General features: G+C 36.3%; 23 protein-coding genes across 27 annotated transcripts in view; 6 read left to right on the top strand and 17 right to left on the bottom strand.

The window, feature by feature from the left end:
• LOC114522207 (atypical kinase COQ8B, mitochondrial-like) overlaps positions 1 to 21,074 on the top strand; it is a 26,581-nt gene extending 5,507 nt beyond the window's left edge. Inside the window, exons 10-13 of the mRNA XM_028542840.1 lie at positions 1 to 92; positions 19,539 to 19,604; positions 19,866 to 19,952; positions 20,414 to 21,074. The exon at positions 1 to 92 is cut by the window's left edge and continues 16 nt beyond it. Of these exons, the coding sequence (XP_028398641.1) occupies positions 1 to 92; positions 19,539 to 19,604; positions 19,866 to 19,952; positions 20,414 to 20,695 (527 nt within the window). The 3' untranslated portion in view covers positions 20,696 to 21,074. The remainder of the gene's footprint in view (positions 93 to 19,538; positions 19,605 to 19,865; positions 19,953 to 20,413) is intronic.
• Positions 13,508 to 18,283, bottom strand: LOC114522206. The gene is made up of 5 exons (XM_028542839.1): positions 18,246 to 18,283; positions 16,922 to 17,019; positions 14,228 to 16,726; positions 14,037 to 14,091; positions 13,508 to 13,639 (listed from the first exon to the last, which is right to left on the bottom strand). Coding segments are annotated over exons 2-5 (2,646 nt in total). The 5' UTR covers positions 17,013 to 17,019; positions 18,246 to 18,283; the 3' UTR covers positions 13,508 to 13,638.
• Positions 21,075 to 21,341: 267 nt separating the features above from the next.
• On the top strand, positions 21,342 to 29,245 carry LOC114522243 (transmembrane protein 62-like). Its single transcript, XM_028542886.1, has 14 exons — positions 21,342 to 21,782; positions 23,285 to 23,396; positions 23,822 to 23,959; positions 24,777 to 24,822; positions 25,030 to 25,189; positions 25,444 to 25,568; positions 26,023 to 26,145; positions 26,243 to 26,398; positions 26,800 to 26,962; positions 27,249 to 27,359; positions 27,576 to 27,660; positions 27,887 to 27,985; positions 28,089 to 28,207; positions 28,513 to 29,245. Exons 1-14 carry the CDS (start codon positions 21,600 to 21,602, stop codon positions 28,834 to 28,836), a joined length of 1,944 nt encoding a protein of 647 aa, XP_028398687.1. The 5' UTR covers positions 21,342 to 21,599; the 3' UTR covers positions 28,837 to 29,245.
• Positions 29,246 to 32,190: 2,945 nt separating this feature from the next.
• LOC114522399 (octopamine receptor Oamb-like) lies at positions 32,191 to 33,159 on the bottom strand. The gene has a single exon (XM_028543069.1). It carries the CDS (start codon positions 33,157 to 33,159, stop codon positions 32,191 to 32,193), a length of 969 nt encoding a protein of 322 aa, XP_028398870.1.
• A 1,506-nt stretch (positions 33,160 to 34,665) lies between these two features.
• LOC114522398 (neuromedin-U receptor 2-like) lies at positions 34,666 to 35,736 on the bottom strand. Its single transcript, XM_028543068.1, has one exon. The coding sequence runs from the start codon at positions 35,734 to 35,736 to the stop codon at positions 34,666 to 34,668; it is 1,071 nt and encodes a 356-aa protein (XP_028398869.1).
• A 3,216-nt stretch (positions 35,737 to 38,952) lies between these two features.
• Positions 38,953 to 41,373, bottom strand: LOC114522397 (D(1C) dopamine receptor-like). Its single transcript, XM_028543067.1, has 3 exons — positions 41,174 to 41,373; positions 40,592 to 40,966; positions 38,953 to 39,001 (listed from the first exon to the last, which is right to left on the bottom strand). Exons 1-3 carry the CDS (start codon positions 41,371 to 41,373, stop codon positions 38,953 to 38,955), a joined length of 624 nt encoding a protein of 207 aa, XP_028398868.1.
• Positions 41,374 to 43,080: 1,707 nt separating this feature from the next.
• On the bottom strand, positions 43,081 to 44,013 carry LOC114522396 (octopamine receptor beta-2R-like). Its single transcript, XM_028543066.1, has one exon. It carries the CDS (start codon positions 44,011 to 44,013, stop codon positions 43,081 to 43,083), a length of 933 nt encoding a protein of 310 aa, XP_028398867.1.
• A 2,161-nt stretch (positions 44,014 to 46,174) lies between these two features.
• On the bottom strand, positions 46,175 to 47,272 carry LOC114522395 (trace amine-associated receptor 3-like). The gene has a single exon (XM_028543065.1). The coding sequence runs from the start codon at positions 47,270 to 47,272 to the stop codon at positions 46,175 to 46,177; it is 1,098 nt and encodes a 365-aa protein (XP_028398866.1).
• A 2,222-nt stretch (positions 47,273 to 49,494) lies between these two features.
• LOC114522394 (trace amine-associated receptor 7b-like) lies at positions 49,495 to 50,152 on the bottom strand. The gene is made up of 3 exons (XM_028543064.1): positions 49,907 to 50,152; positions 49,594 to 49,777; positions 49,495 to 49,511 (listed from the first exon to the last, which is right to left on the bottom strand). Exons 1-3 carry the CDS (start codon positions 50,150 to 50,152, stop codon positions 49,495 to 49,497), a joined length of 447 nt encoding a protein of 148 aa, XP_028398865.1.
• Positions 50,153 to 51,992: 1,840 nt separating this feature from the next.
• On the bottom strand, positions 51,993 to 53,323 carry LOC114522244 (octopamine receptor Oamb-like). The gene has a single exon (XM_028542887.1). It carries the CDS (start codon positions 53,270 to 53,272, stop codon positions 52,244 to 52,246), a length of 1,029 nt encoding a protein of 342 aa, XP_028398688.1. The 5' UTR covers positions 53,273 to 53,323; the 3' UTR covers positions 51,993 to 52,243.
• A 3,655-nt stretch (positions 53,324 to 56,978) lies between these two features.
• Positions 56,979 to 58,004, bottom strand: LOC114522393 (adenosine receptor A2b-like). The gene has a single exon (XM_028543062.1). It carries the CDS (start codon positions 58,002 to 58,004, stop codon positions 56,979 to 56,981), a length of 1,026 nt encoding a protein of 341 aa, XP_028398863.1.
• Positions 58,005 to 61,458: 3,454 nt separating this feature from the next.
• Positions 61,459 to 62,550, bottom strand: LOC114522392 (melanocortin receptor 5-like). The gene is made up of 3 exons (XM_028543061.1): positions 62,272 to 62,550; positions 61,919 to 61,983; positions 61,459 to 61,834 (listed from the first exon to the last, which is right to left on the bottom strand). The coding sequence occupies exons 1-3, from the start codon at positions 62,548 to 62,550 to the stop codon at positions 61,459 to 61,461; spliced, it is 720 nt and encodes a 239-aa protein (XP_028398862.1).
• Positions 62,551 to 64,786: 2,236 nt separating this feature from the next.
• On the bottom strand, positions 64,787 to 65,830 carry LOC114522391 (beta-1 adrenergic receptor-like). Its single transcript, XM_028543060.1, has one exon. It carries the CDS (start codon positions 65,828 to 65,830, stop codon positions 64,787 to 64,789), a length of 1,044 nt encoding a protein of 347 aa, XP_028398861.1.
• Positions 65,831 to 77,102: 11,272 nt separating this feature from the next.
• On the bottom strand, positions 77,103 to 78,105 carry LOC114522389 (5-hydroxytryptamine receptor 1E-like). Its single transcript, XM_028543059.1, is given in 3 exon segments — positions 77,103 to 77,541; positions 77,544 to 77,738; positions 78,047 to 78,105. Coding segments are annotated over 3 exon segments (693 nt in total).
• A 3,142-nt stretch (positions 78,106 to 81,247) lies between these two features.
• LOC114522388 (adenosine receptor A2b-like) lies at positions 81,248 to 82,366 on the bottom strand. The gene has a single exon (XM_028543058.1). It carries the CDS (start codon positions 82,364 to 82,366, stop codon positions 81,248 to 81,250), a length of 1,119 nt encoding a protein of 372 aa, XP_028398859.1.
• Positions 82,367 to 83,831: 1,465 nt separating this feature from the next.
• On the bottom strand, positions 83,832 to 84,914 carry LOC114522387 (trace amine-associated receptor 5-like). The gene has a single exon (XM_028543057.1). It carries the CDS (start codon positions 84,912 to 84,914, stop codon positions 83,832 to 83,834), a length of 1,083 nt encoding a protein of 360 aa, XP_028398858.1.
• Positions 84,915 to 98,919: 14,005 nt separating this feature from the next.
• LOC114522420 lies at positions 98,920 to 105,989 on the top strand. 2 transcript variants are annotated; one of them, XM_028543097.1, is made up of 6 exons: positions 98,920 to 99,017; positions 103,456 to 103,538; positions 103,987 to 104,154; positions 104,398 to 104,448; positions 104,933 to 104,986; positions 105,726 to 105,989. In XM_028543097.1, exons 2-6 carry the CDS (start codon positions 103,486 to 103,488, stop codon positions 105,775 to 105,777), a joined length of 378 nt encoding a protein of 125 aa, XP_028398898.1. In that variant the 5' UTR covers positions 98,920 to 99,017; positions 103,456 to 103,485; the 3' UTR covers positions 105,778 to 105,989. The 2 variants fall into 2 exon arrangements, with proteins under 2 accessions (XP_028398898.1, XP_028398897.1); XM_028543096.1 differs by lacking the exon at positions 98,920 to 99,017 and adding an exon at positions 101,343 to 101,414.
• Positions 105,990 to 106,541: 552 nt separating this feature from the next.
• Positions 106,542 to 119,995, top strand: LOC114522136 (ribosomal oxygenase 1-like). The gene is made up of 14 exons (XM_028542767.1): positions 106,542 to 107,190; positions 107,417 to 107,516; positions 108,409 to 108,522; positions 108,781 to 108,887; positions 109,060 to 109,202; positions 117,024 to 117,118; positions 117,310 to 117,393; positions 117,718 to 117,822; positions 118,073 to 118,165; positions 118,493 to 118,541; positions 118,831 to 118,948; positions 119,257 to 119,356; positions 119,554 to 119,640; positions 119,901 to 119,995. Exons 1-14 carry the CDS (start codon positions 106,646 to 106,648, stop codon positions 119,976 to 119,978), a joined length of 1,818 nt encoding a protein of 605 aa, XP_028398568.1. The 5' UTR covers positions 106,542 to 106,645; the 3' UTR covers positions 119,979 to 119,995.
• LOC114522139 lies at positions 111,709 to 116,328 on the bottom strand. Its single transcript, XM_028542769.1, has 4 exons — positions 116,223 to 116,328; positions 113,687 to 113,862; positions 113,443 to 113,574; positions 111,709 to 113,093 (listed from the first exon to the last, which is right to left on the bottom strand). The coding sequence occupies exons 2-4, from the start codon at positions 113,702 to 113,704 to the stop codon at positions 112,287 to 112,289; spliced, it is 957 nt and encodes a 318-aa protein (XP_028398570.1). The 5' UTR covers positions 113,705 to 113,862; positions 116,223 to 116,328; the 3' UTR covers positions 111,709 to 112,286.
• A 358-nt stretch (positions 119,996 to 120,353) lies between the features above and the next one.
• On the bottom strand, positions 120,354 to 121,576 carry LOC114522140 (multiple coagulation factor deficiency protein 2 homolog). Its single transcript, XM_028542770.1, has 2 exons — positions 121,282 to 121,576; positions 120,354 to 120,710 (listed from the first exon to the last, which is right to left on the bottom strand). The coding sequence occupies exons 1-2, from the start codon at positions 121,422 to 121,424 to the stop codon at positions 120,377 to 120,379; spliced, it is 477 nt and encodes a 158-aa protein (XP_028398571.1). The 5' UTR covers positions 121,425 to 121,576; the 3' UTR covers positions 120,354 to 120,376.
• Positions 121,577 to 122,008: 432 nt separating this feature from the next.
• Positions 122,009 to 126,089, top strand: LOC114522137 (Golgi resident protein GCP60-like). Its single transcript, XM_028542768.1, has 6 exons — positions 122,009 to 122,245; positions 122,840 to 122,975; positions 123,407 to 123,682; positions 124,140 to 124,203; positions 124,750 to 124,900; positions 125,554 to 126,089. The coding sequence occupies exons 1-6, from the start codon at positions 122,110 to 122,112 to the stop codon at positions 125,880 to 125,882; spliced, it is 1,092 nt and encodes a 363-aa protein (XP_028398569.1). The 5' UTR covers positions 122,009 to 122,109; the 3' UTR covers positions 125,883 to 126,089.
• Positions 126,090 to 129,848: 3,759 nt separating this feature from the next.
• Positions 129,849 to 132,095, top strand: LOC114522386 (neuroglobin-like). Its single transcript, XM_028543056.1, has 4 exons — positions 129,849 to 129,967; positions 130,832 to 131,025; positions 131,288 to 131,513; positions 131,937 to 132,095. The coding sequence occupies exons 2-4, from the start codon at positions 130,886 to 130,888 to the stop codon at positions 132,093 to 132,095; spliced, it is 525 nt and encodes a 174-aa protein (XP_028398857.1). The 5' UTR covers positions 129,849 to 129,967; positions 130,832 to 130,885.
• Positions 132,096 to 135,241: 3,146 nt separating this feature from the next.
• On the bottom strand, positions 135,242 to 141,172 carry LOC114522318 (neuroglobin-like). 4 transcript variants are annotated; one of them, XM_028542983.1, is made up of 4 exons: positions 141,084 to 141,172; positions 136,726 to 136,918; positions 136,079 to 136,304; positions 135,242 to 135,828 (listed from the first exon to the last, which is right to left on the bottom strand). In XM_028542983.1, exons 2-4 carry the CDS (start codon positions 136,863 to 136,865, stop codon positions 135,676 to 135,678), a joined length of 519 nt encoding a protein of 172 aa, XP_028398784.1. In that variant the 5' UTR covers positions 136,866 to 136,918; positions 141,084 to 141,172; the 3' UTR covers positions 135,242 to 135,675. The 4 variants fall into 4 exon arrangements, with proteins under 4 accessions (XP_028398784.1, XP_028398785.1, XP_028398786.1 ...); XM_028542984.1 differs by having other exon boundaries at positions 141,069 to 141,154; XM_028542985.1 differs by lacking the exon at positions 141,084 to 141,172 and adding an exon at positions 140,469 to 140,545.
• Between the last annotated feature and the right edge of the window lie 225 nt (positions 141,173 to 141,397).

Here is a 141,397-nt window from a genome sequence, read left to right as displayed (position 1 = left end):
TGAGGCTGTGTTTGAGGGAATTATTTGAATTCAATTTCATGCAAACAGATCCGAATTGGTCAAACTTTCTCTATAATCCAGAAAGTAAACAGGTCAGTACATGAATATATGAATATACACCCCCCCCCCCCCAATTAAGCTTCTAGCGACGCCAACGGTGCTGATTATATCTTTATTCCGGACAACACAATTTCAGTGATGCATGGTATTGCACGTATAGAAGAATTGTCGTTTTAAACTACTCGGTACTAAATTTTTTCAGGCTAAGCCAATCAGAATGCCTAAATTTTTTATACTTTATGTAAGATAATGTACCTTTTACCGGAAGTAGGCAATATTTATGCATTCAGATTGGGTACTGAAAGTGTAGATAAATTTGCTGATTAGCCTAAAACAAGTCAGGCTTTTTGTTGTTGCATGCCCCGCTTCGGTCATTTACAATTATTGACAGAATGTCTCAAATCAACAGAGAGTGCAAATCAACAGTGGGAATAAATTGATAAGTGCATTTTACTATTAGTGTATACAGTACTACTACGCATTTTCAACTCTCTTGAAATAATGCTTGTGAAAGCAATTGGGATCAATTTGACCCCAGACCTATTTTTCTAGGAGTAGTTTTTGTTTTATCATCGTGCAAAACTACAAGAACATAGTTAATATGGTATTTGCATTGTCACCCTTTTGAAGCAAAATAAGACGTTACTTATTCTTCTTCTTGTTACATATACTTCTTCTACTTATTCTTCAGACTTTTCGTCATGGGAAACTATAAAATAAAGGAAAAAATATTGCGTATTGTTGATTTGTGGCCCTTTGGTATAATAGACTTTTTCAGCTTGTATGCAAATAAACCCATTTCAAATCACATGGTCTGAAATGGTTTTAAATGTTTTATTGGCTATTCCATGGTTACAAAAACTGAAATGGGTTGATTTGACTGCAAGCTGAAATGGTCTATTAAGTCCTGCGTATTTCGTATGGTCGTAGCTATGTAAGAAATAATGTTGATGGCACTCTTGTGACATGTACCTGGTTGTTGTTTAGTCTTAGCAACCATCTCATTGTTTTTTTCTCGGATTTTAGTAATTCTTTGTTGAATACGAGGTTTCTTGTCTCTCATAGTACGAAGACTTTCTTTGTCCTCACATTCTGTCAGATATGCAAGTGAATGATCACGATTGCCCATTCGGCTGTACACTTCTGCTAAGCCAACCAAAGCCTCTAGGTGAAATAAGGTCACTTGATCTTCTTTAGCTTTCTCTGCGGATTTGGTGAATATATCAATCGCCTTCAGGTAGTATTCATCCTTATTGATACTTAAATAGAACTCGCCAATAGTATTCAAGTATCTGGAATTTTGAACCAAGGCATTTTGAGCGGTGAAAGTTTCCAGTAATTTCAAAAGATCGTCGCAAATTTGAACACCATCCTTCACGTAATCAGCACGATCTTCAATGCTATTGATTGACAGCAAGGCTTTGTAGCATGTCAAGATCTGTCGATGACAAACTAACCGTCCATATGTGTCAACTCCCGTTGTTTTCAATATCCCCATCTCGAAAAATCTTCTTTCTTCGCGTTCCAATTGTTTGTAGCGATCAATTGCATTCACCAGGTCCTTGGCATGCACTTGTTCCTCTTTCTTTTCATGTATATCGTCTCGACAGATATAGTCATCATTAACCAGAAGATACAATAGACCGTTGGACTGCGCAGAATATTCTTGGAAGACAGCATCATTTTCATTCATTGCTTCGCTAATTTCACGTGAAAGGCAATACGCTAGCTTCAAAAGATGGATGTAAGAGGTTGATTGCTCAATTGCGTCTCCATTTCTGTAGAAATAGTTTCGGCCAAAGGTGAAAATCACAGAGAGATAAAGTTCCGGTAGGAACAATTTTCGATAGTCATCAACACTGTACGCTACTTTATGGTCAACCAACACTTTGACTTCATTGGATGAAAGTGGTTGAGAGGATTCGATTTTTTCCTTTACCATCTGATTCTCCTTCACTGCTTTCGGAAACACAACCATATCTTGCTTGTTAACTGTGCGCCAGAATACAAGCTCTTGGATGATGTCCGGCGATAGTTCGGAACTCTTTCGTGTCAGTTTTTCAAACAATCGGTGCGAAACTTTCAACTCTTCCTCAGTGATTCCATACATCTGATCTACGTGAAGAGATCTCCTGACGACTACCGACCCATCAGCAGGTTTTAAATCGTCTTTGGTTATCCCGCAAAGATTATGAATCAACTCTCTAGCACGTGCAAAATGGACATCGGACTGCCGGCGCAGAGGAGGTTGTTCCTGACTGTATATGAATCCAACCAGTTCTGATAGACGAGCTAATGCTATCGCAGTACGATCATCTTTTTCCTTGTCTTCCCATTCTTGAATAACAAGCTCCGCATGCTCACGTGTATGACGCTGAAGAAAATTATCTTTGGAAAAACGGTTGTCTTTATTAATATATCTGACAAATATTTCCACAAGTTTGTACGACAGATCTGCTTTAACTGGTTCGTCGATCATGTCTTTGATCACGTACTGGGTGAAGGAATGGAATGAAAAGAACCGAATACCATTTTCCTCTGTGATGTGTACCAATGACTTCAGCTGATCATGTAGATTGTCTAGATCTGCCTTTTTTGCCAAATGAGTGCCAGAAGGTATCTGATTGCTTAGTAGAAACTCTGGGATCATGTCGTTTGAAATGAAAGAGACGCTAGCCAAAACAGAGAACTTATCCTTATCAACTTCTTCTAAACATGCACGCACACTCGCGTAAAGTGTTCGATTATGTCTGCCTAGTTCATTTTGACGAATTTTTGGTGCTGCCTCTCTATCACGCAGCATTTTCAGATAAGTACGAGCAGTCATCTTTTTTATTAACATGTAATCTTTTGCGGTTGTTAGACCAAGAATATTCCAACCAAAATGATTACAAAGCTCTTTGAGATCTTCTTCACTATTATTAGGATGAATGCCCTGAAGAAACGCCATTGCCTCGTCAAACTTCTCCACTTGCAGTTCTTCTGCACCAGAAAGAGACAGAAACAGAGAGGCATTGTTGGTTGTGATGATGATGTTAAGTAAACGTCGAATATTCCACAACTTTTTGAACCACTCAGAAGACGGCTTCTTTTCTACGTTGTCTAGGACAAATATTATATTATCATATTTAGCCCTTTCTTCAATAGTTTCAAATAACTGTCGATACTGTACACCTAGTTTCTCTGCAAGATCATTTAACGAGGAGATTATGCTGTCTTCACTAGTAGAGACATTTAGAAACCATTTAATACCAAACGTCGTTTTGTTAACATCAATGTAATGACGAGCGGCATAGGTTTTTCCCGTTCCTATTGTTCCATGCAAAATTTTAGGTTTTCCTTTTTGTATCTTTTCAATTCCGTGATCAACTTTTTCCCTGGGACAATAGCTGCGGACTGGTTCATAGCAGTTGCTAACTACTTTCGTGCTTGTAGAGCCTAAAAATACACAATCGCCAAATCGGTGACTTTGGTTGAAAATTGTACAATGCTTCGGACTTGTAGCAGGGTGCCTGGGCCCATGCAGAGAAATTTCAAAATAGTATGATTTTAAACAGTAATATACTACAGTTAATGTGAATATGAACAATTCGTTTGTAATTAAGGCTTTTGTGATACCTGTTGATGAAATATTTATAATTTGGTTGTTACCTATACTCGCGACGAGGTTCTCGCAAAATATAGATGCATTGTTCATTCCTGCCATGATTGTATCTGAAAGCAAAATTTAGTATTTGTGAAGTCGAAAAGTACAAAAAAAATCAATCATTCTTTCATATTGGGTTTTAAAAAGCTTGGAAAGCCAAAGTTACAAGCTTACGAATGATATAGCCAAGCGAAGTTGGCGAATTAGCCTTTCTCACGATGACGAATGTGCCGCCATTTTTGGGGTACTTTTTTTTAAAATTGTGAGCGCAAGACCTTGTCATTATTGATCGCGTCGCGTAGCGACAGCGATCTATAGTTTCGGCTTGGTTTTTTTTTTATTTTCCTCTCGGGTCGACCCCCAGCGTCGCTAGCTGCAGGCCGTATCACCCTAGGTGAAACGAAATATGCCCAAAGTGAATACAACACGTGATATAACTATCAACCTACCTGTGCGCAGGTTCCCGATTACGAAGCCGTAAAGTAGAATCAATAAAGCGATCAAAATGCTAGCAAGTGCTATCCTTATCTTTAAGGCTGCTTTCCACTTACGCGTTTTTTATACGCACGTACACGTACGGAAAATTTTAAACGCTTTTAAATTTTTATTATTTAACATCTAGGTCAACTAATGCATACTAAAATATGCAGAAAACTAAGTTCCTTCGATTTATTCACTTAGTTTTTTCAAAGGTAGCATGTACAAGGATTCAGACTTTTACGTGCGTGTACGTGCGTATGAAAAACGCGTAAGTGGAATGCAGCCTTTACGCTCATTACACATACAACTGCACACGCCGAGCAGAGTAAGCCTGCCTATAGTTCGGTATATTGTTCATTTTTATTATTAAGAACATTTATGACACAAAATTTGCATAGCTGGGCTGGTTACGCCGCTGTGAACGACGCGATCATAACGCCTAGTAGGCGTCTTGTTATAAATTAAAATTATTATAAATTATGAATTTTGGCATACGCCATCTATTGCGTGGGTGCATGCATGGTGAAATAATTTAATATTATATATGCATTTACGGTATATCCATGCTACATACATTATGTATATACGTTTCTTCTAAATGCTTGTTTCAAAAGAACAAGCCTTTGTAAAATTAATGAGTGGTGAAAAGATCTTTTCGCTCACAAACTCCACAACGTTATAACAATTTTGCTTTTACAATGTGCTGTGTCACTCAACCATGCATGCATTTCCCGGAAATAAAGTTTTAAAGCGAACGTTATCAAATGCGAATTTGCAAACAAACAGTATTTCATTCGTGTTTATTGTATCCCGGACATCATTCATCAATCCTTATGTATATGTTTCATTTTATTCTGACGATAAAAATATTCTACCTTGCTAATCTGATGCGCTTTCTTATAACCAAAATGTTCTCAAAACATAACAAAGCTGCATGTAAGCTTGTATATTTACTGATTCTTCGCATCATAATGATAACGGAGTGATAAAGAACTGTACAGAAGAATAGACAACGAAATATTTGTATACTGCATGTATGTGGGTGCGCTTTATATAATGTTGATTACATAAACGTTCAATGGTGTATTTAATATAGAAAGCTTTCTGGGAGGGGTTTTTATCCTTTAGCATGTAATTGCTGCCCTTGATTTGCAATACACATGCAAATTGAGAGCATTTTCACGTAACGAACACGAAAGATTAATGTATATATGTATAGAGTACTTACAGATATAAAAGCTGCTGCCAACGTCGCACAGATTTTCGTTTCCTTTGATTACGTTATTGGAATTGTTGTGTATAATTTGATATGGCAAGCGGCATTTCCGGGTGAAATAGAGCTATGCGATTAGCTAGCTGAGAAAAATTTTCAGCAGTCCATTACTTTTCCTTTTATTAACCTCGCTTTATCGGTCATTGCCTAGAAAGGCCTCGCGTTCAGTTAAAAAGCAGCCATTATGATCCTGAGAATTTATTGCATGGCGTGTTTTAATTGCTAAAATGTGCATTGAAATAATTATTACTACACTGTTTGATATCTTAAAAACAATACCAGGATCAAACTAAGCGCCGAGAGTTCATGTTGGGCAACATCAAAGACCTGTTTTTATACTGTATGCATTAACTTACGCCCACCTCTTGAAAACCGGTTTTCTGCTAAAGGACTTGGTGTGATTAAAAAGAAAAAACAATTTTTTTTTATAATTAAATACAGAGCCAGGGGGTAACCGTACCCCCAAAATATTTCTTTTTTTAGCTTGTATAACCAATATTAATATTGTTCTATCATCGTGCGAAATTAATGGAGCATTTTCAATACAGATTATATTAAAATTATCACCCTCGATTACTGAAACACTTAATGATGGACAAGGCTAAAATTTAACGAGTTTTCTGTATGTAGATCCATTTCTGTCAATCATATACCTTTACGTAAAGGTAGGGAATTGTACATCGGCCTAGCAGAAGAAAGAATATATATAGTTGCATAAATATAGAGAAATAGGACCTAGACCCTTGAATTCAGGTGGTAAAAACGAAAAGGTAACGATAATGTGTCGTGTCTATTAAATTCACGATTTGGATATATTTATAAATTATGAATTTTGGCATACGCCATGTATTGCTTGGGTGCATGCATGGTGAAATAATTTAATATTATATATATACATATACAGTATATACCACATACATTATATATGTTTCTTCTAAAGCCTTTGTAAAATTAATGAGTCGTGAAAAGATCTTTTTGCTCACAAATTCCACAACGTTATAACAATTTTGCTTTTACAAATGTGCTGGGTCATTCAACATGCATGCATTTCCCTGAAATAAATTTTAAAGCGAACGTTATCAAATGGGAACTTCCAAACAAACAGTATTTGATTCGTGTTTATTGTATCCTGGACATCATCATTCATCAATCCCTATATATATGTTTCATTTTATGCATGTGGGGAAAACTGACAATATTCTACCTTGCTAATCTGATGCACTTTCTTATAACCAAAATGTTCTCAAAACATAACAAAGCTGCATGTAAGCTTGTATTTACTGATTCTTCGCATCATAATGATAACGAAGTGCTAAAGAACTGTACAGAAGAATAGACAACGAAATATTTGTATTACATAAACGTTCAATGGTGTATTTAATATAGAAAGCTTTCTGGGACGGGTTTTTATCCTTTAGCATGTAATTGCTGCCCTTGATTTGCAATACATGTGCAATTTGAAGAGCATTTTCACGTAACGAGCACGAAAGATATATGTATATATGTATAGTGTACTTACAGATATAAAAGCTGCTGTGTCCGCCAACGTCGTCACAGATTTTCGTTTCCTTTGATTACGTTATTGGAATTGTTGTGTATAATTTGATATGGCAAGCGGCATTTCCGTGTGAAATAGAGCTATGTGATTAGCTTGCTGAGAAAAATTTTCAGCAGTCCATTACTTTTCCATTACCTTTTTATTAACCTCGCCTTATCGGTCATTTCCTAGAATGGCCTCGCGTTCAGTTAAAAAGCAGCCATTATGATCCTGAGACATTTGTTGCATGGCGTGTTTTAATTGCTAAAATGTGCATTGAAATAATTATTACTACACTGTTTGATATCTTAAAAACAATACAAGGATCAAACTAAGCGCCGAGAGTTCATGTTGGGCTACATCAAAGACCTGTTTTTATACTGTATGCATTAACTTACGCCCACCTCTTGGAAACCGGTTTCTGCTAAAGGACTTGGTGTGATTAAATAAAGTTTATCTATAACACATACTTTATACCAATTCGGCGTGGTAACCCAATTAAGGCATGCATTCCTATTTATAGCTGTTAGAAACTCGTTTTGAAACACATGAAAAATGTTTTCTTAAAGTAATGAAGAAAAAACAAATTTCTTTTATAACTAGAAATACACGCATGCAGCAACCCCTCGCTATTTCAAACCATGTACACAATTTCCTGAGTTAACCTGACCTAAACTTATATCATGAAATGACACAAAACTCAAATCAGTCTCATATTTTACCGAGTATATTACAGTGAACTCAAATAAAACTGGAACGCTCACTCTATGACTTTCCCTCATTGATGAGTGAAGCCAAGATGGCGGATCATGATGCCTTTCTTGTAGGTATGATCCAGGCCTCTGGCGCGGAAACTTCAAAGGAAAAATCAGAATTCCCGACAAAATTTCCGCGTGGAGGCCTGGATCATACCTACAAGAAAGGCTTCATGATCCGCATTCCGCCATCTTGGGCATCTTGGCTTCAAACTTCCGGCAGAGTGAGCATTCCAGTTTTATTTCAGTTCACTGGTATATTATAGCTAATGTTTCCATCATTCAATACAAAAATAATCATAAAGCTAGTGTAAACATTGCCCGTTCAATTTTGCTGCATTATACCATGCCAGCAATTAAGTAACGCCTAACGGTTTAAAATCGAAGTTTCAAACGATTAAAACAGTACAAAATCTTCATAGACAAAGAAAAAACTTCAAATATTATTTTATTCTGTATGTTGCAGCATAGGCGGCCCAAAATTACCGGCCGAAAAATTTTTCGGCAATTTGTCAATGTAATGTATAATATCATTAATCTATGATAATATATAATTACATAAGGTAGGAAGCTCTTTTTTACCTTACGAAACTTACCACTTAGACTATGACAAAATACATCAATTATGTTGACCGAAACTAATAAAAAAATATAGTAAACTAATCTCTGATAATTTTCCTCGCTTCTTACGTGCGAATTACGATTTAAAACTACTTTTAACATGACAAAATACGGCAATATTTATATAATTATAATAACTTGTAGGTACACCACGTAAGTATTAAATACTGCAAAGCTTTCGGTCCGTTAACCCGGACCTTCATCAGTGCAATTACTTGAATACACGTTTGCGCGTCACTTAAATATCATGTTAGTCGTGATTAGTTTGCTAAAGAAAACTTTCTATTTTTTATATTTATACTTTTTATTTTTTTATATTATTTTTTTGATGAAGGTCCGGGTTAACGGACCGAAAGCTTTGCAGTATTTAATACTTACGTGGTGTACCTACAAGTTATTATAATTACTAAAGTCGCCATGCAATCATACAAGAAAATTAATATTTATATAGTTTTTGATCAAAAATATTTCGTACGATGCGGGATGACAGTGGTCTCTGTATTCGTCATGGTTTTGAAATATATTACATGATCCTATTGGTTGAAAAAGAAACAAACTGTAAAGTATTTGAACGAACTTTTTTCAACCAATAGGATCATGTAAAATATTTCAAAACAATGACGAATACAGAGACCACTGTCACAGTTTAAGGATATACAGTTGTGGAACTCGCAGGAATTCTAGTCCCCCGCATAGTTATCCGCACGCGCGAAGCAAAAGACCGTGTCATGGCTTCTTTTAGTATAGAAAAAGCTAGGAAAATAGTCAATTTTTGCAGTAAAACAACGATTTTGGCGAATTTATCAAATGGATTTGCTTCATTGTTGCGTATTTTATAAAAGGAGTTGGAGCTGCACGTTTTTATCAGAAATTGGTGTAAATAAACCTTTTTGAAACGGGAAAAACTAAATAAATAGGATTCGAGGAGTGACAGGTCAAATCGATGTTGCTGAAGAACAAGTTTTCACAAACTTGAATGGAGTTTTACCTTGTCCTTTTGATATGTTGTTAGGCTACACGGTAGACATTTCATATTAATTACAAGGATTAACTTAGAAGGAAAATACTGCAGGTTTTTCTCTTTGTTATGGGCCAGTTACCGATGCCCTAGTGTGTTTGCCAAAATGCATTAGTTTCACAAGCACAAACACAACCTGACAAGCAAATGGCATGCATTCTAAAAAACACAAAATCAATGGAATTAGTATTTCTGTAATTGATAAACTTGATAAATATAAAAGATAAACTGTATTATTTCACATCAATGACAGATATAGATTGTAGTTAAATTTTCAATGTTAAACTTCTATTCAGTATTCAGATTTAATAAAATACACTTGAAATAGTTTTTTGATTTATTTTTCCAATCACTTCTATGATATTTGCTCTGTTTTGTGATGTATGCAACTATATATATAGGTATAGCTAAACCAATCTTTGATCACAAAGCTTAAAGAATGTTTTGGCAATATTAGCAAGATGCATTCCAACAATCCAACACATGCATCTGCAATTCACTAGTGCTTTCTGCAAACTTTCATTGATGAGTGCTTTTCCCAGTGGGACATTTCTTGTGAACATGAAATAGCAACCAAACCAGCTTGATAGATACTAAAAAAAAGACACATGAGGACCAACAGTGGCTGAAATTGACTATAAATCACTGAAAAGAATTTATATTCAATTGTGTAATGATACATGAAACTGTATAAACATTTGTGTAATGATACATGAAACTATATAATATCCATTTATTATTGGATTCTCATTAACAGAAGAATGAAAAGTCCACCCTATAAATCCTCATAAGCACAGAATATAGAGCTATACTTATTTGTCAAACCTCATCACTGACAGTTTATCATTTATCACTTCCTGTAATTTAGTAAAATGAAAAAAAAATATACTTTCATGGTTTTGACAGGAATTTTCATAGACAGACAGAAATTATATGAACATAAATAAAAGATAACTGGGTATATCCATGACGAAAAACACATATTTATCGTTTGTATTTGTGCGACCTTTTGTAATTTTAATACACAAAGGCTGAAGCATGAAATTAGATCAAATTTTTTTCGCAATTTTTCATAAAAGACGTTCTCTCTGAACGAAAGAAAAAGATATATAAAGCACTTACCATTTTTTTGCAAAATTTTACTCCTCAAATCTCCATAGCTTAAACAACCTTTGTAAAATAAGCATTTTTAAGCGTTCGAACGCTGTTTTGCTAACAATTTGTATATAAATTCAGCCAGCGACACGGTCTGACACAGGGCGCTTATATATATATAAGCGCCCTGGTCTGACACGGTCTTTTGCAATTTGCGTGGCGCGTGGAAAATGGCGTGAGCGTTTGGAATTGAGGGACAGCAACATCAAAGGCACAGAGTACTACACAGAGGTGGAACTCGCGGCAAATCTTGTCCCCCTGTTTTTAATGCGCATGCGCTAGGCTCTGGCAAGTGTTTTTGCACTTTTTAATAAGGAAAATTCGATTTTTTAGCAGAAAAAATGCAATTTTAAAGCCATGGGTCTTTTGCTCTTCGTTTTTTTGACAAATTTTATTTATCCATCCGACATTGCTTCTTTTGGATTAAAAATGACTGCGATAATACGAATTAAAACAGAAAAAAAACGGGAAATACAACTACGAGGAGTGCGATTTTCACACGAAGCTTCTAGAACTGCCAGGTAAAAATTGAAAGTTTGGTATTTCATGTAATAAATGTAGGTCTATATGACTATATTTCGCCAACGTACAGTCATATTTTTTTCTAGATGGCAAAACAATCTCTCAAAGTTAACTTTGAGCAGATGACATATCAAGACATTGAGTTCTACTGTTCAACAGTTCAAGATAGCAAGTTAGATGGCTATTAAAAAATGTTTTACAACGTATACGCAGTTTACTGATATTTGTGAACCCTATGTTGTCTCCTATGCGTATTATTATTTCACTTTGGACTCTTCGGACCCTCTTTGGGCCGGTACAAATGGAAATTCTAGAACTGAATTATCTAGCAGCAGCAGCAAGGTTAGACAATGGTTCTAGAATTATAGCTTGCATATCAGTATAAGAAATTTATGTTATTCATATATAGGTAAGCTTTTATATTACCCTTATGCATTAACTGCTCAAATTATTTAGGCTTGGTCTAAATTCATTCATGTAATTAATCTCAACAAAAAGCCTTGTTCTTGAATCTATCCATGCAATGCACATTCTGCAACATTAAAACTCCATGTAAAAGGGAAGGTTAGGACACATTCATCATCATATTATAGTTTCAGAGCACAAAATATTTATATTTTTCATTAAATATTCACATCCAGAAATTGGAAAATACCTTTCAATCTTCTCATAGAAACCACACAGAATTGCATAATTAATTTTAGATTAGATTGGAAATTGATTTGCATGTCCTTCATGAATATTACAATCATGTATGAACTGAAATTAATATCTGTTAGCATTTACCATTTGTGTGTAAAGTTGGATTTATATTCGTGTAAAAAGTATTGTATAATTATATAGGTAAAAGTTGCATTTGTTTATTGTAAATCCTTTGAATTCAAGTTCATGATTCGAATAAAAAACATGTAGTTTTTGCTAGTTTTATATGGCAAAATAAATTATTTTCAAAGAAATTTTTTCGTGTGTTTTGAATTGTAGAAATGACACATCAATCATGCTTGTTTTAAGATCAGCTCAGATGTTTTCTGGATGGAAAAATAACTGCCTAATTTATAATCGCCGACGATGTTGGCAATCAACTTGATATTTATAAAGAAAATCATTCGGGCTTGTATTTCTTACTTCTTTAACCTAACGCATATATTTTTTACAAAAAAACAACCATTTACCGTTTGTTTTTAAAATTTAGGCGCAAAAATGGAGATCGATAGAGCCAGCTTTAAAATATTAACATTTTTCGTCTTTCGAACACCTTTTTCCTTTACTTCAGAGTCAAAATACACTTGCCAGAGCAATTTGCGTGGCGCGTGGAATGGCGTGGGCAGGGGGACAGCAACATCAAAGGGTTCCGCCGCGAGTTCCATAACTGTATATCATTAAACTGTGTCAAAGGGTTCCGCCGCGAGTTACACAACTGTATATCTCTAAACTGTGCCACTGTCATCCCGCATCGTACGAAATATTTTTGATCAAAAACTATATAAATATTGCCGTATTTTGTCATGTTAAAAGTAGTTTTAAATCGTAATTCGCACGTAAGAAGCGAGGAAAATTATCAGAGATTAGTTTACTATATTTTTTTATTAGTTTCGGTCAACATAATGGATGTATTTTGTCATAGTCTAAGTGGTAAGTTTCGTAACGTAAAAAAGAGCTTCCTACCTTATGTAATTATACATTATACATTACATTGACAAATTGCCGAAAAATTTTTCGGCCGCCAATTTTGGGTCGCCTATGGTTGCAGTCGACGCCGGCGGCTAAAAGTTTTATACTTTATAAATAGAGTGTGTATTTTTGATACCAAAATTGAAATTACACTTTCAAAAACACTTTTTGAAGTTAAAGCAAAGGTGTAATAGCCTTTCACAGGTTTATGCGTTTGCATAAAAAGCTGAAAATTTAACAAATAAACGGCATACAAAGCTGAAAAGTATACAAATACGGATACATTCTTACCGCGAAACAAATACGAAATAAAGTAAACACGTACCCTTTGTCTTTGAAAACATTTATAAGTTTGCAGATTATGAATTATTTCTCTTACACGGCTTTGTCTTGACCGTATCCACGTTCATCTTTGCTGTCATGCTTCATATATCTTGTTTCTTCTCGTTTTACTTTCTTTGCACAAAGTTTATGAAACGCTTTTAAAAAAATGTTTACGAAATGACAGTTAATATAAATTGCTGACGTTCTCATTGAAATACAAACTTTCTGTCTTAGCCAATCAGAACGTTCGTTGATTACCAGACGTTACTCGTGCATGCGCATAACTTACAAAACCACGCAACGTCGACCGTCCATGACAAAGAATTTGGACAACTTTGGATTCGCCTATGTTCTACCGGGTTCCGGGTGTAGTTCTTAATCTCCGAGCGGAATTAGTACCCTCGCAGGCGCTCCGCGCCCGCTCGGGGATTATGTTTTTTATGATTATTTATTTATCACCCTCGATTACTGAAACTCTTAATGATGGACAAGACTAAAATTTAACGAGTTTTCTGTATGTAGATCCATTTCTGTCAATCGTATACTTTTACGTACAGGTAGGGAATTGTACATCGGCCTAGCAGAAGAGAGAAAATATATAGTTGCATGAATACAGAGAAATAGGACCTAGACCCTTAAATTCAGGTGGTGAAAACGGAAAAGGTAACGATAATGTGTCCTGTCTATTAAATTCACCGATTTGGATATATATTTAAAGCTTCAGAATTATTTGAACTAATTCTTTTACTAGATTTGTGTTCTCAATCTGTTATTTGGAAATTATAGCTAGCATGGTCGCATGTTAGGTAATTTTAGGTACTTTCAATTTGAAATCGTGCAAATTTATTTTGATTAACGCTAGTTGCGAGATAGCAGGTGGAAAACGGGTGAAAAATGTGAGAACTTTTCCCGTTAATTTCCTTTTCCAAATTGTGGTTTTGAGTTCAGATTATCTTATAAAACGTTATACTTACTATTCGTTCTCGTTGCAAGGGCGGTAGTCACCATCAGACCTCTCGTCATGGGAAGCTATTATATAGAAAATAAAACAAAATTATAATTATATTTTTATTTCTGGCCCTGTTGTATATAATTAAGTCCTATAGGTATTTAGCTGTATGAGATATACCTATGTGCATGTATTTTGTGCGACCACAACACGTACCGGGTTTTTGTTTAGCCTTAGCAACCATAGCAATGTTTTGTTCTTGAATTTTCTTCATTCTTTGTTGAATACGTGGCTTCTGTTGTTTCATATTACGAAGACTTTCTTTGTCCTCACATTCTGTCAGATATGCAAGTGAATGATCACGATTGCCCATTCGGGTGTACACTTCTGCTAAACCAACCAAAGCCTCTAGGTGGAATAAGGTCACTTCATCTTCTTTAGCTTTCTCCGCGGATTTTGTGAAAATATCAATCGCCTTGCGATAGTATTCATCCTTTTTGATACTTGAGTAGAACTCGCCAATAGTATTCAAGTATCTGGAATTTTGAACCAAGGCATTTTGAGCAGTGAAAGTTTCCAGTAATCCCAAAAGATCGTCGCAAATTTGAACGCCGTCCGACACGTAATGGTCACGATTTTCAATGCTATTGAGTGATAGCAAAGCTTTGTAGCATGCCAAGATCTGTCGATAACAAACTAACCGTCTATACGTGTCATCTCTCGTTGTTTTCAATATCCCCATCTCGAAAAATCTTCTTTCTTCGCATTCCAATTGTTTGTAGCGATCAACTGCATTCATCAGGTCCTTGGCATGAACCTGTCCCTCTTTCTTTTCATGTATATCGTCTCGACAGATATAGTCATCATTAACCAGAAGATACAATAGACCATTTAACTGCACTGTATATTCATGGTAGACAGCATCGTTTTCATTCATCGCTTCGCTAATTTCACGTGAAAGGCAATACGCTAGCTTCAAAAGATCGATGTAAAGGCTTGGCTGTTTCATTGCTTCACCGTTTTTGTAGAAATAGTTTCGGCCAAGGCTGTAAATCACCGAGAGGTAAAGTTCCGGTAAAAATAACTTGCGATAGTCATCAACACCGTACGCCGCATCATGATAAACAAACTCTTTGACTTCACTTGGGGAGAGCGGTTGGGAGCGTTCAATTTTTTCCTTCACAGTTTGATTCACCTTGACTGCTTCCGGGAACACAGCTAGGTCTTGCTTGTTTACAGTGCGCCAAAATACAAGCTCTTGGATGGTGTCCGACGATAGTTCGCAGCTCTTTCGTGTCAGTTTTTTAAACAATTGGTGCGCAACGCTTAGCTCGTTCTTACTAATTTCGTACATTTGGTCTACTTCAGAATCTCCGAGCGGTTGTCTGGGGCTTAGCGACCTGTCAGCCGGTTTTAAATCTTCATCAGTTATCCCGCAAATATTATGAATCAACTCTCTAGCACGTGCAAAATGTTCATCCGACTGCTTGCGCATTGGAGGTTGGTGCTGAGTGTACGTGAAACCAACCAGTTCTGATAGTCGAGCTAATGCTATCGCAGTACGGTCATCTTTTTCCTTGTCTTCCCATTCTTGAAGAAAGAACTTTGCATGCTCACGTATGATACGCTGAAGAAAATTACCTTTGGAAAAACGGTTGTCTTTATTAATATATCTGACAAATATTTCCGCTAGTTTGTACAACAGATCTGCTTTAACTTGTTCGTCGATCATGTCTTTGATCACGTACTGGGTAAACGGGTGGAATGAAAAGAAACGAATACCATTTTCTTCTGTGATTTGAACCAGCGACTTCAGCTGATCATGTAGGTCGTTTAGATCTGCTGTGTTCGCCAAGTCATTGCTTGAAGGTAGTTGATTGCTGAGAAGAAACTCTGGGATCATGCTGTTTGAAATGAAAGAGACGGTAGCCAAAGCAGAGAACCTATTCTTATCAACTTCTTCTAAACATGCACGCACACTCGCGTAAAGTGTTCGTTGATGTGTACTTAGCTCGTTTTGACGAACTTTCGGTGCTGCCTCGCTATCATACAGCATTTTGAGGTATATTCGAGTTGTCATCTTTTTTGTCAACATGTAATCTTTGGCAGTTGTTAGACCAAGGATATTCCAACCAAAATGATTACAAAGCTCTTTGAGATCTTCTTCACTATTCTTAGGATGAATGTCCTGAAGAAACGCCATTGCCTCGTCAAACTTCTCCACTTGTAGTACTTCCGTATTAGAAAGAGACAGAAACAGAGAAGCATTGTTGGTTGTGATGATGATGTAAATTAAACTTCGAATATTCCACAACTTTTTAAACCACTCAGAAGACGGTTTCTTTTGCACGTTGTCTAGGACAAATATTACATCCTTTCCCACAGCTTTTTGTTTAACGGTCTCAAATAACAGTCGATACTGTACACCCAGTTTCTCTGCAAGGTCATTTAACGACAAGATGATGCTGTCGTCAGTAGCAGAGACGTCTAAAAACCAACTTATGACGAACTTTTGCTTGTTCTCATCAATGTAATGCCGAGATGCGTAAGTTTTCCCCGTTCCTATTGTTCCGTTCAAAATTTTTGGTTTTCCTCTTTGTATCTTCTCAATTTCATGATCAACCTTCCCTCGCGAACAATAGCTACGAACTGGTTCATAGCAGTTGCTAACATCCTCCAAAGTTGTACTTGTATTTGTACTTGTACTTGTAGGATCTGTAAGAAATACGCACAATTTGGCATTTAAACCGGATATTGGACAATGTTTTTCGACTCGTTTTTTGGACAGAGTCTTTGATATCGGGTACACTGCATGGGATGCCCCCTTTTTCTAATGTAATGATGCTTTTTTGATTTGGTTTATGAACATGTTTTTGCTTTCACAAAAACACTAACGATTTCTATTCTCACCTGTTTTTGAGATTTGCGATTGTGCTTGATCGCCTATAGTCGTGACGGCGTTTTTGCATTCAGATATGGAAATATTGTAGATATTTGCCATTATTTATCTAGAAAAGAGAAACTATTAAATTGAGAATCATTTTCCTGTGACTAGAAAAGCACCCTGGTATATATATCGTGATGTATTTTTTGTCCGAACGACAACGCTTTTTAAAAATGATGAAGACCTGACTAGATTATGCTTAAACATGTATGTGTTTGACGGTGTATAATATGGGGGAGATAGGAATTGTACGTAACTGACGAAAGTTATTGCCACTGACGTGTATACCCACAGTTCATGAAGAAGTAAGCAGTGTGATATTGCAGCATATTCGGGCAAAAGTGTTACCAGTAAGACAAAATTTGAATTCTTGTTATATTATTGTTTGTTGTTTTTTTCCAATGCGCTATCGCTTTTACATCAACGATGAAAACACTTATATGTCAAGACTTATGCAAACTTCCTTGAATTTGTTGACAATTAAAAATCAAACAACTGGGTAACCACGCATGTTGATTGTTTCAACAGGCTTTTCTGCTGCTGTTAATATTGAATTTTGGAATATTAGTAGCTAATATACGTAAAACGTTTTGAACCCGCCCGCATTTAACCGGAAACAAATCCTGATATGGATCAGTTTCCGGGAAATAGCCAGTTGCTACATGGGATTACGTGTATAGTATTCGATTGTATGATGTTTATGTATATAGTATGTCGTCTACCTGTCCCTAATTTAAAGGCCAAGTATATCATGTGAATTCGGAAAATATTTCAGTAACTGTAGAACTGAACCGTGTAACGTACTTAAGGTCCTTAATATTATCATGCGGCTCTTAAGAGCGGTGATTTCCAATTATAACACTCGAGACAAGCTGCTTCTGCATCGGTTTGCGCCATTTCCTCGGAGACTTTTAACGTCATATACGTGGTAAATTCTGATATGAGCTCATTCAACAATCGTTAAGCTGAGCTGAAGTAAGTTTAATAAATCCCACTTAAACTGAAGTGTTATCCGTTTTTTTTCTGATTGTTAAAAGGTATTTTCAACAGACATAGACGTAGTAATATACATGCACGGCGGGGTTTATTTATTATTTAAACGATGCTTCTTCGGAAGCCTTTCTGTTTCTATCTGTGTACTCGTTCTAAATTTGTGGACTTAGATTTCGGGATTTTGTTTGCGACATTCTGGCCTTACTAACAGTAGTATACGCTCGATCTATAACTATAAATAAAGACGTTCCCTCCTCACATTACATGCATGCATCTATTTCTTTTAAACACACTTACCGTAAGGCGTCAAGTTCAGCGTTTAAAATACGAATAATATTTCGGGCTGATATGTGACAGTTTGTTGTCCAATCGAAGTGTATATATAACACACAGAGCGATAAATAAGTATACGGTTAAAGCATCAAATTTCGCTCAGACTTTGCAAAATGTAGTTTTGTAGTCACAGAGATGAGAGAATATTGATATCCCAATCAGCAATACGGCTCTAATATATCCCATGATTCCTTATTAAAAACGGCGATATTCCTATTTTCGCTTCCGGGCTTCCGGCCTTGCCCAGTTTAGTTCACAAGCGTCGTAAGCTTTGTTGTATAAATAACGAAATCTGACATCAAATAACATGCATGTATGCATGCAACTCACTTAAAATATGATTATTGTGAACTAACGCTTGTAAAGGCTTGTAACGTATTGTAAACTAACGCTTCGTTTACATATCCAACTGTTACATTACTTGAACTGTGATAAACTATCTGCATATTTCAAATATATTGGTTCGCTATGCCTATATGGTTTTGCAATTAAACCAGATGTTCTGTTTCTTCAATGTTGCAACATCGCCGTGTTTTCAAATATACATTTTGCGACCGAGATTTGCATGTACAGTCGCAGTTACATTAAGTAGTAACCTGCTTGTTTTCATAAACACACCTCAGGAATTTTTACATTATAAATATGCATTTGCAAGCGTCTAATTTAAGCTAAGCTACCACGCATGTTTTCGTTTTAAAAATGCATGTTCCTAGTTCTGAAAGTGAAAGTTTTATTAGCTTTTATTTTTACATTCAACTGGTTTAAATGGTAGTATCGAAGCAGATAGAACTTACAATGTAACTTGCAAGAGAATTTGAAAGTTTCGGTTGCATTTGTTCATAGCAATTTGCAAATGTACTTTCAATATTCACGGCAATCTTGCAAAACAGCGGTCAACAGACTATGAACTAGAGTCAGTGTCCAGAAAAACCCAAAACATGCGAAGTTTAGGAAATTTTCAAATTAGCGAATTGAATAGTCGATGTCCAAGTTTCAAATTGTGTTTCTTCCAAACCCCTCATTGAAAATTGAGAATTGAAAGTTTAATAGACCTTTTTCATAATGACGTCAAACGCGGAAAGTCTGATGTTACACGAAGTTTGATTGGCTGGATAGTTTTGTGAGCCAATGAAATTTCGTGTAACATCAGACTTTCCGCGTTTGACGTCATTATAAGAAAGGTCTATTAAGAGGGTCTTTCTTGCTGAGGATCTTTCAATAGAGTACGATTATAGAAATTTTAATCTACTTCTCTAGATTTGCCTCCTTGACTTTGGAGCGAGTAGAGAATATCCAAAAAGATTTGTGGACATTTATATAAAGGTATGTTAATTATCGACCACAATAATTATGGGATTTAGGCTTGGTATCAATGCTGTAGAGGTAAGGTCGTTAGAAAAAAGTGGGAAAAGGATCTTGAAAATCAGTAAGCAATATACTTGCTAGGGCAACAGCCTTGAAATTCTTTTACCAAGGGCTCTTCATATTGCTTTTGTCTAGCTGAGGAAAAGTGAATTACAATTCAATTACGCATCAGTGTAACGAAAGTGTAACTGCAACAATTTATTTTTCTTTTCTTTCCAGATAATCCATGCTGCGTCGACAGGCGACCGGAAGACTGTGGTCGAATGCTCAAAAATTCTAGGATTTTTATCTGGTTACGAGTCAAAAGTAAGCTCATTGTTATCACTTCTTACATGTACACCCTGACTTAAAATTATTTTTAGGGCATTTGCTGTAGGTGCAATTTGAATCCCCTTCCTTTGATAAAGATTAGCCATAGGGCTATCAGTTGAATTCAAAATGGCGTCTAAATGCCGGTTGTCCCAAAAATGAAACCTAACTTTAACTTGCTATAATGAATATCGGGTTAATCGATTTTATTTTTGAACAGAAAGAAAAAGAGTCGGGACAAATTACTGTGTAAAAACTCGAGAAAAGGGGACTAAAACTTGAACCGAGTCGTTCGTCGTGTGAAAAAGGGAAACTTTGCCGGGTCCCAAATTTCTCCGGTCTCGTGTAAACTTAACCACTGTGTATTAGGCCATTCATTCACCCGTTCAATTCCCTTCATCGTCCATTGAACAAAACGCCGACAATCAAGTAATCTCAAATTTACCGATGTTTTCCAGGTAATGATAACAGCACATGCTGATGCCGTCATGATTTTAGGAGAACCATTCAGTTCGCCCGGGACCTTCGATTTCGGAACCCAAGACACAACGTCAAGAATACAAAGCCTCATTCCCGTAATGCTTCGTCATCGTTTGTCCCCACCCCCGGAAGAAAGTTACTCCCTGCATCGTAAAATGTCCGGGGCATTTCTTCTTTGCTCTCGTCTAGGCGCTACCATTCCTTGTAAACAATTGTTCGATAATATTTGGACAAACTATAAGTTCACTTCTGTGACGTAGTATATAATGATGAAGATACTGTGGGTAAGGGAAATGTCGCTTTCCAAATTTTATCACATAAATCTTATCACCTCATGTCCACCATGTGAACTCTCATCCCACAGTCACATGAGCGACTTAACTTTTGCCAGTCAAGGTGAAATACAACTACAAGGTCAATTGCGTCAAACACACACAAAAAGAGGATTCTGGTTCTGAATTGGCATTAGACCTTGGAACCTGATATTAAGAGTCATAAGACCTTATATTGGAGATAGATATTATAAAATTTCTTTTTGTCATGTTGGATTTGTAAATTTGAAATTTTCCCGAAAGAAAATTGAACGACTGAACAATATAAAACTGCGTGTTCTTTATTGTCACACCATACCATAAGAAAACATTTTGAAACATGAATAATTATGAACAAAGAGCGTCGCATCAAATGTGATATAGCAAAAATTTTTTCTCGACGATTCGATCAAAGGGTTTTTGTCAGCAGAGTTATTAGCACGTCCTGAGAAGTGTTTTTGTCTATTTTAGGCAGTTATTACTTATTATACATTTACACCACACAAGTTGCTATTGTTAGAAGAACACTGCCACGTTGCCCTTGGCGCTTGGTTATAATATTTGAATGAAAGTTGGAATTTGGAAACAGCCGGGTTTTGGCAATTCAACCAGTTTACTTTTTCGTAGGGAACAGGGAACCGAAACCGCTAAATATAACCTCGAATTTAGATTTCTTTCCACAAATCAATTCTGCCTTCAGAACAGGCGATTGGATTCCAGGTTTTCATACGCATCAATATAAACACTGAACGATATTTTATTGTTTTTATTGGCTGCAACGTTACTTCCTGTTTTGAACGCAGCCAACATCCGGTTAAAATCACAAGACTAAAAGCTCAAAGAGATGTTGTGAATGGCGACTGTCAGGTGTTTTATATCGATATTCGTGATCGTTTTTACCACGATTCTCTCATGGGCAGTTGTTATTATGATAGATTTTTACTCTGGCCATGGCAAAAGCCTGACCCCCCATAAACTTTCAAATAAACCACCGTTTCCTGGCGGAAAAATGAACAATATATTTTGGATAGTACAGGTATTAAAATATAAATAGTCTTGTAAACAAATGTTGGATTAAATAATTCGAGGATCTTATGTTTGTAGATCTCAATATGAGTATTATATAGAAGTTTTATTTACATCTTTAATGACGGTAGATAGCAAAGAAATGTCTTGGAAAGCAAACAAAATTAAATTTAAAGATCTCTTATCCAACATTCAATATATTCATAATATATTCCTCTAAATTTATATTTTTGGCAAATTAATAACAGTGAATACTATTTTAAAATTTTTATTTAGGATTAGGATTCTTTATGCAATATGCATAAAATTCTTCCAGGTTAATTTGCTACAATATTGTCTGAGGAACTAAGGAACAATTCCATACGTTGGTGTAAGACAACTAAAAATATATTTTTATTCAATCTAATAATTGCCATCAAGCAATGCAAATATCTTCGCGCTGTATTTAATTTTCAATGACATCCTTCGTGACCCAAGGTTGAAATGTTCTCAGTTAAATCAAATGGCCTAGTGACTAGTGAGGTGATACTGTGATACATCAGTGCAAATTGCTTGTAGCAGTCTCAAGAATACTATTGAAAAGTTCATGCAATATTGGTATGTGGCTCCCAATAAAACACATTAACAAACTAGGGCTGTCTGGCATATAATATAAGACAAATTGTTATATAGGTGCTGTGTAGTTTAAATGTGATTGGTTCAATCATAGTCACATGACTTTAAATAAATGCAATGTGTCCCGCTAGGGAATAATTTTTGCCAGCTTCTTGTCATAACAAAGTAAAGTGGGTTTCTTTTTTAATGAAATTGTTGCGTAACATGTATGTTTTTGTTCCTATATAACAAAACACTTAATGTACACTACCTTGGGAAATAGTGAGTTTTGTTTTCCCTCGAGACTCAATGTTTCCCTCGACTTGGGAAAACAAAACTCATGCACTATTTCTCTCTGGAGCATACATTAAGTGTATAGTATTAACATTGGCCATGGGGTATATTGGGCAGACATAACAAGAGGATTGGTTATGACCACAGTTCAGCCCCTGATATTTGTTTTTAAAACCATACAAAGCAGATTATTACCCCAAGCTAGAACAAATAACATTGTGACTTGAATAATTTATCTACATGATCTGTGTGTATATATATATATGTATATTTATATATATAGGATAATGACAATTAGTTTTTTCATGTGTGGGGAGCAACGGAGCTAGGTCCTGGGGACGAGGATGCTCAAGAATATATTGATATGAGGTTTAAGCTGATGACCTCACCATTTGCAAATCTTTGAAGGTTTTGCTTATTAGTGAAACAATACAGAAAAATTTAACAATATGATGGTATTTTGGGTGGTTGCTTCATTGTGAAAAAAAACATTGCCTTCATCATGCATAGAACAGGGACTTAATGATAATAGTTTCTATAGATGGTCTTGTCTCTTAATTGACTGTGTAATGTGGTCAAACAATATCACTGCATATATATGCACACTAATTCATTCATTTTTAGATATCAGACATTCATATTAGCAAATTCCGTGATCCAAGTCGCCAAGAAAGCTTAAAGGTTTTTTGTGACAAGCACATTGACATAATCCAACCCACTGCAGTGCTTGTCACAGGTAAGACAAATTACAAAATTTAAATTGCATGTTTTTTAATTCCCACAAGCTTATGTGATGCTACAGTCAATACAATCAGTATTTTACCAGTTCCAGCCTAATTTGTTCATACAGAGTGCCTGGCACTGCATGGCACTTAAGTTGAATATGATGCTTCCAAATGAAATTGGGCATGTTGCCCAAGAATGCAGGCACTACCACCAGAGGTAGTATGTACTTAACAAGGCACTGTGCTCAGCATGTTTTGTGAACCAGATTTGACTTTGGGTGCTAGCTGGTACCAGGCACTCAGTCTGAATGTAACTTTAGAATGTACTGTTCCATCCTTACGTTTAGTTTGTAATTGCATAGCCAAGAATCAAATTGCAAAGTTATATGCATATGAAGTCTATAGTATTAAATATTGGTATTTGTTTATGCTGCAGGTGATATTGTTGATGCAAAAGATAGATTTCAAATTGGTTCAGAGCAGTATGTTGAAGAATGGCAAATTTATCAAAAAATTCTTAAAGAATCAGAGGTTGCAAAGAAAACGCAATGGTTAGACGTGAGAGGAAATCATGGTATGGAAAATATTACATCAATTTACAATTACAATCTACCTGCATTCGAGTAATTCTGGGTTTATACCCTTGTTATAACCTGAGACCTAGCAGAACTTTGTTTCCATAGAAAAAAATTAAAATGCTTACTAACTAAATTGTGAAAGCGTGGCAGAGACAAAAACAAAATGAGAAATTCAATTCGTAGGAACTACGTCTGCGATATATGATTGATGATTCAGTTATGGGTAAAAGAAAGTAAAATACGTTTTGTTCTTACCTACACATGAGGAAATAAAGCAGATATATATAAAGAGATTCCTGGAAAACAATTTCTTATAAAATGTATTATTTTTTCGAAATAAAACGAAACAAACGTGCTGCCATCGATTACTCGTCCTAAAACCCGCCATAGAATTTCCCGCCACAGAATTTCCCGCCACAACGTTTTCCGCCACAACGTTTCCCGCCACAACGTTTCCCGCCACAAATAGGAAATCAACACGTGGCTGTCAGCCGCCCGAGTTATAGTAAGGAACTGAATAAGAATAATGACCCACAAGGCTACACTTTTTGCTGAGAAATCTTTCACCCAGCGCTATATTTGTTAAATTCCGGTTTCGAGTCAGAGGCCTGCTTACTACGTTTGACTGTTTTAATTAAAAACGTGTACATTTTCACATTCGAGTCTTGAAATGTACGTTGAAAACATTTCACAATAACAATAGAAATATATTACCTAATCACTTTATGCTGCTTTTTGATGTTCGATACCTTAAAATGCGGCACCAATATGGCCGCCGTGACGTCAGTATTTATTTGTGTCATTTGTTTACAGATAATTTTGACGTCCCATCAATAGAAAGTGAGCAAAATATGTTTAGGTTTGTAGACATGCATTCTTACTGAATAATTGAAGAGCACTACACCATAGCAAGCCTGCAGATTAAAGATTTTTTTTCAAAGCTGAATGGCATTTTAGAAAGGCTCCTAGAACCTAAAATCTTCCAGCTACGAAAAACAACGTTTCCCTGAAGGCTTGAATCTAAACACATATAGCGATGCGAGACTTTTTTACTTTTATCGTTTAGGAAATACTCCATGAGTGGCAAACATGCCGATAGACGTGATTCAAAATCCTATCAATTTGTTTACGAAACCGAGTTTGGGAAATATTCATTAAATGGCGTCGACGCAGGCCTTGACCCAGGCCCCAAGAGACCGTTTAACTTTTTTGGACAATTCAGTGAGGTACCTATATAAACAAATCTATTGGTTGAAACGTGTACTCATTCTTCCCTTGTTTTAAGCTTTGGAAGATAAGAGAACTCCCCCCGCTTTTTAGTGTTGAATTATCACTCGCACTTATATTAAGTATGGCACACCGAAACCCCAATCTTGTTCGCAAGTGGTATGGTTGGAGTTACTATATTGCCACACTTATCCCCCGATATTCAATACCTGTCTAATGATTATCTACTAGACATTATTGCCATTGTTCGCAGGAGGATTTACGTGGCTTAGAAAAGTTGGTCGAGGATAGTAGAAATCATAATTTGAGCATTTGGTTTGGCCATTATCCTCTTTCGACTGTCTCGGGACATTTCAGTTCTAAACGAAATTTGCTCAGGTTTGTACAGTAACGTCTATGCATTGTTTATCATTTTGCTATCATTCTAACTAGCATTATGGAAGTAACAAAGTTGTGCATTAGTGATTCTATTAGACAACTTATAAGTTTAGACTTCTTAGGAAGTTTGAGCGTTTCCAACATTGAAATCGTACTTAGCATCTTCCAGAAAGTTATCTTTGCATAAAAGCGAAAACGACTGTTAGTAACTCGGATTCCAATCCATATAGCATCTGGACAAAACAACTACACTTTCAACTTTTCCGTTGAAGTCTTTAGAAACTTCTACCCTCGTAATTATATTTTGGGTGCCTGACCAGATACTTTTTTGCTCTCTGCATGAAGATTGTGGTAAAGGCCGTTTAAAGTCGATCTCTCGTCCATAATGGGCAGGGCGGCTATATATAAGCGCTCTGATAGCTATATAACTCGTGAAGTTTATTTTCTATTTCAGATATGGCGATGTTTACCTTTGCGGTCATCTCCACACACTAGGCAACGCAGTGCCACAGATGCATGCGGTCCATAGGGATGGACATTTGGAGTTAGAACTGGGAGATTGGAAGGATAACAGGAGGTAATTAGTAACTTATTCACTAAAAGAAATATATTAATACCGCACTTCGTAACTCTCAATCTTGCATGGTGACTGATATTTATTGAATTCGTTGTAGATATCGTATTCTAGCAGTGGATCACGACCTTCTGTCCTTCTCCGATGTCACATTTGATAAATGGCCAGTGGTTGTGATCACAAATCCTAAAGACGCACATTACGGAATTAAGGCACACGAACCACTAAACAGAATCAAGAAGTCGACTCACATAAGGTAGGTTAATGCAATATGAAAAGACCTTCTTAGAATTAGCAGTTTCCGGATTTTTTGCGTTTTATCAAACACTGAGGCACTGTTTAAAGCCCCCCATAAAGCCATGCACCTTGGCTACAATGAACCTTTTTCACTCTACGGTCGCAAAATGAATTTGTTACCAATCATTGCTGCAATTTAAAAACATCTTGAATTGAATTTCATAGGTAGTTTTAATTTGTTTATACTTTCAAGCTAATTCCTACAGTTTTGATTGGATGTCCCTAAATAGACTATCGCATACCTTATACGTGAAAAAAAAATTACGCCGATGACTTTGTTACGTGTAATCTTGCTGATCAAACTATTGACCCTTCTTAATCCATACTTTAAAGCTCTATACCTCTCCGTACATTTTACAGGTTGCTCGTGTTTTCCCCATTCAACATTGCATCCGTACAAATCTTGATTGATGATGTAGCATTGTCGTCAAAAGCTGAGCATGTTCAAGGACCTCTGTATGTCTGTCCGTGGCAACCAGATTTATACAGCACTGGACTTCATCGTATTACTGTCATTGCAAAGGTAAGTTGGGATAAAATAAGTCGACTCACAACTGTTTTGTGTTTTCATAGCTTTAGGCGGAAAGCATGCCTTTTTTTCCATCGAATTTTCAGCTAGAATTTAGCATAGTGAATTGATAATTGGATCATCAATTTGTAGAAACACCTGCAGAGCTATGTAACAAATATATATGCATGGTGTTATATTTGTTATATGCAGAATTATTTATAAGGTTTTTCTTGCAAAATACCGTGTATATTTTTGTCATTCTTGCATTTAAATTCTCGCTGTTTGTTTCTTCTCTAAGGATGCTGGTGGCAATTCAGTTGAAACTACTCGTACTTTTTCCATTGACGGCAGTCGACCTGTCCTGAAATTACTTCCAGCTATGATTTTACTCACAGATATGCACACTTTGGTAAGAGCATTATCCTTTACGACCAAGAGATTCAGATGAAATAGATCTTCATGGGATTCAACCATGTTGAATCATGTGCTCCGAGATATATAACTAAAATAATTTTCATTTTAAAAGGTTGATTTACAGTATACTGTATACATGAGGTCGACGCGAGGTCTATTTTGTTACTTTTGAAATTATTTTTCAAAGCAGTTTGCAATTCTTATATTGAAGGGTCAACTGTTATATTTCATATCTTTCCTGTTCATCGTTTGCGGACCCGCATTCGTCAAATACTTTCTCTTAGAGAAACCATCAGGTTGGTATGATCTATTCTCACTACGTTATACTGAGCCACATCACATATGTTGCAATCCTTGCGTTTTACTGTACATTGTGATTGGTAGCTAATAAATAATTGCAATTTTGAAACATTCGAGGCTGACCCCATGACAAATCACTGAAAAAAATGATTAGTGAAGCCCGGTAATATAGTTTTATGACAGCTAGTATACGCAATTTGCAATTTGGTATTTCTTTATTAGTTTTAAGGGCTCTCAGCATTTCCAACGGTTTGAAAAAACTGACCAAGACGAATGACGTGTTCTATCCATTGTTTTTATACGGACTCTATACTTCTTTTGGTATGTCAATTTATTATCTAAACACATTTCTGTTTAGTTTTTTTCCTGCACAAGCCACATCATTCCTTCTGTAATATTGTGCTATTAAACATCTTAATATTAGGTCCTTGGATTGTTGCCGAACTCACAAGAGGTCATATTGGTGTGGTATTTTTACACGGTTTATATTTAAAAGGAAAATGGATTCCAGAGCCCACGGTGTATGCATTTGGTTTGTTTCAGGTCAGTTAGCATCTTTTTACTACGCATGTCAGTTCAATAGCAATTTCATAGTATTTAATCGATTATATCTTTTGTTTTTCTTTACAAAACCAGCCGAAAATCTGTGAATATCGTTATTTATAAGAACTATAGCTCTTCCATAAATTTAAACCGAAGTTGGTTCAACCGAGAAATAGTTTTTATTTCACAACTTGTTCCAGTCCTTTCCCGCCATTTCAGATCATGTGGTAACAGTCCTTCCCACATTCCCACAACAAACCAAACTATCGGAATTCTTGGAACTTACAGGTTTAATTTTTTTGCAGAATTTATTATTTCAATTGCCTTTGACTGCGTATTTGGCGTCATATCTGGGTCAGATGAAATCGGCGGCAACGTCGTTCAGTAATGGCGCCTCAAAATCTCATCCCTCTTTGAACGACGAACACAAATGGGGAATCTGCTGGAGTATTTATATGAATATTATCTTATTTATTACGTTCCTATTTCAACTTTATGGCAGCCTGTCGTTTTGGCAAGCGTACGGACTTATGGCATTCGTTATTTCCCCCGTAAAAACTTGGTCGCTTTTTCTTTTGGTGTTTTTAGTAAGGAAGGTCCGGAATAGGGTCAAATTTTGCTCAACTTAACACATTTGACGGCTTCGCGACTCGTCCTGTTTTCTCGTTTGAACACATAGAACCGGGCAAATTTTTCGTCCATTTTTTTACCGTGTGAACCTGAAACGAGAACGGTTCCAAGTTCGTCTGGTCCCGTGTGATCGTAACCTAAAGGCGCTGTTACACTATGCAACTTTCCTTGCAACTTGCAATGCAATTCTACTCCTGAGGCATCTAAAGTTGTCAAATACGAACATTTCTTAGGATCTGCTAACGTTTTCTTAAGGCCGGCCTCCACTTGCACGTATTGTCACTGCGGCCGATTTGCTCGGCCGTCATGCTTGGCCGTCATGCTCGGCCGTCGCGGCTAATTAGCCATTTCCCAATGGAGCTGGGTACTGGGTCTAGTCGCGAACCGCAAAGCATCTATGGACTGTTTGGAGGGACAGGAAATAATTATTTGTAATCATTTGTCCCTCCAAACAGTCCATAGATGCTTTGCGGTTCGCGACTAGACCCTAGTACCCTGCTCGATTGGAAAATGGCGAATTTTTTGTACGTATGACATTAGAACTGTAATCTACAGTTTAGAGTCACCGAGCATGCGCCAAATCGGTCGCACTGATAGTATGTGCAAGTGGAGGCCGGCCTTTAACATTTCGAGCACTCTTTACTAATTAACATCCTTCAAAATTTTATTGCATATTAAGTTTCAAGGAAAATTGCATTGTGTAACAGCGCCTTAAAACGGGTCCTAGTCGTGTATTGTCGTCATGACGGATTTTATTTAATTATATGTTTTTAGGGTAAATTTATAGACTGACGATCATGGCTGTAAATCGTAGGGCGATGAATTATTTATGTATTTAGAGTTTTATTGCAAAAATTATAACATTTAGTTAAATATGGATCCGAATTCGTCGTTCTACGATATTTTGGCCGAAGATGACTGTGCATGTATTTTGGAACGAAGGGCGGCACTGGGTAAATATTTATGTATTTTATGAATTCGCTATGTATACATGCATGGAAGGAAATCCACCTTTATAATTCAATGTATTTTAGCGTTCAAATTTTAGGGAAATAAATTGGTAACAGAGTAATTGGTTGTTTACGGAATACTTTAGCCGGATGCATTCCAATTAAAATTAGTAATCTAAGTTCATGGATTTAAGGCGCCGGTCGTACATACGAGTGCTGTACATGGTGTCTCAAAAAAAACGCAACCACTTAATATTCTAAAATTCATATTGTTCATAAGCTCAATAGATTTTATGCCCCTGGGATTTTAAAATGGCTTCTAATCGTACAGTTCAACTGCTAATAGTCAAATCAGCTAAATTAATAATGGTGCAGCTAACAACCGAACAACGAGTTTTTATTGTCGTGCATGATAACTTGAATGCTAACTGTCGACCTTGTATAAAATAAGTTGTAAATAAAATTTTACTCGTTAAATACTTTCAATTCAGCTCGTTGGTTTACGCATCCGAGTTTGTTTACCGACGATTGTGCCGCTAGAATATGATTACAAGCTTTCTCGCATTCCAGGGGCCAAACGTCTTTTGTGTTGTAGAACAAAGAGGATATTCATGAATATTAAGTGTTGCGTTTTTTTTTGATACACCCTGTATAGCGCTATCCCGGATACAGCCTAACAGGGTCTCGACAATGCAGGGAAATTTCCTTGCAATTGACAACCACAAGGAAGGAGGGATTTGTGTTAATAGGATATATTATGCAATCTTTTCAAAATTTCTTTGTCTCTCTTTTTTGTCATTGCTATGAGGACAGTCATATGCAAATAAGTTGTGGAAACCCTGACGGACAGTGTTTTTTTCAGTCGCTCGAAAATATTAATTATTGCCCGTTGTTCGGTATAGTCGGTCTCGTTTCTTCTCTGTTGCTTGAAATTATTATTTACTAAATTTAACACCATTAATAGCATTATTATTTGGGTTAAATTTAGTCCTAACTGTGTTTGTTTCTAATTCTGAATTGAAGATTCTTTTTTGTAGACGTAGTTTTATTGCTGTTAAATTAATGATATGCAATAAGCAAAAGGTGAACAACGTCATTTCAAAAGAAAATTCCTCTGGTATTGTTTTAAATGCTTAGACGACAAGAATTCTATTGAATTTCCCCTCAAGCTTCATTCCTTAGGGTAAACGGGACTAAATATGCATGCAGTAATATCGACGTTTTGCTACCAACGAATTCAATGGCCAAAAAATATTTGAAATTTGAATTGCAAACGACGTTAAGGTTTCTTCCTCGTGTAACTTTGCAAGGACAAGACGTTTGATTATTCGGCTTGCCACCGCCTTTTTCCTGCGAAAACCGTGTATTTTTCAGCCTATACCTGCCGCTAAAAGGTGGGAATTAAGAAACAATTCGTTTTATCGAGAATGTTATTGGTAGATCTTACAAAAATACAAACAAGTGGCAAAATACAAACAAGTGATTCATCAACAACACGAAGGATTATCGAGTCTTCAAAGCGATATGTCACCTGGCACATAGTCTTGGACTAAACGTAAGTAAAAGATATAATGTGGCTACAAAATACGAAGACTAATGTCTTTAAACCCAAGTGGAAATTAAACAACACAGACTCACAGTGGTAATACTTCATTCTATTAAAATTATTGCCGTTAAATACGTATACATTAGAGATATAGCTGTGTGTGCATGTTGCAGTCAGAAAGAGCCAAACCGGCGACGTCAGAACTGTTATTAACAGCACGTGTTATAGTATAGTTTTGGCTTTTACCATGGCTTTTGTTATTACAAGATGCAAAGGTAATTTATCGTAATGCTACTATATACACTATGAATGCGGAAATAAACCTGTAAGCGCTTATGCAATACTAGTATAATGCTCGCCTCGGGTATCAGTACAATAAAGCTGGTTAAATCAAGCTTAACGTAGCGGTTCGTCGCGCATGCGCAGCGGCTATCCGCATAATTGTACGCATTTATTACCTGCAGAAATGACAGAAGTTTAAATCAAAACGCATAAGTTCAATTCCTGCTGGAGGACCTAAGTACATTTTTCCCAACTGTTCACAGTTTGAAGTTCATTTTTGTTTAATTTTCATCCTCGAAATTCAGTTTAGTGCCACAAATTGAATCTTAACTATGCAGTTGCATGCTAATAGTCGAAAAGCTTTTGCTTTACTCAACGGTTATCGCTAAAAGAATATCGTTCTAGTTTATACATTCCGTCTCATGCGGAGTTCAATTCGCTGCATGTTCATCAAGTGCTCGACCATCGGTTCATCAGATTTAAACAACTGAATTGAATATCCGTCAAATTTTGAAAAGCAGATGAATTGAATCTGTAACTTCCTCTTTCCAAAAAAATTATGTATTTTCCTAATATTATGCGTGCAAGTTTTCTCGCCCGAGTCTCGATCCAAACCAACTGATGGTTTGACGAAACAGATGTTTGAAGGCTTCCCTGTACTTTTGGTCCAGCCAAGCATAAATGATTGGATTGCAGAGACTGTTGAATAGTGGGAGTGTGATTGCTGTGCGATGAATTATGTTTTTTGCATACAAATTGCCTAATTTACTGAACCGTGCACAATGATGTGGATAGTTCCTAAATAACCACAAGAAGATCAAAACAAACCAAGGACTCCAGCAAAGTAGAAATACTCCCATGATGATCACCAACATCCGAATCACTTTCATATCTTGTCGAAGGGTGGCGGTTTGCTGGTTCGGAATATTTGATGTTTGGCCCAGTTTGCCATTCCGAAACATTTTTTGTCTCTTGTGTGCAACCAAAAAAATTCGAGCGTACATTATCGATATAACCAGCACAGGTAGAACGAACATACTTATGAGCAAAATGAAGACGTAATTGTTAGGATCGACTTGAACACATGGTCCGCTTCCTGTAACCAGAATTCCGCTGCTGCCCGAATAAGGCGTAGCTGAGTAAGTGGCAAAGGCAGTTGAAATGAAAATAATGATGAAAATTATTTTCATTGCTTTAGAACTCGTCATTAGGGACTTGTACTGAAGTGGTTTGCTTATTTTGAGATATCGGTCAAAACTGATGATTGTCAGTGAATAAATTGATGTTGCCAACGCAAAGGTATCTATCCACACCATAAAACGACAGAGGTGAAAAGGCATACGATATTGCAATGCATAGTCGAGATAGCGTTTATATAATTTCAGTGGTGCCACAAATAAACCAACCAAAAGATCAGCGACAGCCAAACAAGCGATGAAATATTTATTCGGTTGATGAAGACATCTTTCTCTCCAGGTCACAATCAACACCAACATATTTCCCACAATAGTGAAGATGGTAATGAAAATCAATATAATTTTCATTGATAATGTCAACCGGTCCCTAAATACTTCGAATTTCTCCCGATCTAGCTTTGTGAAATAACTCCTTTCTGTTTGATTTGTGTAATTACAGCCAAGAGTAGTATTATTTAACAACAACGACATTGCAATTCCTGACCCTACACAACAGATCAATATGGTTGAACAGATTCGGTACATAAAGAAACATGCATGCAGGCGTTATCTTTGAAAAAGGGGTAACCTGCACTTATCTTTATATAGTACACGCGAGTGCAAAAGGAAAGTATCAATTTTTAGACGGTCCTATATCGGGTTCTATCGGTAGGAAAAATGTAATAAATTACTAGCCAGCTGTATGAGTGAAATTTCAGCCACACCCAATGTAATTAAAACGGATGATATACTGAGGGGATCAAACTCATTAATCTTCCATATATTTATTGTTTAAATGTATAAATACAATGCATCTATGCCAACGAAAATTCATTATACAAAACAGAGCACGCAGTTCCCGGAGAAGTCGAGAAATTCCTCTTCACAATAATCTTCTTCCGTATTTTGCAATTCAATTTGTTCAAGTTCGCGAGTGTAAATGTCGCGCACAAAACATAAAAACCATTATTTAGTAAGAATAATTTACAGTAAGTCTGAAAGCGTCAGTAAGCAAAATGACCTACGCGTATAAAACATTCCAAGTTATTCACAAATACTCTCGCATCAAATTTCACCGATAAATCTTCCTTTGCAATAACTGTTTGACATTTTGCTTTATCAAGCGAGATTCGAAACATTCAGCAGTAATGATGAGAGATGGATAATTTAAGTCATGGATGATTTTTCAAGCTGAAACATTCCGCATGCTATACTCTAAACGGGACCATAACCTTTTAAACTCACCGCGTTGACAGCTTTGCCAACCATGCCGGGGAACATGATAGCAAAATTCACCGGCAAATGCTTTCAATTCAGGATAGATAGATATGCTATTTAACAATGAACAGTGATTCACACTATATCTTACCTCTGTCGCCTTTGCTTTTTCGATTTTTCTTTACCCTTGCTATATTAAATATTTTTTATATTAAGTATATCTGTGCTAATGTAATCACATTTAGACCGCCGTCATGAGACCAAAAAAAACATGCCAAAATTCTCTTTGTCAAAATAGTGTCTGGTCACTGAAGTTTATTTAATATTTAAACTTTAAAGTTCCAGATGAGACCCTTAAATGTGCTGAGATATTTTGATACGTGTCTCCAGAATCTTAATTTTCTTAGCTCAGAACTCCGCTAAGGCGCACAAATCCTCAGAAACGCGATGCAAGTGATTAAATATGTTTTAATAAAGATTTCAATTAACCCTGTGTGCCTTCGTGGCACATTAAAAACCTATCTTACACCTGTTCCTTTGCTAAATGTAAAACTATAGACCATTAATTTAATACTAGAGCAAAAGTCAAAATTATTTATGAAGCAGTTTCTCGCATTGAGAATGAAGGTAAACTTTTTCCCAACACCCGCAATTTCTTCACCTGAATCTCGATCTAAACCAACTGATGGTTTGACGAAACAGATGTTTGAAGGCTTCCCTGTACTTTTGATCTAGCCAAGCATAAATGATTGGATTGCAGAGACTGTTGAATAGAGGGAGTGTGTTCGCTGCTTGATAAATTATGTTGGCTGCAAACAAGTCGCTTAGATTTCCAAACCATACACAAAGATGTGGAGGGTTAACGAACAACAAATAGGCGACCAAGATAAACCAAGGGCTCCAGCAAAGTATGAATACCCCCATAATGATCACCAACATCCGAATCACTTTCATATCTTGTCGAAGAGCACTAGTTCTCTGGTTTAGGTTGCCAGAGGTTTGGCCAAGTTCGCCATTTCGTAACATATTCTGTCGCTGATGTGCAGCAAGGAAAATTAGAGCGTACATAATCGATATAACAACGGAGGGGAGGAGGAACGTACTTATGAACAAAATAAAGTAGTAAACTTTACGATCAGATCGAAAACAAGAACCGCTTCCTGTAACCAGAATTCCGCTGCTGCCCGATTGAGGTGTGGCGGAGTAAGTGGCAAAGGCAGTTGAAACGAAAATAATCACGAAAATTATTTTCATTGCTTTGGAACTTGTCATTAGGGATTTGTACTTAAAAGGTTTGGTTATTTTGAGATATCGGTCAAAACTGATGAATGTGAGAGTAAAAATGGACGTTATTAACGGGAAGGTATCTATCCATACTATAAAACGACAAAAATGAATGGACATGCCTTTTAACGATATGTAGTTGAGATTGTATTGATACACCTTCAGTGGTGTTGTCAATAAACCAACCAAAAGATCAGCGACAGCCAGACAAGCGATGAAATATTTATTCGGTTGATGAAGACTTCTTTCTCTCCAGGTCGCAATCAACACCAAAGTATTTCCCAGAATTGTGAAGGTGATGACGAGAATCCAAATAATTTTCATTGATAATATAAGTCGATTCATGGATGCTTCGTATTTCGTCCAATCAAGGTTTGTAAAAAGAATCGTTCCTGTTTTATTTATGTAATTACATCCTGGAATAGTAATATTTGCCAATGACATTGCGGTACTCTATATGTAATAGATGAGTATGCATGTTTGAAAATATTTACTACAACATATACGTAGACAGGCTAAAAAAATGAACAATTGTAATCATTTTGGTAAGTAACGTCACATGATAATTAATCATAGAATAGATCTTTCTCACATAGATGTCAAACGCGGAATACAAATGCCACACGAAGTTTGATTAACTGCGAAACTGACGGGCCAGTCAAAATTAGTGACTGGCTAAATTTGCCAGTGGGTACGTTCGTCCCAGAGCCTTGAAAAACTCGGGTTGTATTGGAAAAGAAGCATTGCCGACTTACCTCAATCAGTGCAATACACCCTAGCGTGAAATTAAACTCGATAATCGCGAGTTTCAATTCAAGCTTCGTCGATATAATTGAATTAAATGTGCAATCATGTATGATAGAATCGAATGATTCACCGTCTAAAGAAATCGTTGACCGTTCACTCGAGAGAACAATCAATCTATCGTTACCGTTGTAGTTTTTCAGTTGTGAATGAAATACATTAAGTGGTATAAATTACTTGTCAGTTATAAATGACTTTTGTCAGATTTTAGCCGCGCCCAATGCAAGTAAGTCGGAAATAATACCTCGATCAACTTTGCTAATGCTCCCTTAGTTTCCTTGCAACTCTAATGCCAGAAAAATTCGACATTTTAACACACTACACGCAGTGCCTCGGCCTGAATCAGCTTTTTTTTTATAGAGTAGAAAGCGTAGTTTTTGCCATTTTAATAATTTAACCCGAGAAAGTCGTTATTAAACAGAAAATAACGTTATTTACTAAGTATATTTAGTTCACATCAGTGTGTCGACATCATGTCGAAGCTTCGATAAAGCATAATTGCATTCGATGCATTCAAACACCTGCATATCGAATTTGCCTGAGTTAACCACGATTCACTTTTTTGCCGCAGCTATAATCAATCTAACTTCAATTCCCATCGCTTCAGATGGCTTTGAAAGCTCTATATCTAGGTCTTATTTAAATCTTCACTCGTGTTTACCACGCGAATCTCTCGATGATATTAAAAATCGAATCATACTAATGCCGTATGATTCACATGCATATACCTTTTCAGTTTGAACAACTGTTTCACCGCTTCTTCGTTATGCTATAGTCCCACTACTTTCCGTATCGCTCAGTAGCAAAAAAAAACATTTTGTTTTATCTAGCGTGTATTGATATATAGTTTGACGTGCTTATTTGCTCAAAAAATTTTCACAGTTCGTGCAAGTCAGGATAAATTTACCACGCCAGCTACAAATATAGCTACATTATATATAGTTCTCAATATATCTTACCTCCGTCGGCTTTACCAATTTGCATCTCCGATTTTTCTTTAGCCGAACTATTAAGTATATCTCATTTAATCATGCACATTTAAGACGCGTGTAGTGTGCAAGCAAAACAAACCATGCCAATATTCTCTATCTCTCTTGAAAAAGTATCTGTTCAATGATGTTTATTAACTATCAAAGTTCAAGATCGGATTCGTTGAACATAGCAGAAGTGCTATGAAATTATTTAAAATATTTTGAAACGCATCTCAATGTCTTCTTCTTTGCTCTTACTCTGATAAGGGACACAATTCCTCAGAAACTGACCTTGTGCATGATTATTAATCTTTTAATAAAAACTTTAATAATTAAACCTTCATGGCTTCATGACACGTATACTATTTTATTAATTGTTTTTTTACAATTTATTTGTCTTTCAGTATTAACTTTTCGGTATTATATATTATGTTCTCTGATGATTTAAGTAAATGATGTTTAAATATCCTGGGAAATAGCAAAATATAGTTCGGTATTTAATTTAGATCATTCTTTGGTATTTTTCGGCTGTTCATGTTGTAAAGTGTCACTATAAAAAGTGACAAGTCCTGAACTTAATTTAAACTATTTCACTTCCCCAGTCAAAAAGTACTCATATACTAATATCCAAACCATATTTCATTGTCACGGTGTTTATGGTATACCTGAACTACATACAATGATACAGTAAACATTAGTTTACAACATCAACGAGTTTCTCACATTTTTGGATGACTGAACTCATCCTTTCTTACAAACATTGAATAAGTATGCTGATAAGATGCTTCGTTTACTTTTTTTGCTGAAAATTCCTATTTTCCTGTGTATTTACTGGTGCAAGTTCATTCGCCTGAATCTCAATCCAAACCAACTGATGGTTTGGTTAAAAAGATGTTTGAAGGCTTCCCTGTATGTTTGATCCAGCCAAGCATAAATGATTGGATTGCAGAGACTGTTGAATAGTGGAAGTGTGTTCGCTGTATAAAGAATTATGTTGACCCAAATGTAGTACTTTGGTTTCTTATACCACTCTATCTCATCTGGATAATCTCCGAACATCCAGTAGTAGAGAAGAATAAACCAAGGACTCCAGCAAAGTATAAATACTCCCATGATGATCACCAACATTCGAATCACTTTCATATCTTGTCGTAGAGAAGCGGTTCGCTGGTCAATGGATGCCTGTCCCAGTTCACCATTTCGCAACATTTTTTGTCGCTTATGTGCAACAAGAAAGATTAGAACGTACATAACCGATATGACTAGGGTAGGTAAAAGGAACACAATTATAAACAAAGTGAAGTAGAAATCGCTGAAATCCGCTTCACGACAACGACCCAAGTTACCTGTTCCTAGAACTCCAGTACTCCCGGAACGAGGTGTTGCAGAGTAAGTGGCAAAGGCAGTTGAGATAAAAACAATGATGAAAATTACTTTTAGCGACACGGAACTCGTCATTAAGGACTTGTACAGAAGTGGTTTGCTGATTTTGAGATATCGGTCGAAACTGATGAATGTCAGTGTGTAAATGGATGTTGTTAAGGCGAAGGTATCTATCCACACCATAAAACGACAGAGATGATTCGACAATTCATATGATAACTTATAGTTGAGAAGGATCCGGAGTTGATATGCCTTCAATGGTGCCACAAATATACCAACCAAAAGATCAGCGGAAGCGAGGCAAGCGATGAAATATTTGTTTGCTTGATGAAGACTCTTCTCTCTCCATGTTGCAACCAAAACCAACGTATTTCCCAGAATGATACAGATGATGACGAGAGTCAATATAACTCTCATGGATAATACCAGTCGATCCATGAATACTTCGATTTTTGTCCAGTCGATGCTCGTCGAATTACTCCTTTCTGTTTGATTTGTGTAGTTACATGCTGCACAGGTGATGTTTGCCAACGTCATTGCAATATCTGACCCTACATGAGAGATAGAATCGAAAGATTCACAAAGCTATCTGTAATCTAAGCCAGACAATAAATATCACTGTTCACTCATTTGATCGATCGACACATAAATGAGTATCTATGCGTTATCGCTGTCGTTCCATTGTATCTTTATAATTAACGTGACCCAGTTGCCCTCTCATGCAACCTAGTGCCCAGGGTACATCCCATGGCCGCGAGTTTTGTCGGGATTAATGACTTCGACATTTAATGACTACGAATAACTACTATCTGAATGGCTACGAATCGTCTGAATTAATAACCTTGTGTATACTTTAAGCCTCGAAATTCCCATTCCACAGCTGTCAGATGCGTATGATAAGCTGTCAAAAGGTTGCAGAATGCGTGTTCAGACAAAATAGAACTTTTTGAAGTTGTTCAATAGTTAATAACGATACAGAAACGCACAATTGTGAACCAGTGATTAGATTTTCGGGTTGAAACTTCATAAAAACAAATTTCTGCGATTGTATATGATGCATTGACAGCATTGCTATATAGAGTAAAACTTAATAAGTTAACGCTCAGAAATAATGAGACGAACTTAATTATGCTTGTGTTATGAGTATATGTTTTGGTAAAACAAGCCCCGTTGAATCGTAATAAGATCATTATAGCCTTTCGAGACAGAGACTTACTTAGCAAATAACTTCTAAGACATTTTTTTAAATTTAAGCTTCATTGATGAAAAATATTTGCGCAATGAGGAAAGATTTTGTGCAAAGATAAAATGGGATATAGATTTATCAATATACCATTTATTATTTAGACATACACTATACTATATATACACGCACGTTATTGCAAGTATGGATATACCAAAATTAATGTGTAGGTATACGTTTAAACTTAGGTTACAGGGGAACGGACTCTTTTAAAGTGGGCTATACTATAAAGTCTAGATACTTCTTAAATATTTCATAGTATTACATTTCTTTCTCTGTTAAGATAGATACACGATTCCTCATGCAGAAACTCATTGCTGAGAACTAATGTTTTAATAAAGATCTCAATCAACTCCGTATGCATTGATGACACATTATCAATCTTTTTTACACCTGTTTCTTTGCTGAATGTAAACTCTACTTCTCAAGCCGGCCTTTCTTTTAATTAAAATCAGAAAAGACTTTACTTTTTAGTCTATTTGCCCTTTACTGCATTCATGGTGATGTGTAGGCCAGGTATAAGTTGATATCTTAAACTGATTTCGCAGAATTGGGTGAAGATTGGTCCATTAGCTATTTATTCGGACGTCTTTCTTGTAAAGAGTCGAAGGGTTAACTAACTGCTAACATGCAATGCTTCATTAAACATTTTTTTCTTAAAGTTTAAAATTTTACATTTAACATATTCCTGTATATTAATTAACAGTGCAAGTTCCCTCGCCTGAATCTTGATCCAAACCAACTGATGGTTTGATGAAAAAGTTTTTTAAAGGCTTCCCTGTATGTTTGGTCCAGCCAGGCATAAATGATTGGATTGCAGAGACTGTTGAATAGTGGAAGTGTGTTTGCTACGAAAATAATTATGATGTCCCAAAAGTAAGAGTTTGGATTTTTGTACCACTCATTCAAATTTGAATAATCTCCGAAAATCGAGTAGTAGACCAGAATGAACCAAGGACTCCAGCAAAGCATAAATACTCCCATTATGATCACCAATAACCGAATCACTTTCATATCTTGACGGTGAACAGCAGTTTGCTGGTTTAGGTCAATGGATGCCTGTCCCAGTTCGCCATTTCGCAACATCTTTTGTCGCTTACGTGCAACACGAAAGATTAGAACGTACATAACCAATATGACTAGGGTAGGTAAAAGGAACACAATTATAAACAAAGTGAGGTAGAAATTCATTGGATCATCAGCTTCACGGCAACGGCCCCAGCTCCCTGTTTCCAGAACTCCCCCGCTATCGGAAAGAGGGGATGCGGAGTAACTAGCAAAGGCAGTTGAGATTAAAACAATGACAAAAATTACTTTGAGCGATATGGAACTCGTCATTAGGTATTTGTACTGAAGTGGTCTGCTGATTTTGAGATATCGGTCAAAACTGATGAATGTCAGTGTGTAAATGGATGTTGTTAAGGCAAAGGTATCTATCCACACCAAAAAACGACACAAGTGAATGGACATCCTATCTAACAATTTATAGTCGAGAAGAAACCGGAGGTTATACACCTGCATTGGTGCTAAAAACAAACCAACCAAAAGGTCAGCGACAGCGAGACAAGCGATAAAATACTTGTTTGGTTGATGAAGACTTCTTTCTCTCCATGTTGCAACCAAAACCAACGTATTTCCCACAATAATACAGATGATAATGAGAATCAATATAATTCTCATAGATAATACCAGTCGCTCCATGAATACTTCGATTTTTGTCCAGTCGATGGTCGTCGAATTACTCCTTTCTGTTTGATTTGTGTAGTTACATCCTGCACAGGTGATGTTTGCCAACGTCATTTCAATACCTGACCCTACATGAAAGATGAATATTGTTCAACAGAATCAGAATAGACGTTTCCCTTTTAGCTTCTAGCGCGCAATACGGTACGGTAGTTGATTATCAAGGCCGATTTAAGTTGTGATTTCGCCATGTTCAGGAGTAGTTTAGTTTAAAAAAGAAGCAAAAAGAATTGGCTAAGTTTTCGTACAAACAAAATCGTTTCTAAGCAGAGAGATATTGCAACCCATAGTTGTTTGATAATCAACAACCGTCAGGCATTGCACGCTTGAACGTTTAAAGGGGGAAGGTCTATTAGATACAAAAATCTATCTCATGTCGTTGCTTCCTCGCTTTGGTAAATTCACACATGATAACCAATAAAGAAATATGCGTTAACGTTGTAGAATTTTCATTATACCGCGTCGGTGAACCAGTAGCTTTCTTAATAACTCAACCTCTGCTCAAACAGAATAGCTATTTCCTGTCATCTTTCGGCGAATATAGAAATATACTGCATATAATGTCGCCTATCCACCTTACTCCTAGAATCTGGGAGGCCTCAAGAATTATATGAATATACTGATACTATAGGGAGAGAAATAATTATTAAAGCTGCATTGCCTAACCTTAATCAGTAATACTGCAAACGATTTTTAAGTAAATTCCCTTTTTTGTGCTCTTCGGTAGTAATAAGATTTCCTTAGACGAATCCCTGTTTCATGTTTTGACGAGTTTGTAAGTGTTTGTTAAAAGAAGGTTTTCGAAAATAGGGCCCACTTTTAATTTAGAATAAATTTGCCATGTTTCAACGCGCAACAAATCTTCATTATTTCACAGCATATCCTACCTGAGTCGGCTTCTCCTGGTTTGCAGTCTTGCAGTAAGGTTCGAGGCTTCAATGTTATATTTTAATTTGGCGTTGTCGTTTATATAATGAAATATTCACAAAGACACCTTTATATTAAACAGAACAAACCATGCCAAAGTTTTCGAAAAAATGTCTGTTCAATGAGGTTTATACACTTGTCAAAATTCAGGATCGTGCTGCTGTAAAGATAGAATACTTATTTCATCAAAGTCTTTTTCCTCGCTTTTCGCTAAGGTGCAAAATTCTTCATAAACTCGTTGATGATTATTATTGTGTTTTAATAAATATTTAATCAACTCTGTATGCCTTCATGACACGTTACTAGTCTATATTTACACCTGTTTCCTTGCGGAAAGTGAAACTCTACATCTTTAATTTTTCTTTAATTAAAGTCGGAAAAGACTGCCACAGGGCCGTGATGAAGCACGCGTCAACCAGCTCTTCGGGCATGGCCTACCAAATCCATCATATATAGTCATTCGGCGATCCTCTCTAGTTACAAAGTGCTGTTTCATAACGTTAGCATTATTTTAGAGTTTTATATATAGGTACATGTCTGTTTATTTCGGTATTTATGAATACTTTTCCCTATTTGACCCTTTAAGCTGACTTCTTTTTATATAATTATGCTGAGAGTGATATTCGTCTATTATTAATACTGAAAACGTGATAAGATTCCTTATTTAGTATTTTTCTTGAATATTTACACTAAATCCTGCATATTTACTGGTGCAAATTAATTCTTTCGTCCGAATCTCGATCCAAACCAACTAATGGTTTGATGAAAAAGATGTTTGAAAGCTTCTCTGTATGTTTGATCCAGCCAAGCATAAATGATTGGATTGCAGAGACTGTTGAATAGAGGAGGTGTGTTTACGGCTTGAAGAATTATGTTGACCTCATACCAGCGGCTAGGATTTTCAATCCATTCACTCGAATTTGAATGGTCAGCGAACACCCAGTTTGTGACAGAAATGAACCAAGGACTCCAACAAAGTAGAAATACTCCCATGATGATCACCAACATTCGAATCACTTTCATATCTTGTCGAAGGGTACTACTGGCTGTTCGCTGTTGCAGGTTAATGTTTGTTTGACCCATGTCGCCATTTCGCAACATTTTTTGTCGCTTATGTGCAACACGAAAGATTAGAGCGTACATAATCGATATGACTAGGGTAGGCAGAAGGAACATACTTACGATCAAAACAAGGTAGAAATATTTGGAATCCATGGTAAAACAAGGACCAACGCTCCCGGTAGCCAGAATTCCTGCGCTTTTAGAAAGAGGAGTCGCAGAGTAAGTGGCAAAGGCAGTTGAAATAAGAACAATGGCAAAAACGATTTTCTTTGCTCTAGAGTTCGTCATCAGGTACATGTACTTAAGCGGTTTGCTGATTTTGAGATATCGGTCAAAACTGATGAATGTCAGTGTGTAAATGGATGTCGTTAAGCCAAATGTATCTATCCAAACCACAAAACGACAGAGGTGAATGGGCATTTTATATTGCAATTTATAACTGAGATCTTGATTGATCGGAAGTTGATACAACTTCAGTGGAGCTAAAAACAAACCAACCAAAAGATCAGCGACAGCCAGACAAGCGATGAAATGTTTATTTGGTCGATGAAGACTTCTTTCTCTCCAGGTCGCAATCAACACCAGCATATTTCCCACGATCGTGAAAATGATGATAAAAATCAATATAATTTTCATTGATAATCCAAGTCGCTCCATAAGTACTTTGTATTTAGCACAATCGATGTTTCTCGAATTATTCTTTTCTGTTCGATTTGTGTAATTGCATCCCGGAACGAACGACATTGCAATACCTGCCTCTATAGGTAAAGAATGATATAGTTTCACTGACAGATTCAATGGACCGGCAGAACAGATATTGTTTATACAAAGGGCTACAGCTACCTGCGCCTGTCTATATACTGTAAGCCAGGCAATGTACGTACGTCATTCACTTTTGTAAATCATCACCTGGTCTTCAATCATTCCTGGTCTCCGATCCAAGATAGCTGATGTGACAGAATATAGTTTTCTGCGTCTGTGGGATCAACGATAACCGATTTTAACAAATTAGCGCCAGGAGTAAGCTCTTATCGCTTCTCAAATGCAGAAACTCAGAAATACGAGTGCAATATTCAGTAGTCAATTCTAGATCTTATTTGGTTGTGAAAGTAGAGAAGACCACAGTCAAAAGTATATAGATCAGTGTCAAATTCATGTTGTCAGCAAGTCATAAAGTCTGAAACTCACCCGCATCTACAATGCAATCAAGTCATAAGGTAATCAGGTTTTTTTTTATTTTTTTAACTTTTGAACTACAATCGCCGTGTAAAACAAGTCTCATTGCATCGAGAGAGGATCAATTGCATTCCCCAAAACAGTTTTCTTTTTGATACTCATATATTGATTATATTTTGTATATTTTATCGTCAATATTTCAACACTGTAAATTTGAAAGTTCCGATTGTAATCTATTAAAAAATTTTCATTAAAGTAATAAAAAAAAGTTATTAATTAAATACATGTTAATATCTACTTTGTCGACAAAATGTCGAAGCTTCAATAAAAATTTACAAACTCTAGGTAATTGCGTTTTACTCTGGCTTACGGCGTTTTTTGCTAAGCGTTTTTTTGCAAAAACGTGAGCAAGATGAAAAAAAAGAACTAGCTGTGATGATTAAAGGCATATAACCTAACCATAGGACATTTTTATACCCAACCATTCCGTGCGGTAGTTTCCGGAATTGTGACAATTTTTACGCTTCAGCTTTCTTAGTATCTACTTTTGAGCCGAAGAACACGGTAGTTGATTAACGACGTCAGATATTCTCAAGTTTCAACGTATTGTTTAAAATGAAATTCTCCAAATACGTTATACCAGAAAAATGCCATGTCACTATTTATGAAATATTTATACATAAATATATAGGGTATATCCTACCTATGTTGGCTTTTCTTCAGTTTGGCTACAGTTTGATGTCTTTATACTTATAGTCCTCTTTCTTCAATAGAGGTTTTTTTACTATTATGAAGTCAAAAAGAAAAATTATTAAAGGGCGCTGCTGCAAAGTATCTTTGTGTATTTTTACTTAAGACGCCCCTCTTTAACGTTTAATAAATATTTTAATTTACTTGCATGAGACGTTTTAATCTGTTTTTGCACCTGCTCCGCAAAACTCTACCTGCTCTGCTCTTTTTTATTTAACTCGGAAAAGATCCCTCCTTTTGGAATGTGGCGAAGCATTTTGGTTCGCGACACAATCGTGGCTTCCTGACAAATCCAACATGGCTACACTTGTAGCTACACTCGGCGCGTGTTGTCCTGGCTAAGGGAGTTGGATTTCCATATGCAACGCATTATAAATTAGCGGCTAATTTTTCTAGCGTAAATTCAAAAGTTGACCCAGGTAATAAATTGTTATGTAGTCGCCAAAAAGAAGAAAATCTCACAATCCCGGAACAACTCGTCTATCAAATGAACCCCCAAAGTATGAGAACGATTGCGGTGGTTAAGGCCGATTTCCACTTACAGCGAAATCGTTCGCCAGTGAAATATTTGCATGTTTTCTTTTGAATTTTAACAGGATAAATAAATTAGTTCGACTTGACTGCTGTCAATTCAAAAGAAAATACGCAAATATTTCGCTAGCGAACGATTTCGCTGTAAGTGGAAATCCGCCTTTAAACTAAATTAGATGAAACGTATGTCAAAATGATAAACAAGCAGTTTCTTGCGTTTAACCTGATGGGAAGCTTCTTTTCGCTTCTTCTCGTAGCCTTCAATATAACTGAAATACCGTTGCAAGTTCCTTCACCTGATTCTCGATCTAAACCAACTAACGGTTTGACGAAACAGATGTTTGAAGGCTTCCCTGTACTTTTGGTCTAGCCAAGCATAAATGATTGGATTGCAGAGACTGTTGAATAGCGGGAGCGTATTTGCTGCTTGATAAATTATGTTGCCCCAGTAGATGTCGCTCATATTCTTGTACCATTTATTTAAATTCAAAAGATCACCAAACAACAAGTAGGAGATCAAAACAAACCAAGGACTCCAGCAAAGTATAAATACTCCCATAATGATCACCAACATTCGAATCACTTTCATATCTTGTCGAAGAGTGGCAGTTTGCTCGTTAAGGTTAGTCGAGGTTTGGCCCAGTTCGCCATTTTGCCACCTTTTTTGTCGCCTGTGTGCCACAAGAAAAATCAAAGCATACATAATTGATATAACGAGGATAGGTAGAAGAAACACACTTATGAACAAAAGGAGGTAGTATTCTCTAGGATCGGCTTGAAGACACGGCCCGTTTCCTGTGATCAGAATTCCGCTGCTACCCGATTGAGGTGTTGCGGAGTAAGTGGCAAAGGCAGTTGAAATGAAAATAATGATGAAAATTACTTTCGTCGCAATGGAACTTGTCATCAAGGATTTATACTGCAGCGGTTTGCTGATTTTAAGATATCGGTCGAAACTGATGAATGTCAGTGTATAAATGGATGTCGTTAAGGCGAAGGTATCTATCCACACCATGAAACGACAAAGGTGAATCGACATTTTTGATCGCGATACGTTATCATGACGCATTTGATACACCTTCAGTGGTGCTAACACTAAACCAACCAAAAGATCAGCGACAGCCAAACAAGCGATGAAATATTTATTTGGTTGATGAAGACTTCTTTCTTTCCAGGTCGCAATCAAAACCATAGTATTTCCCAGAATAGTTGAAATAATGATAAAAGTCAATAAAATTTTCATTGATATCTCCAGTCGCTCAAAAAATAGCCCGATCTTCGTCCAGTCGATGTTTGTCGAATTATTCTTTTCTTTTTGATATGTGAAATTACATCCTAGAGTGCTTCTTGTTTGATTACATCCCACCGTTGTAATGTTTACCAAAGCCATTGCAAACCTGCCCCTAGGTCAAAATGAATATAGTGAAACGGACTCCATAAGCAAAATTCTATATGCATATATGATTATTTATGGTATCAAGTTTATGTTGCCCATTTGGTGAAATCCAAGTACTTATGCTCGCTAGCTCACCTTAGCAACTGATCTGTATATAAAGTGGTAGTTTACGGTAACGAGAAATATAATCTCTCGTTCTTATCTGTCTTCATCAGGGATGAAGACACTAGACTGGAATGTTGCAATTGAACCGTTGGCTCGTTGTGTGGTGATTGCTTTTATGATCTCGGTATACGAGAATAGGTCCTAGGAATTTGTGTTCCTCAACAAAGGGTCTGCGTGCGAGGTCGATTTCACAGGGGTATATAAAATTATTTCTACAGTTAATTAATAGAATATACATGGTTTGGAGAGTATTTTCACTAAAGTTGTAATTACATAAAAATAATAAACTCCTTTCAAAGCGGACGAAAGTATAAATAACGACTGGTGTTTTATAAAGTACAACTATTCGCGGTAAATACACACGGTTTACCCCCAAAAAAGTGCCTACTATTAAAATCACATTTCTTGCTGCGAACCTTTGTAGTTATATACTTTTAGAAAACTTTAAGAGCTTCAATAACAAACATCACCACGAAAATGTCAAATCACAAATTCGTCTCACCGCGCCAATACGAGTGCGAACGGTGCAAATGACTACAGGACGGCGGATATTAATTTTGATGTTAAGGAAAGGGGATTGTTTATTTGTGTGATCTTTTTTGCTTTTTTCGCATTGCTTTATTATTTAGCCGAAGTTATAATAATTCCGCCATTCACTCAAGTTAAATACCCAGATGTCACAACCCACGTTCAAAACACAGCCTGCATGCATATCAGTCCACAGAATATTTTACCTTTGGATTCGCTTTTTCGATCTTCAATTTTCCTGTAGTTTGATCGTTTTTGATCGGTGTTACGTATATATTATTTAAAAAGCAGTTTAAATTTGATTTCATCGACGTGTACTGCTCAGTATAAATTTTTATTTACCTTTTATGCTCCCGAGACGTTTTAATCTATTTTTACTTAAGATCTTCAATTTTAAAGTAGTGTGATCGTTTTTGATCGGTGTTACGTATATATTATTTAAAAAGCAGTTTAAATTTGATTTCATCGACATGCACTGCTCAGTATAAATTTTTATTTACCTTTTATGCCTCCGGAGACGTTTTAATTAATCTATTTTCACCTGTCTCTTGCCGTGAAACTGTTTCACTATATTTGGATATTAATTTATTAAACTGGGGAACAACATTATACCAAGGACCGTAGCGCTGAGTAACTTGTCACAAGGCGAGGTATATTATTATATAAATGACCATTATTATTTTATAATATTTTATATTATTAATTAAATATAAAATTATTTATATATATTTTTTTCATATTATTTTAGGTTTTAGGTTGACGTAATATTTTCTAAATTTTTAAACTGCTCCCGGAGAGGTCTTCCTAAAGATGCATAAAATCTTCTTAATTCCCATCAACGTAAAGCTCTAATATTTATTTCTATCGAGCAAAATTCCGCGATTTTAGGCAGTTGTTATACCACATTTGAAGCGAAGTTGTTTGAAGACGCTGCCACGCGGGCCCACGCTGCTCCCTAGGGGGTTACGTGCAGGGACTATCAATGTATACCTTTCAAATACTTTGCCTTATATAGGTGAGTTAGTATTATCTTTAAGTAAATTCGCAAAATCTTTGGTTATCTAAGATTATATTTAAGTAAATTTGCAACTTGCGAGTCAATCTCAATATCTCGAGGAAAAAATGGTGAGTGCATGTTTACACAAAAAATGAGATGAAACCGATGATGTAGAATATACTTGTTTTCCCAAAATTAAAACTCCCTGATTTATTGATACATAATTATTGTATTACTTTTTATATTGGACATTTTTATCCGAAAAAGTTGTTGTAAACTATATATTATTTTCTATTACGTTTACGCGTAGCAAAGTGTTTCTAATCGAGTCAATCTCGACATCAACATCCACACAATAGTTCATTGAACGAGGTCCTTTTCAACAGCAAAAAAGTCGTATTCTTCATCAGTCAATTTTCATTTTCTTCAAGTTTCCTCATCCCCATTCACGATTCAAAATGACAGATGATTTGCTGGAACATGTGTTTGAAAGCTTCTCTGTATTTTTGATCCAGCCAAGCATAAATTATTGGATTGCAGAGACTGTTGAATAGTGGAAGTGTTTGTGCAACGAAAAAGATTATGTATTTGCGATACAAGTAGCTTAAAGACTTAAAAAAATCACCCCCATTTGGATAGTTTTGGAATATAAAGATCGAAATGAACCAAGGACTCCAGCAAAGTACAAATACCCCAACAATAACCAACAACATCCGAACTACTTTCATATCTTGTCGTAGCGTTGCAGTTTGCTGGTTGCGGTTGTTGGATGCTTGGCCAAGTTCGCCATCCCGCAACATTTTCTGTCGCTTATGTGCAACAAGAAAAATTAGTGCGTACATAGTCGATATGACTACCGTGGGTAGAAGAAACGCAATTATAAACAAAATGTGGTATAAATGGTCCTGTGTATGAGGATTCTTAGAACATGAGCCGACCCCAGTCCCTAGAATTCCTTCGATCCCAGAACCGGGGGTGGCGGAGTAAGTGGCAGAGACAGTTGAAATTAAAACGATGATGCCAATTATTTTCATCGCAATGGAGCTTGTGATTCGTGATTTGTACTGAAGTGGTTTGCTGATTTTGAGATATCGGTCAAAACTGATGAATGTTAGGGTAAAAATGGAGGCTGTTAACGCAAAGATATCTATCCACACCATAAAGCGACAGAGGTGAATAGACATTCCAGATCGCGTTTTATGGTCAAGATAGAGTAGTTGATACAAATTCAATGGTGCCACGAACATGCCAACCAAAAGATCAGCGACGGCCAAACAAGCGATAAGATACTTATTTGATTGGTGAAGACTTCTCTCTCTCCAGGTCGCAATCAAAACCATGGTATTCCCCAGAATGGTGAAGATGATGGTGAAAATGAATATAATTTTCATTGATAACGCAAGCCGCTCTAAAAACACTATGAACTTCGCCCATTCAAGTTCTGTCAAATAACTTTCTCCTGTTCGCTTTGTGTTATTATATCCCATACTAGTAACGTTTCCCAACACCATTTCTTATCTTGAGTCTTGACCCTAAGTCATAAATAAATATTTGCCAAAAATAAAAATTAAAACCAGGATCAATACAGGTCAGGCAAATTAACGTGCCTGAAATAGTTTATCCTTTATCGGCCATTGGTAAAGAAAATACTAAGGTTATTCTGGAAACAATTCAATGCATGTTGCATTTTGCATTATCGATTTTTTCTACAAAACAGTACACATATTAATGTTCTTGTATATTTGCATGGTCACATCATCAATAGCTAAGTAGGCTATGCTTGTAGCTACACCACGTATACAAGTAACCGTTAACCCGGACCAAAAGCTATGCAGTATTAAGGCTCGAAGGCCCGCCTTCATTAATTGCACTGCATGATGAAGGCCCGGGTTAACGGACCGAAAGCTTTGCCAAGGGACCAGTTTATTTGTATTTTTTGCCCCTGGGTACCATCTTGGTCAGTCATGCATGCAAAATTTAACCAATTCCCACCATCGCTTCAGATGGCTTGAAAGCTCTATACCTAGGTCTTATTTATATCTTCACTCGTGCATGCATGTTTACCACGCGAATCTCTCGATGATATTAAAAATCGAATCATACTAGTGCCGTATGATTCACATGCATATACCTTTTCAGTTTGAACAACTGTTTCACCGCTTCCTCGTTATGCTATAGTCCCACTACTTTCCGTATCGCTCAGTAGTACATCATTATGAATGAGTACGTGTGTTGGACAAAAATTCGTTGTTTCTATCGCCGTAAGCTTTACTTTGCTTTGTACTTCGCTCATCGCAGTCGTTCGTGTCTATATTGCATTCATGACGACTATATATATTATATTATATTAATAAACTGTGATTAATAAAGATTTCAATATACTTGTTTCTTCAGTCTCCTAACATATATTTACACCTGCTTCTCTTTATGTGCGGTCTCCCTTCTTAATTAAAAAGTTAAGGTAGTTGAAAAGAATTTGCTCGCACTTCTCGGCAACCACGATAAGGTACATTTCCGATCCTATGTGTACGAGCCCACGCTTCTGTGTCTCTTTTCTCTGGTTCAAGTTTGCAGAAGGGCGGCTATCGTGTCAATTCGTGGCGCGTAATAAAGAATATAGGAAATTTTAAATTTGTAAACTTCAAGACTATATTATTTTCCCATCTTTAATATTTCACATAACTAAACCTTGCATGCAGGTGTATTAAATTTTTCAGTGTCCCTTAATTTCGTTGCGACTTTTCGTTCTGATAAGACGTTTTCATCTTTGAAATACGAGTCGGGGATGTCGCAGCACCGCCACCTCCCGCCCACCCCCGCTTAGTTCATGCTTTAATTTTTATTGTCAAAGATTTGCCGACATCGAGACAGCTAACTGTTAAATGACGAGTACGAAGTTTGCCGTTTGGCGGTTAGCGGTTTGCCGAAATGGGAACAATGCTTCCATTATTCTTTTACACTCACACTTGAACCGTTGAAATTACACTTTGTTCCATTATTTTTTTTAACTTATACTTACACTTGAACAGTTTACAGTGACTTTACACCTTGAAATACGATATGCTCATGTCTAATACTATTTAGGTTCTCTACGCTTGTAAAAAAATGTGAAGTCTACAGTGTTTATGTTTAGAAATCTTGCAAAAACATGCAAAAGTTTGGCAATTTTCACATCATATTTTGATGAGCAGAACAGATGCGTATTGCGAACTTGAATCATTGAAATATTTCATTTTTTACTGAGTTATTTTATCTGCCTCTTCGCGAACGTAATTCTAATGGCTTGATTGTCGCGTTAATGGGATTCTTGTGTCTGGTTGTTGATCAGTATTGTATTCTCGACACATCATTCGGCGAAACAGACGTTTGAAAGCTTCTCTGTACGTTTGGTCCAGCCAGGCATATATTATCGGATTGCACAGGCTGTTAAATAATGGTAAAATGTTTGCTACGAATGTGATTATCATTGTTGAACTGTTCGTCCAATTAATCAGCTTCGGATAGGAAAAATATAATAATAGCAATATAAACCAAGGTCCCCAGCAAAAAATGAAGGCCCCTATGACGAGCATTAACATTCTAATCAGCTTCATATCTTGATGAAAAACAGTATGTTGGTTCTGATTGTTCAAAGATTGTCCCAACTCTCCGTTTCGCAGCATTTTTTGTCGTTTATGGGCAACAAGAAAGATAAGAGCGTACATAGTCAATATTGCAATCGCGGGGAGAAAAAACGCGGTGATTGTCAAAAAGGTGTAGAATTCTCGGATGGTATTAGGATCGGCATCTGAGCAGTCGCCCATGCCGGAAAACAGAATTCCTCCGCTTCCCGAATGAGGAATGGCAGAATAAGTGGCGAGGAAGGTTGAAAGCAAAACAATAATGAAAACTATTTTCAACGATATGGAAGTGGACATTCGTGATTTGTACTGAAGTGGTTTGCTAATTTTAAGATATCGGTCAAAACTGATGAATGTCAGGGTATAAATTGACGTCGTTAACGCAAATGTATCAATCCACACCATGAAACGACACAGATGAACGGAGTTCCGTGATTCTTTCGCATACATTCCATAAAACGTTAATGGCGCTATAAATAAACCGGCCAAGAGATCAGCGACAGCGAGATAAGCAATAAAATATTTGTTCGGTTGATGAAGGCTTCTCTCTTTCCAGGTCGCGACTAAAACCAAAGTGTTTCCAAGAATTGTGAAGATGGCGATAAGAAGGTATAAAATTTTGCCAGTCAATTGAACTATTTCCTCCAGGCCTTTGTCGTTAGTATCGTTTGTCAAATTCCCCATCTTTGTTATGTTTGAGTGACCATATATGATTAGAGTAATATATTTTCCATGTCGTCACAACGTTTGATTCAACCTACAGATAAGATATATAGATATATGTATAGTCTGGTAAACAAAAATGCAGGTTAAACAAATTCTTCTGAAAGCTACGTAAAGCCTATACTTTTACTTCCATTAGCTGTTGGTTGTAACTCGGGCCCCAACTAAAATGGGGCCTTCGCATTGGCTGAGAATCTCCGAATCACACGAGCAGCCGGTACGCTTTCACACCAAAACAAGCATATATAATTAGAGTGAAGACAAATTTAATATGGAATTAATTAATTAAATCTCAAAACACTAATTGGAAAGACATGCAGCGAATTGACTTCAATGGATATGGCCATACTTGAAATGCAACGCGAAGAAGAAATATAAACGTAAGCATGCAGCATCGAGAGGATCTTTCTTTGACATTGTTAATTTGACAAATGCGCGACATACGTTTAGCTTTTTAAATATCACAACATGCAATTTGTTCTTAATTGACAAGTAAAAAAGTTGACCTTGAACACGTTGAAGCATGAATATGCGCCTAAGATGCGAATATATATATATATAAATATATATATATATAGATATTTACATTGTTGTTGTGATATGAACAAGCTGGCTAATTATTCCCAAGGAAATTTAAAAACGCTTTTTCAAGCCTGTCTTAGCTTCAAGCAAGTCAATTATTTCAATTAACCTTCTGTATTATCTTAATTGTTATTAAAATTTTCATCATTCAAAAGCCATGTGTCATATAGATTTCGTAATTCTTTTATGTGATACCGACATCTTGTTCCTATCTCTCCCCATGTTCATTGGTTTGCGCTGTAAATAATAAATATATACCCCATACGTCTACCTTTCTTTCTCGAACTGATGTTGCATATAGGCTAATAAAGGTTGATTATTAGCTTTTAGCTCCATACAGACGAATAATTTGGGAAGAAAGCGACTTTAATATTACAGTGTACAACACGATCAGACATTCCGTTTTTCAATATGTGTACACCTAGAGATATGAGCTATTGAGCTACAGGCAATTTTTAGTGAGTACAGAACTTTAGCCTTTATACATAAGAGCAACAACCAAAATAAATCTTATTAGATAAATTGAATAGTTTTCATCTCTACACTGAAAATGTGACGAAAGTGATTCTGACAAAAGCAAATTAAGAATGCCATGCAAATAATTTGACAATCGCGCAGCTATACCACAAGCTATGGCCGCGCGCGTGACTAGAACTCGATCCTTACTTGCGTGTGTTTCATGAAGCACGATACTCGATATGTATACGTGAAAGTTAAAGGCGGAAATAGGAATAGACCGTGAATACCAGCAGAAACACGAATTCTACCAATCTCACCTCGCGAATTAACCCTTACGTGACGCTAACCTTAACACTGATATTACATTATACGCCTTTCGCAAGACAATTTCTCCATTATATCTCAGCGAATTTTATATTGAAGGTTTCATTGTGCAGTTTTTCATATTTATCCTAAACAAGCAGTTTCAGATGAAGTCCGATGTCCGTCCTTTGCTCTCATGCGTGCAATGGAATAAATAAAGTTCACGCATCCGTTATCTGTGGATGAATTTGTATCGAGCAAAATATATCTTACCTAAACTAGTCCCCTTTAATAATTGTTTCAGTCTTTGGATGTCCTTCAGTCTATCAAAAGTAGTATGGCTTCAGGCATCGGGAACCATTAAAACTGACTTCTGGGCTGAACGGTTTGGACGGAGATCTTGCATCAGTTGAATCTTGTATTGATAAGAATCGAGACAATATTATACTGCGGGTAGTGAGGCCTGAAATGGGCGGACAAAGCGGCGCTGTCTGGCAGGTTTAAAAGTTTGAAAAAAAATGTCAGCTGTCAGTTTTCAGTGGCCTGGATGATATCACGTTTTCGCCGATAATTAGGTCCACAATTAAATTTTGAAAGGAAGTTGAGTCTCAAATCACACACTGAAACTTTTACAATTTCCTTTATAATACAAGTCTACCTTTGAAATTAAAATCAGCCGCATAGCGGCATTTGCTTAAAATACCTCATGGGTATACGAAGCATATCAAATAAGTAAACCCATTAATTAACCTAAAAAAAATTTATCCTCTTTGGGAGTTAAAATGCATTCTAAGCTCTGTAAATGAAAAAGAACAGTTTTATCAAATCGTTTTTCTAGCACACGCGCCACGTTGAATTGATTTAAACACTTTTGCATTAATTAACTACGTCCTGTTGATTGTACACATGGGAATTGTCAAATTCCAGCCATAAGTTCGCGGCTAATTTGAATTTCATAGGTGTCAGTTTTTTTTACTCACCCTGTATAATACATCGTTTTATTTACATTTTACTCTCTGTTATATTTTATTTTGAAAGTCCATTTGTTGGACAATTGAATCAGTTTTAATTTTAAATATTCAAAAATCGACGCACTATACCAAACAAAAGAGTTTTCAAACTGCGGCCTTTTGAGTTTTTCCATATGTGGACAGTAGCGTAGCCAACCTGTCGATTTGTCCCGCTATGCTAATATTTTAGTGTTCACTGACTGTGAAAACAATAGTTTTCCAAAGACATGAATAATTATAATAACTCGAAATTTACATAGCGGGACAAAATCGTCAGGCTGGCTACGCCACTGTATGTGGGTAAAAGATAATAACACACTATGGCACTTTAAGATTAACGTTTACGGCGAACCGCCAAATTTGGTAGTTGCCAAATTTACATCTCTTTAAAGTAGCATTGCAAGTTGCAAGAAAAATTGCACCGTGTGACACGGCCTTAACAAGTTTGCCGCTTCCGGTAAGCGATCTGCCGCGTTAAGTGAATAGAGAGTTTTTATCATGATATCGTAGTTCGATAGTCGCTTATTAAAATGGAGGTTCTTTTCAACCAATGAGTTTGGGGGGGAAGGTACCGGTCAAGGGACATCTGCTGGGTTTCTGTGTTTTATATGTTCATTTTCAGTGGACTAACGCGGCGAGAGTACGGAATTGATACTCGGTTTGAAGTTTTGAAACAGTCCACTGATGAACTGACGTTGTTTAAAGTTAGTCAACTTATTCGAGACGGGCCGGTTGTTCAAAGCTAGGTCAGCGCTATAACCCTGGGTTAAATTTTAAACCAATGTTTTAGTTTATGTGAACCACTGTTCGTTTTAAAATTTGGAAAATATCACTTCTGCTTTATCGGTCCAGAAAATATTGTAAAAGACTGCAATTTAATTAATTTAATTAATTAATTAATTTGTAATTATAGTCATGCATTAATTAAGTATTTATAAATATATAGTATATATAAAAGAACATTTCTTATGTTCCATGGATATTCAAAAGTCAACTACAAATTCATGTTTGCCCTTAATAGTGCAAATCTGTTTGGAAAAACCGCTTCAATCATATAACATCACGGTACTGTTACTGTGGCCGAAATAGCTTTTCTTGCTGAGACCTACTTCTAAACACAAAGTTTAAATTACTAATTGCGTCTTTTTTACCTCGGTACAGTGATATTTTTTGCAATATTCTTTCTATATACAGTCTGCCTTTCAACGGCCTATGTACAGTCAATCCTCAATCACACAGTCTGAAACCATTGTTTACTGAAGAACTAAGTGCACTTCATCACGACATTGTATTGTTAGTGTTTGCCATTCAACTCACTTTGACCGACGTGTGATTTTCTTAACCAAACGTTTGAAAGCTTCTGTGTATTTTTGGTCCAAACAAGCATAAATAATTGGATTGCATAAACTGTTAAACAGTGGCAGTGTTCTGACTACAAGAGAAAGGATGTCGACTCGGTACCAATAGCTTTCCGAATCGCTCTCCCAATTGATAAAATCTGGAGAATAATACCACAAAAATATCCAAACAATCCAAGGGGCCCAACAAATTATAAAAACACCTACAACAACAAACAACGTTTTTATAGCTTTCAAATCCTGACGTAAAGCTGTCCGTTTACTTTGGCTGTTCAATGTTTGACCAAATTCGCCATTCAAGAGCATTTTGTTTCGCCTATGGGTGACAAGAAATATAAATACATACATAACCAGAATTATTGTAGCTGGTAAAATAAACGCGGTTATCGACAAAAAGGTTTCGAAAACCTTTCCTTCATCGTCTTCCTTCTCCGGACAACCACCGCTGCTGGTTTCCAAAAGCCCTTGGCTTCCTGAGTATGGTGTAGCACCGAAAGTGGCAATAACGGCTGAGATGAAATAAATGATGAAAATTAACCTAAATGTTTTGGACGTTGTCATTTGTATTTTGTACTGAAATGGCTTGCTGATTTTGAGATATCGGTCGAAACTTATGGCCGTCAGGGTGTAAATAGATGTTGTTAATGCAAAGGTGTCTATCCACACTGCAAAACGACAAAGATGAACAGGCATGTCGACTGGTTCTGGTTGCTTAAAAAGAAGAAGAGAATAGTAATTCAGCGGTGCGACAAATATGCCAACCAAAATATCAGCGACAGCCAGAGAGGCGATGAAATATTTGCTTGGTTGATGAAGACTTCTTTCCATCCAGGTCAAAACCAATACCACGGTATTTCCAAGAACTGCCAATATGGCGATGAAAATAAGTAGAATCTCTTCAGATAAGGAAATCTTAGCTTCAAATTCCTCCATGAAGGACGTTCCTGAGCAGCTTTCCTCTGTGGTGCTTGGCAACAACATTACCGAAAACTTTCCAATCAGTCCTGCGTAATGAACATAAACAAAACCCGTGTTGTTGAATTTAAATTTATAAAGTGGTGGACAAAAAAAGGCACCTTCTTAAATGGAACTTTATCACATTTATATCCCATACATCTACGAAGGCAGTGAGATTCACTGAATTACTTTACGTAATTATTGATAAAAACATGCAATGCGCAACATTTTGCTATTACGTACAAATCTCTACTGAGATCATGTACTACAATAACGCACATTTAATGACTCAAAGAAGAGCACGTTCGCTTGGAAAAAGGGTCACATTTTGGAATTTTCAAAAAAATGGGGGGGGGCACCGTGCCCCAGTGCGTCCCGGTTTCGCGGCCCTTGCCCTTGCAGTATATATAGTTCAAATTATCGCATCAGTCAGCCAAAATGCTCGATCTGCCCCAGCTTGCGCTCATAAATCTCGCTAAACGTATCCACTCCTTTAATTCTGATATCAGCCATACATCGCATGTTTAACTCCGGTTGGGAAAAAGTTCCTCCGCGTATTAGACTTCTAGTAGCGAGCTTAAGATTTACCAAATCTACGACGGGGACGTTAGTCACGTAACATAAAAACTGACACTATATACTGTATAGCGTTACGAAACCAGTACTAATTTGTTTTACACACGGCTCTGACTTTGTTTGTTTATCAAAAAGTGTCTATAATTTCCATCCCTGTTGGAAAACTGTTGAAATTAGAGCAGAATTACTTGACGTCCAGCCCGGTACGTATATGTACGATATGTATGATACGTATTGTCTTTGATCACTGACAAATAAAGTGCTTTATTAAAAATTATTTATTCACTGACCAGCAATTAATCAATCAACATGTGACATGTGAGAACTACGCTTAAATATCCTTTCGTATTTGTCACTTACTTTTTTTTTCTTTTTTTTTTCTCAATTTGCCCTGTTACTCTTTCTATTGATCTTCAATTGGCTCAACTGAATACGACGTTCAAAGCTGGACCTTATATACTGAAACAACTTGACGTATTACAGCTTCGCGTCCATGATCGTATCAATTAAATGGCATGTTTTAGAAATTTATCAAACACCTGCATCTTTTTAAAACGATTCTTTCGCCGGAAACCACTTCGCCCAAACGAATTTACAGGGACTGAATAAAATGGTTTAGGAATAAAAATCTCCGATATTTGCGGCTGAATTGCTGGTTCTGTTACGTTTTTCATCTGTCATTGTCGGCTGCTGTAGAGAAATATATGAAAAAATTTAACTGCCAGATAATATTTTAACACCTTGACTGTTGACGCAACACTTGAAGGTTTTCATGGGGTGACGTATATCATGCATCGTAAACAAAAGACAAGATTTCGAACAATTACAACACGTTAATCGATTATCAAAATACTTGAAAATGAGCATTATTGAGTTGAAAAGGCGACACAAGATTCTCAGGAAGCGACGAGAAATTATTTTCATGCGCTCTCGTGTTTTATTGCACGAGAAATTATTTTCATGCGCGGTCGTCGTGCCGTGTTTCCACGAGAAAACGCATTTGTGAAAATCGAAACATTGGCTCTTTAAGCGATTGATATACGTAAACGTTCACGCATATGCATACGCGAATCTTCGTTTTACACAATTTAGGGCCGCTTTTAATATACCTAAAGGGATTGATTTTATAAGCGACAATTCCAATAATAAAAGCAATTTTAAGAACAAATGATGCGTTTCTAGAATTACAAACACACGCAATTACGCGGGGTCACAATTTTCTAAACTGAGGACCCCCTCGTCATCATGCATGTGCATGCATGAGCAGGCTAATTTAGACGCAAAATAGACAGAAGGAAAATTCGAGAGAAACCGCATGATGTAACTCTTAGTTGATTACTATAGTAACCGTCAAAACTGTTTTGCTTTCCTGCACAACCGGCGCCCACTTACACCACGCGTACTGCTGTTTTAAATACTTATTACGTTCTCTATTTGCTCTCGTGCGTCAGAAATTGATCATTTTTCAAAATTTATAAGAAATCAATTACTTTTATATCTTGAAATATTTCAAATCTTTTCCGTCAAGGCCTTTTTATTAGTTCTTTAAAACGAATTTATTTAGTGCCAAGCCTTATCACGTAGCTTTTTTTATTTTAACCTACAACATGTTTTTATGAATTTTTTGTGCTTATTAACGACTGAAATATAATTAGACAACGCAGTTTTTGAACATATTTTTGATGAGACGATATTTGAAAAGACGCTACACCTCCTTGAAAAGTATAACATATGTTGTTTTTTTTATCATGAATGACCCCTTGTAAAAAACATCCTACTTTTTAAATGGCATACACAGCTGTAATGATAATTTCTGGTTCAAGTGGCCCTTTTTATGGTCGAGTGGAAGGCATGCAAAAGTTGCATAAAGCTATATCTTTAAAAAAATGCCAAAAATAAACAAATTGCAAAGTATCTACAGTTCATGCGGCATAGAAGGAAGGTAATTCACCTTCATCATGGTATTTTTTCTCAATCTGTTCAAACTAAAATTACCTTAAGGTATTGCATGCAGGGTTTATATTTTGCGAGAAGATACGGATTTTACCTTCGTGGCAAAAACATTATTCCACTTATATCACATGTCAATATTGTTTTTGCTACGAGAATATAGATTTATATCTTTTCGCCACCGTTTAATTTTCTGTTCATTAAATCGACTTGCTTTTTGCGACAAAAAAAATAACATTTCAGTAAAAAGCGTTCAAACAAAACACAGAAACAGCGTCTATAAACGTTTCTTATTTTTCCTTGATAATTGAATGGAAGATATTACAACTTATCCCAAACTACTTTTTGTTCATTCTGGAATATTCTTCCTGAATATTTCCTATATACATTATATACAACCATAATATTAATTCATATTTATTTTCCTGGTTTGTCATTAGGTACACGTTTCACACTTGACTAGTCTAAATTATGCTAAGAACCTCCGATGTCTAGCTGATATTGCAGTTTAATAAAAAACTATGAAACAGCTATCACGTTTCAGTTGCTTTCATGTTACTGAGAAGCCGTGAAAATGCTTCATTTGAAGGCGTCGTAAAAATGACAACGCTGTCTTTGTACCACAGGTTAGGGCTGCTTCGTCGCGTTTTTTTGCACGTACATGCACGAATGCACTTAAAAGTTTAAATGCTTTTTAATTTTTTTTATTTTACATCTAGGTCAAATAATTGCACACCAAACTACGCGGAATAGTTCTTTCTGCGTGCACGTGTGAATGAAAAAAAACGCGACAGTGGCGAGCAGCTTTTATGCATACCTATGTGCGGTCTTGCGTGTTGTGTTTTTGGTTTTGCAAAGCGCATCATTGAGCTGGCCGCTTCGCGAAACGTTGGAAATTGGAAATTCGTTTATCTCTTTCCAAAAGATAGTCTTATGAAGACATGCATGACCATTATCTCATTCTCGTTCCAAACCGACAGATTACTTGCTTAAACAAATTTTTGAAAGCTTCTCTGTACTTTTGATCCAGCCAAGCATAAATGATTGGATTACAAAGACTGTTGAGTAGTGGGAGGGTGTTTGCTACGAAAAAAATTGTGTAGTTCCGATACCAGTAGCTATTAGACTTGTAAAACAAGCAATTTAAATCTATAAAGTTATTTAAGAGCACGAACCCAATAAACCAAGGGCTCCAGCAAACTATAAATACTCCCATAATGATCACCAACATCCGAAACACTTTCATATCGTGTCGAAGAGTGGCAGTTTGCTTGCTGAGGTTAGCCGATGTTTGTCCCAGTTCGCCATTTCGTAACATTATTTGTCGCCTATGTGCCACGAGAAAAATTAAAGCGTACATAATCGATATTACTAGAGTAGGCAAAAGGAACGCAATTATGAACAAAATATACTCGTAGATTCGATTATATTCCTGGAAATAATGAGGGCAGAGCCCAGTAGCCAGAATTCCTTTGCTCTGAAAATAAGGATTAATTGAGCAAGTGGAAAAGACCGTTGAAATCAGAAAAATCGCGAAAATGATCTTTTTTGCTTTGGAACCTGTCATTAGGGACTTGTACTTGAAGGGTTTGCTTATTTTAAGATATCGGTCAAAACTGATGATTGTCAGTGTATAAATAGATGTTGTTAACGCAAAGGTATCTATCCACACCATAAAACGACACAGATGAATGGACATGCTATATAGCGATTCAAAACTATGAAAGTAACCATATAAATTCAGTGGTGTCACAAGTATGCCCACCAAAAAATCAGCGACAGCCAGACAAGCGATGAAATATTTATTTGGTTGATGAAGACCTCTTTCTCTCCAGGTCGCAATCAAAACCAACGTATTTCCCAAAGTTGTAAATATGATGATAACAATTAATATGACTTTCATTGTTAAGTCCAATTTCTTTATAAATGCTATAAAATTTGCCCAATTGAGCAGTTCATTGGAGGTAATCCCAGGAGGAGTAATTCCAGTTTCATTTGTGTTGTCATATCCCGTAGTTGTACACGTAATGTTTGCCAATGCCATTTCAAACCAATCCTACGACATAAGTAAATAGTAGCATGTTTTATTATATTTTCTAGTGCTCCGAAATCATATTTTACGCTTTTCTGCAATCTGATTGGCTGCGAGAGCGGTCCGTACGAACCGCGCGAAATTTAAATCCCCAGCGATGACAATGAATCGGACTAAATAAAATGGGCCACTTGCATAATAGAGCAACTTTCGATTTAGGCGACAAAAAGGGAATCTCCGATAAATCAAACTAAACTTAGTCAAATTGCCAAGATTGGCTGCAAAATAATGTAAAGTACCCAAGATATAACCAAGTAAAGTTGGCAGTTTTTGTATTCTTTGTATTTATAGGCGGAAGTGTGCACTTAATTTAATTACACTCTCTACTTCGTATGGCCATATTTTCCGTATACTACTTGATATTTTGCAGCCAAACTTGGCAATTATATATTAATTTAAGCATGCTCTTTTTAGCTGTGGTGATTTTCCCTTCTTGTTAAATTTGCTTAAATTTTAGGAAATATTTCCCCCGGCCTAGATCTCTCGGGAAATATTTCCCAGTACGGACCTTCAATCCGGTTGGACCTCACATACAGTCGAAAATAAACCAATGATATAACAGATTTTAGGTGTCAGGATTCAATAAATTGAGCTCCAGGATCAAAACCTTGACTCAGGTGAAGTGAGTGAACGCGTAATTTCGGTTACAAATGTTTTGATGCATAAGTGAAAAGTCCAGATGAAAATTTCTCTGTATATAATTATGTAAATTTTCATTGTTGATTTTACAGCCTACACTCTATAAAACGTCAACCACCTTGACATACGTATATGTTTACAATAATTACGACTAAATTAAAACCATGCAGTCACAATCAGTATTAAATGAATAATATTCTTTACAGTTCATATATATTTCTCACCTCTAATGGCTTTATGTGTCTCCGGTAGTGCCTCTGTACCAAGTGAAGTGACACTCACAACTATAAAACTCCCGAGCTATACGAATAAAGAGTACATGCAATTCCCAGAATAAAAGCAGCGTTTGCAATTCTATTTTTGAACAACTTCCATTTTTACGCTAACTTTTGGTTGTAGACTTGTAGTTCAGTACATCTTTTGAATGTGCTTCACAAAAATTGAAATATTTTAATCGCTGATATAGCTTTTATTTCGCTCGCGGCTAAATTCATCAGAAGCTCAGTGTGCGTACCGATTATGTATTTATAATATGCGTAACGATTTTAATATGCTCATCTTTCTTACACCTGCTTAATTTCATGTTCTGATCGTTTTTTAATTAAAATGAGGAAGTAATGTTTTGTCGAAAATGGTTTACGATTCGTTATATTACTTTCGCACGATTTTAAAAAAAACTAGATTTAAAAAAAAAACTAGATCGACATGCATGCATTCATTACAGCATGAACAGCTAATCTTTCATCATATTCGTTGTTTGATAAGTTATCATTTAAGTTATCATTTCACTTATAGCATGGTGAATGTTACATAATAAATTGACGAAACATACACAATTATTATAGAATATACGCCATTTTAGCCGGATCACCTACAGGGGCCGGTTGTTCGAAAGGCGTTTAGTTTAAACGCTGGATAAGCCAAATTTCAAAAACACTCTCATAGATGGTGTCATTGGTGTAAATGATTGAGCCTGCATATTGTGCATTAAATATAAGTTCTTACATTGAAAATTAAACTATTTACATCGAAATATTTCAGCTCAGTTGTTCAATAAATAGATTATTTTGTTTTCCATTTTGAACTTATTCACCTTTTAAGCTGAACGCCTTTCGAACAACCGGCCCATAGTAAATAGTTCTTTGGAGTACAATCTCGTCCCAGTATTGCCTGTGCCTCGGCTCAATTAACCTTCCTGCATGTTTCTTTTAACCATGCCTTTTTAAAAGTGTATCGCGAAGGACAAGCTAAGTATTGTCAAATTGGGATATCACTCGTAATGTGTTTTGGCTACGCTTTAGTAATACTCAATATGAAACTATATAGTATAATGGCATTGCAAGAAATCATGCATACCCAACTGAAATATTCTGTGCGATTAAAATTGTATATTCTATATTTGTGCTTTACATTTTGCAAATAAAGTTTTTGCAATTTTATATGATTTTCTTCTTAATAAGTTCCGTGTCCATATTAAATAGACTTGGTGGCTGGCGAACGAGTTTTTTAATTTTAATAACATGGCTGTAATTTCTGGCCATGAACTAAATCAGTTATGCAGTCTGTTTTTCAGTGGAACTAACTGTATTGGTTGGGGTTGTCTTCCAAACGATTTTTTCCGAAATGTTATTTTCTTAACCAAACGTTTGAAAGCTTCTGTGTATTTTTGGTCCAAACAAGCGTAAATAATTGGATTGCATAAACTGTTAAATAGTGGCAGTGTTGTGACCACAAGAGAAAGGATGTCGACACGGCGCCAGTAGCTTTCCGAATCGCTCTCCCAGTTAATAAAGTCGTAATAGTAATACCACAGCCTTGTCCAAGCAATCCAGGGACCCCAACACAAAATAAATACCCCAGCAACAATAAGGAGCATTCTTATAACTTTCAAATCTCGTCGTAAAGTTGTTCGTTTTTTCTGGTTGATCATTGTTTGGCTCAATCCGCCATTCACGAGCTTTTTGTTTCGCCTGTGAGCTACAATAAATATAAGACCATACATAACCAGAATTATTGTATCAGGTAAAAAAAATGCACTAATTGACAAAAATGTCTCGAAAACTTCTCCTTCATCGCTGCTCGAACAAACACCGCTGCCGGTTGCCAAAAGCCCATGGCTTCCTGAACATGGTGTAGCGCTGTAAGTAGCGATGACGGCTGAGACGAAAACGATGATGAAAAGTAACTTTTTTGTTGTGGAAGTTGTCATTAGTGTTTTGTACCGAAATGGCTTGCTGATTTTGAGATATCTATCGAAACTTATGACTGTCAGGGTGTAAATAGATGTCGTTAATGCAAAGGTGTCTATCCACGTCATAAAACGACAAAGATGAACAGACAGGAGTACTGATGCTGGCTGATCATAAAGAAGAACGGCATAATAACTCAGCGGTGCGACAAAGATGCCAACCAAAAGATCAGCGGCAGCCAAAAAGGCAACGAAATACTTGCTTGGTTCATGAAGACATTTTTCTCTCCAGGTCAAAATCAAAACCAAAGTATTTCCAAGAACGGTTAATATGGCGATGGAAATTAATAGGATTCTTTCGGCTAGGAAAACCTGTTTCTCAAATTCCTTTATCGATGATGCCATTGTACCGCTTTCCTCAGTGGTGCTTGCCATCGACATTGCAAAACGTCTTAATCAGTCCTGCGTGAGGAATATATTAAAATGCAGTTAATAGACTTCAATTCTAGGTTTTTATGTGGGCGAATTTAAATTGTAGCCTATAGTAGAAACTGTAATTGATAAAAGGGCATATTTATATCTGAGGTTACCAGGGTCTTCATGGGCGTAACAAAAACCACTGAATTATATGTATTAATATTCCGCTGTTAACTGCCTTCTCCCGTCCCACCGCCTATCTGCTCGTTTTTCGGGTCGACCGTTTTTTCTTTTTTCTGGATGTTGATTCATGACGGTCTATTTAGCGCCCAACCCCCCACCCCCACCCCCTTTGAGGAAATCTTTTTTAATTCTACTTTATCCTTGAGCGTTTTTTGTCTGCTTCTTTTTGTTTTCTTGAGCGTCCTCTCATTTCTATAGTGATTCGCGTTTGACTGTCTGATCACGGAATGGAGAGGATACCGTGTAGGTCAAAACCGAGGACCAGAATGTAGGATGTTCACATCAACGGGACCTAGCTCAATCGCACCGTGTTAGCTACGTCGGGTACTGCGTCTTCATCCATACCGATCGGCAGGGGGCATTGATTATTAGTATATGCTATATTATTGGTAAAGCATTCTCCGAGATCAATAATATATATTAAGTTTAATAAACTTGATTAATATATATGTAATACCCTGGGCGTAATCCCACACAGAAATGTTTAGTAAATATCACATGCAATTATAAATTGTACGCTTATAAAATTCGCTAAATTCGCCGACTGTGTTGACATGTGAGAACTATAGGCTTAAATATGATTATATAATTATACGTCACTTACTTTCTATTATTTCTTTGTGTTTTCTTCAATTTTCGTTGTTATACTTTTTTTCCTGTTCTTCAGTTGGCTCAACTGAAACATTCGTTCAGAGCTGGATGTTATATGCTGAGACAACATGACGTCTTACAGCGTCGAAGACTGATCGTATCAGTTAAATTGCAATTTTAGAAATATATATTTATCAAACACCTGCATCTCTTCAAACTATTCTCGAATTTGAAATTCATTTCTTACGATCGAAAGCTAAAAACGATTTACAAGGAAATAAAATTGTTTACGAATAAATGTTTCATAGATATTCGCGAGTAAATTGCTGGTTGTGTTAAGTTTTTTTATAATATCTGTCAGTGTCGGCTGTAGAGTATAAAAAAAAATTTAACTGCCAGTATTATTTCTAGGTTTTTTTAACAGCTTGACTGTTGACCCAACACTTACATAAAAGTTTTCATGCACGGGGTGATGTAAATCACAAGTCGTAAACAAAAGACAAGATTTCGAACAATATTCTTTAGTAATTGAACATGTTAATCGACTATCTATCAAAATATTTGCATGCATAATAAGAAAAATTTTTTAACAAAGATGAACAGGCTTTTGTGATGCTGGCTGATTATAAAGAGGAAGTGCATATAATAATAATTCAGTGGTGCGACAAAAATCCAACCCGATCGGTGGCGGCTAAAAAGTTAACGAAATATATGCTTATAACGAATAATACAATTATTGCGTTGGTTTTCACATGATAGGAAGAAATATCAAGCTTCCGGAAGCACGAACGGCCATTTCTCGTTATCGACAAACTTCGGGTCGATACTGATTATCCACATCATTTACAACGTCATTCGATAATAGTTATTATATAGATGTATAATATATAGTATATGTATATAGCCACAATTTTGTGCATAAGTTTTTAGACCCAAAAAATATATAGGAGAAAAGCAGTTTCTGAATATATTTTTGATGAAACGATATCTGAAGAAGTAGCCACACCTCCTTTACCGGTATAGGACTATATATACTATAATATCTATTGAGTATCATGAGTGACTCTTGTAAAAAACCTTTATGTTTTTTAATGGTATGTATGCACAGCTGTTAATAATTCTGGCTCAAGTGGCTCTTTTTTATGGCTGAGTAGAAGCCAAAATTGGATGAAGCTATCGTTAAAAAAACGCAAAAAAAATAAGAAACTTTATTAAAAAAATATCTACAAGGCCGCATAAAGGGAATTAAGCTAGGTAATTCAACAGCACAATAGTGGCATTTTCTCAATCGGTTCCACCTGAGATTACTTTAAGAAGTCGCATGCACCATTTGTTTTCAATGTTCACAGCTAAACAATATCAAAGAAAAAAAATATTTTTTAAACTATAAAAATTAAGATACATGTAGGACGTCATTTAATATATCATATATAGTTATCCCTTTATCTATATAGTTTTCGCGTTTACTTAAAATTATGAAATTAACTATGAAAATTAAAATGCAATATAGGACGTCATTTATATCATACAGTTATCCGTTTAACTATATAGTTTTCGATTTTTCTTAAAATTTTGGATCGCTTCATTCACCTTAACATATAGTGGCAACATTTAACGCATGAGCTCATTCAAAGTTGTTGCGTGATGTATTAACAGCATGACGGATGCAAGCGATATGTGATATGAATCATATTAAATGCTTTTTGCGTAACTTATCATAAATGATCAAACATCTTGATGCATACGGCTACGTACATACTTAGAATAATCTATATTTTAGCTTGGTGTGCATAGTTCCACAATAGCCCGCGTGTTTTACAAAAACGAAACGAAAAGACTATATTTTTTACCAAATTTTACGGTCGCAAGAAGATAATACGAATTTTATGTTTATAGCAAAAACAATATCTCATTTGTATTATATTTTGACACTATTGTATCCGCAACTATTTGATGTTTGTGTATGTATGAAATCGACTAGCTTAATTTTACAATAGAAATATACATTTCAGTAAAAAATATTGATGTTATAGACTTGACATCATTTTAAATTTGAAGCCTAATTTTTTAATCATCCTGCCCTTATTAGTGCGAAAGAAAATAGTTTCAATGTCGTTGCCTGAGATATAATTGTTATGATCATGGGAAATGGAAACTAAAAATCTTTTGATGAAAAGGTATTAAACACTCTTTTAATTTATCCTCCAAAAAATTTAATATTGACCTAAACATAATGATGTATATATTTTATACGAAACTTTTTGTTATACTCTATTGATAATTACATGCATATATATATTTTATATTACATGGGGATTCTCTCAATGTTAATATGTTTAGAATTGATAAAATTCTTTTACATAGTAGTCTTAAATTCTTTTATATAGTAGTCTTAGTTGATCTCGCCTAAAACATGCATGCCGGGACATTAAATCTTGATATTATAGATGGCTACATATGCATTCACATACACTATCTACAAAATATATATCATAACAGATTGTTCATTGCATGTAAATTTGAATTTTCCGCGGTATTTCAACTGCTCTATCGCCTAAGTAGTGAAGATATTAAGAATTTGTCACTGCATGTATACTTTTCATATTTAAGTTTTATTATATAATAGGAGATAAAATACTTGTCGACATGCAACGACAAGTAAGATTATCTTGTTCTTTGTGGGCGTAGCTCATTAGATGGTGGTGTTCTCGTACTTGAGCTTGGCCAACACACGATTTTCTTAAACAGACGTTTGAAAGCTTCTCCGTATTTTTGGTCTAACGAAGCATAAATGATTGGGTTACACGCGCTGTTGAATAGCGGAAGCCAGGCGCGGATCTAGACCGTATCGAACGTGGCTCGAGCCTCGGTCAGATTTTCCCATCCAGAATTTCCCATCTGCAATCTAATATTCACACATTATTTAGAAGTACATATTAATTCTTTGAATCACACCAAAATTAAGGAAATATATGTCTAAAACAAATAATTTGAGTAATATCTTTCGTAATCGTTGTCATATTATTACCAATTCCTGCTAAAAGTGGGAACAAATTCCCAATTATTATTCCTTGTTTCATATTACGATTGTTCAGTTAACACTGAACTATAAAATTTGCCGAAAGCTTGCCGAATTGTGCCGAGTATGTTCGGAAGCTAGTCGTGCATTCGAAGCTGCGATCACAGCAACTAGTTGACACGGTCAGCGTGCAGATTATTGCGCAATTGTTACTAAATATAGTAACGCTCGGACACGGTGCAGTGTAGCAAACCAATCACAGGGCAAGCTTTTGCCACGTGAGCCACGGTGCGACACGGTGCGACACGGTGGCCTGTTTTTGATTGCGCAATAAACATGATAAACAATAAAGTTCGACACTTCTCGACTTCGAACTCGGATATAGTTTATACATAACACGTTAAATTGGTCTGTTCGCTGCATCCTGGCTGATTCAGGCTGAATCGAATGCATTAATACATGAATCCGTCGAAATTTTTCAAAAGCAAATCTAAGCGAGCATATTTCAGGGGAAATATCGCTCTTCAGGCTACAACATGATGGAATTATTACTAAAGACAGGCTTCGCTCGCTCGCGTCTACAATCGCAACGACAATTTTTAAACTGCTATTTCCCAAGAGACAAATACTGAAAATCTTTACCCAATGTCCTTGTAAGGTAAGACTTTTAGGTTTTAAATCGAACTATGGGCGCTCTCCTTTATACGGAAAAACGGCCAGACCGGTTCTGTTGTATTTCGGTAGTCGGTACAGACAAAAGTATATCGTTATTTAATACATCTGCCTAACACGGGAAATGCAGTTTCACCGCTATATTCTTAACGAAATACTCTATTTCAATTTAAAATATGACCGGTCTGACCTTTTTGGCCGCTTAATGGAAAGCGCCCTATGATACAAATTTGCATTTACGCTGTGAATAATTTGTGTATGCAAATTTCAGGTTATGTTGAGTGGAATGAAATATTCGTAAATACCTTACCAAAAATTTTGAAAATGGTTTTGTGGTTTTATGAAAGTACAGGGATTTACAATATTCGCTTTTAAACGTTCCCTGAAGAATATTGTAGAACCAAAGCTCAGAAAATGTTTGTTTCGGAGGGTCCATAGCCCCTTCGCCATACGCCCCCACAACCCCCCCCCGACCGGAAAATTTCTAGTCCAATATGACACGGTCAGATTTTCGGCTGGATCCGCGCCTGGAAGCATGCTTGATATAAAAGAAACCAGGTAAATCTGATGCCAATAGCTTATTGAATTGCTATCCCAGTCAATGAAATCTTCATAATTATGCCACATGAATACATACATAATCCACGGGCCCCAGCAAAAAGTAAAAACTCCAACGACGACCAACAGCATTCTAACGACCTTCATATCTCGACGTAATGCTGTTCGTTGGTTCTGATCGTTGATTGTTTCACCCAGTTCACCATTGGCAAGCATTTTGTTTCGTTTATGAGCGACAAGAAAAATGAGAGTGTACATAATAAAGATGATAAAGGCTGGAAGAAAGAACGAACTTACAGCTAAAAAGGTTTCGTATTCTTTCCCTTCTCGTACTTTTGTAAGACAAACACCGGCTGTGGTTTCCAAGATTCCGTGGCTTCCCGAGTGAGGAGTTGCACCGTATGTGGCAATGGTAGTTGAAAAAAAAGCAATGATAAAAATTGATTTAAATTTTTTTGAAGTTGTCATTCGTGACTTGTACTGAAATGGCTTGCTTAATTTAAAATACCGGTCAAAACTGATGATCGTCAGTGTATAAATCGATGATGTTAACGCAAAATGATCGATCCACTCCATAAAACGACACAAATGAATGGGAACCTGTCCAGTTTGATCAGATAAATATTATCTGGAGGGTATACAAGTTCATGCATGCAGCGATATATAAATGCATGCGTGCGTGCAGATTATATCAATTAAATTATCTTCTTTATCAAACATTTTTTTTATCAAAAATTTCACGGTTGCAGAAAGCCATATGGATTTTATTTTTGGCTGGCAAATACACACAAGCTGCCACGAACGAGAAAATAAAACCATATCTTGTCACAACTGCTCAATATTCCATTTCAACTATAAACTAACAGTGAGATCTATAGCGTTTGAAATTTACTGTAGCTTGTTAGGAGAAAATGCTTTGAATTTGAGAGCCCTCGTATTGTATTTGTAAATCAAATTTTGTTATGTTTTTGCTTTGCTCTTGCCCGCTAGAGGTAAAGTAATAGTTTTCAGTAGAGGTATTAATATAATTAATATTTTCAATAGAGCACCAAACATTGCCTTATGAGGCCGCGTTTTTGCAAATTAAAACAATACGAAAAATACATTACAAGCCTATTTTTGTTTGGAAAATACATAATTTTGTATGCCTATCGAATTCAGTTTATATTAAAACATTTAGCCATCATCATCAGCAAAACTATTAAAACATTTAGCCATCAACGAATGACTTGTGACCTCACGCAAACTATGCTCGTATATCAAATATTTATCCAAGATGTTCCGATAGCAACGATTTTAAGGCGAAATATTTCAAGAACCAAGACAGTGCGCGGTAGTACGAAGGCTCGATAGCGCTATCAAACAAATAATAGTAATTTGTTCAACGGTTAAAAAGCAAAAAACTAGCGATATGAGTTTATGCATGTCTAATATTGTTTAATCTTTTTGTTTTCTCCAACTAATTTAGAGTCAACATTTTAGAGAAACTATTGTCCGTTAATTAGCGCTATCGTTAAAATATTACAATGTCATAAGGTTTTTTCAAATGAGAAAATTGAAAAGTATGTTGCCATCTTTTTTCAATCTGTTTAAAATGAATCTGCAACCGAAAAATATGTAAAACAAACCAGGATATAACTCGGCGAATAGCTTTGTACTGCAGAAGATACAAATATTGTTTTTTACACAATAAGCCTCGTTTCCATGTTGCGGGAAGGTGCGGTTACTAAGTTTCGCAATTGGTCTATGAAATCATTGATAAACAATAACGTGTTAGCGCGTTCCCGACGTGACTGTCTCCGGGAAACTGCCAAATCGGAGTTCATATTGTAGCAAAGAATCCAACCACGCAGAAAACAACTTCAGATGAATTATTTATTGTATATCAATGCGCGGTGAAACTACATTGACCGAAAAGTTATACAGAATTAGTATGAGAAACTTATACTAAGTTCAGATCAACAAGAAATAAGATTAACTTACAACTATTGCCTCCGAAAATCTATAGCAAAATACGATAAATCGCAGAAAAAACGAGGCGAAAACCAAAAACAAACTGTACGTTCAATTAACGTTCCGTTGTCATAGCAACGACTGAGTAGCGCCGTGGGCGCTAATAACCAGGGATATGTCCAAACGACCCTTATTATCACGGGCTTACATCACAGTGTCAGTTGCTTCACCTTGGTCCAGGGTTCCTCGATCGAGGTAACTCTATTGAGTTCGGTGGTTGTGGTCTTATTAAAATTAGCCGATGGATGCAACGCCGAAATAGATGTTTGAAAGCTTCCTTGTATTTTTGGTCGAGAAAGGCGTAAATAATAGGATTGCACAGACTGTTGAACAGCGGGAGGATGCTGAAGACCATTCTAATTGTAAACATCCGATAGTTGTGGTGTATTGAACGGGAATTCGTGTAAAGAAGATTCGGAAAATGGTAGTGAAGTATGACCCAAATAATGTTGGGACCCCAACAAATTATGAATACCCCCACAACGATCATCAACATTTTGATAACTTTCAGGTCTTCATAAAGCGCCGTTCTTTGGCTTCGAATTTGGCCCAGTTCACCATTTCGCCGCATTTTTTGTCGCTTATGCGCCACGAGAAAAATTAGAACGTACATGACCACTATGACTCCAGTGGGGACAAAGAACATGCCGATTATCATAAATGTATAAAAAGATTTCGCTTGATCAAAGTCAGCCTCAGAGCAAGAACTTGCTCCAGAAAATAGGATTCCGATGCTTCCTGAACGTGGTGTGGCTGCGTAGCTGGCAATGCAAGATGAAATCAAAACAATAATGAAAATTAATTTCAGTGATGTGGAAGTTGTCATTCGAGTCATATACTGAAGTGGTTTGCTGATTTTGAGATATCGGTCAAAACTGATGAATGTTAGGGTGTAAATAGATGTTGTTAACGCAAAGGTATCAATCCACACAACAAAACGGCACAGATGAATTGACATCGTACGTTGCGGTACACGGAGATCCAGTTTGTACGCCTTTATTGGTGCTAAAAACAAACCAACCAAAAGATCAGCGACAGCCAGACAAGCGATGAAATATTTATTTGGTTGATGAAGACTTCTTTCTCTCCATGTCGCAACCAAAACCAAAGTGTTTCCAAGAATTGTGAAGACGGCAATAAAAATAAGTATGATTTTTTCTGAATGTTCAAGTTGGTTCACGAATGTTTTTAACTTCATGAGATCGGCTTCGGTCCAATTTCCTTCCTCATTGGTCTGATTTTCAATCATTTTGTTGATCCTAGTTGATAAATTAAGACCACTAGGTGGGACGCACATAAAAATATTTGGGGGAACCAAGGAGTAAGGAATATATTTTACAAGCATATAAGCGTGCATGGGACTAAATTAAATAGCGTAATGCGTAATAGTTAAAGCGTGTGGTTAAAGCTCTAAGGCAGCTTGAGGGGGCAAGGAAATGCTCCCATAGAGAATTTTTGAAGTATAAATGCTTCTCTATGGAGCTGTCTATAATTCGGAAATTCGGCCGATTCGGTAAACCGATAAAACTTAAAGCTTTTTGTTACTGTTTTACTAAAAAATTATACAGGCATATGTAACAATTAATTATTTCCCGAAGGCAAAGGTGAATATCGCTGAATATAAACCAAGATGAATAGAATAATTGTTTTCGTATAGGTACAAAGGTCATTATTTGAAAAACCAATTCGTTAAAATCCAATTTCTAAAAACGTAAATAAATATCTCCACAACTTTTGTTGAGTTTGGCACTTTTTTGCCTCAAAATAATTTAGGGCATTTTCGTCCGCTTTTTCATTAATTGTTTTAGAGTTTTATATAGGTACATAATTTTCTTCAAATTACTGATTTCTTCACTTTGACAGAAACAACTCGCAATCATTTTAAAAAATCGGTGATTATCGCGATTATTTAGTGCAAATAATGCCTTTCGAAATTTAGCAGAGTAGACATCTTTTCCGGTGCGGCTTTTCACTTATACTGGTTTCTAGTGACTTTTTTCGACCCATAAAGGTTTGCAAATAGCGCTTCACGCACTATATGTAACTGTTTTGAATCGGACTTTTTGAGGTAATGCTCTTTCTCCAACCTTCTCTCAAAAGGCTCCTCTGAATAACGTAAACTAACAGCTGTTTGGAATGCGATATATTTATAATGGTGGATTTCCTTTTAGTGTAAATTGTCAACTATCATCTATTTAGTTTTCTTTTGAATGCAGCGTGGAGTCACGTTAATCTAATGAGTTTTTTTGCCTCGCTTGACTTTTACAGAATCAAAAAGAATTCGCGGTCGTCCTATATGACGTGATCATATGTATATAATACATTCGTGTTTGAATCGAGCGAATTTTGGTAATTTGTTCAACTATCATCTATTTAGTTTTCTTTTGAATGATGCGTGGGGTCACGTTTATCTAATGAGATTTTTGCAGAAAGAATTCGCATTTGGCCTATATCACGTAATCATATAAGTAATACATTCATGTTTGAATCGAGCGAATTTTGGCGATTGCGCTGGGAAGCTCGATATCATAACCGAATACGTAAGCAAGGCGCCGCCCTGGTGCAAAAAATGTCGCTATAGAGAAAATCCGTCTTCAAACCGAAAGCAATATTTTTAGAGCTCTCAACTGCAACCATCTGCATGGGCTGGCAAGTTACACAAAGACAAAATAATAAATTCGTATTCGAATCATGCGAAAGTCTTACTATAGTGAAAAATAAAATTGGTGCCACATCTTTGTTGATCGACTTACCTTGTACCTTTCTACTTCCTCTGTCAATTCCTCAGTCTCTAGCTCTCCTTTATGCCTTTTAAGTTCAATAACCAAATTGTGCTATATGCTAGATTAACTTGTATTTAGGTTCTTACAAGGAACACTTTAATAAAGTTAAATGCTTTACAATTTTTCACAATGCGTTAACGTCCAGTTTTACGATTGAAGTTCAGTTTTGCCAATGAATCGGACTTAAAATCCTTGCGTGTACTAAAAAAATTGATATGCTTCTATGAGAAGTTTCCGTCTGAGTATATCACGTATTTCTTTCTAAACACTGTCAAGAATTTTACGAAAACATACAATTATAAAGATATTATTGATATAAGCCGTGCATTTCCATTTTAAATAATCTATTAACTGTACATGTGTTTGCATTTGTGCAACTTTGAAGCTACACATGCAAATAAAGAAAAAATGTATACAAATATTTAATGTCATAGGAAATTTATTTCGCAAGTCAACTGAGCCGAATTTCATGTCTATAAGTTGCTTCAACTTGGACTATAATGACCATTTTAGTTGGCCGCATCCGATGCAGTAGTCCTTTGAACGATAATTCCTGTAAATTAAGAACACTTAAAAAATGTAATCTGCGATAATAATGTTTATATAGTGATCAAACTATGAATACACTTTAATTTCGCTCGCAGTAAGCGCTTGTCATCGGAAGCTCAGTGGGTGTGCTGATTACAATCACGTGCCAGGACTCGACCTTCCTTCATCAGTTCATATCTAAATTTCTTTAAATATTCTTGTTTAAAAGTGCATCGCCAAGGAAAACCATTGTCAAATTGAGATATCACTCGTGATGTGCTTTCGTTATTCTTGAGAAATAGTCAATAATGAAACTAATATAATAGCATGACCAGATATCATACCCTCCAGAAAAGCGATTATATTGTATACTGGTGCTTTACATTTCGCAAAAAATTTTTTTCTTATTATGGTCCAACTTCCTACCCTGTGTCTTGATATGTTTCGTGTCCATAGCAAATAGACCTCAGGTGGCTGGCGCACAACATAGCTGTCATTTCTGGCTATGAACTAAATCAGTTATAATTCGTTTTTCAGTGCAACTAACTGTTTATGGGTATTGGTGGTCTTCTAAACGATTTTTTCCGAAATGTTATTTGCTTAACCAAACGTTTGAACGCTTCTGTGTATTTTTGGTCCAAACAAGCGTAAATAATTGGATTGCATACGCTGTTAAATAGTGGCAGTGTTGTGACTACAAGAGAAAGGATGTCGACACGACGCCAGTAGCTTTCCGAATTGCTTTCCCAGTTAATAAAATCGTAATAGTAATACCACAGCATTGTCCAAACAATCCAGGGACCCCAACACAAAATAAATACCCCAGCAACAATAAAGAGCATTCTTATAACTTTCAAATCTCGTCGTAAAGTTGTTCGTTTTTTCCGCCATTCACGAGCTTTTTGTTTCGCCTATGAACTAAAATGAATATAAGACCATACATAACCAAAATTATTGTATCAGGTAAAAAAAATGCACTGATTGACAAAAAGGTCTCGAAAACTTCTCCTTCATCGCTGCCCGAACAAACACCGCTGCCGGTTGCCAAAAGCCCATGGCTTCCTGAATATGGTGTAGCGCTGTAAGTAGCGATGACGGCTGAGACGAAACCGATGAGGAAAAGTAACTTTTTTGTTGTGGAAGTTGTCATTCGTGTTTTGTACCGAAGTGGCTTGCTGATTTTGAGATATCTATCGAAACTTATGACTGTCAGGGTGTAAATAGATGTCGTTAATGCAAAGGTGTCTATCACGTCATAAAACGACAAAGATGAACAGACAGGAGTACTGATGCTGGCTGATCATAAAGAAGAACGGCATAATAACTCAGCAGTGCGACAAAGATGCCAACCAAAAGATCAGCGGCAGCCAAAAAGGCAACGAAATACTTGCTTGGTTCATGAAGACATTTTTCTCTCCAGGTCAAAATCAAAACCAAAGTATTTCCAAGAACGGTTAATATGGCGATGGAAATTAATAGAATTGGATAGCTAGGAAAACCTGTTTCTCAAATTCCTTTATCGATGATGCCATTGTGACGCTTTCCTCCGTGGTGCTTGCCATCGACATTGCAAAACGTCTTAATCAGTCCTGCGTGAGGAATATATTAAAATGCAGTTAATAGACTTCAATTCTAGGTTTTTATGTGGGCGAATTTAAATTGTAGCCTATAGTAGAAACTGTAATTGATAAAAGGGCATATTTATATCTGAGGTTACCAGGGTCTTCATGGGCGTAACAAAAACCACTGAATTATATGTATTAATATTCCGCTGTTAACTGCCTTCTCCCGTCCCACCGCCTATCTGCTCGTTTTTCGGGTCGACCGTTTTTTCTTTTTTCTGGATGTTGATTCATGACGGTCTATTTAGCGCCCAACCCCCCACCCCCACCCCCTTTGAGGAAATCTTTTTTAATTCTACTTTATCCTTGAGCGTTTTTTGTCTGCTTCTTTTTGTTTTCTTGAGCGTCCTCTCATTTCTATAGTGATTCGCGTTTGACTGTCTGATCACGGAATGGAGAGGATACCGTGTAGGTCAAAACCGAGGACCAGAATGTAGGATGTTCACATCAACGGGACCTAGCTCAATCGCACCGTGTTAGCTACGTCGGGTACTGCGTCTTCATCCATACCGATCGGCAGGGGGCATTGATTATTAGTATATGCTATATTATTGGTAAAGCATTCTCCGAGATCAATAATATATATTAAGTTAAATAAACTTGATTAATATATATGTAATACCCTGGGCGTAATCTCACACAGAAATGTTTAGTAAATATCACATGCAATTATAAATTGTACGCTTATAAAATTCGCTAAATTCCCCGACTATGTTGACATGTGAGAACTATAGGCTTAAATATGATTATATAATTATACGTCACTTACTTTCTATTATTTCTTTGTGTTTTTTTTCAATTTTCGTTGTTGTTGTACTTTTTTTCCTGGTCTTCAGTTGGCTCAACTGAAACATTCGTTCAGAGCTGGATGTTATATACTGAGACAACATAACGTCTTACAGCGTCGAAGACTGATCGTATCATGCAGTTAAATTGCAGTTTTAGAAATATATATTTATCAAACACCTGCATCTCTTCAAACTATTCTCGAACTTGAAATTCATTTCTCACGATCGAAAGCTAAAAACGATTTACAAGGAAATAAAATTGTTTACGAATAAATGTTTCATAGATATTCGCGAGTAAATTGTTGGTTGTGTTAAGTTTTTTTATAATATCTGTCATTGTCGGCGTAGGGTATAAATAAAAAATTCAACTGCCAGTATTATTTTTATTTTTTTTTAACAGCTTGACTGTTGACGCAACACTTACATAAAAGTTTTCATGCACGGGGTGACGTATATCACAAGTCGTAAACAAAAGGCAAGATTTCAAACAATATTCTTTAGTAATTAAAACATGTTAATCGACTATCTATCAAAATATTTGCATGCATAATAAGAAAAATTTTTTAACAAAGATGAACAGGCTTTTTTGATGCTGGCTGGTTATAAAGAGGAAGTGCATATAATAATTCAGCCGTGCGACAAAAATCCAACCCGATCGGTGGCGGCCAAAAAGTTAACGAAATATATGCTTATAACGAATAATACAATTATTGCGTTAGTTTTCACACGATAGGAAGAAATATCAAGCTTCCGGAAGCATGAAACGGCCATTTCTCGTTATCGACAAACTTCGGGTCGATAATTATCCACATCATTTACAACGTCATTCGATAATAGTTAATATATATAGTATATGTATATAGCCACAATTTTGTGCATAAGTTTTTAGACCCAAAAATATATAGGAGAAAAGCAGTTTCCGAATATATTTTTGATGAAACGATATCTGAAGAAGTAGCCACACCTCCTTTAGCAGTATAGGACTATATATACTATAATATATCTATTGAGTATCATGAGTGACTCTTGTAAAAAACCTTTATGTTTTTTAATGGTATGTATGCACAGCTGTTAATAATTCTGGCTCAAGTGGCTCTTTTTTATGGCTGAGTAGAAGCCAAAATTGGATGAAGCTATTGTTAAAAAAAACGCAAAAAAAAAGAAACTTTATTAAAAGAATATCTACAAGGCCGCATAAAGGGAATTAAGCTAGGTAATTCAACAACACAATAGTGGCATTTTCTCAATCGGTTCCACCTGAAATTACTTTAAGGAATCGCATGCACCATTTGTTTTCAATATTCACAGCTAAACAATATAAAAGAAAAAGAATTCTTTTTTAAACTATGAAAATTAAGATACATATAGGACGTCATTTAATAGCTATATCATATATAGTTATCCGTTTATCTACTATAGTTTTCGCGTTTACTTAAAATTATGAAATTAACAATGAAAATTAAAATGCATATAGGACGTCATTTATATCATACATGCAGTTATCCGTTTAACTACATAGTTTTCGATTTTTCTTAAAATTTTGAATCGCTTCATTCACCTTAACATATAGTGGCAACATTTAACGCATGCATGAGCTCATTCAAAGTTGTTGCGTGATGTGTAAACAGCATGACGGATGCAAGTGATGTGATATGAATCATATTAGATGCTTTTTGCGTAACTTATCATAAATGATCAAACATCTTGATGCATACGGCTACGTACATACTTAGAATAATCTATATTTTAGCTTGGTGTGCATAGTTTCACAATAGCCCGCGTGTTTTACAAAAACGAAACGAAAAGACTATATTTTTTACCAAATTTTACGGTCGCAAGAAGATAATACGAATTTTATGTTTATAGCAAAAACAATATCTCATTTGTATTATATTTTGACACTATTGTATCTGCAACTATTTGATGTTTGTGTATGTATGAAATCGACTAGCTTTTACAATAGAAATATACATTTCAGTAAAAAATATTGATGTTATAGACTTGACATCATTTTAAATTTGAAGCCTAATTTTTTAATCATCCTGCCCTTATTAGTGCGAAAGAAAATAGTTTCAATGTCGTTGCGTGATACATAATTGTTATGATCATGGGAAATGGAAACTAAAAATATTTTGATGAAAAGGTATTAAACACTCTTTTAATTTATCCTCCAAAAAATTTAATATTGACCTATACATAATGATGTATATATTCTATACGATACTTTTTGTTATATTTTTTTGATAATTATACATGCATATATATATTTTATATTACATGGTTTCTCTCAATGTTAATATGTTTAGAATTGGTAAAATTATTTTATATAGTAGTATTAGTTGATCTCGCCTAAAACATGCATGGGACATTAAATCTCGATAGTTATATGGCTAAAATACATATACATGCATTCACATACTTTCTACAAAATATATATCATAATTTGAATTCTCTGCGGTATTTCAACTGCTCTAACACTTAAGTAATGAAGATATTAGGAATTTGTCACTGTATATATACTTTTCATATTGAATTTTTACTTTATAATACGAGATAAAATACTTGTCGACATGCAACGACAAGTAAGATTATCTTGTTCTTTGTGGGCGTAGCTCATTAGATGGTGTTCTCGGACTTCTCGTGCTTGAGCTTGGCCAACACACGATTTTCTTAAACAGACGTTTGAAAGCTTCTCCGTATTTTTGGTCTAACGAAGCATAAATGATTGGGTTACACGCGCTGTTGAATAGTGGAAGCGTGCTTGATATAAAAGAAACCAGGTAGATCTGATGCCAATAGCTTGTTGAATTGCTATCCCAGTCAATAAAATCTTCATAATTATGCCACATGAATACATACATAATCCACGGGCCCCAGCAAAGAGTAAAAACTCCAACAACGACCAACAGCATTCTAACGACCTTCATATCTCGACGTAATGCTGTTCGTTGGTTCTGATCGTTGATTGTTTCACCCAGTTCACCATTCGCGAGCATTTTGTTTCGTTTGTGAGCGACAAGAAAAATGAGAGTGTACATAAGAAAGATGATCACGGCTGGAAGAAAGAACGAACTTACAGCTAAAAAGGTTTCGTATTCTTTCCCTTCTCGTGCTTTTGTAGGACAAGCACCGGCTGTGGTTTCCAAGATGCCGTGGCTTCCCGAGTGAGGAGTGGCGCCGTATGTGGCAATGGTAGTTGAAATGAAAAGGATGATAAAAATTGATTTCAATGTTTTGGAAGTTGTCATGCGTGACTTGTACTGAAATGGCTTGCTTATTTTAAAATACCGGTCAAAACTGATGAACGTCAGTGTATAAATCGATGATGTTAACGCAAAATTATCGATCCACTCCATAAAACGACACAAATGAATGGAAATCTGTCCAGTTTGATCAGATAAATATATCTGGAGGGTATACGAGTTCAGCGGTGCCACGAAAATACCAACCAAAATGTCAGCGAAGGCCAGGTGGGCAACAAAATATTTATCCGGTAGATGAAGACTTCTGTCCAACCAGGTCACGACTAAAACCAGAGAATTTCCCAGAGTTGCGACTATCGCGATGAAAATTAACACAACTTTATCGGATAAAAACATTCGCTGGTTGAATGCATCCAGATTGAGGGGCACTTCAGTGGTGGTGCTTGTCTCACTGCTCCAGGGAATGGAGTTTTTTATCGTGCCAGTAAGGTTTTCCAACGACATTGTTAACCTTGTTTCTAGGTCATAAATTACGGCAATTTAAGAGGTTTGTACTACAATATGCGGTCCTTGACATGCTCCTTTTCTTTTCCGAAGATGAAAACTCTAGCTCATATTCGTTTGAACTAAAATAGAGTGTTTAATGCCGGCTGTTTCAATATGTTAAGAAATATAATGATCGAAAATGTATAAATGTTTACCCTGAGCACTGAACCCACTGTAATCGTCGTCTCAAAATACATCTTGTTAAGAGCATTGCACCGGCATCGCAATGCGTACGGGTCCTTGTCCTTAATTAAGCGGGTTTTTTTCATTTTTTTTTAGTTGTTATATGTATACATGATTGAAAGTAGAAAGAATTTATCGTAGTAATCAAATTCGTTATTGGCATACGTATGTCTTACCTCTATTTGTTTTTTTCAATTTAAATTGTGCTTCTCTTGATACTCCAGTGTACCTTAGGTTCAACAATCAATACTAATATATATACGTTCCAATATAACCAGGGAGCATATATATATATATACATATATATGCATGCGTGCACATTATATCAATTAAATGATCTTCTTTATCAAACATTTTTATTTATCAAAAATTTCACGGTTGCAGAAAGCCATATGGATTTTATTTTTGAGTGGCAAATACAGCTGCCACGAACGAGAACATAAAACCATATCTTGTCGCGACCGCTTTATATTCTATTTCAACTGAACAGATAAATCTATATATCAGCGTTTGAAATCTTTCTGTAGCCTTATTGTTAGGAGAAAATGCTTTGAAATTGAGACCCCTCATATTGTATTTGTAAATCAATTTTTGTTATGTTTTTGCTTTGTTCTTGCCCGCCAGAGTTAATGATAGTTTTCAGTAGAGGTATTAATATAATTGATATTTTCAATAGAGCACCAAACATGTCCAAATATTTTTTATGAGGCAGCGTTTTTGCAAGTCAAAACTATACGAAAAATACATTACAAGCCTATTTTTGACTGGAGAATATATAATTTTGTATGCCTTTCGAATTCAGTTAATATTAATTAAAACATTTAGCCATCAACGAATGACTTGTGACCTCACGCAAACTATGCTCGTATATCAAATATTTATCCAAGATGTTCCGATAGCAACGATTTTAAGGCAAAATATTTCAAGAACCAAGACAGTGTGCTGTTGTACGAAGGCCAAGTAATAGTAATTTGCTCAACCGTTATTAAAAAGCAATAAACTAGCGATAGGAGTTTATGCATGCCTAATATTGTTTAATCTTTGGGTTATATCAAACTAAAGGGTTTTCTCCAACTAATTTAGAGTCAACATTAGAAAAACTATTGTCCGTTAGTTAGCGCTATCGTTAAAATATTACAATGTCATAAGGTTCTTTCGAGTGAGAAAATTGAAAAGTATATATGTTGCCATCATTTTTACCACTAATAACATCATTATAACCAATAATGTGTCAGTTGCTTCACCTTGGTCCAGGGTTCCTCGATCGAGGTAACTCTATTGAGTTCGGTGCTTGTGGTCTTATTGAAATTGGCCGATGGATGCAACGCCTAAATAGATGTTTGAAAGCTTCCTTGTATTTTCGGTCGAGAAAGGCGTAAATAATAGGATTGCACAGACTGTTGAACAGCGGGAGGATGCTGAAGACCATTCTAATTGTAAACATCCGATAGTTGTGGTGTATTGAACGGGAATTCGTGTAAAGAAGATTCGGAAAATGGTAGTGAAGTATGACCCAAATAATGTTGGGACCCCAACAAATTATGAATACACCCACAACGATCATCAACATTTTGATAACTTTCAGGTCTTCATAAAGCGCCGTTCTTTGGCTTCGAGTTTGGCCCAGTTCACCATTTCGCCGCATTTTTTGTCGCTTATGCGCCACGAGAAAAATTAGAACGTACATGACCGCTATGACTCCAGTGGGGACAAAGAACATGCCAATTATCATAAAGGTATAAAAAGATTTCGTTTGATCAAAGTCAGCCTCAGAGCAAGAACTTGCTCCAGAAAATAGGATTCCGATGCTTCCTGAACGTGGTGTGGCTGCGTAGCTGGCAATGCAAGATGAAATGAAAACAATAATGAAAATTAATTTCAGTGATGTGGAAGTTGTCATTCGGGTCATATACTGAAGTGGTTTGCTGATTTTGAGATATCGGTCAAAACTGATGAATGTTAGGGTGTAAATAGATGTTGTTAACGCAAAGGTATCAATCCACACAACAAAACGGCACAGATGGATTGACATCGTTCGTTGCCGTACACGGAGATCCAGTTTGTACGCCTTTATTGGTGCTAAAAACAAACCAACCAAAAGATCAGCGACAGCCAGACAAGCGATGAAATATTTATTTGGTTGATGAAGACTTCTTTCTCTCCATGTCGCAACCAAAACCAAAGTGTTTCCAAGAATTGTGAAGACGGCAATAAAAATAAGTATAATTTTTTCTGAATGTTCAAGTTGGTTCACGAATGTTTTTAACTTCATGAGATCGGCTTCGGTCCAATTTCCTTCCTGATTGGTCTGATTTTCAATCATTTTGTTGATCCTAGTTGATAAAACATGAAAGACCGCATCAGTCAAAGTTCGACACACCATAAAACAACGTTGGCCAGAGATTTATGCCCCTGCATAAATTAATGCAGGGGCATAAATGCGTCCAAATTAATTCATATAGGATTACATTCAGGGGTGTGCCTACGCTTTTGTTTCACGTCTTGTAAAGCAACGTTAGTAAAACTACTCGCTTCAAACCAGAATTTAAAACAACTTTATTCTATCTTTTTGTTCAAATCAGCAAGAAACTGACATTGAAATACAAGCGAAGACCGTAAAGAACAGTCAAATCTTGAACAGACAATGTCCCTCAAGATTTCGAAAATGCCTAATCTCCAATTTCCAAAGCTCTTGTGAATTTATAATCCACGTTAGCTAACAGCTGTTTCCAAGCGCGATAACATAGTTAAATTTTATCATATGCAAAAAGACAGATTTCAAACAAAAGCGGTGGCAAAAAAGCCGGTCTCGTGACATTTTAAAATCAATAGAAATCCACCCTAAAGATTTTTGTGCCTTTTGTAACAAATATGCCATCGGCTTATGATTTCGTACGCCCGGAAACGAGTAAATCTACATCGATACGGTTATGTGCACGATACCTGCAAGTATTTTTCAACTGTGGATTTTTCCTCTCTTCCTGATGCTTTTAAAATCCTATATAGGTAAAATAATCCTGGCCTGTCTTGATATTAATTTCTGCTCGAATGAACGTAGTCGAAACACTAGGTAAAGCTGTGCAATTCCATACAACCTTTTTATAATTAAATTTATGGAAAATAGGACCTTAAATCCTTGTCTGAGATGTTCCTTGAAGGAAAGATTTCCCTTTAGCATCACGCGTCTCTATATTCTTAAATGTATTCACTGAAATAAACGGAAACATTCAACGACATTGTTTAAATAAGCCTCAGCATTACCAATTTAAATCATTCTATGGCGTAACTGTGTTTGCATAGATTGAAAACATTGAAATTCGCATCTGGGACAGCTGAAAGAATGAAGCATTTTTCATATTGTATTTTCAAATACTTTTTACAACCTTTTCAGAGTCGTTTCTCTTCATATTTCTATCACTTTATTAGAAATATTATATGCAAAGTATAATTATATAACAAAACAAGGCAATAAAACATTCCTGGCTGATCATTTTCAAAATGTTACACCTAATAATACAGGTAACATCTTACTTAGTCCAATTAATCCATGTGTCAAATCTCATCAGTGGAAACAGCTTATAAGAAAACAAAGAATGAATATTTAATGACATAGTAAGTAAATATCGCCAATCAAGCCGCCATATTCATTATATCTTACATTCTTATTTACGAATGTAATCTCTGACAGGTAATACTTGAACTTATGAAACCGGTGAACTTAGACCTTTATTTTAAACCTTAATTTTTTATTCAAACATGAATACATTATCAATGTCGTTTCCAGATACATATAATTATTATAATTGTGGAAAAACAGCAACAATGATAGTTTGTTGAAATATAATTGAATACATTTTTTTCCTCCAAGAAATTTAATGTATATTATGTTATTTACCGGCTGCGATGTCCGGGTGAAAAAAAAACGGACCGAGGTCATAAAACTATCTTTATGGGGAGCACTATATTGTCTATTTATGCCTAGTTTCTATTAACTCTTAATCGTCATAAACACGTAATTTGCACCGATGAGAAATATCTGAATGTAAATTTGTCATCATTTCTGTATTTAAATCGGTCATTGTTGACTGCACACTATAATCGAAATATTCTATTATATCAGTCAGAGGTTCAGACACTCACGATGAAATGGAAACCAAACATTAGTTCCTCAGCAAGATTTGTTTTTGCATCAAGTTATTTCATCCATTTCTCTCGCGACGTAACTCGGCTACCTGTTGTCGTCTTCTTTTCCCTGATCGACACATAATTCGGCGAGACAGACGTCTGAAAGCTTCTCTGTACGTTTGGTCCAGCCAGGCATATATTATCGGATTGCACAGGCTGTTCAACAATGGAAGTATGTTTGCTACGAACGAGATTATGATGATTGTTGACTCGTCACCTCTGTCAAACAGGTTTGGTTGGAAGAAATATAATAACACCAATATAAACCAAGGTCCCCAGCAAAATATAAACACTCCCATAACGAACAACAGCATTCTTATCAGTTTCATGTCTTGTTGAAGAACAGTACTAGTACGTTGGCTCTGATCATTTAAAGCTCGACCCAGCTCTCCGTTCCGCAGCCTTTTTTGTCGTTTGTGAGCAACAAGAAAGATATGAACGTACATGATCAGTATGCCTGTGGTCGGCAGGAAAAATGCGCTTATGGACAAGAAAGTGTAGAATCGTTGAACGGTTTCAGGATCGGCTTCAGAGCATGCACCGGTCCCGGAAAATAAAATTCCCCCGCTTCCCGAATGAGGAATGGCGGAATAAGTGGCGAAGGAAGCTGAAATCAAAACAATAATAAAAATTATTTTCAACGATGTGGAAGTTGTCATTCGCGATTTGTAATGAAGTGGTTTGCTGATTTTGAGATATCGGTCAAAACTGATGAATGTCAGGGTGTAAATTGACGTCGTTAACGCAAAGGTATCAATCCACACCATGAAACGACACAAATGAACAGAGTTCCGTGATTCTTTCGCATAGAGTTCAGAGAACGTCAATGGTGCTATAAATAAACCGGCCAAGAGATCAGCGACAGCGAGATAAGCAATGAAATATTTATTCGGTTGATGAAGGCTTCTCTCTTTCCAGGTCGCGACCAAAACCAAAGAGTTCCCCAGAATGGTAAAGATGGCGATAAAAATATATAAAATTTGACCGGTTAATTGTATTAGTTCCTCTAATTCAGCAACCTTCGTCGAATTCTCCATTTCTGATCATATATCATGGTAGAAATACCCCCCAGTCTCGTGAATCTGAAATATGAAACAAGTATAGGATATACAGTTAAACAAAGTCAAATAAGCCATATTTAGTTAAGGCATTAAGTGGTGATTGAGGAACTTCCTAAAGTGGTGTGATAAATGGAGGGTGCATATTCAAATATTTGCGCTGCCTGACAGTGTTGTAAGTTCTTGCGCTTACGGCTTACCAAAGAAAAGAAGCCCGTCAAAAAGAAAAAATATATATGAATATGCAATATAAATACCGCATCTACTTCCAGGGTTGTTTTTAAATATACACGTCCTGACGTTTCGAAATATAAGGCCTCTATTCGGGAACCTATATTCGTAGAATCTCTTGTCATACAGCCACATAACGTTCTTGCAAAAGTCCTTACCTTAGGTCGAAACGCTGAGAGGTTTTATATTGGCACTATAGGCAGTTTTGTTGCCACATTCGCTAAGCAGTATTCGAATTAAGACGCCGCCACACCATATAGCTGCTCCTTCGTGATTTTGGAACGGCGGATGTAGAGTTGCAATTTATAATTCAGCGTTAAGCCTGCTGATTCATCTATATATCTTTTATTATTTTCTAGTGACAATCTATTTAGCTGAGATTAAAATAATCGCCACCTGCATGTGATGTAGATTTTAATAATTCCTCCAATTTTACTACTGTCTCATTCCTTTTCCATGTCGGAGTTATTTTTTGTTTAATTTAAATTTTCATCTACTTTTATTAGCTATACTTTTAATTGATATTCCATGTGTATAGCTATATTATAGATTTTATAATTCTTTCCATTTTATATTTTCCGGCTGCATCGATTTTCTCAGTACGATCTCAATCTAAATTGATAAGTTCCATGCAGACCTTTATAAAATATCTGTACTCTGACGTATTTGCGTTGTTCCTGATCAGACAACGTGAGTGCATTCAGCAAAACAGCATCGATCATAACCAAGGTAAAGGTCTATGGAAATTGAGTGGCAATTTCACGCTGAAATATTTTGGTAATTTAAAGGGTTTTTGCCACTCGCGAACATAGAATCCATATCTTCGAGCCAAATGTGTATTGTTCTGTTTATTATATCGACTAAATTATGAGTGACAAAAATACACGCAAAGACGACCTCGAAGACGACAAGTCTATAAGCCGCGAAAGACCATTATAAAAGCAAAAATTTTTTTACATTATAGCCTAAACATTAAAGAAGAATAAATTTTACTTATCTAAAGTGTTTTCGTTTGTATTTCCAACGTTAATTTCGTTTTATATGCGAACCAAAGACAATTTGTATTTTCACAACAACAATGAAAATGGCGGGAAAATTTTGAAACACGTGACATACGGAAAATACGAGCACCGAACCCCGGATGTAATGGCGTGTGAGTTCTACGAGTGTTTTAGTTCTCAGGAAAATACCCCTGTTCATATAATAAATTTGTGTAATGCATGCAGTGCACTCCATGTGAACTGTAATGATAACTCGCTCGCCATTTGAAGCAGAATTTGACGACTAGTGCTAGTGAACTGTACTGCATAATACAACTGGAACGATAAATCCAAAAATGCAGCCAAGCCTCTAAACTACTTTGATTGGATGAAGCCGATTTGAAACTTATTTCAATACTATATATACCGAATACTGCATACCGAATACTTTTTCTGAATGTGCAATTTAAATTATGTTAAACAGAGATCTTCCCGCCCATAATTCATAGGATTAATAATATATGAAAGGTTTTCTTTTCAAATATGAATTTGAAGGAGTTAATTTTAGCTTGTTTGGCGTCACGTTGGCGTTACACTCCTTATTGCCAATTGCATGCATGTAGATAACAAATGATTTTTATCGCGATGACAAATGATTAGCCACTGATCTATCTAAAAGCCTGTAGTGTTCCTATATTTATTTTATTCAAATTTTAAAGCGCCTGGGAACGAGGCTGGCAAAATGTCGCAACATTCTGGCGGACTAACCCCATTAGATGAGTAGATGAGCTTGGCTGAACACATTTTGAAAAGAAAGCGATTGCAAAAAAAACGATCGCGCGACATTTTGCACTGAATGGAAATGCACCCTCAGTCTTTAGTATAATAACAAAGATGACTGTTGAAAATTGCTGCCACTGATTGGTCGAGCGACCTCGGATTGTTACGGTATAATCGCTTAAGCGCACTTTAATATAGAAACGGATAAAATAATTTGACTCTTTAGCCCAATTTACATCCGCCTTCGGTGAATAATTGTTAAATATAAATGCGATAATATTTAATATATATACACCCATTTGCAAAAACGTTGGCCGCAGATAGATAGATAGATAGATACTCGAGATCTAATTAGAATTGCATATGTTGTGTAATATTATAGAAATCCCATGCAAATGTAATCATATGCAATTCTAATTAGACTTCGAGTATCTATCTATCTATCTGCGGCCAACGTTTTTGCAAATAGGTGTATATATATATATATATATATTATATATTATATAATATATATATATATAGATATTATATATTATATATATATATATATATATATATATATATATATATATATATTTAAAAATTTATCAATTTTAAAATGCACAAGAATGCACTTAGCTGCAAATGGCAAAGATGCCCTTTCACTTTAAATAATTGCATTCTATATCTTACGTAGAAGTGAACTTAACTACAAGAATTCACTTCAAAGGATTACATTCTAGGAATATATCTTACATAGAAGCTTCAAAAATAACATTAAAGGATTATATGTTACATAGAAGCTTCAAAAATAGCACACAGGTCTGGTGAAAAACGTCCGGACACCGAAATCATCCTAAGAAAAACACGATGAAACTGAAGTTCAACAGACAATGTTTAGCAAAACTTATTTACTATATGCGCCGCTACAAAAGAACCCTTTCACACCAAATTCTGTCCTCCCCTCTCAAAAACGTTATAGCCCCCCCCCTTCGTCCTGGCATCGTTCCAGTGTCCCTGTAAATGGGAGGATTAACTTGTCACAGCATTAACTGTTGAATTTTTCAAATTAAGTAAAATGTGCTCGGTTGAACGAGGCCTTGAATGCCTTTGTAAACAGTTTTGTATTTTGAAAGTTGCATGTAAATTTGTTTCAACTAGTCTGCTGTCGTCTCGTTCGATTTACAAAAAGAAAGATATAAATTGACTGTAGTTACCAACCTGTCAATATTGCAAACGATTTAAAAACGTTGATTCCAAGAAAGCATTCAGAGTCTGCCCGGCATGTTATAGTAAGATGTTATCAACGTCTGCACTCTGGTAAGAGACTGTTGGAGTCATGCGCGCGTCCAATGATAATAATATATAAATCTGCCTCTGCGTCGCTTCCGTCTCATTACAACCTCAACTAATACGCTAAATTACTATAATCTTATTACGATAAGACAAAATGTAATTTTATCAAAACAAACTTCTCAGGAATACGGACTCAGCCTGCAATGAACTTCTTGATAGCATCACCACTGTTACATTATCCTGTTGTAAGTTCTTGATGTTATAAGTTCTTGATGCACAGCGTTGATATAGTAATTTTGTAAGCTTGTTTGTGGAGACATCAGGTGAATTTAGTTTTCCAGAGCTTTCAGTCCAGGGGACCATAATTAGTTGGTCCGGGCTTACAGACCAAAAAGCTTTGCAAAACTGTTAATTCACGTGGTGTTTCCACACACATGCAATCTGATTAATTGAGAGGAAAATTTCGACATACAGTTATATTTTGACGGGTTATAGATTCTATAGATTGCTATAGGTAGACAATTTTACGTTAAAATCCCATTAGTCTAATATTATTGGGTGTAGAAAAATTGCATGCTGGCAGTGAAATTGCATAACGGGCGTTTCTAGTATATATGCATGTATAAGAAAATTAAATTACATTAAGTCATTTATCTTTAAATTGTAATAATTTACGTTACGCCCTATAAATATCGACTACTTGCATGTTGTTGAGGTTCTCGTGGATAAATAAAGTATATATGCATGTTTGTATATATGTCATTAAAGCGAACGTCCTTTCTAAGACAGATTATTTGCATGAAAAATCACTACAATTGAATTCAATATTACAGGTTAAAAATTGCACATAAATTGTTAAAATAGAGAGGTGCGGTATATATAAAGCTTTGTTTAACGCAGTCGTAGAATTCTGAAATCAAGACAAAGATATGTCACTGCACTCAGCATTCTTATGATATCGTCATTCTAGGTACATTTATGCGGCATATTTATGCACTCTGACGTTTCCAAACTTTATGAGTTATAAGGTATTCAAAGGCAAAGGCAAAGCTGTGTTGTATATTACACAAGGTGCTCGAGTAAAAGCGGAATATTCACATTGACGCAATTCTTTTTCACAGTAGTTAAAAAAATTATCATTGGAGTTCACATGTTTTGAACTTCTAGAAGCATAGCTTTTGTTAAGTTTTAAACTACTTCCAAAAAAAACGACGTCAGTGTGAATATAATTTTAGCGCATGCATAATTAATTAATTCGGGTTCCGGTTTTACAGGAACAGCCTGTATAACAATGCTATTGCCGGATGTTTTGGCGTACTAGGAAGAACTTCGTCGACAAAATGTAGTTATCGATTTACTTTGCAGGAAATTAATTTATCAGCGGTCAGCGCATTCACGTATTAGTGTGAATTATCATGAATAGTCAAATTGTCTGCATAAAAATCAGGGGCCGGTTGTATGAAAACCGGATAACGCTATCCACCGGATAGTGGGTTTTTCAACCGTTCTAAAAATGCTCGAAAAGCGATAAAATTTCATCTTTGGAACCAACAATTATTCAAGAGGATCCTCGATTTTGGAATATACTGAGATTTAATCAAAGTTATATCCAAAAACGGGCGATTTTAAAGCGATTGAATAAACCACTATCCGGTGGATAGCGGCTATCCGGCTTTCACAACCGGCCCGTGGATGTATGTTTTATTGATGTCAATATTTCTTATACTTTGTTTCTCACAGAAATAACTAAAAAATAATTTCACAACTTGATTTCTAAAGGATTTGCTGAGCTAAAGTTCTGAACATGAAAATTTGTTTGAAAACCCCGTGCGGTTGTGTGAATATTATGTATGAATATACGCATGAATATTATTTCAATAAAGCTTTTGTGTTTACACATTATATAAAATAAGTATAATTATTTTAACAACATGGGAGTTCTTGCAAGCTTAGGAAACAGCAAGCCAGTGAAACACCAGTTTACGCAGCACGTCAGGTTTAAGAATATTAAAGATAATAGTCATGGGTAAAATAGTTCCTGGTGGATAAAGTCTTCAATGAAGTAGAGATTTTGAGCGTTCAACGTAAAAAGATATTGAGAAATTAGCGTGTATGACAATATATCTTAAAGACTTAATGTAGGAAATCGAAACTATCTTAATGCCGGACATTTTGCGTCTGTGGGTTAAAATTACACCTTACCTGAAATTATGCTGTTCTTAACTTCTGTTTATTAGAATGATTAAGCATTAGGAATTTCACTGCCGATGTCAAAAGTTGTTCAGAATAAAGTTATCAAACTTTGTCTCCAGTGCCAGTGCAATTTTATGTGGTTATAAACGAAAAAATAAGGCGACAGCGTATTCGCATAGCATGCATGCATTGCCTCGTGAAACAAGAAATTCTTATCTTTACTAATTGCATATTAAGCAATGCAAAAGGCTAAAAAGTAATGTTTTCTAATAGGATCACTGACTCGTTAAAACGAGGCGTTCCACATGCTTATTCCTATTGAAAATTGAAAATGAAGGGCGATTATTACCGGTACCTCGTCGATGCCTTTCCCGACCAAGATGACAATTAGACGGATTCAAGGAAAAGGCGTACGAAATGGCTCAAAAGCTTAGTCAAAAGCTTTTGTGTACGACACATCCCATCCGACTTGGTTTGGCGCTGAATTTCTCCGTATTTTATTACGACATCGAGGATTCCCAAGAAAAAGCTTGCTCGATCGTTGGCTAAAAGCCTAAAACTGAGTTCGATGACGCCATCACCGAGTTAGATAAAGTGAAAGAGGATACATATTCAACAAGTATTCGTAATACTTGTTGAATCAAGACATATATCTTGTTAAGGATTTTAACTTTCTCACCTTCTGCATAGACTCTTACAAGTTGTCAGTTCATCGACAAAAGCCTACTTAATATGGCTTATCTCAAAAGTAAAATGAATGCATTCCGGGCAGTACTGTGCCATCTTTCCTCTCATATAATATGTGTCCCATATACGTCCAGTTGTATTCGTATATATCCTATATCATATATGGATCTTTAGAACTATTTTCACCTCTTTCCCCCGATATTTTCCTATGTCGTGTTTTTTTTGTCCAACTGATTTTAAAGAATCTGGTAAATAATGTATTGTTGTTATATCTGCATGGGCGAAATAAATAATTACATAGGCAATGGCGTTGTCCCATCACGAGAGCTATTTATCTGTTACATATATATTGTTTGTGTACATAGTGGCCCTCATGAAAATAAGCATCAGTTATCAGACGTGCATAGGACGACATGTCAAACTTAGTTTTATCTACCGATAATTTTATCTATCGATTTTTGGCTGCGGATAACAGTTTGATCCTAGAGTTTTTACAGCATCCAAGTTCTTTCTGTCGATGGAATATCTTTATACAAGTGTATGTCATATATCAGCCACAGTATATATATAATTTATACTGCTGCTGATGTAAAATTTTGTCACAAACGCTTATTGCATGATTTAGGTAACATCTGGTCCCGGAACAGCTGTAATGATATCTACGATATATCTATATTATCATTATCTCTACCGACTGCAAGATGCATATTAATCAGATTGTTAGGTACTATTCTATACCTCAAAAAGGGCTGTGTTTTTGGCTTGTGATTTACACTAATTGGTCTGTTTACAGTAATTTTTTTAACCAAATAGGCCTGATAGAAATCTGCATACAAATAGATTATAGGCTATCAGTGTTTCTATACAAACGAATGAATACTCTTATTTCTAACATAATTTCCCTTGCGGAGGATTAATATACAACCGTCCCCAGACAAACCACGGACCCCATGCAAAAGATGAAAAGCCAAAACGATGCAAATCACTTTCATGCATGCTTTGATGAAACGAGTTTTTTGGTTTAGATTACCGGAGGTTTTACCCATGCAGTTCGCCATTTCGCAGCATTTTTTTTCAGACGCAACTGATAAAAATTACTTTCAGCGATTTGGATGTTGTCACTTGCGTTTATACTGAAGCGGCCTGCTGATTTTGAGATGATGATGACCGTGAGTGTAGAAGAGATTGATACTGAAAACGGGTCCAGGTGAAGGAATTGAACGATAGAGATGGATCGACAACTGTTCTCTGACCAATAGCTTTAAAGGTGCAACGAAAATTTCCGCCAAAAGATCGGCGGCCGCCAGGCACTGCCAGGCAATGAATCATGTATTTGCCTGCATGGTGAAGATTTTCTCTCCATGTCGCAACCAAAACCAAAGTATTTCCAAGAATCGTAAAGATGGCAATTAGGGAGCATATAATTTTTACGGACAATCTTAGTTGGTCTCGGAATTCTTCCATTTTCAGTCGGTCATTCTTCATTGACAAAGTCAAAGACAGTAGCGTTCTATTCGTTTGATTGCGTATTGCACAGATAGTATTTGTAATAAAGTTTAGACAGCATGATTGCAATCATTAAAAATAATTTCGGAAGGTGCTGTTTAATGAAAGTCTGGTTTTACGAATTCAATTAAAGTATCCATATTAAAAAATTCTCATCACCTTATAAAATGATCGCTTACAGATCGCTTATCAGTGCGGGCTTTTGCTACAGTTCCAGCTATGATGGAAGTTTGCCAATGACTTTATGCTTATAGAGATGTAAATTGCCTGCAAAATTTGCATATATAATAACGCACAGTTCTGGAGCGCACAACAACTGAACAACTGTGTATTCTTACTAACATTAACTAGTAACTACATCCCTGGCGCCGGTTGTATCAAGCCCGTTTAAGCTTAAACGGTGGTTAAGTTCAAAATAGGAAGCAAGTCTATCGTTTTATTCAACAAGCAAACTAACGCCTGTATTCAAAAAGCTCACTCACACTCATACTCATCGAGTGTGACATATAAATTTCGTTAATGCTGATCAATGAGAAAGTTCTCTCTGAATAGATGGAAAGATATAAGGTAAATCACTGAAAATCAAGCCCCTGTTCGGCCGAAAATACCGCCATTGAAACGTTATGAGAAGATTAAGATCTCCCACTCAATGAGTTTGAGTGTGAGTGAGCTTTTAGAATACAGGCGTAAGACCTGTATTCAAAAAGCTCACTCACACTCATTGAGTGTGACATATAATTTTTTTTAATGCTGATGAATGAGAAAGTTTTCTCTGAATAGATGGAAAGATATAAGGTAAATCACTGAGAATCAAGCTCCTATTCGGCTAGAAATACCGCCATGGAAAGGTTATGAGAAAATTAAGATCTCCCACTAAATGAGTTTGAGTGTGAGTGAGCTTTTAGAATACAGGCGTAAATGTTTTAATTTTAACCTTAATACAAAAATACGGTTTACAACTACATATTCAGTGCATAATATTCAAGTTGATTCATTCGAAAGAGATGTAAGAGTGTTCTTTAATTTTGACTTATCCACCGTTTAAGTAAGCTAAACGGGCTTGATACAACCTGCCCCAGTATATTTTTTCTGAGATATATGTTAATCGAAGCTCTTCCTGTGCAACGAGGCTTATGGGCGACCAAAGATGTGCATAATTGCTACTCTAGCTACAACTGGCTTTCGTGGTAGGTCTCTCGTGGGTTGCTTCTGCATGTGCAATTCGTATGTGTGTTAATCATGCAATTTAGAAAAATAAAGTAAAAAGAGCAATATTCATACCTATATACTTCACTGTGTCAGTGTCTTTGATTTCGACTTTATATATGTTGCTGCGTGTCCTTCAAAAGTATGTTTAATAAACAACGAAGCCCTCAAATTTTGCACTATCGTGTCTTTAATTAATACTTCAAATTAATTAGCATGATTGACACTTCGATAGTTCGATGCTGTTCACATATCAGTCCTACAGTTTTAAACATATCTTTTTGATACTCTCGTTGATAAAGGTCATGTTAAGGCCCTGTCACACGGTGCGATTTTTCCTGCGACTTGCAATGCAATTCTTCTTTTGAAAGATGTAAATCTCGCAACTACCAAATTTTTGTCTTTACTCCAAGGTGTTTCTTTGATACGCTTGCATTTTGAACTATGATTTTGAAGACTCTTCACTAATTTATATCTCAAATTGCACCGTGTAACATGGCTTTTACGCGGTTCAATTTTTCTTGCAACTTGCAATGCAATTCTACTTCTAAGAGATGTAAATTAGTGAAGAGTCTTGCAGAAGAAAAGTGCATGAAGTGTAATAAACACGAAAGTTTCGTTGCTCCCAAATATACATCTCTCAAAAGTAGAATTGCACTGCAAGTCGCAAGAAAAGTTGCACCGTGTAACAGGGCCTTAAAATGCCTGTTTTTTATATTTGAAGCGGGGAACCGATTGATGCCTATATAGTTCTACACTCGATAGCTATATATAAAATGCCCTGGATATTCTTGCACGAATATATTTTTAAATAGCGGCGGCAGCGGGGTACTTGGTGTTATACCCATGATTGTCTCGGTCGCCATAATTATTCTGACGTCTCTCATTACTATTCTGTGCTTCGCTTATTATTATTCTGTACCGTCGGTCAAAATTATCTGATGTCATCATTACTATTCTGTGCTTCGCTTATTATTATTCTGTACCGTCGGTCATAATTATCTGATGTCATCATTACTATTCTGTGCTTCGCTTATTATTATTCTGTAGGGTCGGTCATAATTATCTGACGTCTCTCACCAAATTTCTATCAAATTACAGCAGTTAATTTGCAGCAAATTTGCATATGAATAGGAAAAAAGCTTTTTTTACTTGCCCTGCACTTTGCCCAAAGAAAAATGCCAAAAATTCGCGAGTCGAGTCTCAATCAACTCCTACACATGAAAAATTGCAATAATGGCATTTGAAGATAGCCATATGTCGGAATTAAATAATCGCATGAAGTCTGTCCTAGCTACGTAATATCATGTAATAATGAATGCACGACATGAATTTATCATATTCATGTATTTTCAGACCAACATCTTTGTTCTTTATTCCTATTCCAGCATAGTCATCTGTTTTAAATGAGACTCAACGCACGTTATTGCAGTCTCCTTATCTCTGATTAGAAATCATTTCATAATTGACTATTTCACCTATAAAACGAAGACACCCAGCTTTTTTAATTACTCTGTACTTAATAGGTTCGTGCGTCTTGACTCGTCTCGAACAACGCCTACACAGGGCATCATTTCAATAATGGCATTTGATTTTGGCATTTGATTTTGGCATTAGAGCAATGTTGGTATTTACCCATTGAGTCTTGTGCTAACTACGTATTTATGTAACTGATTGTAAGTCTGATAAGTAAATCTATGAAATCTATCAAAGCTAGTGCGTTTTCGTGACACACGAAGTCCAGTTTCTTACTTATCTCGAGTTTACTTATGTCATCACACAATTAATTGATTCACTGGTCCATGCATTGCATGTTAATTGACTCAATCGGAAATATAAAAATATATCACAAAGACAGGAATATTCTAAAGCATTCCAACTTCTTCCTTTCTGGGTCCTTTTCTCCCACCGGGTTAACGGTTCACCTCATTCCTTTCAAAAAAGACAGTTATGTAAATTACAAACTCCCAAATTTCTTAATCTATATTTTTTTATTTTAACAGTATATTTTACTGTAACGTCTTTCTGTAGTAATAAACATAATAAGCTAGATTACCCTTAAACTACTTTTGAGTTAAAAAAATTATTTTTTAACATGCCCAATCGAACAGATGTAACAATTAGCGCTATATACTTTGTACAAATTGGCGGTAATTAGCATCTCATTTAATAAATGATGGATAGTCTTGAGAGATTGAAAAAAATCTGACCAATCGGATGGCTTTGGCTGCTTTCAGATTGCCAACAAAAGTGCTCGCAGTTTGCATTTTGCGGCAGACACAGTTACAGGTCGAGTGGGAGATCGCAAAGTGAAAATTGAGAAAGGTAAGAAAATATCGATTAATTTTTAACAGCTAGGTTGCAATTGGAATATTCTGAAAGCATATTTAGGTTCTTTGTATGGATGAGGTTCCAGTAAACGCGTAGTGACTTCATAACGGTGTTTCTAGTCGAATACATAAGCTTGACTTGCATGTTTTATCCTGAATCTTGATTTGCATGTTTTAACCTGAGGAAAGACCGGCCCTCTTTGATTGGTCATCTAAAGCAATTTCCCCTTCGAACTCATTGAGTGTAAATGGTCGTTCTGAATGCTGGTGTTAGTTTTAGATTAGAGGTTTAGAGCGTTATTTCACGCTTGCGAGGACGCGAATGCCACATGAGCCTGCCTCGCGGTTTGAAATCAGGGCAAACATCAGGTTAAGATGTAGCATTAGCTAAATCTCAAAATTCAGATGGGTGATAATATTTATCGTCATACACGTATTGGAATCTTCACTCTTCAGCATTTCGCAAGGATTCGCAGTATGACTAGCCAGGAGGTGTGTACCACCAGCACGATTTGCCCCACGCGTGAGCCAAGATTAGCTCAGAAACATTTCGAATTTTCGGTACACAAAAAACCTTTTCAAAGTTTGTTGATGAAAATTGTTGCCACATATTGAGGTGTTTGTAAGATTGGTATGTGAACCGCAAAGCATGAAGCTTTTGATTCAATAACACAAAAGACGAAATTGTTTGGAGTCATTTATCATGCAAAACCTACGCACATAAACAAACACAGTCATATAGTTTTAATCGTACAAGGTCATAGCGACTCTACACATTAAAGAGATCTGGACCGACAGTTTTAAATTATGTTTAATTTTACTGTTTTTAATTCAGTTTTCTTCTTCTATTCAATCTGTCGTGTGCAGAAAAATTGGCAAAATATCTTAATAAAACTAGTTTGTACGTGTCACTTAATTCCGCATCGTTAAACACAAGCAAATATAATCTAGCTTTCCTGTTGTTATAAGATTAATTAATTACCCTGTTTAAGGGAACTCTCCAGTGCATCTGAGACACTTCATAGATCAGTATTAAAAAATGCACCTTAATAGCCATGTACATAGACTTGGGTATGTAGGCACAAATGGCATAAAGACAAACTATTTGGAGCTTTTTTAGGATTCAGGAATTTTGCTATATTGAAAGTTTAACACTAGTCACTATAAACATGGTAATTCACCTACGCCAGTTGGTTGCATGAGATTAGCCTTGACACTAAACCGAACAATTTTTTTAAGTCCAGACAAATTCTTTAAATTGACGCGAAGACGCGGAGTTGAAGCGGTTGGGGGGCAGGATAACCAGGATTGTTTATAAGATGCTTGATTTAACAAATTCCTTGTAGGTATACTTGCGTAGCTCTTTTCTTTTCAGGAGAGATTGCTAACTAAGTGATAATAAGCATAACAAACGGGCAAGGTTAAGAGAAATGAAATTTTCAAAACCGCTTAAATACCTGGGAATACATCTTGGGAAAGGCCTATAGACCATTTCAGCTTGCATGCAAATTAACCATTTCAGATGTTGTGACTATGGAATAGGCAATAAAACTTAATCATTTGAGACCATGTGATTTGAAATAAGATAAATTTTAATTCAGTAATTGCATACAACTGCTGAAAAGGCCTTTTGATGAACCCAGTGCTTAATGCCTTAAGGGGAACTTAAGGGGAACTAAAGGTAAAATTGAGTTTACGATAACTTTAAATCACCATAAATATAGCATTTGATTTATTATTGGACTTAAATCTTTGCTGTCTGCGTTCATTCTCACAAATACTCAAATATGTGAAAAATAACCTGGGCACAACACTAGTCTGTTTTCGTGACAAAGTTTTATGTTCCTAATCTCGTTGAAATAATAACATAATTAACTGTATCACTGACCCATGAACTCGTAATTGTCTTGCAAATCAAAAGATAAAAATATATTACAAGGACAAAGAATGATTTAATATAATTAAATCTTGCTCTTCTGGAAACTTTCCTCCCACCGGGGTAACGGTTCACCACCACGTTCTTTTGAATATGACAGTTATGTAAACAGCGAACTGTCGTTCATCAAAATCTCATCTGATATTTTTAATTCTAACAGGTAGCATTTACTGTAGTGTTGTACTTTACCAGCAAAGACAAACTTCTAAAAATAAAGAGCGTACATTTGTAACTTGTCAAAACGAACAGATGCAAATAAATGTTATGCCGATACCATCTCATTAATAAATTACTGATTTCCCAACGGAAATTCCTTTCTAATTGACCAATCGGATGCCAGAAAGAACCAACGCGTTGGCGGCTTACAAATTGCCAACAAAAGCGCTCGCAGTTTGCACTTTGCGGCAGACACAGTCACAGAACGAGTGGGACATTGCAAAGTGCAAACTGACAGAGGTAAGGGAATTTCGATTAATTATGTTACATGCACACAGTGTTTGAGCCGACGGACTTGTAACGATTTCATGATTGTGTTTCCATTCAGATAAGGACATGATTCAGCAATTTCTACCGTAAATCTTTACAGCAATCTATAAAAGACTCTCCTTTTGGTTGGTAATAACACAATTCCCATGTCACGCTCAAATAAACGTTTTGAATACAGGAGCTAGCCTCGCATTAGGGCGTTTATTAGCGGCTACAATCAACATCTAATTATAACACGTTAAATTGGTTGAAAGTCTGAGTGGAAAATCTCTGTCACATCGTAATGATTGATTTTGTAAATTTTCGTTTCTATCTCATTTAGGGCCTGTTTAAACAGAGCAGTTATCCCGGCTAGGCGAGGTAAAAAGCGAATCACATCAAAGGCCCAACCTGATTAGTCTTTCATTATGAATTAGGCTGTCTTCACCTCGCCTAGCCGGGATAACTCGCTCCACGTAAACAGGTCCTTATTCTTCGATTTGCATTCAATACGGCCAACCTAGGTTTCAATGATTTGAAGTATTAAGTAGCTAGGAAATTCCCAGATGTATGATAATATTAATCGTCATACAAATCAGTAGGCCTTTTTTTCGACGCGACCAAAATGCGACGTATAAGCTAGGCCTGAAGAGATGTTCGAAAATCGCCAGCAGAGCTTTACCACATGCGCGAGCCAAATTAGCTCGGAAACATTTCGAATTTTCGATACACATGACAAGAGGCCTTTTGAAAGTTTGCTAATGAAAATTGCTGTCACCTGTAGAGGTGATTGTAAGATTGGTATGTGATCCGCGGAGCATGACACATTTGATCCACAATTCGAAAGACCGACATTGTTTGAAGTCGATGATGCATGTGCAAAACTTTTGAAGGTATATAGACGCTTTCGTGTAAATTTGATCGTACAAGGTCAGTTTTCAGTGGTTTCAATTCTCAATTCAGTTTTCTTCTCGTCACTCAACGCAAGTGAGTGTTTTCAAAAACGGCTGTTTGTTTAGGAGATATTTCTCCAGTGTATGTGGCAAACACTCCAGTGTATGTGACAAACGTTATGGGTCAGTTTGGAATATTCTCCACTGATAGCTATATTTGTATAGCGTGGAATATATGTTGGCGTTCTGCGCTCATAAGGCAAATTCTTTGTAGGAGGTATAATTATACATGCGTAGCTCTTTCCTATTACGACTTATTTTATGAATAATTATCAAGAACGAAAGTTCACCTACCAAGTAATTGGGAAAAGTCAAATTCAAGTGATTTAATTTCGTGACAGAGTTCAAAATTTGTTTCACAGCCACAGATCATTGTGTACCGGGAAAATGACTGTGTAAGACGCACCCTACAACTTCATAAGATTACTGCCGAATATCCTATCGAATTGTAACTTTACTGTATGTTTAGGAATAACACTTCCACCTTACTCTAATATACATCAAGAAAATAAAAATAAATTATTTATAGATATGATGGACTGATGGTATGACTAGTATACTATAGCAACTTTACAACAGTCGTAGGCTAGATTGTTCGGAACTATTTCGAGTTTTCGATACAGAGGGCTGAGGTGTTTTGAAAGTTTGTTTATGATAATTGTTGTTTCGATTGTTGCCGCCTAACGAGGTAACGTTTGATGTAATAATTCACTGAAAAATATGTTTTCAATTGAAGAACCCGTATCGTTAATGCATCAGTACTATCACTGCTATGCATCTTTTTATCAAATATACCGTATGCAGAGAACAACGATACAACGTTTATAGATTAATTACTGCTTATCGGCTATTATCTAATGCCTTGAAACCTTGCCGCGTAAACGATTTTATTCGAATTAATAATTTGACCAAGCACAAAGGGGATTATAGCAAGCTGTGCGTTTGACCGAATTTGTTCATACGAAGTACATTTTATTGATTTATAGTTGAAAAATGATGCACTTGAAGATATTCGCGTGACTCAGCACTGAAGATCTCCAATAAGTTCACTAAATGTAATTACCGATTATTTTTAATAGACCTTCCAAGTAATTTGATCAAAGAAAATCATGTCTAATCTTTTTGCCGCGTTGGTGGTTTTGTCTCTGGTAGCTATATCTCAGTAAGTCCGCTATAATCACCATTGCTCCAATTTACTCGTCCACCACTACCTCTACCAATATCCAACATAATGACCACCACTAACGTAGGTGTAATTTTGATAATTGTTTCCCGTATTTGTAATATTATTTTTTCTGTACGGACGGGACTTTTTCTTCTATACTAAAATCTTCAGCTAGTTTAAAAAGTAGGAAACAGGCCAAAAAAAAATATATATATATATATATCACATCTTGTAGAAATTGATTTAAAACATACGCGCATCATGTTGATCACCACTAAATACCGTTATCACGATTGCTATCATCACGTGCACAAAGCGTGAATATTTCCTAAACACGTGAACGATGTACATAAGGTTTATAATATTTTATTTGAAACATTTATACCAATTACAATGTAGTTAAATGCACAGCACGATTGCCAATTGAAGTTTTTTGTTCATTTAGAGCCGGAGACCCGTGCGTTAAAGATTGCGGCAAACAATGTACGCCGAGGATTGGGGATGATATTCTCCCAACTAATTGTTGCCCTTATTATGATTGTAAAAGAGCAGCAGACGGAGTTCATAGGTGTCAGGGTAATATGTTCTGTACTTTGCCGGGAAATTTAAAAAGGTAATATACAGATTACGAAACGTCTTCAACCTTTCGTCGAAAAAGTAATTAGAAGTTATTCAGTCTTTGTTTAAAATAACTACCTCAGGGTAAGAAAGGGATATTTTAGAAATATAATTCGCGCATGCGTGGAGGTTGTGGACATAATCTTCAAGATAAGAGTAAAGATCAGGTTCAAGCTGATTAATATTCAGATTGTTATAGTATTGTGAAGATTGAGTCGATTTTTTTTGTTTCTCCTAGGCTTAATGCGTTTTTAGATGACCTCAAAAAGCGCGAAAACGAAGAACAAAGGTAATTAATACTGATTATATTGACGCTCAGCAAATTGCATTTTTGTCTCAAAGAACTGAATATTTTGCCCCACTCCCTATTCCCTCGATCACAAAAAATTCAATGACCCGCTCACGTGCAACGAGTGAAAAGAAGCATTTTTGTGGGGAGCGAGGAGGCGTTTCACCCCGCTAGATAAGCCGTTGTAGGTGACTACTAAGTGTATTCGAAACGTCTTTAATATTTATTTGGAAAAAGTATTTAAGAGTTATTCCAGTCTTTGTGTAGAATAACTAAAAATTACCTCCAGTTACTGGGAAAGGCTTGCAACGTCTGCGCATGCGGCAAGTTGGATATTTTAGAAATATAATTCGCGCATGCGCGCAGGTTGTGGGCATAATCTTTATGATAAGAGTAAAGATCAGGTTCAACCGTTCAAGTATGATTGATATTCTGGTTTTTATAAAACTGTGAAGATTGAGTCGATTTCTTTTGTCTCTCCTAGGCTTAATGGATTTTTAGATTACCTCATAAAGCGCCGCGAAAACGAAGCACAAAGGTAATTAATAATGATATTGACGCTCAGCAAATTGTATTTTTGTCTAAATGAAATATTCTACCGTCCCCCTCCCCCCTTTTCCCTCGCATGACAAAAAATCAATTATCCGCTCACGTGTTGGGAGCGGAAAGAGGCATTTTTGTGGGAAGCGAGGAGGGGTTTAACCCCGCGAGATAAGCCGCCGCTATAAGTGATTACTAGGTGATCGTATGGAAGGGTTCAGAATGACAGAAAAAGTAGGAATTTCGTTTTGGAACAATCAGAAAATTTGTTTAATTTTCACTACCCATGCAATCGGAATGCATTAACACTGGCTACCTCCAGTGAATAGGGTTTATTTTTTACTATTTTACATGAAGTATGACTTCCAGAAAAATGTACTCAAATGGGTTGGTTCAAAACGCATTTCCTTTTCGTTGAATTGCAGTTCAGAGTAGTTGGATGGGATATCATTTCCAGTCAATTTTGTTTAGTTCAACATCGGAGGGGTGGTGGGTTCTCTAGGGAGATTGCAAATCTCCCAAATCCAAGAAAGGTCACAGGGTTGCCCCTTCAAGCAACATCAGAAAAGGCCGTCCAGGCCTATAACCAACATAATATTTGTTTAAAATGTAATATTTGTTTGTGTTGGGTCCCGAGCGTGCGTGCGTGTGTGAGTGTGTGCGTGCGTGCGTGCGTGAGTGTGTGTGCGTGCGTTAAAGAACACAAGTACAACTTTCTATATTTCTCTTTTCCACAGGAAGCGTGAATTCTTGAAACGAAACAGTGTCGGACAAGCCGGACCTTATTAATCACCAGTAATTCAAGTTTCCTCTAAACTCAGCCGGTTTTTTCAACACAGTTTAGACTTCGACATAAAATAGTGTTATGTAATTAGCTTCGTTATATTTATAAGCATATTTAGCTGCCATTAAAAGTATAACTATCACTACATAATTATCGTCACCAGTCAATGTAAAGTTCTTTTTCTTTTTTTTTCATTTAAATACATAATAATTGCTTGTATGGTGCTATTTTTATTGCCACTGGCGTCATTTTGACGCTCTGTTCACATGAATACGAGAGAATTTTCAGTATTTGTAGTCGCTGCTGTGCCGTACCAGCGGGAGGGGGTGGGAGCCTTTTTTAGAAAAACTCCAACGTGAAAACATTACTATTTTTAGCTGGGGGGCCGATCAGTGTGTTTTAACAACGCAATAATAATAAAAAATTATTCTTGTATGTTTGCATGTTGACAGTCGATAAGTAATTTAGCTTGTAGGTACACCACGTAAGTATTTAATACTGCAAAGCTTTCGGTCGGTTAACCCGGGCCTTCATCAGAGCAATCACCTGAATACACATTTAATGAATACACATTGAATGAAGGAAGGCTATTTCTTTGGTGGATGAAATAAACTAAATTTTCATTTCCTTTAAAAAACAAAAAAGTTTAAATAAAGTTTCAAATTATGAGCTCCATAAGCCCCATTCTACCCACGACTCCCCAAGTCTCACATTCGGGTTGAATTCGTGATGGGTCGTAATTTGTCGGCAATTCGCGGCAAAGTTTGATTTTGTCTCGTGAAGAATATATTAAATAAAACTGTTCACTAAATCGTTTTTTTTGCAAATAAAAGCGATCAAAACTTTTCAGGGAGAAAGAAATTTATTATAGAAATGTCTGGCAAGCGAAGATCTGCGTTCAGTGTGTATAAAATGCAAGGAAGAATGTCCGAAAGCGGTGCAAATTTGCACACAGAAGACACTCAGTCTCAGAGTGACCATGAGGATGTGAAATCAGCAAAAATTGATAAAAATGAAAACGAAATAGCCAGTAATAACATGCCAGGAGGGAAAAAAGCAAGACTTGTAGAGTCCTCTGTGGAAGGTGGCAAAAATAACAAAACAGGCAAAAGTAAGCAGTTGTCCAGAGCTTCAAAGCTTCGACAGAGTATAGGAAACATTGGTTTGCATAAAAAAAGGAAGGACAGGAAGAAAATAGTGAATGAAAATGGTGAAATATCAGGAACAGACTCTGATAAGGATAACATGAGGATGAGGAGGGATACACTAGACATGTCACCAGGTATCAATGTTAAAACAAAGGAAATGACCTCAACTGGATTTTTATGCAAAGTTAACTCAGAAAATGATGTTGCTGAACTGCCAAGAAAGACCTTTGAGTGGCTAATTAGCCCTGTTAAAACTGAGAAATTTTTCAGGTATTCTGAGATACAGATTTGAATTGGGGATTAAAGGTATATATGGGCCCATAATATATTGGGATTCCTAAAAATAGTAAAATAAAATTATTTTCTGACTAACCAACTATTTAATATAATAAGTAAGCTTTATGTATTTTAATGAGCCCTGGCTAGAAAAGTAGTTATAGTATTTTTGCTAGTCTGTGCATAGAATGCATTGGTTAAAACAACCTTTTTATTTTAGTGACCTTTGGGAGAATAAACCACTCTTGCTCAAAAGACATGCTGAAGATTACTATGATGGCATTTTTAGAGCTGATGATTTGGATAGGATATTGCGGCAGGTAAAAATTTTTTGTTTACAAATTTCAGTGATCATTATTTTTAGACCTATGCACATAGGCATAACAATAAAAAACCCCTCCCCTGCCTATATATGTGTAGGTACTTAGAAGCATTGAGCTCATATGTATATGCAATTTGGTAATATATCTACTATCTAGTGAATCTGCAATGCATATGCAATTTGGTGATATATCTACTATCTAGTGAATCCTCAATTGCTGGAGAGGACTTAGATTAATTGTCAAATAAAACTCAACTTCTTGGTTTGTAAAGAAGGGTTACAGTGGCTTCTGTGCACATCAGTTCTGTTGATAACATTGGGGGACTCCATGACTTAGAAAATGCCCAAATTTTGCATGTTTAAATAAAACAAAACATTTTCTTACATTACCGACTGTATAACCCACCTTTAACAAACAACTAGGCCAGTTATGAAAGCCAGATAGCACTATATCCACTGGCTAGTGGTTTTTTCAATTGCTTAGTATTCTTAAATTGAGGATACTCTTTATTAACTGTTGGTCCCACAGGTCAAATTTTATTGCTTTTCGAGCATTTTTAGAATGGATGAAAATATCACTATCCAGTGGATAGCACTATCCAGCCTTCGTACAACGAACCCCAGTTTAATATCTTTTGAAATAAACTATATTTTGGTTTCAAATTCATCCCAGAGCCATAGTTCTCATAACTAAACAGATATAATCGATTAAATACTGTAGAACAGAATTTCTCTTTTGACAACCCTTCAGAACATTAATTGGCTGAAATATGACCAAGAGATCACCATGTATTTGTATATTGAATGGTAAACGCTGTACAAATCTCTGTAAGGATAAAACCTACAGCAAATGTGCCTTAATATTGATGCCTTTACTTATTTTTCTTCAGAATAATGTGCAATTTTCTGTAAACCTTGATGTTACTTCGTATAAGGATGGTCAAAGAGAGACACACAATCCTTCTGGAAGGGCCTTAGCTCCAGTCGTTTGGGATTTTTATCAGGTAAGTCAGTGAGGGGATCAAAGCTGTTAGTAATGCAATAAAATGTCTGTATAAAGCTGGCAGTGATCATGATGCCATGGTAAATTCAAACCAACCAGGGCTGCTGAACCATCTAAAAAGTGGTGGTGGGGAGGCATAACAAAAAAGGGGGGCACATATTGATCTTTTTAAAAAGTATGGAGGAACTGCACCACACCTGCAACCACCCTCCCCTTCTGCTACCCTTCCAGACCAGTCACAATTTTTATCCTTCTCTAGAATGGTTGCTCTGTTCGTTTGCTCAACCCTCAAACATTTTCAGACTCTGTGTGGAAACTTAACGCAACTTTACAAGAATACTTTGGCTCATTTGTCGGAGCGAATGTGTAAGTAATAAAGTAACAACAATAATTCTACTTTTACGAGATGTAAATTTGCCAACTAATATACGTCTCTCGCACTTACATTTTGAAGTCTGCTAATTTACATCTCTTGAAAGCAGAATTGCAAGTTGCAAGGAAATTGCCCCATGTAACCAGGTCTTTATACACCCTGTAGATATCTTACACCTCCTAACAGCCAAGGTTTTGCACCTCATTATGATGATATCGAGGCGTTCGTACTGCAGTTAGAAGGAAAGAAACACTGGAGGCTCTACGCTCCCCGGAGAGATGGTGAAGTTCTCCCACGTTTTTCAAGCGGTGAGTTTTTGCCTCTTTCTTTCCGCTTCTTTTAAAAAAAAGGGCATGTACACAGTAAATTTGTGCAATGCCCGTACATATATAAAGACCCATTTATCCATGCAATTTTTGCTTCGGATTTACACTGTAGATGCGATTTTCACCTTTTGATAAATTCATGTGAACGAGAGTTGCAGTTGTTTAAATGAGACAACTTATGCATCATAGCTTTCACAACTATTCGCTTTTTGCCATTTATCCAAAGATGAGCGAAAAGTTAAAACAGGCCCTTAAAGTTTGAGACGGGAAAATCAAAGCAATCGAATGTTTCACAAAGTAGCATAACCTATTCAAGGTCCATTCCTATATTCTTCACTTGCTTATTTATGCCCTCAAATAAACCACAGAATATTTTTTATCTGAAATCATCTCTACGATTATTATTAAACTGCGAGGGCTCAATAATCTGAATTTTCCTGATCCCCCTTTAGCGTATTTCAATTTATTAAATTAATTAAAAAACCTTGATGAAACCTTGATAAAAAAATTAAAATAATTAAAAAACCCTTTCGCCAAGTTACGAAGTATGGCAGTAATACAGTTTGGATTACCATACACAAGGTTTGCTACCATAGCATAAATAAGGTTGATCAAAGGGAAGTAAAATTTGAGGTGTTTATATAAAGGCCAAGCGAATTATCGATTAAATGACCGGTCAACAATCATTTCCACTGTCGATCCGTAGAGGTGATGTTGATTGATGCTTGATCTTTTAAACGGAGGACATATCAAGCTTCTGTCGATCTTGATATAATATTCTGGCCTCGATTCCCCCCTGTGATAGACAGGGGGGGCGAAATTGACACATCAATAAATACGTAACTATAAGATTTACTACAGGTATGTTTCAAAATACGCTCTCTGTGAAAAGTCTAGCTTCTCGTGTTGGAGGAGTTCCATGCTCTGCATGAACTAAAGTATTTAAACGCTTAGGCATATGCGATATAATATAGTTAAGCTCAGTACAGTGAGGATACTATTTCCTACTTTTGTACAACCGCTGGGCTTGGCGACCGTAGGCGACTGTGTACTTTGTGGTTGTGTTTTTGAGTTTGCTGAAGATTGTACATTCGATGGGAGTATTTCTGATGTTGGCGTTGTTGATGATTGTGTTTTTGATGCCAACGGTGATCGCGTTTGCGATGACTGTAGGATTGATTCCGAATAACACAGGTTGCCCAAACAGCACTCCACGTCACACCGTACGAATGGTGACTTCTGGTTGCTCGGGGTAAAATATTGACAGAGTATATTTGGGTTGTCGCATACAGTCTTTGGCAAACAGTCGAGGGAAATATGAGTGTTGTTCATCCGGTCTACGAAAGTGCCTTTGCTACACACTTCGTCTTCGTTGCACGTTTTAGTTCTTGTTTTGGTATCGTGGGGTATCCTCACCTCGTCATCGGCCAAGGAAAACGTTTTGTATTCGAAGCACTTTCGAGGTGTTCTGTGTAATGTCTGATTTTCTAAGCAAAAGCTTTGGGCACAACATCTTAGTTCACAATGAACAAATGTTCCGTTTGTCCCCAGAGTTAACGCGTTACAAAACACATCCGGATTCTTACAATGATGATGGCTGACACAAGCAGAGGCCTGATAAGTTCGATTACTTCTATCTGTCAAAATCACACCACCGCATATCTCGTCCAACTCACAAATTGTAGTCTTCATTTGACTGTATATTTCCACGACTTCTTTAGATTCGATGTTGACCCGAAAAGGGGTGAATATAGCACACGACGCTCTTTGTATATTCGAAATTTTCGTCTTCACAAATTGTTTCGTCTTGTTCAATTCGGCGCATAAATTGCCATCGCAACAAGATATTTCACACGACGTGAATAGTCCATTTGGCAAGCCGTGGCACCATGATTCTGAATTTTCGCAGACGCTTCGATCGAGACAGTCCAAGGCTGTGTATGTTTCATTTGCCGTGTCTGTTATATGTAGTCTAGAGCACCTTTCGTCGTCTTTACACGATTTTGTCGTTATGCCCGAAATTGTTTGTCTCAAAATCGTACCGTCTTTTGAGTTTCTAACCGCGAATGGGGTATATTGATAACAGTCTAACCCACTGGTACTTGCTACAATTTCTGTAAGAATGTATAAGAAAGCACTCGCGGTAAAAAGCATGATTTATTTTGTCGGTTATATGATTCGCCTTCCTTTGAATGAAATATATTTTTATTGCGATGTTAAACATTCGGACAATGTTCAGTCATGCAAATGATTTTATGTTATAGTCTCCCACATTAATTAACTGACTCGAATAATTGTTTAATAAACGGTTTTAAGACTTCCGCGACATACGTTTCTATGGAAATGCTACATTCCATTGTTGGGGTTGGTTATATCCACAATGACTAGGCAAATGAGCCTAAATAAGGAACATGGTTAACGCAACAAACTTTATTTGGTTACTTTTCTCAAACAAAAATCTGAAGGTTTTCATATACAAGTACTTTAAAAGTTTAACAGTTCTAGGGCCGATTGTTGATATAGCTATTTAGCTATAAAGCTGTGTATATCAGACTTACAATTATTAAAAACAACTTTTAACATTTTAAAACTTTAAAATCGTGAAGTTCAATCTTGACCATGCATGCCAAAGGATGAAAAGCTAAGAATATCATGGTCTAGTTGGCAAATATGGTCTGGTTCACAAAAGGTCTGTTAAAATGACCCGCTGAGCCAAGTTTGTTACATAAGTGCGGCTAATACAACTGCTCATAGTTAAGTTACGTTACTTCTTAACTTCTGGTTAGGTTCGGGTCTGCAAAACACCTCTATAAATAGTCTCTAACTGCTGCTGGTTAATTTGGGTTATTTGATCTGCAAATCTCTTTGTACAATTAGTTCTAAACTTCCCCTGGTTAGTTTTGAGTATTTTACCTTCAATACCCTTCTACAATCAGCTGTTCCCAAAATATCTTTATTTACTAATGGTCATAGAGAGAATGGCATGCAGTCTCATCTGCTAATGACCTTTGATAAATGGTAACTGTTGATGGCAAAACCAAAGTTTGTGTGATGTTCATCACATATTCAATTCACCAGCAGTTTATCAAACCCAAAAGCTTCCAGCATTTGTTTCACTGTACAATTGGATTTAAATACGTCTTTTACCATCATATCTTCCTCGATAAAACCGTTAAGTTTACTCGCAGCCAAGTTCTTTGGAAGCGCAAGCGTTTTCGGTTTCTTTTTTACCGTAATCTTTAACGATTTGCATTGATCTGATTTCTTTTCCAATGTGTTCGGAAAATCATTAATCGCCTTTGACCAGTCGTACTCATCTAGTTTCTTTTTACATTCGTGCGGAAAATCACAAAACAGGCCCGGGTGGATTTGGCTTCCGGTGAAGTTGCTGATTGGCACAATCAAAATATACGGCAGCTTTTGACGACCCAATTGAACCATTAAGAGTTTGGCATAAACTAAGCATTGATGAAAATATTGTCTAAGTACATCATTTAAACGTTCGTTCCAAAAAGTTAGAATATCAACCGCCTTCCAGTCCACGATGACGTAATTATTGTCATACCACCCGATTGCGTCAGCCTTTCCACTCCAAAAAGATACATCTAACGTTTTGTTGGTCATGTAGCCATGCAGAGGAAACTCGCTTTGCAAGAACTCAATTCCAGGTAAGTTCTCTTTCACGGCTTCAATAACACTTCTACCTATTCTCCTATCGCTATCGTTTGGATTTTGTTTCGTAAGATATTCGTGCAGGATTTTGTGCCATTCTTGACCTAATTTGGGGCCATACCCAGTCGGTCCTTTTTTCCTCAAATCGGAGAGATAGGTGTCCAAATGTTTCTTGAAGTTTTCCCGTACTTCTTTTACACACTTCAGAAAAGAGACAAAAGTCATCCATATAACATCTACGATATAAGGTCAGTTCTTCGTCTAATAAATGAGAACGGTATGTTTTCTACCGTGCATACAATAAGGAAAATAGTTATTCAGGGAGGAATAACCCAGGTGACATCCCAAAACAAGGAACTCTACTTAAAATTTGCGTGTACTTTATTTATGGGTTAGCCCTTCTTTTTTAAAGCTCCTCCCCCCCCCCTGTGTGGAACGCTATAGCAATATCTCACCGATTAGGTCAGAACTGAAATGTCTTAAGAACCACTTATCTTCATGAAGTATTGAAGTAGACGGATAGGATTCAAAATCAATTTGTTGCTCTTACTTTAGGAAAATAGTGGATTACTTTCACATCTTTCAAATCCGATGGGTTGCGAATGTTCACATTCGGCTTAACCTTGACTGTACTCTTCATTATCCCTCTGAGTTTTTCCAAATTTTCTTTGGCTTCTTCTATCTAAACCATTTAACAAGAAAACTACTATTAAACCAATTTATCTTGAAGTAAGAACAGTATAGTGTTATATAACTACACTATTAAAATATTACTATAATAAACATGATATTACCGTCACTTTATCATCCATTACTCTTTAATATTTGACTTAATCGCGAGTGTCTGGGGAATCGCCTCCTTGATTCCCGGTTGCAGGGTTAGATGACGCAATCACTTTCTAACTTCTGATGTTTGGCTCTTTTGTCTTTTATTAATCTTGTGATAAGTATAGCAGCTGCAGTGATGACGCTAGCACGGAAAAGAAAAAGGAACAATTATAGTGGAAGCACAAGAGGCTTATAAAATGGCGTTGTAGAAGTTAACTTTGTAATTTCAGGTTTCTTAAAATAAAATATTTAATCTTTGTTTTAAAATACAACAGCAGCCTGTAACGATGTCAAAACAACTGTTTTGTCATTAAAACAACAAAATAAAAATAGTCTAACTTATCAACTTATTTAAATACAACTTTGGGTTTGTGATCCATGATTAGCGAAAATATCAGGCGAATGTAAATTTTCCATTCTTGTATATTTGATGATGTCTGTATATAATAGACACTTTCCGAATTTATTCTCAAGCAATGAAAACCATCACACTAACAATACATTACATTGTCCGTCTCGTTTCCAAGCTATTGATTTGTGTGCACTCAAGAAAATTCGAGAACTGTCTATTGGGGAGCTCCAGCTCTCATATATTATTTATTTATGGAGTTGACGCAGTAGTCGAGTTGGTCTTTTGCTCAATCGATCAATACTTAAAATGTTCACAACTTAAAATATTTATCATCAGTGACTAGTAAAAATTTCAAACATCTCCTTTGTGAACCTTATTTTACAACTTACTACATATACCACTTTTTTAATCGAATTAAGCTTTCTGTGACGTAATGGTAAAAATGCTCGACCACTCCTAATATAAAACGCAATTGATTCACGTAAGAACTTTGCAGCCATAGACAAAAGACAATAGTTTCGCTTTTCATAAAGTTACAGCACATTTAATTATGCAATCAATGAAGCGCGAAGCATCATGCATGAGAACTAAATGAAAGTTCAGACTACCATATACGGCGAAGAGCATTTTCGCATTTGCTCATCTCCCCATCTAATGATACGTCGTCTATATAATATTGGATCTTTCGCTAACCGGAGAGACTTGTACGGCTGCATGATTTCACTTTTTCAAGTAAATTGTCACAGTCAAGAATAGCTTCTTCAGAAAAGAAGCACGCCTAACGAGAGTCTACATATATATGAGACAACCACTTGTGCATTCCTTAGACCAGAAGCAAAACTACCTACTTGCTGAGGGCAATTAGCCCTTTTCCACTATAACTTGGCATAGCTTTGCAGCTATGTCCCCCTTATAAGTGAGAGATCTCCTTGCGACATCGAAGCAGTTAAATATTTCGTACTGAACAAAAAGACGCTATCGTCATCATTAGCGTGCATTGAATTTCATTGTGCAGCATATATTCAGGTGTATTCCAAGAATTGAATGTTATTCACAAAATTTAGGTTGTTATGGTGACAAAAGCGTTTGATTATATCAAATATGTTTTAGCATAGTATAGACATAGTATTATACATATAAAATCAAGCATTCCTATTCCAACAAAACTTTTATATTTCAACGGGTATACCATTATAGGAACGTCCTGCGTTGCGGACAAAGTCCTAATTGGCGGTTAGAGTCGCCTTACATTTATATATGATGATAATGATGATGCATGATCTCTCGAATTTTTGTGTAGTTAAGCGTTACTCTGGTGCAGCTGACACAGAATTAACTATCCTTTGCATATATACCTTAAAACCTCTTCTTGATTCCGTTTCCCAAGAATATATGTATATTGTATATATGATATAGTCTCTGTACCTCTCTTTTTCCGCCTATATACGTATACTGCGTTCGTATGTATACATTGTTCTAGTATATTATAATATTATCGCCACCCGCTCGTAACGTGTTGTAAATATTGGATCTTTCGCTAAGCCGAGAGAACGGCTGATTTCATTTCCACAAGTAATTTGTCATAGTCAAAAATAGCTTCTTCGGAAAAGAAGCACCCATAAGTGAAGTCTAGATATGAAACAACCACTCAGTGTGCAAAGACGGAAGAAAAACTGCGAACCTGCTGAGGTCAATTAGCCCTGGCATAGCGTTGCAGCTATGTCGGTTATGAGACCGAGAGATCTCCTTGGGACGACGAAGCAGTTAAAAAATGAATATTGTGTACTGAACAAAACGACGCTATGGTCATCATTGGCATGCATGTATGAATTTCATTGACATTGTGCAGCATATATTGAGGTGTATTCCAAGAATCGAATGTTATTCATTATAGCAAATGTATTTTAGCATAGTATAGACATAGTATTAACATATAAAATCATAAGTATTCCTATTCCAACAAAACACTTATATTTCAACGGGTATACCTTTATGGAAACGTCCTGCATTGCGGACAAAGTCCTAATTGGCGGTTAGAGTCGTCTTACATTTATATATGATGATAATGATGATGCATGATCACTCGAATTTTTGTGTAGTTAAAAGTTACTCTGGTGCAGCTGACACAGAATTAACTATCCTTTGCATACCTTAAAACCTCTTTTTGATCCCGTTTCCCAAGAATATATATATTGTATTTTCAACCGTGAATGATATAGTCTCTGTACCTCTTTTCTCCGCCTATACTTATACTGCGTTCGTATGTATAGATTGTTCTATAATATTATCTATCTGGCTTTAATCATAATTCGTGTAAATGACAATTCATGTATTCATGAATATATTTTATTCACCATGGTCACAAGATAAACAAACTTAAAATAGACAAAAGACAATAGTTTCGCTTGTCAGCAGGTCACAGCACGTCCAATTACGAAGTGAATGAGGTTTGTGAGGAAGGTTCAAAGTTTGATCACATGCATGTACCAAGAAACCAAATATCTCTTTATGCTGGTTGCCACTTGACTCATTGACATAACGTCATTTTGAGAAAGGTTTTCATAAGGCGAAGCGTCATATAAAGCTAACTTTTATGAAATAAATTACTGTTAAGGCTGATTCTTTTTTTTTGCGATAATATAATTTATAACATGTTTGATAATATAATTTATATACGAGTGAACTATACCGGGTGGCGGCGACCTCAGACGTTTGATTTATTATTGAGAAAATTTATTTGACGTTTGATTTATTATTCGAATATAAATACCTCAGTTCGTGCATAAACATGGCTGAATCCCGGAAAGCCTAGCGTAAATTTTGATATATAACACGAGCATGCATTTCGTTTAATATTACCAAGATATTGGCAAATCAATTCAATTTAATTTATGCGCATTTTCGTGAACAAGAAATATTAATTTTAGGTCTAACGATATTAATTTTTATAGACAATTTGCGGGAAGAAGATATTGGAGATCCGGTCTTAGATATAGTTTTGGAACCCGGGGATTTACTATATTTTCCACGTGGAACAATACATCAGGTAAAGTAGTATGGCGCGTCCCATCTCTTGTCATTTTTGAATATTCAGCAAAATTTAGTTTCGCCAATTCCATAGTGCAAATCTGCTTAAGGAATGGTAATATACTGTCGCATGTCATGGTTGTAGTATATCTGCATGTCGATTTTAAAAAAGATGAATTTTCTGAAGATTCGCAAGTCTGCGTGTTATAGGCAGATACATTGGATGGACCTCATTCGTTACACATCACTTTATCGACATACCAGAAGACATCTTGGGGAGATTTTATGGAAGAGGTTAGTTTGCCAGTTTCGATATAGTTGACGACTAGCCGATTATTATAACGTGATCCTTTCATACGTGTTATTACCAGGGCCGTAGCTAGAAGCTTAATTGGGGGGGTGCATATTCATATATTCGTCGTATGCCCGAATGATTTCTTTTGTATGCTATTGTTCCTATGGCATATAAACATGAATATATGAATATACACCCCCCCAATTAAGCGGTCTAGCTACGGCCCTGGTTATTACAATTCAACAAATCAAATTTCCCATGTTCAATTCCGGAAACAATTAATCCGAGAAACTCAATTGTGTTAGTTTCGTTCGCCTTCACAGTTGCTGCCTAAGGCATTGCAAAACGCTATTGAGGAAGACGTTGAATTCCGACGTGGGCTTCCATTAAACTACCTTAGCTCGATGGGATTTACGAACGCCGAAACGGTAAGTTCTCAGATGCAAATATTTCCAGGGAGGGTGAAAAAGAATTCCAGGGGGGTGCCCCACCCACACATCTCAAAATCCGAGCATGCATATCTGCAGCTTGTTTTTCTTTTTTTCACTGAACAATTTTTCTGAAAATCCACCTTATTAGTTTGGCTTCAAAAAGCGACACCCCATAGCTACACGGCAGAAGAATTTTAACCGAATCTTGATTGATTGTGTCCTATTTCATGTATTTCATTATTTCTAGTCGAGTAAAGAACGTTCAGAATTCCTTCGTCGGGTGGAACAACTTCTCATGAAGTTGATCTCCCATCTCCCAATTGATGCCGCTGTTGATCAGGTAACTGAAATATAGTAATATACAATTACTTAATGGTTCCGCGCGCTTTTCTCTCCCGCAACATTCCCGCGTGTTTGGATCAGGCCATCCAAACCAGTGAACTGATCCAAACACGGAAACCATTAAGTAATTGTTTTATAAAGAAACAACGACAAGGCCTGAATTTAAATTTAAATTCTTTAAAATGGCCTGATCACACGGGCTTCGACCAATCAGAACACGCGTTATATACATGTTATTTTATAACAAAAGTTACTAATATTCGCGTTTTTATCTAATATTCGCGTTTATCATCGCGTTATATGACTCATATCTCGTATGTTTCAGATGGGAATCAAACACATTCATAACAGTTTGCCACCTGTCCTAAATAGAGGTACGCTATATGTTTTTGAAACGATAAGACTCTGATTCATAAAAATCATTACAAGCCCCTATACTCGAGTGGAAATACGATGACGATATTCCTCTCAATTAGTTTGAGTGTGAGCTTTTAGAAATTAGAATACTGGCGCGAAAGGTTATTAGCTCTTGTCTCGTAATATTCTTGAAATTTTGCGTTGTGAATTAATAATTAAATTATCAATTTGTAGAAAACACCATGTAAATGAATAAATTATGGTTCATGCATAAACCAATTCACGTGGTGTTTTCCTGTCTCATAGATGAGAAAGATTGCAGCGTATTTAACGTCGGCGCACGATGGCAAGATGGCCAGATTACAAATGCTGTTCAACTCGATGAAGATACAGAACTAAGACTGGTTCGTAAAGATTCTGTGAGGTAATACTCCCTAATGTGCACAAGATCACAGACACGTAAATTACGATCGTCTCATGAGTTGTAGACAGTTGCTAATCAATGGGTGGAGTCAATTTGGTGCGGGGGGGGGGTTGGGGATGAAGAAATATTTTGCAGGGCAAGTCTTATAATAAGTGAAGGGAACATCGCATAAAACCATTAATTACTTTTGTGAAGGGCGACAACAATATTAGGGGGGTGAACACAACAAAATTAGGGGGGGGGTACCACTGTCGTGCAACTGACGAAACACTTCGCTACTTCGTAGTTGAAATTGTGTTGTTTTTTAGACTTGTTGCAGATGAGGAGGGAGTCACTCTTTACTATAATATGGAGAACTCTCGAGTTTATCATGAACAAGAACAACAATACATGGAGTTTGCTTCCGAAGTATGAATCCTATAACTTCTTCTCATGAACAGTTTTGGTTGCTCTCTGCCAATGAAAACTACCCAATTAATAGCAGATTACATTGCCTCTGTTGTTTTCATTGATAACCAGAGGATTGGTTATTTTTTAAAATAAAATTTTTGGGAATTGCATTAATTCTTTTATACCGGTACTACTTTGAGTTTTACATTTTCCAGGGGTCACCAATAATTGAACAGATGATAAAAGCATTTCCAAACTTTGTTGAAGTCAAGAATTTGCCTGGTGATAACATGGATTATAAGGTCAGTTTAGGCAGAAAACACTTCATGTGAGCAGAGCCTAGGCACCTCTTGCTAAGTCAAATGTGGTACCTAACAATACCACTTAGTTGGGATTGTGAGTAGGTCAGTAGGATGGGTTTATCTTCAGGTGTATTTTTTCTCCAAAAGTAGTCAATCATTGAAGTTAGATGATGAAACAAATCATTGTGTTTAACCATAATTTGTGATGGTGTCTTTGACTTAGTTGACAATTTTTAGCTTTTTGATTTTTTTCTGTCTAGATTGATTTGTTAACAATGTTATATGAGAAAGGAATCGTTATCACAAAGGAACCTCTAATTGCCAATGATACTACATGAATACATCACATGCTATATTTGCTGCAGGTAGTCTGATCAAAGTAGTACTGCACATCCTCTAATGCCGGTAAGTTCAGAAACATTGCCAAGTCACTAGGGTGAGTACAGTCTAGATAGAATAGGAATTTTATCTATTACTCAGTCTTCAATAACAAATACAAAACGTATGTATGCAGAGCTCTATCCATATGACAATGCATCTAACAGTAGGGGACCCTGCTTCTAAGATTAATATGTGGCTCTCTGGCCTACGTATGAAATATCAATAAATAAACATATATTTATATATGGTAGATGCAGGGAAATAACGAATGATTGCAAATTCTTAAATTTATATGATACTGTAATTATATCAATAGTTATTATAAAAATTGGATCTCATTGATGAAATTTAAATTCTATTTTTCTGCTCCCTTCTCTGAACTTTCATCCACCCTGTTCTGTGCACCAACAAATTCTGTGTAATCTATATATCCATCCTTGTTTATGTCGTCCTCTTCCAAGATTTGATCAACCATGCTCGAAAGTTGGTCATCTGTGTATGATGCTGTTGAATCTTGCTGTCCATCTTCGTCGTGGAAATGTGTCATGGCATTTCCTAATTCAATGCCATCCAATTTATTGTTGTTATCGTAATCATGTAATTTGAAATAGTGAAATTGAAGGTCTTCATTGCTCATTGGTGCATCTTCTTTCACATCAGTAACTTCTTTTAAATGTTCCTTGATATGGCTATAAAGAGAACAAGAACATTTCAACTTTGGTGCATTGGAAATCACCAAGTATTGGTAAAATCATCTGGAATTTGAAACTTTTTTCCTATATGAATCATCCTTCTTCATTATACTTCTTCACCATTAATCATTCATATGTCAAACACCACATTCAAATAAATTACAGCATTTGACTCATGGCAATTATCACATATGAAACCAGGCTATGCCATACTGTTTTTGCACAACTGTTTTTAGGATTTGTAAAATCCATTTGCAAAGCATGAAAAGTCATTATATCTAGGCAAGGATGATGACATTTGCAAAATGACAAAGCAAATACATCTTGGCAACCCAAGTAGAAACAACTAGTAAATATGCCCTAAACAATGCAAAGGTTTTGTTTCTTCAAACAAATTCCAAAACTTTGCTAATGTATATAATTTATTGCATATTTTTCAATGAACACTTTATTAAACTGTCCATTTCACTTCGACCCACTGATCTATGTACAACAACTTCAAAAAATTTACCACCAAATCGAATTTTTTTATCATTTCTGTTGTGATATTCTGTTGTAAAACACTTACTCTTTGTCGTGCACATGTTTTGAGTCCCGCAACCTACTGTGTTCAGTGTGTTGATCTGCCTGACCTGGTTGACCATGGCCCTCGTCAGCCAAAGTTCTGGCTACAACCAGGATAAATACCACGATACAGCGACAAGTAACCATTCCTATTCTTAATTTGAGGTAAAAGAAACAACTTTGCGAGGTTCGCTCTTTACGAGATAATTTGTGACATAAATAATAACAAATCAACGTGTTCTTTTCTGGTTGAACAAAAAGTTCTATAAAAACGACTTAGTAACCAAGCCTTACTAGGGACGGCTAATCATTGATCTTCATAATAACTGGATGACTCGTTCTCTTAATTTTTGTTTTTTTAAATTGTAAACATATTACGGTTCAAATTCAAAAGAAAGGATGTTGATTAGAGGTAGTTTTACCTCTGAACCTGCTCTCAAGCAATAGTATTTTTGGCACTCACAGTACCCCCAGCCCCGTTTGTATTAATAAGAGATGTATACAAATGTTCTTTAGAGGTGCATTCAGGTGCACTATAAGCAAAATCCCCCTCGAAATTAAATTGATCAACATTTGGCCAATTTGGCCCACAATCTATTGCAAAGAAGCTAACTTTTTAGTGTTATCTTTGGCCATTTTGAATCAGATAAGGTCAGTCAGCGCCATTGAGTTCAATGGTCAGCGCTCTTCGATCGCGGGCTCTGGGTACGAGATTTTCTTCGAACACTTTGTGCCATGCGCAGACGGATTCAAAGAAGGTATTCGTGGCAGTGCAATGGTGGAATTATTAGGACGTGAATGTTGTATTTATATATTGTTTATCGATTGATCTATGGCCAACTTGACAATAACTGACGATGATTCGGTGTTATCTGATAGCGTAAATACTAGTGAAAGTCCGGACGTGTATAAAAAGTGTTTTACTCTGCGGGATTATTATAAACAGTGCCTGAGTTTTTATCACAAAGGTGAGTGGATATACATGACAAAATGTCATTATTGTCGAGTCAATTGTATTGATGCATCATAGAGCTCTAAAAATCTCAGGAAAATCTTGTCACATAAACAGAGATATCGTGCATATTATTATTTTTATTGCGCTAGAAATGACGCTTGTTATATACATGTAGAAAAAGTGATTAAGAACCAAATCAAGTTGTGCAAGATATCAAATAAATTCTTGCCCATATTCACTCATCTCAAAAGTGCTGTTTTTTTAGACAGCGTAAAAAGCTTTGCGAATACATCACAGAATGATGGTTTCACAAATGCAATCTCTAAATGTGATCAAAAGTTCTACCTGTCAACTTGATAAGGTCCTAGGCTGTAATATTGGCTTGCGGAGCCCTTCTTATTCAGGGTGCACTCTGTGTAGCCAAGGCTGAAGAACTTTGGCACCAAGCTTCAGCATACCAATGCTATCGCTGGTGTGCAAGTTTTGTCCACTCGGCCGTGTTTCTGCTGTGTAGGGAATTTAGTGCCTTAAGAGATGCTGGGTGTGACAGTATTTCAAAATAAATAGATAGTAAACTTATTTTTGATTGTATTGTTTTACTCCACAGGAAAAGACGTAATAAAAATAACATATCAAGATAAAATCAGATTGACAGCCCTATGGAAGCAAGCTTCAGCTGGAAAATATGATCCTTCAAAAATTCCAGAAGTTGGCTATTTTGACGTTGTTGGCAATGACAGAAAGTATGCTCATATAAATACCAATACCATTCTGAAATTCATAAATTGATATTAACTTGAAACCTATGTACATGATGCACTTTCAGATAGGTTTGTTTTAGGCACCTAAGATTACCAAGTTACTGTACCATGTGTTATATAATTGTACACCAAAAAAGACACTGCAAATTATGTACAAGAGTGTCCTGGGTTTTGGGGTGTAGTAAACTCCTATAATCCAAAGATAATCCAAAGCCTCTAAGGAAAAAATCTTGATACATTTGATTATTTAACTTCACCTTTATTATAAATTAAATTGCATCTGAACTACATTTTGTTTTGTGATATCACATTATCTTGTTGTAATAATTGATACCACCTAAAGAATAAATCCCCCTTTTAATTGTACCTTCAGCATGCATTCCCATTCACCCAAATTTCCCTTTTTCAACCAGAGTCGCATGGGAAGGTCTTGGCGATATGCCAAAAGAGAAGGCAATGGAAGAGTTCTGTAGCTTGGTGGAAAAGATTGCACCTGAGCTAGAGGCATACCTTGAAGCACAGTATAGAGAGATTGAGGAGAAAAAACGACAGAAACTCGAAGAAGAACGGAGAAAGCGAGAAGAGGAGGAACGGAAGAGAAAGGAAGAAGAGGAGAGACTTGAACAAGAGAGATTGCAGAAGATTGAGGAACAGAAGAGGAGAGAAGAGGCTGAACGGGAAGAACAGAGGTTTGGGTTACAATTACTGATTCACAAATATAAAAACTGAATAGAGCTTCCCATTGCATTTGATGCTCCAATTTTCAAACTGAAACATTTTGTGCCAGAAAGGATTCATAAATCTGTTATAAACATGTCAAACTTCTTTAAACATGTGCCCATATTATGTTAGATTCACATACTTCATGGCTAGGCTAAAAATACTTTACATAAATCATAATGAACAACACAACCAGTAGTAGGAACATATTTGAGTGATACAAGCCAAGCATTACACTTCTTTTATCATGCATTATACACTGACCCCCTTAATATTTTCATGTTAGAAAAAAAGTACAAATAAGAGTTGACATTTTCCTTGGAGAAAGCATTTACAACTTAGATATTGTAGCATATTTCATCAACCTGGGTTGAATGCTTTTCTAAACTTTCAACATATGAATTCAAATTGTTAAATACGATTTAGAAAAAATGAAGAAGCTTTGAAAGCAGAACAGGAGAAAACGTTAATGATGCAAGCTAAACCTCAGGTAATTTCCTCAAGAATTTGTTCTCGTTTAGAGTATTCCTGGTTTGGTACAGGTGTTATTTGTATAGAACTTTTCAATAACATTGTTACTATGTACCCAATGTGCAGTTATATTCTATTTTATTCCAAATTCCCCGTTCGTATTTGACAAGTTTGCGTTATTAACTGAAGTTAAATATTTTAACTGGTGAAATGAACCTTTCTCGTCATAACGACATCAAACGCGGAAAGTCTGATATTATACGAAGTTTGATTGGCTCCGCTATAATGACGAGCCAATCAAGACTTTCCGTGCTTAAAGTCATTACGAGAAACGTCTATTCTACATTACTGAATGGTTGCACATTATTATTGCAAGATTTACACTCCTATGCTACTTTTCAACCGAAATGTATTGAAGCTGTTATAATAGATATTTTGCAGCTCAAGCTTATACATACAATCTTAGCTATTTCAAGTTTTTCCCTGCCTAATATATCTGTCAGGAAAACGTAGTAACTAGGGTTTAGCCATGAGTTTCATCTTGTGAGTTGTTTCACACTTTCAGGTGAACGGATCGCCGTCAATCGCTCCAGCTTCGCTGTGGTCGCGTCCCAAGGTGCAAGAATTCATTCAACACGTGAGAACTGATCCTGGCTCTGTGTTGGTTGTTGGACGTGGTGAAACAATCACTGTCCGCGTACCAACACATGAAAATGGTAAGAAATACAAAAATTGAATTACCACAGACAACTATTACCGAGAAAGAGGATGGTCTGATGGATGTTTTATACTCTTTTGTCTTGCAATTAAATATATGAGCAGCAAATCCACTAAAACCAATGCAGTACTCCATGCTTTATCAATAACTAGCTACATTCCATACGTCAGAAGTCAATAGACCTTTTAGCTTTCAAGCGCAATGCGTGACGGTAATTGATTATCAAGGGACTTTGAGTTGCGATATCGTTCTGCTTTGAAGCGATTTTGTTTGTTAGAGAACCTTGCTGATTCTTTTTGCTTCTTTGTTAAACTAAATCGTTCCTGAACATGGCGAAATAACAACTCAAGTTGACCTTGACAATCAACTACCGTCACGCATTGCGCGCCTGAAAACTAAAAGGGAAGGGTCATTGGATCCGGCAAAGTTGGATCGTGCGAACGGGCCTTTAAACATGTGGATGGCACACGCATTTTTAAAAACGTATAGTAGTTATTTATATGTAATTACAAAGAGTATGTAATTAGTGAAATAACTGTACACCTCTTGACGAGTCAGTATTCAGTAATCTTAGCATGCTAAAATAAGCGTATTTAACCTATACGGAGATTGTACTTTGACAAAACTTACCTTTATTCGCCCAATTTTTAGGCACTTGCTTGTTCTGGGAATTCGCTACAGAAACGTACGATGTTGGATTTGGGGTTAGTTTTGAATGGACATTGCCGTCGTCCGAAGCAATCACCGTCAAAGTTGACGAAAACGAGGAAAGCGAGACGGGGCAAAATGGCGAACACAATGAAACGCCAAAACTAAGAATCGACGAGATTCTTCCGACGATTCGGCGACCTTGTAACGAGGAAGTTATGGTCGGAAGCCATCTATACCCTGGACGTGGTGTTTACCTCCTGAAATTTGACAATTCTTACTCGCTCTTTCGATCGAAAACGCTATTCTACAGAGTTTATTATACACGATAAAATTATCCTGCCTATTATTACCCTTGCCTAGGGAATTCCTCGGATCGAGATATGAGAATTATTATATGCATTGCCAATAGACGCTTTAACTTCGAATACTTTTACAAAACTTCTGCCCGTACAAATGTGCCTTTCCAATGTCACCAGACAGGCGAAAAGCTTTTTATCTTACCCAAAATAAATATACTGAGGTTCATCTTAATAAAAGCATGAGTATATCACGTGTGACTGTACAGAGGTGATATTGGTGCGCGGTTCAAAGGCCAGCTGTTTACCAGACGATAAAGCCTGTGGATTTCTTTCAATGTTTTTTTGCACCATTGAACTCTATAAGGACTCGAACAATAACTTGGCCGCCAATTTTAAGCCGAATTGGAGGACCAGTGCCAGTCCATTTCTATTGTTTTTGTCGGCACGGTTGAGGGTCGCGGGGACAAAATAGGGAAAAAAAGACTGGCAAGAGTCTTCGATTCGATTTGGCTTTAAAGATGGCGGCCGAATAACCTTCAGTTATCATTCCGGTCTAAATGGCGTTCATTACTTTTGCACGAATATGATTGCTAAGATTGCGAGGAAATGAGGTTTAGAGCGCTTAAAAATAACGTTTTAGACAGCCGAAATCAATAGCGGAATATTTCAAATCATCGACATTGTGAATCGTGCGCCTTGTAATGTTGAAGGTTTTTCCGGAGAGCGAAGGCAGAAACACGTCATTTTAAAGACGTTACCGAGTACGTTAAAAAATCAACTTCGGTCCTCTGGCAGGAATCGAACCTTCACTCCGCGATACAATGCCGCCTAATAGTCTGTTAAAACAGTGGATATGACAGCTGCGCATATCATGCATATAGTTTTTAGACTATAAGAAAAATGTTTACAAGTGATAAGATCCATTCGTAAGTGCTTGCCTTAGTCATCAGCTAATTCGGTTGCATAAAAAAGCCCTTCAAGCGGGGGAGGTTATCTTTTGTTATGTCTATATTTCCCGCATGGTTTAGACATATTAGAAAACGCTAAATGCGCGTCTGCGTTGCGGGTTTTTCCCAATCATTGGATCAAGACTCGTGTTTTAGAACTTGCCAGTTGTGTTTCCAGTCATATATAGTTCTCGATTTTTCTATAACATTAAATATACGCTCACAACTTCCATCATTACATTATATGTCCACCAATATACGTCCAATTCACCACAAATACTTTTCGATTGTTTTTTTTTTGTTTTCGAAATGTGTATTTCTTAAGTGTGCCTCGATGATCAAGCTGGACGACTTAAGTACGCCATGTAAATATACAAGCGTCGACGGTCTGTTTTGGAAAACGAAAAACAATTTCTCCAAAACACCTTCAAGTCCAACGTTTAATATACTTTCAAATCAAACGTTGAACATTGCACTAACCCACGCTAAATACACTATTAACGGCAGTGTGCGGACAGATATACTTGTAGTATTATGGTTGATGTGGTCAGATTAGGCCTTGAGAAGTGACATTAAAACGAAAGCGTTGAGTCATTTCTAGGTTACCAGCGTAAATCTTGGAATATTTTGAAGTATCGTCATTCATCAACACCTCAAAGACATGGCAAGTTAAGACGTTCACGTATACGTCCATGAAATCAGTATAGACTATAGTTGAATTGACAACCCTTCGTCTATATTAGACTGTCGTTTAACTCGTACAAGAAAGTGCGGATTGAAGCAGGTACAGTGCCTATAATTTTTAGTATAACATAAACAATTAGTTGGTTGATATAAAATGTATCAGAGGGTTTTGAATATCGCAACAGACACGACCGAAACCTTGCGATATTCATGGGAACCCCATCGGGTCTAATTTTAATTGTATAATATACTTCATCGGCATCGATAGCATCGCGTTTATCTAATTTTAAACTAATTCGTCTGCCAATATGAATTGTACAAGACCATGCTAATAGGATTTTTTCGTTGTGTAACAAAGCCTGGAATAAATCCTGAATTAGCGATATCCGGTGATGTTATTGGTTTGCGAAAAGGGAGAATCAATCTTTACACTTATTATCAGTTCGTCTGCTAAAGCAAACTTGCGGAGATACACGTGAGGTAGATTCCACCACGCAAAAAAAATAACAGCTATCAAAGCGGCATAGAATTTGTTACCAATTTTGTGCCAAAAATGGTGGTCCTATGATATTTAAAAAAACGTAAAATTATTTTGTTATTGACATTGTCATTCAATTTGCGAATGATTGCGTAACTTGCAAGAAATCCAGCAAAATTGTTGGATTTTCTTAGACAGCGCTTTTTTAACAATTTGTTGATAAATGATAATTATCTATCCGTATATAATCAATCTACCGTTTCTTCAATTTGACTTCAAATGAAGCGGCCGGAATATCGCTCCATTTGAAATATGAGTCCATATGTGTCATTGGTATAGTAAGGTTAGATTATAAGCTATGGATTATATTCTTGGGTTCTAGGCATTGCATTGCATAATTACCGTTTTAGACACAGGATCAGGGCAGCATTAAAGTATTCTTGCGTTAAATCGTGTACTAAAGTATAAAAGTGACATGCATGCAGTAGCTAAATCATCAAAACCCCGTTTCACTACACACAATTGATCGGCACCGCTAAAATGGCCAATTCATCCATACCGGCTTTAGTATTGGTAGCCAAAACACAACAAACTGATTAGGTACGGGTAACAATTTTAGCCGTTCCGTGCTGATAAATTGATTGTGGTGTAAACAAGGCTCAAGTGGTTTGTAGCAGTTTCGCTAAAAATGTTTGTAAATATTTACTGATCTAAAAAACGATTGTTTACAAATAAGAATTTACTTCGAACAGTCTGGTTTATATATAAATAAATGATAAACAATCAATTCACCTGAAATTATTACGCCGAGTGTAAACATGAAACAATCAGTTTATGCGATGAGATTTGCAACAAACTGTGCCAGGAAATACTGCCATGAAAATTTTCTCAAACATGCACAAGAGCTTATTCCCAATCGCATGGAATCAGGCAAGTCTGAGGTGTTTGTGAATTGTTTGCATGGCCGTACGTTCTAGAATCAAGTTACGCACATTTTTTTTGCGATGCTATCGCTTGGAAAAATTCCTGTTGCAACGTTGGCTTTCTAAACAACTCTTTGTCGGTACGTTTGCAACAATGCACAGTTTTTACCCCTGGACGCTAATTCCACTAATTCGTTTTTAATGGCGAGATGTCTTTCTGTGTCACAGTTGGAACCCTTCTTCCGTAATACTTTCGGATTTTAAAGAATTTTCTGGTAATATACGATAGAACGGAAACTATGATTGACAAGCAATTATTTCACCAAAATGAACTTCGTCGGGTTTAACTATGAAATTTTTTAACTGTAATCGCGGGAGCTCTGACAATAAAACCGAGCCTTGATAATTATTATTAATATTATATATACAGTTTGGGGAAAGTATTTATTAGGCTTCATTTGTTTTGTAAGGAAACAAAAGCGGTGGCAATTAATTTTGATCTAGATCTATCACAAGCCTTGCCCACTCGAAACGAAACAACTATTTATCTATGCATGCATAAACAAGAAAATTTAAAAGACAATCTGAAATGAGAAGATTGTAATAATTGCATTATGATACATCAATAACTATATCGTTGGCTTGATCAAGGTCAGATAAAAATTCTAAGCTGATTTAGTGACGCCAACTCAGTTGATTATAAAGATTCATGACTTTAGTTTCGAGCATTTAAAAGCAACATAAGCATCGCTGTTCGATTTTTATTTCGAGGCCACTGTTTACCAATTATGGCTTAGAAAATGATTTGGTTCCCAAGAAATGCGCTTCAATTTGAAACACAATAGTAACACAAACATAATTGTTACGCGCAGCTTGATTCGCTTGTCGAGAACCAATCAAATCTTGTGCACGTTACATCACTTTCTCTCTTTTGACCTGATTGTGAAAAATAATTATACATCAGTAAATTAATGCGCTTCGCCTGCCTTGACTAACGTACTTCGTGAAGACGGAAGGATCAGTCGACAGCCGCCTTACAAAGAACAGGAATAAAATTGACCAAAGTTTATGAACTCAAAGCCAGTAAGAAACTCTATATTTTACCGCGCGTGTGCGATATACTTTGTGTTGTTTTAATGATGTGTATCGTGTGCACTGTATACAGGATGTTCATATATTGCCCTTGCTTGTTTACCGTATACAATCTTGAAGTCTATTTCAAGCATGCATATATTGCAAACTTGCGAGGATACAAGCGGTAGTTGACACTCTCGACTCTATCTCAAATACATGCACGTCTATGATATTAATAGATATATTCGATTCTTAGCCCTGCATGAAATAAAGTGGGGAATGTGCACGATGAATCCGGCTATGATAAGCAGACCGTATAAATCCTTACCAGCAGACAATTTATTTAAAATATAAGAAAAAAAATGCTCCGAAAAACAACAGTCTTGTAAATTTAAGATATGTTGATAAAAAAGGCAACAAGTTAGCGCTGATATTTCGTATTATTTCAAAGTCATTGTAGTCAACTAATTCTTTGAAATAAATAATTGAAATAATTATATTGCTATTCATATTTCATAGCATTGATACATATATTTATATTGATTTGTATTAATTGATTTATGATTTTGATATGGTAAATACACCTATATAGAGATTTCTCTCTTTCTATTTCTTCTTATTATATGAACATATAGACTTCTAATTTTCGCTGCTGGGAAAAATCGTGTTTGAACACATGCGGGGGAAATACGTGTGAAAATATCATTTTTGTAAGCTAATGTAGGAAATATGTTTGACCATGCAGTCAGAGGTCTTGTAACGTACACGCCTATAATAGTAAAAAATCTCTTCGGGACGCGAAATAAAATCATCCATATTTCCGTGCAACATATAATATCCTCTTTTAATATTCCTGATTCCCATTCATACTAGAAATTGAGGCTCACCTCGCGAACACGTCATTTGGTAAAGAAACTGTTTTGAGTGATGGCAGCAAGCAAAGAGGAACCGAATAGAACGGTCGAGGATAAGACGGAGGATTTACAGAAAACTGTGGACCATGTCGTGCGAACATGGAAATTGGTGAACAAAGATGCTTCAAAGCACGGGATTGTGTTTTACAAAAGGTGAGCTTAGGAAGTAGACTATGGCCTAGGTTATACGTCGCATTTTGGTCGCGTCGAATGCAATTCGGGCAATGGATAATGGGATGATAATGAAGCCTATCATCTCATTATCTATTGTTTGACCAAATGCGACCTATAACCTAGGCCCATATTTGACTTATTGAGGTATTCTGATTAGGTTGCTGAAAATGATTTTTTGGAATGATTGGTCCACGGTACAGCTTTCATTATACCTATGTAACCTTCCACGCTCTTTTCCTAGACTTTTCACCACACATCCCGAGGTTATAAAATTGTTTTCATTTTCGTCTGAAGTAACGGAGCAAATGGAGGATAGCCCAGGTTTACAAACACAAGCAAATTTACTCATGTCAATGATCGACTATGCCGTGAGTCAGTTGGGTAATCTTCCTGAACTCGTTCCACGATTGCAAGAGCTTGGTGCAAGACATTTTGTTCAGTACAGCATTGAACCCGAGTACTTAAAGGTAACAAAAGAAATTAGGGACACTGGATGGATAGCTGGGGAGTACACGTGAGCAGGGGGGAGGGCGAAGGATACCCTTTCAAATTGTAGTATTGCATTGCAGTTCGTCTGTTAGGCAACGCTAAAAATGCAGCCAAGAAAATACAAGTTTAACACAATCTTCCGACGGAATTAAATCATAGAATCTAATAACAGTGAGAAAACACGATCAAACGAAAATCGTATAGCGTCAAGCAATACAACAAAAATGTCCTTCTGTCTCCCCCTGTCCTTCTCTTTTGACATCTTATAACTCCAGCATCTCTAGGGAAAAAAGAATAAACAGCCATAAATCCGACTGTTTAGGCTCTTCCATCATAATTTTGGTATTTTACCCACAAAACTATACACGTGTAGCTTGATCGTGCGCATACATTATTTCTAGCCTGTTGGTGAATGTTTGCTTTGGACTTTAAAACAAGGTTTGGGAGAATTGTTTACACCGGAAGTCGAGATGGCTTGGACATCGATTTATAAAATCATCGCTGACACTATGATTGAAGGTGGCAAGGAGGAGTTAGGCAATGCATCTGCGCGTGAATGATCGTTCCCTTTCCAGGACTGAACAGTGATATGAAATTCAAACGTGCACCGTTTCATTGGGATACTGATATATCGTCGTATTATAGCTAATTTATAATCTAGATGACAGTATTCAAACGATAATATCATTTATTATTTATTTACAGTAATTCAAAGCCTCTGATTGGCTAATAGCCATGTGTGAAATCGTCATGTCCAACGTGTGACGTCATAACGTGTGCTACGACTTTTTTTGCACGTTACTACGTCATAAGGTGTGATAAATAGTCGTATCCAACGTTATGACGTCACACGAATGGCGAAGACATCAACGTCCCAAACTCGGGAGCGGGAATGTGAAATCGACACTATCCAAGCGAACAATTCAAAGTTGTAATGTTCATTCTATTAAATAAATAGTAAAACAATTATTGAATTCGGTTTTCATATGATATGAAAAATTATCAAGCCTTATATAGTTTGTCATTATCAACCTCAACCGCTTCGGTTGACAACCACAAACTTTGGCTTAATAATTCTTTATATCATGTTCAACCTCACTCAATAATTGTTAATAATTATTTATATACGATCAGGAGCACCCGATTAATCATCTTTTGCACTTTTTCATGATCTCACCAGCACACTTCTTTAGCCAATGAAAATCAAAGTAGCGTTGCGACTGTCCAATCAGCATTCATGATGCAAACTATGGACCTTTTCTCCAGGGAGAGGAAATATTCGCGACATCACAGCATGGAAGAGAATGAAAATATCAATACCAGGTAGCCTTGTTTTCGTTGTCATTTCTCCTCAGACAGATCGAAAACAGAAAGGTACACTAAGTGGGTATTGCAAATAACATATTTCAATGCTTGAAATTAATAATGCTTTTGAAATTTGAAAATGCGTCTTAAATTTCTTTGTTATTAGAAAAACCGCACTTGTTGACTGTATTACTGAATAATTACTTATTATGTGACCTTTTCGCTTTTAACACGATCAAATTTACAGCGTTGGGTTTCTTTCTTGTGAGGGAATCAGCCGTAGCGGAATCTAAAACCAAACTAAGCTGTAAAGAACGACGACATGAAATTCCACATGTTCGAGAGAGTATAGTTATTTGAAGCAAGTTATTTGCGACTGCAGAGGAGTAATTTTATATAATGATCAATATAGGTGCACTTTCCTAAAAGCCGGTGTAAATTTTACGACAAAAGTAGGGTGGGTCTGGAATGGAACCAATTGTACCCACGCAGTTTGGCATCATGTCAATTCGCGGTAGGAATATGTGATTTTGATAAAGTCTGCTATGCATGATGAACAGTTAGTGGGAGTATTGGTTAAAGTTCATAAATAGGCGATTACGTGTCTACATATAGAATTAAAGTAATTCCGAAAAATGAAAGCATAATACAAATTTTATTCTGTATATTTCGAATCAAGATCGATTCATCTTCAGCAGAATGGTTTACAAGATTTGCGTAACTATTAAGCGCGTACAATTTTTTTAAAACACGCGTGAGCGTAGCACGCGTAAACAATTAAAACGAATTTTGACGTACATTTAGACCATTGTTTAATATTGATTTGCGTCTTTTGATGTGCAGTGCTTCTTTATAAAGTAACAAGTTCCAGTTGTTTGAGTGGTCGATGATTTACGTGTCTACATGCAAGCGCATTAAATGTTTAACTGCATGTCGATTATTATATTAAGGCTATATTTTTGGTTCACAGAAAAACTAACAATTTAAAAATAAAAGGTAAGAACATCGATAGTAGAATTTCCACCATGTAATTTTAAAGTTTTTCGTGTCATATAGCTTTTTGTAGTTTTATGTTAAGGTTTTCCCTACTTTCTGTATGTTGATAAAACATGCAGCATTTGTTTTTTGTCCGAAATTTCACTTTCAGGAATTATGATTTGCGTATATATTGTACTTGACGATTTTACCCGCATATCAAGGGTTGATTTTCTGCTTAAACGCTTCGAAATCCTTATCAGATCTTGTTTCCAGATTTATGTTATACAATGTATGTTTTAGTTATATTTTATATAGATTATTTTATGAAGTGCAAAGTCAAGAGCCAGATTAAAACGTGTTCAAAACGCTATTGCATGCATGCTTTTCCTATCGCATATCGACAGTGACACCTTCCATAGTTGTTTCGTTAAAATTTTCGCTAGCATTGTTTTCGGGTTTTGTTGAACACACAGATACTGACTATATAGTATCTGTGTGTGTGTCACAGACTGCAATATAAAACTGAACACATACATACGTTTGCCGCGCCCAGCCACGATCATTGACATGGTGCCAAACTGCGTGGGGACAATTGGTTCCATTCTAGACCCACGCCACTTTTGTCGTAAAATTTACATGCACTTTTAGAAAAAAGTACCGATACTGAACATTGTAAAGTATTGGTTCTCATGCAGCAGTTAAGAATAACTTGCATGCTTGCAGTAAACTAACTCCCTCAAACATGTGGTATATGCATGATGTCGATCGTCAGAGCTTATAGTTTGGTTTTAAATCTTGGTACGGCTGACTCTATCACAAGAAAAAAACCCCAAACGCTGTGAATTTCATTACTGTTAAAACACAAACACGCCACAGATTGAACATGTCCAAATTGAATGAACCGCTTTAAATTATGTTTATGGCCGATAATTTTCTGTATTTTTGTTTTGAGCTGGACAGTTTAAATACCATTATAAACGCGAAATAAACGCTAAGCCCGGCCGAGTATATATTTATTAGTTTTGTTATTTAGATGACGCGTTTTTAAATTTCATTCGCCAAAATGTTCATATACCTCTGTAGGTGTAAACTATCAAAAGGGAATCGATCTGCATATATAGATTCACCCAATGCTCTGATAATAAATAATTACCCCGTATGTACGTAATGCCGGCAAGAAGTCATGCTATCGTATTTCTTTCGAGGGTAGCTTATGACATTACAAGAACCAAGACTCTTAGTATAGTTTCAAACGTTCTTAAAAATGAGATAGGAAAAAATGTCATGCCATTGTGCTTTAATTCGATACACAGGTGCCTAAACCCTCCCCCCCCTTGCAAACTCTTTTTGTGGTTTTTCTAATATTAATAACAAAGAAAACTAAGACGCATTTAATTTTCAAATTCAAAAAGCATAATTAGTTGCAAGCTATTGAAATATATTATTTGCAATACCAACTTAGTGTACTATTCTGTTATCGATCTGTCTGAGGAGAAATGACAACGAAAACAAAGGCTACCTGGTGTTGATATTTTTACTCTCTCCCATGCTGTGATGTTGCGAATATTTCCTCTCCCCGGAGAAAAGGTCCGTAGTTTGCATCATGAATGCTAATTGGACAGTCGCAACGCTACTTTGATTTTCCTTGGCTAAAGAAGTGTGCTGATGAAATATTGAAAAAGTGCAAAAGATGAATAATCGGGTGCTCCTGATGGTATGTAATTAATGGTATTATCGTTTGATTACTGTCATCTAGATTACAATTCAGCTATAATAAGACGGTGTATAAGTATCCCAATGAAACGGTGCACGTTTGAACTTCATATCACTGTTCGATCCTGGAAAGGCAATGATCATTCACGCAGATGCATTGCCTAACTCCTCCTTGCCACCTTCAATCATAGTGTCAGCGATGATTTTATAGATCGATGTCCAAGCCATCTCGACTTCCGGTGTAAACAATTCTCCCAAACCTTCTTTTAAAGTCCAAAGCAAACATTCACCAACAGGCTAGAAATAATGTATACGCATGATCAAGCTATAAGCCACGTGTACATTTTGTGGGGAAGACACCAAAATTATGATAGAAAAGCCAAAACAGCTGGATTGAGTGGCTGTGTAATATTTTTCCCAGGGACGCTGGAATTATAAGATGTCAAGAGGGAAGGACGGGGGGAGACTTTTTGTATTGCTCCACACTAGATTGAGTGCGTTTTATGGTGTTTTCTCTTTGTTAATGGACTTCTATGATTTAATTTACCTTAAAGTGCTCGGGTTTAGTATGATACTCAACAACATGTTTTGCACCAAGTTCTTTCAATTGCGGAACGAGTTCAGGAAGATTACCCAACTGACTAACGGCATAGTCGATCATGGACATGAGTGAATTTGCCTGTTTTTGTAAGCCTGGGCTATCCTCCATTTTCTCCGTTACTTCAGACGAAAATGAAAACAATTTTATAACCTCGGGATGTGTGGTGAAAAGCCTAGAAAAACCAGGTATAATCAGGTATAATCAGGTATAATCAGGTATAATCAGGTATAATCAGGTATAATTAGGTATAATCAGGTATAATCAGGTATAATCAGGTATAATCAGGTATAATCAGGTATAATCAGGTATAATCAGGTATAATCAGGTATAATCAGGTATAATCAGGTATAATGGAAGCTGTACCGTGGAACATGGAGGAATTTCGTTTTTAGACCAATCAGCGAATTTTTCACATTTTCTTCCGGTAAAAAGGTACATTATTTACCGAAATATTAAAAATTCAGGTATTCTGATTGGCTTAACCTGAAAGGTGTAAACAAATTTAGTTAAAAACGAATTTCTTCCTTGCCAGTGTACCATGGATTATAAAGTGCGCCTCATTTAAAAAATCATAGTCTACTTCCTAAGCTTACCTTTTGTAAAACACAATCCCGTGCTTTAAAGCATCTTTGTTCACCAATTCCCATGTTCGCACGACATGGTCCACAGTTTTCTGTAGATCCTCCGGCTTATCCTCGACTGTTTTATTTGGTTCCTCTTTGCTTGCTGCCATCACTCAAAACAGTTTCTTTACCGCCGAATGACGTGTACGCCAGGTGGGCCTTTCTGGAATGAATGGGAATTAGGAATATTAATTAATACAGAATATTATATGTTTGCACGGAAATATGGATTTTATTTCGCGCCCCGAAGAGATTTTTTACTATTATCGGCGTGAACGTTACAAGATCTCTTATTGGTCAAACATAATTTCTACAGAGCCGCTTATTAGCTTACGAAAATGATAATTTAATTCACACGTAGTTTTCTCCTGTGTGTTCAAACACGACTTTTCTCAGTAGGGGAAAATTAAATGCTACATGGCTGTAACATTTATTGGTATAATATGACAAGCGAAGTAATGTAATGAGAATTTGTAATTGAATCGAATTATAATATTTGTACAAAACTGATTATTTCTCGTTCTCCCAAACTCCCACGCATGTTTAATAGTCACGTATAGTCACGTTTAATAGTCACTATATATAGATATGTATATATATATATATACGACTCGATCTCGGGGTATAATTGTTAAATATTTAATTATTTATTTCAAAAATTTGATAAAGTCGAAATATCATCGCCAAATTGTTGGGGGTTTTTTATCAACATAATTTGTCGTAAATTTACAAGATGTTGTTTTTCGGAGCACGTTTTTTCTTATACTTTAATAAATTATCTGCTGGTAAGGATTTATACGGTCTGCTGATCATAGATTCATCGTCTACATTCCCCACTTTATTTCATGCAGGGCTATAGAATCAAATATCTATTATTATCATCGACGTGTGTATTTGAGATAGTGTCGAGAGTGCATGAGAAGTATAGCTTCTGCATGAGGATAGCAATACATCATGAATACTATATGCATCCGTTCATCGAAGTCACAACAGGTGAGCAGTACTGATTATATAATATAGAGTTTCTTACTGGTTTGGAGTTCAAAAACGTAGGTCAATTCTGTTCCTGCTCTATTTCTTTCAATGGCAACAGTAAGGCGACTGCCGACTGAAATGATCCTTTCGCCCGCTTTACGAAGTGCGTTGTTCCTGGCAGGCGAAGTGCATTAATTTACTGATACATACCGAATCTTTAATTTTTACTGATATACACAATCTTTAATTTATACGTCAAAAGAGAGAAAGTGATGTAACGTACACAGGATTTGATTGGTTCTCAACAAGAGAGTCCAGCTGCGCGTAACAGCTATTGTGCTTCAAATTGAAGCGCATTTCTCAGTTGGGAACCAAATCATTTTCTAAGCCATAATTCATAGAAAGTGGCCTCGAAATGAAAAATCAAAGAGCGGTGCTTTTGTTGTTTTTAAAAGCTCGAAAAAAAGTGGGTCATTAAAATCAACTGAGTTGGCATCACTATAAATCAGCTTAGAATTTTTATCTCACCTTGATCAAGCCAACGATATAGTTATTGATGTATCGTGCAATTATTCCAATCTTCTCATTTCAGATTGTCTTTGAAATTTTCTTGTTCATGCATGCATAGATAAATAGTTGTTTCGTTTGGAGTGGGTAAGGCTTGTGATATAGATGTTAATTGGCACCGAACAAATGATCTGAAGCCTAATAAATTATTTACCCAACCTGTAATATTAATAATGAATATAAAGGTTTTCACTGTCAGACTGGTTTCTGCGATCACAGTTAAAAATTTTCATGCCGGTAAATCCTGACGAAGTTCCTGTAGTTGAAAGAGTTCTTTCTTAATCACAGTTTCTGTTCTATCGAATGTTACCAAAAACCTATTGTAAATTCAAAAATGTTACGGAAAAAAGTTCCAACTGTGACACAGGAAGACAATTAAATTATGTAAAAAGAGTGCATTGTTGCAATGCGACAGTGAGGCGTTTATGATGCCAATGTAGGAATTTTTTAAGAGATAGCATCGCATGACTTGATTCTAGAACGTACGGCCATGCAAACAATTCACGAAACACCTCAACATGCCGAATGCCACGATGCAATTGGTGCGTGTTTGAAGAAATTGTAGACATTTTCATGGCAGTATTTCCAGACATGCAGTTTGTTGCAAATCTCATCGCACAAACTGATTATTTAGTGTTTACACTCGGCATAATAATTTTATGTGAATTGTTTATAGCGAAGCAAGCGGCCCTATATTCGATCAGCGATTTTTGTTTGTCAGGATGATTTTATGAGCACACGTACCACAGTACCAGCGTCGTACCCAGGCGCAATAATAGTAAAATATATAACGTTGCATACAGTATTGTATAGAGGTCAGCCAAACGAAGCGAGCGCGCAGGGGTGCTTGCTAACTTTGTAAAAACCACCCCCGCGCACTCGCCTTTTCTCAGCTGACTTCTATACAATAACTGAATGCAACGTTGAATATTTCACTATTAAAGCGCCTGGATACGAAGCTGCCATAGTACTGCGGTTTTATTCTATGCGAATGCGCAAGACTTCATATAATCATGTTCGCACTTATGTGCGTGCGATCCACTCGGGAGAGAATTCTCATCAGCATAACCACGATAAAATATTGTATACGTTTATCATGATTTAAAGATCAATTTTTTTGACACGCAGTATATTGCCGTTGGGATGACTGGGGGAAGATGAAGGCAACTATACCAGTATTCACTCGCAGCAATTTACTTATGATTTGTAATTCTAGTTTATTTATTTATTATATAGATGGGGGTATCTCATTGAGAACTAAAACACTCATACGCCACTACATCCGTGCTACAGTGCGGATATTTTCCGTATATAATAATCGTATTCTGGACTTAAATATTTACAAACAAAACTTTTCAGCGAAACTGTTACGGCAAACCATTTGAGCTCCGTTAAGTTATCCGACACGGCACGGCTAAAATTGTTACCCATACCCAATTTTATTATTGCTCAGGCTACCAATACAAAGGTCGGGCATGGACGAAATGGGCACGGGTACCCATTTTAGCCGTGCCGATAAATTGTGTGTAGAGTAGACGGGGCTTTGATAATTTAATACATGTCGTTTTTATAAGTACACGATTTTCAACACAATCACGGTGAATACTTATATATGAACAAATGAACTCAATATTTTAACTGGAGCGATATACCACCTTTGAAGCTGTAATTGAGGAACCGGTAGATAAGTGATTATTTTCATCAAATATCAATAGAATCTAGTAACAAATTGTTAAAAAAGCGTTGCTACCCTATCGTTGCCAAATTGAATGACAATTACAAAAGATTTTACGTTTTTTAAATATTCGCACCACCATTTTTTGGCACCGGCAAAATTGGAAACAAATTCCGGCGTGTGCACAGATTTATAGAAAGTGTTAGTCTAACTTAAAAATAGTCTACTAAGTAAAGGAGAAATTCCCTCAAAGAAATTCGTTTATAAAATAACATGTATATATAACGCGTGTTCTGTTCGGTCGAAGTCCGTGTTTGGATCAGGCCATCCAAACACGGAAATTTAAAGTTTTAAAGAATTCAAATATATATTCAGGCCTTGTCATTGTTCGGCTCGTGTTTCGCGCCCTTTTCTTAACTCTCGCAACATTCCCGCGTGTTTGGATCAGGCCATCCAAACACGAAAACCATTAAGTAATTGTATACTGATGACTTACCGATAAGCATTTAATATTTAAGAGTAAGCCATATTCGCTAAGCTTCCGGGGACAGAAATACGGAGCAGCTTCACGAAGTCTAATTCACCTACACTGACTCGGCTGACTGAAACGATTCGAAGTCTTGTAGAATTGCAGAAAGTGAATCATTTATCAAACAATAAGTTTACCCGGCCATAGATTAAAGCACGCTCTTTTGCTTTGTTGATTGAGAAACTCTTGAAGCGAGACCCAGAGCAATTCTCTGGTTATCTGGCTATTCTGCAGGCCAAATGTGATAGTTTTGTTATTTCGATTCCATGCAGGTAAATGCTGCGAAATCTTACTATCGAACGCCTTCTTTGATTTATACAAATATTCTTGGCAGAATCATTTAGTCACACAACATGAAAATCCTATCAGCATGGTACTTGTAGAATTCGCAGACCTCTTAATATATTGAAGCAATTAAAATTCGATGCACGCGATCCTGTTGATGGAGTATATACAGCGTCAGTGTTTTGAAAATTAGACCCGATGGTGTTCCATGAATATCGTAAGGTTTTGGTCGTGTCTGTTGCGCTATTCAAAACCCTATGATAATGTTATATCAACCAATACCTTATGTTACTGTACCTGCTTCGATCCGCACTTTCTTGCATGAGTTCAAGCACAGTCTAATATAGTCTAAGGGTTGTCAATTCAATTGGTCCTTGTCCTTGGCATATTGACGTATGACGATACCTCAAAATATTCCAAGATTTACGTTGCAAGGTATCCTGGAAATCCCTCATCGCGTGCGTTTTAACTCATATCACTTCTCTATAGACCAAATTTTACCACATCAACCACAATACTAGAAGTATGTAATTTAGTGTCTGTCCGCACACTGTTGTTGACCTAGGTTGCTGATAGTATATTAAGCATGAGTTAAGTGCACATAATTTAAA

Source organism: Dendronephthya gigantea, unplaced genomic scaffold (genome assembly GCF_004324835.1).
Source record: "Dendronephthya gigantea isolate DGI-Jeju-01 unplaced genomic scaffold, DenGig_1.0 000022F, whole genome shotgun sequence".
Taxonomy (NCBI): Eukaryota; Metazoa; Cnidaria; class Anthozoa; order Malacalcyonacea; family Nephtheidae; genus Dendronephthya; species Dendronephthya gigantea.
Note: the sequence above shows the minus strand (reverse complement) of the source record. Positions and strands in the feature narration are given on the sequence as shown.

Bases quoted from the DNA above. Each gene is read 5' to 3' on its own strand.
- LOC114522391 (XM_028543060.1), bottom strand. From the start codon at position 65,830: ATGGCATCATCGATAAAGGAATTTGAGAAACAGGTTTTCCTAGCCGAA.
- LOC114522388 (XM_028543058.1), bottom strand. From the start codon at position 82,366: ATGTCGTTGGAAAACCTTACTGGCACGATAAAAAACTCCATTCCCTGG.
- LOC114522140 (XM_028542770.1), bottom strand. From the start codon at position 121,424: ATGGTTACTTGTCGCTGTATCGTGGTATTTATCCTGGTTGTAGCCAGA. The intron at 120,711-121,281 runs GTAAGTGTTTTA...TTCTCTTTATAG, and splicing joins AAACATGTGCACGACAAAGA to CCATATCAAGGAACATTTAA.
- LOC114522386 (XM_028543056.1), top strand. From the start codon at position 130,886: ATGGCAGCAAGCAAAGAGGAACCGAATAGAACGGTCGAGGATAAGACG. The intron at 131,026-131,287 runs GTGAGCTTAGGA...CTCTTTTCCTAG, and splicing joins GGGATTGTGTTTTACAAAAG to ACTTTTCACCACACATCCCG. The intron at 131,514-131,936 runs GTAACAAAAGAA...CATTATTTCTAG, and splicing joins TTGAACCCGAGTACTTAAAG to CCTGTTGGTGAATGTTTGCT.
- LOC114522398 (XM_028543068.1), bottom strand. From the start codon at position 35,736: ATGTCATTGGCAAATATTACTATTCCAGGATGTAATTACATAAATAAA.
- LOC114522420 (XM_028543097.1), top strand. From the start codon at position 103,486: ATGTCTAATCTTTTTGCCGCGTTGGTGGTTTTGTCTCTGGTAGCTATA. The intron at 104,449-104,932 runs GTAATTAATACT...TGTCTCTCCTAG, and splicing joins CGCGAAAACGAAGAACAAAG to GCTTAATGGATTTTTAGATT. The intron at 104,987-105,725 runs GTAATTAATAAT...TCTTTTCCACAG, and splicing joins CGCGAAAACGAAGCACAAAG to GAAGCGTGAATTCTTGAAAC.
- LOC114522244 (XM_028542887.1), bottom strand. From the start codon at position 53,272: ATGGGGAATTTGACAAACGATACTAACGACAAAGGCCTGGAGGAAATA.
- LOC114522387 (XM_028543057.1), bottom strand. From the start codon at position 84,914: ATGATTGAAAATCAGACCAATCAGGAAGGAAATTGGACCGAAGCCGAT.
- LOC114522139 (XM_028542769.1), bottom strand. The intron at 113,094-113,442 runs GTAAGAGCAACA...TCTTTTCTGAAG, and splicing joins TAATCCACTATTTTCCTAAA to TGTGTAAAAGAAGTACGGGA.
- LOC114522318 (XM_028542983.1), bottom strand. From the start codon at position 136,865: ATGGCAGCAAGCAAAGAGGAACCAAATAAAACAGTCGAGGATAAGCCG. The intron at 136,305-136,725 runs GTAAGCTTAGGA...TGGTTTTTCTAG, and splicing joins GGGATTGTGTTTTACAAAAG to GCTTTTCACCACACATCCCG. The intron at 135,829-136,078 runs GTAAATTAAATC...CATTATTTCTAG, and splicing joins CTAAACCCGAGCACTTTAAG to CCTGTTGGTGAATGTTTGCT.
- LOC114522392 (XM_028543061.1), bottom strand. From the start codon at position 62,550: ATGGCATTGGCAAACATTACGTGTACAACTACGGGATATGACAACACA. The intron at 61,984-62,271 runs GTGGGCATACTT...CCTTATTTTCAG, and splicing joins TGGCTGTCGCTGATTTTTTG to AGCAAAGGAATTCTGGCTAC. The intron at 61,835-61,918 runs GTATATTTTGTT...CGTGGCACATAG, and splicing joins GAATATAATCGAATCTACGA to GCGACAAATAATGTTACGAA.
- LOC114522243 (XM_028542886.1), top strand. From the start codon at position 21,600: ATGGCGACTGTCAGGTGTTTTATATCGATATTCGTGATCGTTTTTACC. The intron at 23,397-23,821 runs GTAAGACAAATT...TTTATGCTGCAG, and splicing joins CACTGCAGTGCTTGTCACAG to GTGATATTGTTGATGCAAAA. The intron at 26,963-27,248 runs GTAAGTTGGGAT...TTCTTCTCTAAG, and splicing joins GTATTACTGTCATTGCAAAG to GATGCTGGTGGCAATTCAGT.
- LOC114522394 (XM_028543064.1), bottom strand. From the start codon at position 50,152: ATGTCTATTCACCTCTGTCGCTTTATGGTGTGGATAGATATCTTTGCG. The intron at 49,778-49,906 runs GTCGGCTCATGT...GTTGCACATAAG, and splicing joins AAGGAATTCTAGGGACTGGG to CGACAGAAAATGTTGCGGGA.
- LOC114522397 (XM_028543067.1), bottom strand. From the start codon at position 41,373: ATGAGAATTATATTGATTCTCATTATCATCTGTATTATTGTGGGAAAT. The intron at 40,967-41,173 runs GTTAGATAGGAT...TGCCTTTGCTAG, and splicing joins TTTCTTCTCGACTATAAATT to TTACTCCGCATCCCCTCTTT. The intron at 39,002-40,591 runs GTACAAAAATCC...TCTCTCATGTAG, and splicing joins TATTCAAATTTGAATGAGTG to GGTCAGATATTGCAATGACG.
- LOC114522393 (XM_028543062.1), bottom strand. From the start codon at position 58,004: ATGTTGTTGCCAAGCACCACAGAGGAAAGCTGCTCAGGAACGTCCTTC.
- LOC114522206 (XM_028542839.1), bottom strand. From the start codon at position 17,012: ATGGCAAATATCTACAATATTTCCATATCTGAATGCAAAAACGCCGTC. The intron at 16,727-16,921 runs GTGAGAATAGAA...TATTTCTTACAG, and splicing joins ATCGCAAATCTCAAAAACAG to ATCCTACAAGTACAAGTACA. The intron at 14,092-14,227 runs GTACGTGTTGTG...TCTATATAATAG, and splicing joins TAAGGCTAAACAAAAACCCG to CTTCCCATGACGAGAGGTCT.
- LOC114522395 (XM_028543065.1), bottom strand. From the start codon at position 47,272: ATGGCTTTGGTAAACATTACAACGGTGGGATGTAATCAAACAAGAAGC.
- LOC114522396 (XM_028543066.1), bottom strand. From the start codon at position 44,013: ATGCTGGTGTTGATTGCGACCTGGAGAGAAAGAAGTCTTCATCGACCA.
- LOC114522137 (XM_028542768.1), top strand. From the start codon at position 122,110: ATGGCCAACTTGACAATAACTGACGATGATTCGGTGTTATCTGATAGC. The intron at 123,683-124,139 runs GTTTGGGTTACA...AATACGATTTAG, and splicing joins GCTGAACGGGAAGAACAGAG to AAAAAATGAAGAAGCTTTGA. The intron at 124,204-124,749 runs GTAATTTCCTCA...TCACACTTTCAG, and splicing joins TGATGCAAGCTAAACCTCAG to GTGAACGGATCGCCGTCAAT.
- LOC114522399 (XM_028543069.1), bottom strand. From the start codon at position 33,159: ATGAAAATTATATTGATTTTCATTACCATCTTCACTATTGTGGGAAAT.
- LOC114522136 (XM_028542767.1), top strand. From the start codon at position 106,646: ATGTCTGGCAAGCGAAGATCTGCGTTCAGTGTGTATAAAATGCAAGGA. The intron at 108,888-109,059 runs GTAAGTAATAAA...TACACCCTGTAG, and splicing joins TCATTTGTCGGAGCGAATGT to ATATCTTACACCTCCTAACA. The intron at 118,949-119,256 runs GTAATACTCCCT...GTTGTTTTTTAG, and splicing joins GTTCGTAAAGATTCTGTGAG to ACTTGTTGCAGATGAGGAGG.